Below are 106,027 nucleotides of genomic sequence, written 5' to 3' on the forward strand. Positions count from 1 at the left end.
AGGCAATAACATTTTTCTTCTTTCTGTAACCCCTTTAATCTTTAAAATTAACCTGATGGTTAATGTTCTGTAAATGGCTCCAACGTCATCAGATTGTTTTTGTGTTTTGGATTTACATGAAAGAACAATAACGATGAAACCCATTCCATTCATAATGTTTATGCTTAATGCTGTGAGGAATTGCTATTGTATCAGCTCATTGAGCATTGAAGCTCAATTTGAGTGTACAAATCATATTGTAAAATAAAATAATAACCTTCTAACTGCGTTACTATGTACTATTAATGGCATGCTATTAAAATAACTTTGGGCAGCACAGTAAATCTACTTGGAGGTATGAGTTAAAAATGTTTGTAAAATGTTTTATAAAAATGATTAATATTGAAATATAAATAATTATAGACATTTTCCTTGTTCTTTTTTATACAGAAGATACACAGGGGTTATGATGTTTATCAACTTAGGTCAAGGCCTTGCAATGTGTGTAATACACTTGCACGACAGTATGGATATAAATGACTATACTTAGTTTTGGAAAGGTGGCTGCCACAGAAATGTCTATCATTTTGGCAACAATGGTCAATATATAGTGGCTTGCCCAGTACTTAGTGGAGGTTGTGTTAATATAAATATTAATTTTGGAGTATAACTTGATATATGATAGGTTTAGATTGGGGAGGATGGTGTGCCCAGGCAGGGAATGGCAGAAAGAAAAGCACAGGTACACAGTGGGAATCAGTTCAATAGTTCAGAATTCCTGGCCATTGGTAAATAGTGATATGTAATGCTAGAATTCTGGGGTAATCTGGCTTGATAATGATAATGATAAAGAGAATGCATCCTTTTACAGCTTAGGGAAAACACATTGAAGTATGATGACTGGAACTAGGGTGATTCACTTCAGAGTCATTGGTTTGTTTCCAGTTTGACCAGACTGGAGGTCAATGAGGCTGTTAACATTGGGAAGAGAAGGGGCCTGATACTTCCTATTACTAGTAGCATCCAAACAGAGGGGCTATAGCTATTACCAAGAAAACTACATAAGAAGACATGAGGTGAGGAGTCCATAGCTTTCCTCTCTTCCCTACCCTACCCTTTCCTGTCCCCATTAAGGCCGAGATTCACCTCCTCTGCATAATCTACTGCCAGCCTTTTACACTAAACTCAACTCAATCCTGATCAAGAAATACATCTACTTTGGATGTGGTACATCAAAAAAAAATGAACAAGTTTTTAAGCATAGCACACTGTTCTTAACAACATATATTAATTGCTGATGAATATTCACAAATAGAGAATTTTTGTGTTTCACCCAGGTGCTAAGCAGTACATTCCTTTTCAGTAATATAAGAAAACATCATTTCTTAATGCATCCTCTATGATGTCCAGGAATACATCTCATAGAAGACTTTGAAAATAAACCATAATGTTTCATTTTATTTTGCATAAGCTTAAAATCCTTAAATGGATTCCACAACTTTTAACGTTTTATTAAAACTTTTTTTTTTTAACGTTTATTTATTTTTGAGACAGAGCATGAACGGGGGAGGGTCAGAGAGAGGGAGACACAGAATCTGAAACAGGCTCCAGGCTCCGAGCTGTCAGCACAGAGCCTGAAGCGGGGCTCGAACTCATGGACCGCGAGATCATGACCTGAGCTGAAGTCGGCCGCTTAACCGACTGAGCCACCCAGGCACCCCCACAACTTCTTTACAGTAAGAAAATCTTTGTTCAGCAAAAGAACAAAGGATTACATAAATTTAACTTTTTCAGTGTACAGATTAATTCAAAATAAAAATTTTTATAGTAACGTTAAAACCATCTAGTAGCTCTTTTACATTTTAAAACAGCTTGTAGGGGTGCCTGGGTGGCTCAGTCAATTATGCGTCTGACTCTTGATTCCAGCTTAGGTCATGATCTCACAGTAGTGGGATTGAGCCCCACGTCAGGCTCCACACTGACAGCATAGAGTCTGCTTGGGATTCTCTTTCTCTGTCTCTTTCTCTCTCTCTCTCTGCCCCTCCCTTGCTCGCACATGCTCTCCCTCTCTCTCAAATATTAATTAGCTCATTAATTTTTTTTTTATTTTTTTTTTTTAAATTTTTTTTTTCAACGTTTATTTATTTTTGGGACAGAGAGAGACAGAGCATGAACGGGGGAGGGGCAGAGAGAGAGGGAGACACAGAATCGGAAACAGGCTCCAGGCTCTGAGCCATCAGCCCAGAGCCTGACGCGGGGCTCGAACTCACGGACCGCAAGATCATGACCTGGCTGAAGTCGGAGGCTCAACCGACTGCGCCACCCAGGCGCCCCAATTAGCTCATTAATTAATGTTAAAAAAACAGCCTGTAATAAATGCTACTCAGGAACTTGTGACATGTATTTAATGACTGTCTTCACATAGAAGCTAAGGCATATTTCAGAGTTAAGAAACGGATCAAACACTTGGAAAAGCACAAATATAATTACTTCTTTCTCTGAAGTCTTTTTGTTTAGTAGCCATTCTCTAGTAGTTGGACTTGAAAAGTTGTTTCTAAGTGCAATAAGTTTAAGATAGAAATATATTTCAATCAATATTGATTGACATCTAATTGAACAGAGTAAAATATTTGCACTAATGCATATTTTATGTTATATAAATTCTAGATCTTAGATTTTTTTCAATATTAAGGTTATGAGCCTGGGTGGCTCAGTTGGTTAAACATCTGACTCTTGATCTCGGCTCAGGTCCTGATCTTACAGTTAGTGAGTTTGAGTGTCACATCAGGCTCTGTGCTGACAGTGTGGAGTCTCTCCTTCTCTCTCGCCCTCACTCTCTCCCTCTCTGCCCCTAGCCTACTCATGCTCATTCTCTCAAACTAAACTTAAAAAAATTTTTTTAATAAATAAATAAATAAATATTAAGATTATAAAATATACTTTGGCTTACTGAATGTCTTCCTAGTAAGATGTATCTTCTTGGCAGGAAAAAATACCAAGCACTGGGGTATCCAACATATTATGAACACATATAAAAAGTAGAAGCTGACACCTTGAAGGAAAGATTATCATTATCCATGAACTCTGAACATTAATAAAAGTGATCATTTTAAAAAGGAGATGAGTGGAGTAGAGAGAAGAAGCAATGACTCAGTGACATAAAGGTAATGACTAATTTTTAGTTTTGACTTTACTCTGCTTCTTTGCTACCCAAGCTGTGCATTGGCTTGCACTAGGCTCTAAGGTCATCAGCCATTTCCCCCCTCAAGCCCTTAACTTTGCTTTTAGATATAAATTTCAACAGGTACGCTTTTTTTTTTTTTTAAGAAGTATAACTGACGTGCAACTTTATATTAAAACAGGTGGTCTTGAAAGACATGAGCAGGCAAGAGTAGTTCAACAAATGGTGCTAGAACAACTGAATATCCATGTACAAAATAAAGGAACCTCCTGGGGAACTTTTCCTCACACTAGATATAAAAATTAACGTAAACCAGACCATAAACTTAAATGAAAATCCAAAACTATAAGACTTCTAGAAGAAAACAGAAAAAAATCTTTGTGATCTTGGGCTAGGAAAGATTTCTCAGAGAGGACACAAAAAAACCATAAAATAGAAAAGAAAAAAGTCATCAATTAAATCTCATTAACATTAAAAACTAAAAACTTCTGTTCTTTGAAAGGTAACATTAAGAAATAAAAGGCAAGCCAGAGACTGAGAGAAAATATTCACAACATACTTACGTAACAAAGGACTTCACTCTTACAAAATTCAGTTATAAGAAAACAAACAACCACATTAAAAACTGTGAAATGACAAACAGTTTACAAGAAATATTTACAAGTGGCTGGTAAGCACATGAAAAGATGCTCAATACTATTAGTCATTACAGAAATACAAGTTAAAACCACAATGAGATGCTATATACCCACTAGAATGGCTAAAGTTAAAGATTGACAAGTAACAGAGATACATTGTTAGTGGCAATGTAAAGTGACATAACTGTTCTGGAAAACAGCAGTTTTTTAAAAAGTTAAACATACAACTATCATATAACCCAGAAAATCCACTCCTAGGTATATTTACCCAAAAGAAATGAAAACTTACATCCACAAAAAGGCTTGTGCATGAATGTTCTTGGCAATTTTGTTAATGAGAAAAACTGAAAAGGACCCACATGTCCAAAGGCAAAACAAAGTGCAACATATCTAAAAAATGTGATATTAGGGGCACCTGGGTGGCTCAATTGGTTAAGTGTCCGACTTCAGCTCAGGTCATGATCTCACAGTTCATGAGTTCGAGCCCCACATTGGGCTCTGTGCTGACAGCTCAGAGCCTGGAGCCTGCTTCAGATTCTGTGTCTCCCTCTCTCTCTATCCCATCCCCACTCATGCTCTGTCTCTCTCTGTCTTAAAAATAAATAAAACATTAAAAAAATTTAAATAAATAAAAAATGTGATATTAGCACTAGAAAGGAACAGACTATTGATACATGTAACAATATGGATGAACTTCAAAACATTATGCCAAATACTGGGTGTTGCATATGATGAACCACTAAACTCTACACCTGAAACTAATATTACACTGTATGTTAACAAACTGGAATTTAAATAAAAACTTGAAAAAGAAAAAAAAAACATTATGCCAAATAAATGAAACCAGATACAGGAAAAGTATATATAGTACTCTTATATAGTACATATAATTTATTATGCCATTTATATAAAATTCTAGACCATTCAAAATTAGTATACAGTATGGAAAATTTTATAATTACTTTACCACAGTAAAATAATGAAAAAGAAAACAATCTACAGTAAAAGAAAGCAAACAAGTAATGTCCTAGGACCTGGAGTTGACTGCAAAAGGGCACAAGGAAACTTTTTGGGGTGACAGAAATGTTCTATAGCTTCATTATGGGAGTGATTACATCGATGCATATACTTGTCAAAATTCATCAAAGAGCACACCTAAATAAAATAGATGCATTTTTAATGTAAATTATACTTTGGTACAATTTATTTAAAAAGTAAAAATATATACACATAAAAAACTTTCCTTACAAAGACAGGAGGAAAAGAAAGTCTGGGAAACAAAGAATATGAATCTCCAGGTATAAGCACATTGAAAAGTAGGTCTTCATTTCAGTCTTCATTATGAAAGTCCTATTGTGATATCAGTGTATTAATTTAATATTGCTTTACAATAATCTTAGATTTTACATTGAAAAGTAGGTCTCCATTTCAGTCTTCATTATGAAAGTCCTATTGTGATGTCAGTGTATTAATTTAATATTGCTTTACAATAATCTTAGATTTTATTGCTTTACAATAATTCTTAGATTGTGCTTTACACAATCTTAGAAATTTAAAACAATACAAATTTATTTGTCTCACAGTTTCCGTGAGTCAGGAGTCTGGGCTAAAAAATAAACCTCAAGTCCTGTTCACCCAGTAAATTTCTAATGAAAGGGCCATGTCCCTAAATTCTTTTTCCAAAATAATGAAAAGATTATTTTCTAAAAGGGCATCTGTAACTATTATTTGTTTATCTTAGAAGTAGTATTTTAGGGGCGCCTGGGTGGCGCAGTCGGTTAAGCGTCCGACTTCAGCCAGGTCACGATCTCGCGGTCCGTGAGTTCGAGCCCCGTGTCAGGCTCTGGGCTGATGGCTCGGAGCCTGGAGCCTGTTTCCGATTCTGTGTCTCCCTCTCTCTCTGTCCCTCCCCCATGCATGCTCTGTCTCTCTCTGTCCCAAAAATGAATAAACGTTGAAAAAAAAAATTAAAAAACAATAATGAGTATTGAGCAGCTGAAAGAGCTTTTGTTTATATGGGTTATATCTATTGATATTTAATGACACATTTAAAAATTCATTTACTGACTCATTAAAAAGTAATAAGCTCATTGTATGTCAACGTACATAACATTTTAAAAAATAATTATATTATCCAAAAATATGAGAAGAGTAGCATTGTTTTATATTTTTGCAAATTTGCAAGTTTGCAAATTTTTTTTGTAATGTTTGGCTTCATAGAAGACAGCTAGATTCCCATACCTCTGGAAAACACCACTGTACATTCAACGAATAAATAAGAGTTACAATGGCAAATAAGGTCTTCCTGTTATCCTGCATATACTTTGACCTTGTGGGTGCCCTGAAAGGATCTTAAGGAACTCTGGGGATCTCCAGATCACGCTTTGAAAACTACTGAATTAAAGAATTGTCATAAGTTGAGGAAAGGAAGGCGTTTGAATCATTCCAAAAGTTTTTATTGAGTGCCTACTCTGTGCCAGGCACTGTTCAAAGTGAACTAGATAGATCAGGTCTTGTCCTCTGGGTGCTCAGTGTACAGTGACAGATCAGGGACCGCCTCAGTTGACGTTTGAGCTGAGACTTAAGTGACAGGGGGCAGACCATGCAGAAATCTGGGGAAAGAGAGTTCCAGGCAGGGAAAGGGAGCCCTGCCTCCCTGGAAGGTAGGCATTAGGAGAGGGTAGCAAAAGATCGGACAGGTGGGCGGGACCTGATCCGGCGGGGCCAGGTAAAGAATTAAGAGTTTTAAGTCTAAATTTCTTGACTGTAGCAAAATGGGGGAAGGCGGTGGAATGGCTTAAGGATGTGTGTTTGGAGGGTAGGAAAGTCAGTCAGAGGTCAAGCACACACTCCTGGGCCGGAGCCAGCTTGGTTTCTTTGAACCTCCCCCATCTCGCCTGGAGCCACAAATCCGCTTAGTGACGCGACAGGCCCGGGAAAGCGCGCACCCTACCTCAGGAAGCTTGACTCTCGGCGCCCGCCGTAGACGTCGTGACACAGGCGACCCGTTGCCTTGGAACCAGTGAGACGCCACTCGGCCTCCGCTGCTGCCGAGAGTGCCAGCGTTGGGCCTCGGTCACCATGTCGGTGCTGGACGCGCTTTGGGAGGACCGGGATGTCCGCTTCGACGTCTCCTCGCAGTGAGTCGCTCCCGGGGCCTGTAGAGGGCGCCGCAGCGAGGTTTCAGGAGGAGCCTGCGCCCCAACAGCTCACGGGCCTCGCGAGAGCGGGAGGAGGTTTGCGCCTGTGGTCCGCTCCCCGGGAGACCCCGGGTTGGCTCGGCCACTGCGGGAATGCATGTGAATTACAGTGGTTCAATCCAGTGCGGTCCGTGGCCGCGTCCTGACCCCGGGCACCTATCAGAAAGCTGAGCCCAAATACGTCCAGGACCATCCAGGGCTTGGGCGTCCGGTATACCCAAGTGAGCTTGGGGTGCCAGTTTCGTGTGGTGGAAGAACGTTCGGCAGGGACTCAGGAGCCCAGGGTTCTAAAACTAAGCCTGGAATATCGACACACATTGTGGGCCCTTAGACTTCACCGTTCTGAGCTTGAGCCTCTTCGTCTGTAAAACAAGGGAGGGGGGAATAAGCATTTTCCAAAATTCCTAACCACGCAAACTTTATTTCCATGATAAGTTTCCATCTTATTGTTCATTTAAATCACCAATAGGAAGAAGGAGCTACCTTTTGGAACCTCTCAACAGAAACCTTGGGTTTTTTTAAATTCCATGCCTTAAAGAGAAAATAGTATCTGCCTACCCAAAGTCCCCGGGGAAAATGCCCATTGGGATATTAACTGTTGGAAAACAGTAAAGCTAAGGTTCTTGGGTTAATGATATGAATGAAGCTTCTTAGCCACTTCTTATGATTCCTTATCATGAACAAAACCTTGGATAGCCAATGAAATATTAACTTCTAATTCTAACATGGTCTTAGATCCTTTAAGAACTTGTGAGGGAAGGGAATTTATAAAATTATAAACGACAGTTACATATTGCTCACATCCTATGACTTTATATTATTCTTGGAGGGTTCTTAATCCAAACAAAGGTCGATTTCATGAACATTTCCACTTTATTAAATATTTATCAAATACTTACTATGTGCTACTTACTGTGCTGATAGCTAAGGATAATGATACCCACACCCCCATTTTGGTGCAGGAGATACACATAGACAACTTTTTTTTTTTTTTTTTAACGTGGTAAGTGCCATCCTGAATACAGAATAATTCATTCTGCTTAGGGAAGACGTTAAAGAAGAAATAATATTTGAGTTCAGCCCTGAAGGTTGGGCAGGATCTTATCAGGTAGACAGAAAGAGAGTATTCCAGGGAAAAAAAAAAGAATAAAACATTAGGAGCAGAGTCTTGGAAGTACAAACGTCATTGGCTAGAAGGCAGAATTGGCAGGTAGAGGACGGAGGAACAATCAGAAAGGTAGAGTAGCCAGACTATAAAATGTTTAGCTGAGGATTTGGGACTTCATTTTCTAGGCAGTAGGATGATGTGGAAGATAGCAGGGAAGATATATGATCATGTTTGCATTTTCAATAGGTAATTAAGCCAGCGCTATGGAGAATGTGTTAGGCTGTACCACATACTCTGCTAGGTTTTTGTTTTTGAACACTCTAGATGCATTCTATTAGTTAGCAAACTTCACCCTATTTCCTTTTATTCCCTGTATCTAATTGTTTACCAAGTCCTAACGATGCTTTGCTTTAGCTTGTTCCTTCCATAACTGCCTGACCTCCTTTCCTCTACTCAGAAACCTCTGAAGGTTTTCCATCATCCACAGGACAAGGCTCATATCTATCCGACTAGCATTCAAAAGTAGTGGCATGCATTTTTCACTACCTCTTAACATAGATCTTCTCCAGCCAGATCGATCTTCCCACATTCCCTCATCATTTTTTTATTTCTGGTCTTTAATCATGGACTCTCTCCCTCTCTTATTTCTCCAAATCCTACCTCTCATTCTAGTTCTGACTTCTTTGCATGTCCCTGGTCACTCCAGGCCCCACTAGTCTCCAGGTTCTAGAAGTTCTTAAGACCTTATTTTCAAATGCACGAGTATCTGGTACTGTATCATTTATACTGTTGGCTGTTTTATCTGCATATGTCTCTTCTGTCTCTAACTAGATTGTAAGTGGGTATAGTTGTAGCTATAAAATTAAAGCCTTGATATTTATCTCAGACAAATGAAAACAAGACCTGGAGAAGCCCTTATTGATTGTTTAGATTCAATTGAAGACACCAAAGGAAATAATGGGGATAGAGGTGAGTATATTTCCTAATTTTTTTTATATTTCTGGTTTGATTTACAAATGATAAGTCATATCAGCTGGAGAATAAGATGTGAGACAGCATTATGTGTAGATATAATTGTGAAAGTGAAAGAGTTAAATCTACATAAGACTTTTGTCACACTTAAAGAGAAGAAAGAATAGGTATGAAACCTGCAGCCCGGGGAATACAGGTTCTTCCTCAGAACTTTGGTCCTTCAATAAATCCCAGTTTTGAAATCAGCTTTCTCCAACATAACTATTAAAACTCCAGGATTCCTGTCTGTAAGGAGCATGGGATAGTTCTGACTTTTGAATCTGCCTCCCCACAAAAAGAATAAGTATGTCATAGCTTTGCTATCTGGAGCCATGCTTCCTTTTAAGAACTCCAAGAGTAACTCACAATATCCCAAGACTGACACCTGGAGATGAACATATGGAGTACAAATTTAGGGCTGTATTGTGAAGTTTATTTGTAGGTTAAGCACTGAAGAATCATGTGAGATGTCTGAGGAGTAGCCAGAGTTGGACTCTAGAGTCCTTCCCACCCCAAATCAAATCCCAAAGGCTTGAACTTTGAAAAGTCCCAGGCTTCATATAGCCGTAATGGAGCCAAGTCCAGTGACCAGGTCTTATAAGTGTCACTACTGTTGTTTAAGAAAAAAAATAGGGGATGAGTAGGCAGCTTAGTATATCTGAAAAGGCTTTTTAGGGGAAAGGAGGTTTAAGAAGATGGGTCATAAACCTCTTATTCAAGAGAAGAGTAAGTGGGGGGGGGGGGATGAGCAGACCTCATTCAGGTAAGAAGGATCAGTAAATCCTAGAGAAGGAACAGTAACCCTTAGCAGAACAGATAAGGAGGAGCAGTAAATCCTAGAGACTGAACAGTAACCCTTATTGGCAGAACATGCTCACTGCAGCCTTTTTTTTTTTTTTTTTAATTTTTAATGTTTATTTTTGAGAGACCGAGAGAGAGAGATCATGAGCAGGGGAGGGGCAGGGAGAGGGAGACACAGAATCCGAAGCAGACTCCAGGCTCTGAGCTGTCAGTACAGAGCCCGACACAGGGCTCGAACTCATGAGATCATGACCTGAGTCGAAATCGGACGCTTAACCGACTGAGCCACCCAGGCTCCCCAACACTGCAGCCTTTCAAGTGGCCACTTGCTCTTTGGGTCTTTCTTCTGGTCTGCTCTGGAGTGGTATGTGAACAGCAGGTTTAATTGTGGGCCTTTCTTCCCTGTGAAGGGAACCTGTCATAACCAGCAGCCTATAGGCACATCCTGTCAGTGGCAAGGGCCCATCCTTGAAAGACTGCTTAGATCACATTTATGAAATGCTTCCTAGTGTCAGCCAGGCCCAAGTGAGAGTGAGGTATGAAGATTTCGCAGCAAATAAGAAGTCTTAGTTTGTGCCTTTGAGGGTGGAATAATAATCTCTAGATGGCTAGATCCTGACAAACCTGAATTAACTTAAGGAAGCCCTGAGAAGGTTTAGTTGTTCTCATACAGACTGGCAGGAACTCTTATGTGACAGTCCATCTACCAGTCCAAACAAAGACTATGGGTAATAGACCATTTTTGAATTCATTGAGTGCTCATTAAGTATAGAATCATATACTAGCACTTCAGAGTAGAGAGGGCAAAACACCACCCTGCCAGAAGTCTCCATCATAGTGCCTGAAATCTTCCTATTAATAAAAATAACTGTATTTGTACACATCTCAGAAACAATTCCCCAGAAAATGGCATTTTACAGGAGTGTGCAGAGCTGCTGGTTAATGAGAAGGTAGAAAAAGAGAAGGGCATTCCTGTCTTCTAGCCATCTCCATCCATTCCTTCCCAGCAGTTTGAAAATGACCAAATTAAGGCATTACAAAGTTCAGGAGACTCATGTTAAAACTATAAATACCCCCGGGTGCCTGGGTGGCTCAGTCGGTTAGGTGTCTGATTTCAGCTCAGGTCATGATCTCACAGCTTGTGAGTTCAAGCCCTGCATTGGGCTCTGTGCTGAGAGCTCAGGCCCTGGAGCCTGCTTTGGATTCTGTGTCTCCCTCTCTCTCTGCCCCTCCCCTGCTTGTGCTCTGTCTCTCTCTCAAAAATAAATAAACGTTAAAAAAAAAAAACACACTAAACTATAAATACCCCAAAAGATTAGCACATTTATTTAATCCATTTCAACTGTAAGTAGCCTGACGTGAAATTATCAGATTAGCTTTGCACACTGAAGCTGTATGAGAATGAAACAGCCATATTTCAATGTTTGGGAGATTAGGAAGAACAGGGACAGTTATATTTTGGTGTTTGGGAAGGGGTTTTCAAAGAGGAAAGAGTATGACCTGGCTATAGATTACTCATCAAGAGAATTCTGTGGTTATAATTTGTTGAAGAAATATTGGGGTTAAACAAAGTTAAGGGAGTTTTATTCAGGATATCTCAAAACTATCCTAATATGCTAATTGCATTCTAAATCTGTAAGACACATAGTTTACCATGCTCAGATTTACTTGACTTTTTTTCCTCAGAGCATTTATAGAGATGACTATTTCATAAGACACACTTTGAGAAAGGAAGTTATCTAACTCTATATTTCAGTATAAGAATGTCAGTCTGAAGCTAGGAATGAAAAGCATAAAGCCTTAAGCAGACTTTAGCCTGGCCATAACTTCATATGAGCAAAAGAAATTTTGTTTATAGCAAAAAAAAAAAAAAAAAAAAAATGGGTATATAAGTGTGGCTTATATAAATGAGAACTGTTAAGAGAGTACTCCTGTGGCAGGGATTAGTGTATATATGAAAGTCCTTTGAGAAGGGTGATTTCACTGAATGAGTTTGTAATTATGCCATCCCATACTCATTCTCACTTGTACATTTTTGACCTGCTGGGACCTCCCAGAGCAACTTCCACCAAGACCCAATTCTCTCTTTTAATCTGAGTTAAACCAAGCTGTTGGCATTGGATACCTGTATCCCCTCTGTAACTGTCAGATTTTGTTTCTCTGGGATTCCAAATCATGCACTGTATACTTTATATAGGATAGATACGAACAATAAACACATTCAGTTGCTAAATGTATGAAAATATCTGTGAGGATTACTGCTGATACTGAGCCAGAAGTTCTACGTCTACCTCTTTCTGTGCTGCAAAAATGGGTCCTTATATAAGGTAACCTATTTTTGTTTGTTTGTTTGCTTGCTTTTAGGGAGACTCTTAGTAACAAATTTAAGAATTATCTGGCACTCTTTGGCATTACCCAGAGTCAATCTTTGTGAGTATTTTTGTTAGATGACATTAAAGAATAAAAATACTTTGTCAAGTGAACTTGCACAGTGGCTTTTGATACCAAAAAAGCTGTACCATGAAATATGTGGAAAACTTAAATTGATAAAAACTTGAGCAGCCCTGTATAGACTGTATAATTATGCAAAAGAAATGTTTTTCAGTCTGTCCATTTTGTCTCTTGGACATGAGATTAGTGCTTTTACACTGAATGGTTTCGCTTTTGTTTTTGTTCTTTACTTACCTTTGACAACTTGCTATGACCTGTTTAATCCCAAAAAAGAGGGATCTAAATTCTAAATTCTAATAAAAGTGCAACCTTCCATTGTGTTAAATTTCGTTTTACTTATTTTTTAAAACTATTTTAGATTATCCAGCGAGACTTTTTCTCTTGAGGTAGTGGTACTAAGCTGTTCAGTGAATAATACAATATAGGTTTTAGAGAGGCAAACTTCCTTTCTCCCATGCTGTGAACGTTGTTTGTGCAAAGAGGCAGAATTGATATTCTAGTTCTTTTAATTATTTAACTTAAATTTGTAGAAATGATTTAAAGTATTTTATATATATTTAATTTTTTTTTCTCTCGGTTGATTGTATCATGTTCTTGAAATTCTTTGCTTGAATTTTAGCTATCGGTTACAACTGCATATTGAACATTACAACAAGGACTGCTAACTCTGTAAGTCTGAACAATCTTATTGAAATGTATGTACTGAAAAAACATTAACTATTTTGAGGTTGGACTTTGTTTTCACTGTAAATGAGAGTTGCTCCTAAAGTCTGAACTTTTAAATAAATTTGTTCTTACAGAAATTACGAGGCCAAAGTGAAGCTCTTTATATACTAACAAAATGTAACAGTACTCGTTTTGAGTTTATATTTACAAATCTGGTTCCTGGAAGTCCTAGACTTTTTACTTCTGTGATTGCAGTACACAGGTATGGTAATACTTTATGGATTATTGAATAATTTTAAGGCAATTCTATGATATAGAGGTTTAGAGGATAAAGTTTATCTTCCTGCAAGCTCAAGAAATTACAGTATCCTGAGGATATATAGAAGAACATACTGCGTTATAATTTAATAAACACTTTTAAGTATTTATAAAATACATAAGACTACTGAAAATTCAAAAAAAAAAAAAATTCTACTGAAGGGGCGGCTCAGTCAGTTAAGCATCCAACTTCAGCTCAGGTCATGATCTTCCAGCTCATGGGTTCAAGCCCTGCATCAGGCTCTGTGCTGACAGCTCAGAGCCTGGAGCCTGCTTTAGAGTCCTCGTCTCTCTCTGTCTCTGCCCTTCCCTGCTTGCTTTCTCTCTCTCTCTCTCTCTCTCTCTCTCTCTCAAAAATAAATAAAATATTAAAAAAAGAAATTCTACTGAAGATCCTATTAAATTAGCTACCAAGGAAGTGACAGTGAAATAGAGAGTTCATTCAATTTAGATAACCAAGTTGGATAATTCAGTTAATGAATTAAAAAGATTGTTTTTCTAGCAGTAGAAGGCATTCTGGGTGTTTTCCCTAAAGAGTTTTATTGTTGTTTTTCTTGTGTGTGTGTGGTTGTTTTGGTTTTATTATTTGCTAAATTCTTTTCACTATGTTAACTCTTTTTAAAAAAATATTTTTTTTATGTTTATTTATTTTTGAGAGAGAGAGACAGAGAGACAGAGCACGAGCAGGGGAGGAGCAGAGAGAGAGGGAGACACAGGATCCAAAGCAGGCTCCAGGCTCCAAGCTGTCGGCACAGAGCCCAATGCGAGGCTAGAACCCACGAACCGTGAGATCATGACCTGAGCCAAAGTTGGACGCCTAACTGACTTAGCCACCCAGGCACCCTTCTTTTTTTTTTTCTTTCTTTTTTTTAATTCTATAAAGAAATGCAAGTTTACACTTTCTCATTTCTGAGCTATGTAGAAACAACATATGTGCACATAGATTTTCAGGTGTCACTCAACTTCGTTCTCATGTCATAGATTGCTTTACTGGAATATTTTTCTAGTAAATTATCACAAGTTCATTATTCAGCGCCACATGTTGTGCTTTGACTGATATCATTTCCTCCAAGTTAATCCGCAAAGAGTGGCAGTTTGCTAAGAAGCTGCAGAAAATCTGGAACGCTTCACAAATTTGCATGTCATCCTTGCACAGGGGCCATGTTCATCTTCTCTGTATCGTTCCAGTTTTAGTGTATGTGCTGCCAAAGCAAGCACTGTAGCTCCTTATTTTTAACCAGACCTAAGTGCTATGATTTTTTTAAATCTTGGCTAAGATGACAGGCAAAATATACATATACACATATTTATACACACACACAGAAATATATATACTATTGTTTTAATTTGCATTTCCTTATTACTAGTGATGTTGAAATTTTTTTGGCTATTTAGTTTTCTATTATAAATTTCTTAATTATGCTCTCATCTGTTACGTATATTGCAAATTTATTTCTTAATTTCCTAGTATATTATTTGATTTTGCATTTTGTTGATGATTTGTTTTAATATTTTTTTAACATTTATTTATTTATTTTTTTAAAAAAATTTTTAACGTTTATTTATTTTTGAGAGAGAGAGACAGAGCATGAATGGGGGAGGGTCAGAGAGAGGGAGACATAGAATTTGAAACAGGCTCCAAGCTCTGAGCTGTCAGCACAGAGCCTGACGCGGGGCTCGAACTCACGGACCGCAAGATCATGACCTGAGCTGAAGTCAGCCGCTTAACTGACTGAGCCACCCAAGCGCCCCTAACGTTTATTTATTTTTGAGGAGGGAGGAGGGGCAGAGAAAAAGGGAGACAGAGAATCCAAAGCAGGCTCCACTCTGATAGCAGCAAGCCCGATATGGGCCTCGAACCCATGAACCATGAGATCACGACCTGAGCTGAAGTTGGACATTCAACCAACTGAGCCACCCAGGCTCCTCAATTTTTTAATCTACATAATGATTAGATTTTTACATAATTTAGATTTTTTGAGATATAATTCATATAGCATAAAATCTACCATTTTAAAGTTTACAGTTTGATAGTTTTAGTATTTCACAAGATTGTACAACCACCATCATTACCCAGTTCAGAATATTTCTATTACCCTAGAAAGAAACCCTTATAGCACTGTAGTCCGTATGTCACTCCCCATTCCTTTCTTCTCATAGCCCCTGTTTTACCACTGTAAAAACCACTGTTTTACTTCTGTCTCTATGGATTTGCCTATTTGAGACATTTAATATAAACGGACTTACAATATTGTGCCCTTTTATATCTGACATATTTAACTTATATAATGTTTTCAGCATTCATCCATATTCTAGCATGTATCAGGACTTCACTCCTTGTAACTAAATAGTATTACATTGTACGGATATATTTTGTTTACTCACAAATCATAGACATTTGGGTCTTTTCTACTTTTTAGCTATTTTAAATATTTTTCAAATTCTGTTGGACATATATGCCTAATTCCCAGTTCTGTTGGACATATACCTAAACCTTAGCTCTTTATTTCACTTTACTTAGAGATGTAATACGAAAAGGAGTTTGAAGGAAGCATAGAAACTGCTTTCTTCAATATTAAAAAATAAGAGTTCCCCCACAAATAACTCACAGCATAGTTTCAATTTTTTCCACTGGTTAAACATGGATGATTATAGCACTAAAGGAAATTAAGATTTATAGGCAAATGCTCAAATCCTCCTCTTTCACAATTTTTTAAATGTTTATTTATTTTTGAGAGAGCAAGGGTGAGCAGGGGAGGGGCAGAGAGAGAGGGGGCAGAGGATCCAAAATGGACTCTGCGCTGACAGCAGAGTTTGAGCATGTTTGTGGGGCACTCACTCACAAACCGTGAGATTGTGACCTGAGCCAAAGTTGGATGCTCATCCAACTGAGCCACCCAGGCACCCCTCCTCCTTCACGACTTATATGTTAGATTAATTAAAGTAAAAACCATAAGTTTGATAATGAGTATTATGATTTATGTCAATAACTTCTAAAGTTACTCAGGCTAAGAAAACCCTTTAGTTTTATTAAATGAGTAAATTAGCCTATAATTTTGTGGAGTAAAATTAGAAGTAACAATCAAATGTGATCCAAATAGGTATAATGAAACTAATCAAAACTAATAATAAATACAGATTTACAGAATAATTATATTACAGAAATACAGAAGAAAATTATTTATTAGTTATCAATAGGAAAGCATGGAGAAAAAAACAAAGGGATTTTATATATATATAAAACACACACACACTCGCACACAGATACACACTGTCCTGTGGTCCCTTTTGGAGTTGGTACACATTCATTCCAATTTTCTGTATGGAGGTGGATGTGATCATAATGTTCTCAGGTTGCAATGAGAAAAGTAATTGGACTCCTGTTTGTGTCCAAAGAATAATGGTGCCTTTGACTAAAACAGAGAAATGGAAGGAAGCATTTTGTTTGATAGGGAAAAGAATTTCCATGTCTATTATAGGTAAGCATTGTTTTTCAGCTTAGAGGGAAAATCTGTTTCCTTTCATTTGTGCTGTATGATATGTGCTGTCTTAAAAATTAGACATCTAAAAATAAACCTGTTTATTTTTAAAATAAATAAACATTTATAAATCCTATACCAAAATGATAAAGACTAAAAGACTGATCACCAAAACTTACTGAAAAGCAAATTTTTAAATTTATTATAATAATTACTTGAGTGATGTACATAAAGTATTAACAACTATATATTTTGGTAGGTAGGTAAACATAACTTAGGAAAACCACATTTTCAGGGTGGTTTAGTCTTTGTTTGTTCTTTTTTATAGAGCATATGAAACTTCTAAAATGTATCGTGATTTTAAACTGAGAAGTGCATTAATTCAAAACAAGCAACTAAGATTATTACCACAAGAACATGTATATGATAAAATCAATGGAGTATGGAATTTATCCAGTGATCAGGTATTGTGCAAAAAGCTAATGAACCTTTTGGGTCAGTGCTTTGTAATTACTTTTCCATTTATCATTGAGTTTGTATGTTCATTTAACTCTTAAAATAAGCATTACATCTGATAAGTTAGCATTAGCTCTCAATATAAAATAATATTCCGATTTTCATATTTTCATGGTTTTGTGCTCTTTTTAGTTTAGCAGCATTTGTTCTATGTAGAATTTACAGTTGGAGTAGACCTTGGAGATTATCTAGTTCAGTCTCCATTCACTTATAAATTAAAAACTCAGGCCCCCCAAATTAAATGACCTCACACATCTAGTTCGTCTGAGAGCTATCTTCTTCCCCCTATGCTGTACTACCCTCCAATTCTTGATAACTTATGCTGATGGAGGAGAGCCATGGGTGGACAGTCATGGAAGCCTTTTAATTTGGTCTTTATGGAATTAAACATATAACTCATTTGGTGATTCCTACATCTATTATTGTAACTTCTCATTTGCTCCTGCAGTTAAGACCAGTTGAAACATACAAGCAACAAATAGTTGGAATAAGTAACAAACCAATTTCTAGAGAAAAATTTGTCTCTTACTAAGAATAGTTTCCAGCCTTTGTGTGTGTTATAACCTAGATTAGACTGATAACCGCTGGATTAAAGCTATAGCATTTGAAGGAAAAGCTTTTTGCTAAACATTGAATCATAAATTTAAATTACAATTAATTTCTAGTTTTAAACTCTGATAATGGTTCTATAGTATATAGACAGCTTTCCATCTGAATAACTACTCATCAGGAATCAGCAAACTTTTTACTCTGAAGGGCCAGATGGTAAATATTTTAGGCTTTGCAGGACATACTGTTTCTGTCATAACTTCTCAGACTTGCCATTGTACTAGGAAACCAGCCATAGGCAACTTGTAAACAAGTGAGCATGGCTGTGTTTCAATAAAACTTTATTATGGACACTGAAATTTGAATTTCATACAGTATCCATGTGTCATGAATTATTGTTTTGACTTTTTTCCAGCCATTTAAAAATGTAAAAATTATTCTTGGCTTCTAGGCCATACAAAATGAAGCAGCAAGACAGATTTGTCCCACAGACTGTAGTTTACAAACCCCTGCTTTAGGTAATAGCTTAGATGTCACTTTCTGAAACCTTCCTTTTGTGTTGCCTATGCAGTCTGTACTTAATTGCCACCTCAAATTATTCCTGCTCTAAAATACAGAGCTTGTCTATACCCTCACATTAGATTGTAGGCTTTATAAAGTAGGGGTGGAATTACTCTGTTCAGTTAGATCCTTACCATCTAGCACCACACCTGGCATTTTAAATTAATTAATTAAGATGTTCAGGATTATCAGAAATATTTTATTGAAAATATGGATGTTATTGTAACCTAACTTATGTTTATTGAAAAATAATAAAATAAAATAAAATATGCCCTCCTATTCTTTTAAAAAATCCTTAGGAATTTTGCAAGTTGTTCTGTTCTTCTAAAATGAGAGGAAAGATTGACATAAATAATTACTCCTTCTAAACTCAGACTTAGTATTGTTTAATGGGATGTGCACCAGGAGTAAGGAGGCTGAAATTTTTTGTATAACAATTTCTTGCAAAATGAGAGTGGATGAGGGAAATATATATACTTATATATATGTTTATTAACAATGATAATTGAGAAATAAGTGGTCTTTTTTTAAAATTAATTTATTTATTTTGAGAGAGACAGAGACAGTGTGTGTGGGAGGAGGGGCAGAGGGAGAGGGATAGAGAGAATCCCAAGCAGGCTCTGTGATGCCAGAGCAGATCCTGATGCAGAGCTCGAACCCATGAAGTGGTGAGATCACGACCTGAGCCGAAACCAAGAGTCAGACATTCGACCAAATGAGCCACCCAGGTGTCCCAATAAGTGGCCTTTTCTGATGTTTCAAACCTGCTTATCCCAGAAGAGGGCTTTTTAGATTTTGTATTTGTGAGTTAATGTTTTATGCCCAACCTCAAAGTATAAAATAAATTCCTCTGGGAGTATATGGTGGAGAGAAGGTAAAGGTAAAGGTGGATAATGATATAGATAAATGGAAGAGGCAGCTAATTTTGGTGCCATGCTATTAGGTATTAAAGATTTTTTTAGCTATCGTCCTGAAGTAATTTTGTTGAAGGGCCATGTAATTGGAAAACAGTTTGATTTATAGTTAGCATTGAAGGGCTATAAAATAACTCTTATGGACTAATGGGGGTTATCACATGTGTTTTGTCTCTCTTACCACAGTTCCCTTGTCTTAACTTACTCCAGGTTTTGAACAACAGTCCTAATAAGATGTAACACTTGTAGAATGCTTACTATGTGCTATACATTGTGATAAGGACTTTATAGGGGTTATTTAATCAAATCTCCATTTTACATTTGATACAATGCACCAAGAACAAATCTGCCCGTGCTCAGGCAACTGGTAGGTGCTGATGGCATAATGATTACAGCCTAACTCCAGAATCCAGGCTTTCAGTCATCTGGTTGTACTTCGATTCAGTGAATAATGAAGTCATTAATACTCCATGATACTCAATTCTGGTATTCTCTCCTACTGATAATCAGAATTACTCTGGTGTTTAGAAAATAAAGAATAAGTATTCAAACAAATGATCATTGATGTATCTCTCATCTTTCACAGGGAAATTTAGGAACCTTTTTTATTACCAATGTGAGAATTGTGTGGCATGCAAATATGAATGACAGTTTTAACGTCAGCATACCATATCTGCAAATTGTAAGTGCATGCATTTTGGTGACCTTGTTTTAATGTAGATTGTTTCTGTTCAGTAGTTAATGGAACTTTCAGGATTAGATGAATTCTATCTCCCTCTTTTTTTCCCCCCCAAGTTTATTTATTTTGAGAGAAAGAGAGAGTGCACAGAGGAGGGGCAGAGAGAGAGGGAAAGAGAGAGAATCCCAAGCAGGCTCCACACTATCAGTGCAGAACCTGACGTGGGGCTCGAACCGTGAGATCATGACCTGAGCCTAAACCAAGAGTCAAGGGCTTTAACCAACTGAGCCGCCCAGGTGCCCCTCTATCTCCCTCTTTTTAAGTGGCAACAGTGTAGCTAAGAGCAGACTTTTAAAATGTTGAGAATTTACAATTTCAGCATAGAAAAGACGCAACAATACTTACATTCAAGGGAAACCCCAGCGTTATCAACTTGCTATTAAAAGAGATATATGCAGGATTTTCAAATTTTTAGTAGTTACCATACAGATTAAGATGTGTCTTTCTTTCTTTCTTTTTTTTTTTTTTAAGATGTGTCTTTCTTAGGTTCCAGTCAGAGAGTGTTAGCTACTAAAGTTCTCCATAACCTTTTCATGAGGTAGATGTATAGTGGTTCTTTGCAAGTCTTAAGCATACTGCTCCACATACTTTGTTTTGGCTCTCTTCACACTTTCTGCTTTTAAAGGCAGAATGAAGTCTTTAATTCTGTGAATGAACTGTTTTCACTGTTTACAGAAACAGCATTAATACAAGCTAGATTCATACTACAGGTTTGGTGAAAGGAATCAAGATGGTTTTTAGTGATAATGATTTTAGCTTAAGTTCAATTAAAGCTGTTAAAATCCAGAATAAGAACTAACTACATCTGAGACCAGTCGTTTTGAGAGTAAAGGCGGTTCTTTTTATATCTTCTGCTAAGTATGTGATTCAGTGAAACAGATAGTAAATTCCAATAAACTGAAGAATTTCATTTACATAAGGAAATTACGTATAGGACTCTAGTGCAAATTAGATGGAACGTAAAAATAGTTAATGAAAATCCTGTGTGATTTGCCTATGGTAATCACCCTTATTGTGGGATATAAAAAGTCTTAAGACTAGGCAGTTTCATTAACAACTATTTATTGAATAGACACAATGTATGTGATATCTGGAAAATGTCATTTTTTAAGACGTCTGAGTTTACAAGGATGGTTCCCAAGCCTATCTTTTGCCAAATCGTTTGATTTCTGAGTTACTTTAAAATATCTGATTGTTAATGTGACAAATATTTAGCACCTACTCTGTGCTAGGTGCTAGAGAGATAGTCGTGAACACCATGAAGCAGCACACAGTTCCTGCCTTCAAAGAGTTGTCAGTCTGGTGGAGAAAACCAACACATTAAACAGAAAATCGTAAAAACTGATAGGAAGAAAATGATTTCTAGCCATCTAAAGATGTATAAGAATTTAATAACCATGGCTGGGAAGATATGACAGAATCTGCATAGGTATTTGATAAACTGGTGTTTGTATTGTTGATGGCTGTTTTATATGCGTTTATATATGTTCTAGCTTGCCTGACCTAATCTGTATTATACTAAAAAATTACTGAGTAGTAAACAACCTTGTGCTTTTTGTTCTTCAAATACGATAGTTTTTGTTATTTAAGAATACAGTTACCAAAAATGGCCTTTGGAATGAATTCAGCCTGGTCCAAACAACTTGCAATCTGATATCATCACACTCTGTCACTAGGACAGTCATATCCATGTGACTTTTAAAAACTAACCCAGCCTTAAAAACCACAAAAGATGCTGGCTCTCCAGTACTAAAAGGTTGCTGGCCTTTGGTTTCAAATACTCAGAAAAGTTGTGGACTCCCTGATTGTGGGGGGTGGGTGGGGATATTTGAATCAGATAATTTTGTGCACATTTCAGAGATTTCCTCTTTTGATTACCTAACAAGTTTGCTGCCTGTTTCTAGTATGAACATTTTCATTTTACTTGATCTCAGTGGGAGTGTAATGCAGGAAAGAGGGAGAATTCTGTTCTTTAGATTATGAAAAGTGGTTACTGTGTAGAAGTTGAAAAACTTGTGTTAAAGAATCACTACTATCAGATAGTAAAAACGTGCATTTTGTTTTTCATTTTACATCTAGCGTTCAATAAAGATTAGAGATTCAAAATTTGGTTTAGCTCTTGTCATAGAAAGCTCTCAGCAGGTAAGATATTTTCTATTTGTATTACTCTTTAATAGATTTTTTAAACTATATGACTGTCTATATTTTTAGTTTTATTTCTATAGTAACCGGTTTACATCCAAGAAGAATATTAGCTATAACATGAAGTTATATGAAAAGTTTAAAATCATGCAGTAATTGTCCACATAGGAAGAACCTTGCTTATGTTTGTTTCTTTGTTGGGCAGACATAACCATTATCATCATTATGATTATCATTTTTTTATGTTTATTTATTTATTTTGAGAGAGAGTGTGTGTGGGAGGGGCAGAGAAAGGGGGAGAGAGAGAACCCCAAGCAGGCTCTGAGCTGTCAGCATTGAGCCCAACACAGAGCTCCATCTCGCAAACCGTGAGATCATGACCTGAGCCAAAATCAAGAGTTGGACCCTCAACTGACTGAGCCACCCAGGTGCCCCATGATTATCATTCTTAATGACAGAGTTAAGTCACTGTACTTTTCATGTATTATCTCAATCTCTACCCTATGATACAGTTACTATTTTTTTCCCCATTTTACACTCAAGGAATCCGAGGCTTAGAGAAGTTAGGAACCTTGCCCATAGTCTCACAACTAGTAAGTGGTGGGATAGATTTTGATTCAGGTCTGACTGATTCACAAGAGTGTCCTTGGGAAACACAGATATATACAAATAGACACACACATGCACCCTGAGATTATACGGTATCTAATTATAATTGCTGTGTCCCATTAGGCCAGTTCTTTGCAGAAATACATTTAAATAGAACATTTACTTGTAAAATCACTGCTCTTCTAAATTCGAAGTTTGAATATGAATGTCTACTCACTCCTTCCCCTTGGCCTGCAGATTAGTAGCTTCCATTTACTGAGTGCTTGCTATGTTCCAGGAACTGTATCAAATGTCATGTGTACATTATTTTATTTAATACAATTAGATAACTGTTTTATGGTTAGAAAGCTGAGGCTTAAAAGATTAAGGAAAATATGTTTCCCAGCATCAGATAGTAAATTTGTTGTAAAACACAGAATTTGAACCCAAAAGTATATGCTCTCACCTTTCACAGAATGCTACTTAATTGTTTTTTAAGATTTTTTTTAAAAGTAATCCCTACACCCCATTTGGGGCTTGAACCAACCCCAAGATCAAGAGTCACATGCTCCTCTGACTGAGCCAGCCAGTCACCACCCCCCGCCCCCCACCACTACTTAATTTTTTAACACTCTTCAACAACAATCTGTCGTGATCAGGTTCCTTTCCTAATTCTTCAAGGAGAGAGCCTCAGCTAGGCCATTCCCTTTCTTCTTTTAATACGGTTTATTGTTTTTCAAGGTCTAGCTCAAGAAAAGCTTAGTTCCCTTGGCCATCATAATATACAGTGTATTTTTTTTTAATCTTAAAATATCATCTTTGATATTTATAGATGAAATGATGTGATATCGGGCTATGCTTCAGAATAATCCTGAGGGGTGAGAGGAGGAGATTTGGGGGAGAGGGAGGTTAAATATGGAACAGAGTTGGCCACACATTGCTACTTGTCAAAACTAGAGATGGCTACATACGTGCTTATTGTACTCTTTCTTCTATCTTTGTATGTGCTTTCAATTTTTCATTACAAAAATTTTAAATGAAAAAATCAGCTTACCTATGGTGCTCTGAAATAAAGACTAGAATTATGGTTTATCATATACTGTGATTACCATTCCCAGGCTTGTTTTTTCTTTTTTGTTTTTTCTTTTCTTTTCTTTTCTTTTCTTTTCTTTTCTTTTCTTTTTTTTTTTTTTTTTGTACAGAGTGGAGGATATGTTCTTGGCTTTAAAATAGATCCTGTGGAAAAACTACAAGAATCAGTTAAGGAAATCAATTCACTTCACAAAGTCTATTCTGCCAGTCCTATATTTGGAGTGGATTATGAGATGGAAGAAAAGGTAATTAGTTCAGTATGTAAAATACAGAGTATGCTGAATTGCTTTTACACATCTATAAAATTCAGACATAAATACATGTGTACAATTTAATTTTGAACTTTGTTTAAAACGATGAATGTACAGACTGCTCAGTGAGCATGACCCCCTCAGCCATCACAAATTTGCAGCTATCCACCTGTCTGTCCACTGGCTGCTCCGTCGTCATTCCTGCCCTTCTAGGTGAGAGGTTTATTCAGAGAAGCGTCCATGTGCAAGGCTTCTATGATGTGGAAAGACTTCAGTCTCTCACGCTGTTTGGTTTTTATTCCACTTCTACCTCCCCTTAGCATTTGGGCAAACCTTACAGGCCTTACAGATACAATGCTTTTCTCACAGAGCCCCACCATATAGCAACTCCAGGAGTCTACTCCATCAATAGGGCCAGGTCCGTTCCCTATTCATCAGTGCCTCTGACATACCAGTTAGGAAGTATTTTGAGTATCCTGTCCAAATGTCTGCTCTTTGCTTTCTGTATGATTTCTGGCTTTTGCCCCCAAACCCACCCTGCTCTCCAGGTACATGAACTCTCCTTTGGCTTTATTCTTCAGCCTCTCCAACTAGGACCCTTGTCATCTGGTCTGTCACTGGTGTCCTCACCAGCCACTACATCGGAGATGTCCTCACTGTCTGCTCTGTCAGTGGGACCCTTGCCAGAGGTTCTGTCTCTGGTGCCCTCACTGACTAGTCTTCTCACAGGTGTCCTTGCTATCTGTTATTTTGCTCAGGCCCTCACCGTACACTGTTACTGGTGCCCTTGCCACCCACTGTCAGTAGTGTCCCTGCTGGCACTCAGCATGTTGAGCCATATCACAAAGCATATACATTACCTGTCTCTTCTGCTCTTGGACTACAGTGCGTGAGCAGAGAAGATCAAGTAGGGCCGGACAGCTAAGTTCAAATCCACACCCTCCGACTTCAGCCAGGCCTTTGTTGCCTGGTAGCACTCCTTGCACGCAGTTTTTTTCTCTCCCTATAGTACTCCGTATATAGCCCCCTCCCTTCCAGCTGAAACTTCTCTGTGGGTTGCTGACTGCATTATACATACGTTCATGTATTTCATCTCCTTAACCATCATTTTCTGTTTTCCTCCCACTCTGCCCTTCCTTCGGCATTCTCCCTTTCACTCGGCCTTCTCCGTACATTGCTCAGCAATGTCAGCCGTCCTCCAGTTCCGTCCACGTACACTGCTGTACACGACTCTCACATCTTTTGTTCCGACCTCGACACGTTCTCTCATCTTGCCAAGCCTCCAAATATTTATGAAGATATTCACATACATGAGTGTTCCAAATAACATAAATTGAATTTCTCATTTAAAAGTTTATCTGAGTAATTTAAGTAAATAAATAATTTTCCAAGTCTCTAAGCTACCCTGGGACTTGATTGAATACCTCAAACTTGGCATACCTAAAATGCTATCATTTTTCTCAAAAGCACCACCCTACTGATGGACCTATTTGTTTATTTTTAGCATTAGTCAAAGTCAGCCGTGCTCAAAAGCTGAGATTTCCTTTTTTGTTTTTCTGATTGTCTTATTTCATGCATTCAGTCAATCATACAGCCTCCTCCCTTTTCCTATCCCTATCACACCACAATTACTGTTATGACTTTTCCTTCCAGAATAATGTTGTGGAACAAGCATGTTCCTTGGAACCTGGCAAACCTGACTTTAATCCCCATCTCACCATTTATTTGTGATTCTAGGCAAATTTGAAGTACAATTTTCTCATTATAAAATGAAGATAATCTCTCTCACAAAGTTATTGATCATGTCCATGAAATGCGTGGCATATGAGAGGCACTCAGTATGTTAATTCTCCTACAAATTCTCTGCTTTTCATTTCTTCTCTTTTCTTCTTTTTTGATCCGCAGTGCATAATAATAGCCAGCCATAATGACTCACTCTTATCATCTTGTGTTAAGCCCCTACTCAAAAGCCACCTCTTCAGGGAGGTCTTCCCTGACTACCATCTAAAACAGCAGCCTCCGTCATTTTTTTGTCCCTTATCCTTGCTTGCTGGCTTGCTTGCTTCTTTTATTTTTGGTACCACTCATCAGTCTTCATTGTAAGTAATCTCCATGCAGTCAGGGATTTTCATCTATTTTCTTTAACCACTGTATCTCCAGCAATCAGAACTAACACATAATAGGCTCTTAGTGAATATTCATAGATGCTGAATGGCTGCATTGAACACCTACTGTTCCAATTCACTGCTCTAAGAACTTTATATGCATCATTTCATTTAATCCTCCCAACAGTACTCTGAAGTATAGTATTATTATCCTTATCTCACAGTTAAGGAGATTGAGGCTTAGCTAGGTTAAGTCACTTATACACAGTTACACAACTGTGAATGTGTTTGAAACATTCAGGCTGTCCTCAAAGAATCAGGTCACTCTTGTCAAGTAATACACTTCTACCCTACACACCCCTCCCACCAATTACCTAGAGTATAGATAAAGTCTAAATTCTTTGGGCTGGTATTAAAGAATTTCAGTAGACACCAGTCTACATTTCCTACCTTATCTGCACAGCCACAGTATCTGGTTGTACAGCCTGTGTATTGCCCAACTATAAGAACCTGATAAATGTAGTGTGAATGATGCTCCTTTGAGGTTGCTCAATACAGTAGCCCTGCTAGCTTCTTCTGTCTCATGGGACTCTTATATTCTGACCATACTGGATTATTCATCATTCTTCAGCCACATCCTGTGGTTTCTCACCTTTGTTGATGCTGGTCCCCTCTGCCAGAAATACCCTTTCCCCTAACCCTACCTATGGAAGCCGTCTTCATCCCAAAAGGCCTACCTTATATGCCACTTTTTTCTTCATGAAAATTTCTGGGATTCACAAGCCAGAAGTCGTGCTGTCTATACACATTTTTATTATAATAGATAAACTGCATTTGTTACAGCTACTTTTCATTGGTTAAACCATATGATATTAATCTTTGACCATTTTTGACTAGTAAAAATGGCAATTTCATATGTTTCAACCTAGTATTTAATTATTTGTAATTGTGTTTTATCTGTTGCTCCCTTCCCACGAGATTACAGACCTTTTGTAAGGACAGGAACTTTTTACCCTTGGTAGTACTAACATAGTGCCTAACACACCAAAGATACTAAAACATTTGAAAAATGAATATCAGTACCATATTTTATTTCGCTTTACCATTAGAATAGTCCGTGCAAATCATAGTTCTTTTACTTTTCACAAATTCTGTTTAATGACCATTTCAGTTTTAAGGAAAATTGAAAATTTGCTGTTATCCGAACTTAGTTTTTTTTTAAACCATGTGAAAGAAAATCAGATAAAGTCCAATGAGAGGTTTTTTCTTTAAGGATATCTCTAAGTATCATATTAAGTATGTGTAAATTTGCCATTTTAATATTTTTGATGATATTGACTTCATATTTAAAACCTTGATGTTGGGGCGCCTGGGTGGCGCAGTCGGTTAAGCGTCCGACTTCAACCAGGTCACGATCTCGCGGTCCGTGAGTTGGAGCCCCGCGTCAGGCTCTGGGCTGATGGCTCAGAGCCTGGAGCCTGTTTCCGATTCTGTGTCTCCCTCTCTCTCTGCCCCTCCCCCGTTCATGCTCTGTCTCTCTCTGTCCCAAAAATAAATAAACTTTGAAAAAAAAAAATAAATAAAAAATAAAAAAATAAAAAAATAAAACCTTGATGTTTAACTGATTACTCAAGGTAATTTTAATAGAATATAAATTATCATGTACCTGGGTGGCTCAGTTGGTTAAGCCTCTGACTCTTGATTTCGGCTAAGATCATGATCTCACAGCACATGAGTTTGAGCCATGCTTAAGGCTGCTGGCAGTGCAGAGCTGCTTAGGATTTTCTGTCTTCCTCTTTCTTTGCCCCTCCCCTGCTCTCTCTCCTCTCTCTCTCTCTCTCTCTCTCTCTCTGTCTCACACACACACACACACACACACACACACACAAGTAAATAAACAGAATATAAACTATGCAGTGATTTTTCTAAGATTTGAGTAGTTTGCAACTGTTTTATCCTTTTACAAGTATTTACAATTCTCACAGCACATTTTACTAAAATTATTTGTTGAATTACTATTACCTCTTTGATGCATTTTAACATCTGCTGATTTTTAGCCACAGCCCCTTGAAGCTCTGACAGTTGAACAGATTCAAGATGATGTAGAAATAGACTCTGATGATCACACGGACGCTTTTGTGGTGAGCATGATGAAGACGAGCTACTGAAAATCTTATGATTTTTAAAATCTGAGTCATGTTTAATTAAGTAATGGCTTAAGTATGTAAAACACCATAGAACGTGAGACTTTTTGAGAGTTATCTTACATATGAATTGGAAAGCAATTTTTTCTTTAAGTTAGGAACTTGTTCTTTGAAATTGCCTTTAAGTTACCAAACTGGGAAATAGTTTGAGAACACAATTATTCGGAGGATTTCAGATCTGCAAAAGATTTTTCATACCTAAGAATAATAGAACACGCTAGTTAATTAAATTAATTTAAAAATCTATACTTTTCATAATTAGTCTTTATGAGATGGACTTCCCTTTGATTTATTGGCATATTACCTTAAAAAGGATATTTGAACAATGAACTTTTCTGTTGCAAATTTGTATTATTTAGCTTTCATAGCCAGAATAATAATAATGCTTTCTATATATGGTGGTGTATAAATCTGACTAGCATACCTCTCTGGGAACAAGTATTTTTAAACAAGTGTGAAATTCGTGTAAAATATTTAATTATAAACTACTACTACCTCAAATGTATGCATTAGCTGATACATTGAAGCACTGATTGCTTTGTTTTGTTTTGCCAGCATCTTCTTCTAAACCAAAAGTAGGGATAAAATTTTATAGCTTTTAAGTCATTCTTTTTATCTCCTTTCAGGTTAACAATGCTAATTATGTACTAATTACAAAGCACATTTTTTGGAGCTTAAAGCTTGTAGTCACTACTAATGATTGGCAAGTTAAATCTGCTGCTAGCATAGTAAAGATAGATGACAAGAGCATTAGACAGAATGAAACAGAATGTGAAATATATGTAGTTACACAGTTGTTTTATAAATGAATTACCTATTTCTTAGTCCACTCACCTATTACATGTTGAGTATGTGAAATATTATTTTCTTTGTCTTATAGGCTTATTTTGCTGATGGCAATAAGGTAAGGACATTTTACCTATAGTATATGAAAAAAAAACTTTCTGTATTCTAACATTTAGTATTCACAAAACTTATGTGAATCCTATTTTTTGTTTTTTTTTCCTCTTCCTTGCCCACCTTCTTCATTCCCATCTCATCCTCTTATCTCACAAAAAGCAACAAGATCGTGAACCTGTATTTTCAGAAGAACTGGGGCTTGCGATAGAGAAATTGAAGGATGGATTCACCCTACAGGGACTTTGGGAAGTGATGAGTTGATCTTGAGTTGAGCTGGATTTCTATTTAAAGATATCTCAAGATTAAAGATACTAGTCGCCTGCTATAAGGCATGGAATAGTTTTTACATTTACAGAAAAAGCTTTTAAGAAAGAGGGTTTTTTTTAATGATTAAGGAAAAACTCATTTATCTAAGATTTTATTGCCTCTCTTCTAAAAATTATATTTAAAATTGTAATCATCACATATCTGGTTTGTAAATATGTTTATTTTGTATCTAATGCTTGTAAATTATTAGTCTGCAGATATTAAAAGACTGTATCTTGTTGGGTTAATAAAGAACTTATGCAGCACCATTTAATGTTTTGAAAGCATTATTTAAAACAATAAGATTATTCTTATGGAGTTATCAAAATACTGCTTTTTTAATTTTAAAATCTGGTAAATGAATTATCAAAAAGCTCCAAATGTAAACCAACTCTAATATAAATTATGACTCTTAAACTTGTCATGTTTAGGTGACCATTTCTGTAAAACCTAAAAATTATAGCTAACTCTGAAGTATATCAACCCCTGTGTAATGTTTTGGGCACTATTTTATAAGTAATTTCAATATAGATTTGACAAGAATACATTTATTTAGTAAGGAAATAGTTTTAAATAGTTTGTAAATAAATAGTTCATTTATTGACTTTCTCCTTATTTGTACTCATTGAAACTTCTTTGAAGTTTTCAAAAATAGAGTATTCTCAGATTTCTTGGTTAGCTAAGATTTGGCAACTTCTCTGGCATCAGTGTTTTTTGCCGCTGCTTGGGTATAAAGAAACATTGTAAGGAACCTTTGTCAAATCATTGAAATCAGCAGAAGGAGCCCTCTTTCTCTAAAGAGAAAGGAGTGTTTTAGAAACATTAAAATGAGATGCAACGGTATGTACAACCATAAACACATAGTACAACCAAATGCTAACCTGAGTTTAATAAAAATCAGTGAACAAAAGCTATACATTGCTTTCTTTATCTAAAAAGGAAAAGATTTGTACATTTTTAAAGGATGGGGTTAGAATAAACAACCTATGTTAAGGGGAGAAAAGGTTGTTTGAAAAATTTATACAGGTCACAAAATGCTGCCAGGAATATATTTAAATAGTTTTTCAAGCAAAACAGACTTCATAATTGCTTACTAGTAAGGAATCTTAAATGTCATAGCATGGTGTTTGCATCTGACTCATTAATCTTTTCAAATGTTAGTTGTTACTTGTAGAGAGAAATGAGTCATTTATTGTTTAAACACGGGAGCAGCTGTTCATTTTTTCTAGTGTGTTAAAACCTTCACTGACATCTATAAATGGAAAAAAGAGTCAATGAGCTCTTCTTTCAGCTGTTGTTTTAGCAGCTGACAGTACCATTGACTTCACTGTGATGTAAAATAAAAGGAAAAATCTTTACTCATGGGTAGAAACCTTGAAGTTTAAAAATACAGAATTCACTGATCTGGGGGCATTTATTCATTCGACAAATATTTATGGAGCACACAAGGCCCTGGGGCTGGCTATAGCATTGAACAAAGCAAACCAAAAAAACTTCCTGTCTTCATGGAGCTTATATTCTTTTGAGCATTTTTATGAATACCATAATTTGAAATTATACAGTATTTCTAAGGCCCCACTGAGTTCGGAAACTGTGACAATATAATTTTATAATAAAATAGTTCATGAAGAGGTATACAATGTCATCTGCATATAAACAAAGGATCAGTTTTTTTTCAAATCATGACTTCTGCATTCCCTAATCAATATGGTGTTCTATTATAATCAAGAACTTAAATTACGATTTCAGTTATATATTCTTTTCTTTTTCCTTATATAGTCTTGTTTTCCAAATTATGCAGGTGATATATAGCACTTCTTCCTCAGTCTGCTGTAGTCTGTTGATAGCACTGTTTTCATGGAGTTATATCTGTATTTTAACTTTTTATTTAATAAAAGGTTATCTTCAACATTTAAAATCACAGAGTATCTTTAGTAAATCATATTATATTTGAGTTTTTTCTTTCCCTATTGTTGACTTTTAACTATTTCTATTTCTGTCTAAGCTTGATGATTCCTTTTAACCTTTTGCCTTTATTTTACTTGTCTTATTATTGTTTGCCACATCAGATCCTTTGTAGAGCAAGGCAGGGTATGAATAAATAATTTTATCATTTAATTCAATACAAATTAGGGTTTTTCCATTTAAGAATAAAGATAATTCGGAATGTCTTAGAAAACTAGCAATTTCTCTGTATTTATTATTTCAATTATGGTGGGGTATTATTGATGGTTTTTAAAAATAAAATTACAGTACATAAACAGAAGTTTTTAAGTTTCGTACTTCTAAAAGAAAATTGTAAATCCCACTGTTTTAAATAGAAAATAAAAATTCGTATGTAACACTTATTGGAAAAGGGATTTTGCTTATGAGTATTCAGATGAACTCACCTCATATTCTTGACCTTTGCATCATTAATTCAGACAGCCAAGGAGTTTGCCACTAGACCATTTTTAGCGGACTGACTCATTTTTTATGAGTCAGTTTTCTGTTAGTTCAATAAACATTTTCTTTCAACATGCCTTTATTGACATATGCTGTAATGCTTTATGTATTTTAAAGCTTTCTACTTCATTTAAATCCCCTGTTTCTTAGCTGTTTCCTTAGTGATTAAAAGTTCCAGTTGTTCCCTTCAATCTATAACAGCTGCAAGAACAACTCTTCTTTCCAAACCAGCTCTCCTAAATTCCCGTTGTTAGAGTGGGTATCTATATTTAGCTGGTGGGATTAAATTGCAAAGGCTTCAAGCTGGGCAAAGCACACTGATCTGCCTTTTTACAGCTAGACCTGTGTGCTGCGAGGAGCTAAGGCCTTCAGTGTCCCCTTCCTTACCCAGGTTACTCACAAAATGGATTCCCAGCGGGAACTCACAGAGGAACTGCGGCTTTACCAATCCACCCTTCTTCAGGATGGTCTAAAAGATCTCCTGGATGAAAAAAAATTCATCGATTGCACCCTAAAAGCAGGTGACAAAAGTCTTCCTTGCCACAGATTGATTTTGTCAGCTTGTAGTCCTTACTTCCGTGAGTATTTTTTATCTGAAATTGATGAGGGGAAAAAAAAGGAGGTAGTATTAGATAATGTGGATCCTGCTGTACTGGATTTAATCATCAAGTACCTGTACTCTGCCAGTATTGATCTCAACGATGGAAACGTGCAAGATATTTTTGCCTTGGCCAGCCGCTTTCAGATCCCCTCGGTGTTCACTGTCTGTGTTTCCTATCTTCAGAAAAGACTTGCTCCTGGTAACTGTCTAGCCATCTTAAGATTAGGACTTCTTCTTGACTGCCCGAGACTTGCTATCTCTGCCCGTGAATTTGTGTCTGATCGTTTTGTACAGATTTGTAAGGAAGAGGACTTTATGCAACTATCTCCGCAGGAACTGATCTCAGTCATTTCAAATGACAGTCTAAATGTGGAGAAGGAAGAAGCGGTATTTGAGGCGGTGATGAAATGGGTGCGAACAGACAAGGAAAACAGGGTCAAAAACCTTAGCGAAGTGTTTGATTGTATTCGTTTTCGCCTTATGACAGAAAAATATTTTAAAGATCACGTTGAGAAAGATGATATAATTAAAAGCAACCCAGAACTCCAGAAAAAAATCAAAGTTCTCAAAGATGCCTTTGCAGGCAAACTCCCAGAACCTAGCAAAAATGCAGAGAAGTCTGGGGCTGGGGAGGTGAACGGTGATGTTGGTGATGAAGATTTACTCCCTGGTTACCTGAATGACATTCCCAGGCATGGAATGTTTGTCAAAGACCTCATCCTCTTGGTGAATGACACAGCTGCCGTGGCTTATGATCCCACAGAAAATGAGTGCTACCTCACTGCACTGGCTGAGCAGATTCCCCGAAATCATTCTAGCATTGTTACCCAACAAAATCAGGTGTATGTGGTAGGAGGACTATATGTGGATGAAGAAAATAAAGATCAACCTCTACAGTCCTACTTCTTCCAGGTAAGAAGGGCTAGTTTTCTAAAAGTAGAGACGTAAAGGAAAGGCTGCTGTTTACTACCCAGTTACCTGATGTGTGAATCATTCAGGCTGCTTGCATTTTATTCTACTGGATGTCCTATGCAGTCCCTTGCACCTTTGCTACTTACAGAGCTGACAGAAGTACTTAGATCAGTTAACTTAATTGCTTGTTAATATTTAATAAAAGGTTTGGTGAAGAATGAGGTTCTAATTAATGTGTAAGTGATGACTCAGATTTTCTTTACACTCTTTTACCCACAGTGTTAAGTTTATAGCTGATGGTGACTATAATCCTTCAAAACTCAGTGTGTTAGTAAAACCTAAATTGAAACTTTTAACCCATTAAGTAGGTTAATGTATTTCTCTAAACCGTAGTACTTTCCACATTGCAAAAATTATAATTGGTCAGATTTTCAGCCTTTTTCAGGTTTTCTTGAACTGATTTGAAATTCTTAAGGGTGGTATTTTATCTGTTATTTATGTTTACTGCCTAAAATATAATTTTGTTGAAAATGAAGAGAACTTATATAACTTAATTTACACACTTTGGGTTACATTCTGGGAAAAACTACAAAGGTGTCACTAATTTGAATTCATCAATTATATTTAGAAATTTTTATTTACGATGATTTTTTATTTATGACAAGTGACCACATGTATTTGGATCAGAGTTGTACTTCAACATCATTCCAATTTAATCTGTTTTGTGAAACCACAGATGTGTCCAAGAAACCAAATACTCCCAACTAAACTCTTTATAGTTTGTTTGAAGTGAGTTTGTTTCATATTATTAACACATTATATTTTATCTGTTTATGAAGGAATCAGTGGCTTACCCTTTATCTTTAATAATGCCAATTTTTAAGCTACTTTGTAGCCTACAGCTAGCTCACATGAGTTTGTTTAGATCATAGCTACTCATGGCCTGAGGTTTATGGGCACTTGAACTGGAAAGGCCAAAGATAAGTGTAGAATGTCATACCACAGTCACTGTGTGCTCTCAGTGTGTGACATGCTGTGCCTTCACAAAATACTACCTTTAACCAGGTTTTCCTAATCTTGAAAAATGTAATATATATGTTAATCATTCTTAATTTTCAAAGTTCCATTGAAAAATGTTAACTATGAAATACAAAAATAAAACAGAAGCTATAATCCTAAGTGTTTGAATGCATGCCAGAAAATTTCCTAAGTTCTAATTTTAAAATCAGTGAAATTTCAGAAAAGCCAAATTGAATTTAAAAGGCAATCATTATATCTAGGAAGTAAAAAATGGCATAAAACACACATGGACACACAGGTATCTAGAAATCATAGATCAAGGAATACTTAACAGTATTATCTTTATTCTCTTCCATCCTGTTACTACTTTTTTTTTTTTTTAATTTAAATCCAAGTTAGTTAACATATGGTGTAATAATGATTTCAGGAATAGAATTTAGTTATCACTTACATATAACACCCAGTGCTCATCCCAACAAGCTCATCCCCCCACCCCCACCCCTCCAGCGACCCTCAATTTGTTCTCTGTCTTTAAGAGTCTCTTATGGTTTGTCTCCCTCTCTGTTTTTATCTTATTTTTGCTTCCCTTCCCCAATGTTCATCTGTTTTGTTTCTTAAATTCCACATAAGAGTGAAATAATATGATATGTGTTTTTCTCTGACTGACTTATTTCACTTAGCATAATACACTTTAGTTTCATCTACGTTGTTGCAAATGGCAAAATTTCATTCTTTGTGATCACCGACTACTCTTACTTTTATGGGCACAACCTCTCATTTCTGGTTCAAGAAACCTGTTCAATGTTCTTTATAGCTACAAAAACAGTTACACAAAGTTGAAAAGGTCAACTCTCTGTCATTGCCCATGACTTGCTTCTCTTAAAAGGGACAAATAGTGCAACAAGATGCCAGGATAAAAACACCTGACTGTAAGAAGGGTTATTTATGACTCACAAGAGAATATATGAGAATTTCATGTTTTATATTGTATTTTTCTGCTTGATCTCATCTGTTTAGACTGTATTAAGTTAGGAGTAGTATGATCTTTGATTGTGTACTATAAATAGATTGTGAGAATTTTTTACCTAAGAGAGGGTTGTTTGTTTTGTTTTGTTTTTCATAGAATTAAAAGATTCATCAAATCTTTGAACAGGATCCCATTTTATTTTATTTTATTTTTTTTTTCAACGTTTATTTATTTTTGGGACAGAGAGAGACAGAGCATGAATGGGGGAGGGGCAGAGAGAGAGGGAGACACAGAATCGGAAACAGGCTCCAGGCTCCAAGCCATCAGCCCAGAGCCCGACGCGGGGCTCGAACTCACGGACCGCGAGATCGTGACCTGGCTGAAGTCGGACGCTTAACCGACTGCGCCACCCAGGCGCCCCCAGGATCCCATTTTAAAGTAATGTAGGTCCACACCCTGATTTTAAGGATGAGGAAACTGGAGCCAGACAGGTTAAATAGCTTGACAGATCATCTGTAAAAGAGCCTGGTAGACAGTACTGTTACATCTGCTGTACTAAGTGCCCTGATTAGGGAGAGGATGGTGATGTGGACAGTCCTGTACAGTGTGGGCAGTTAACTCTTTAGTCTGGGATCGTAATTGCTGTTCCCAGTTTTAAGAAACAGTGGATTTATATAGCTTGTTTTTGAATATCACTTAAAAGCTCTGTGCTTGACCAATTATTTAACCTTTCTGTGCCTCAGTTTTCTCGTCTGTAAAACAGAGATAATAAAAGTGGCAATCCTGGAGGACTGAATGAGATTACCCGTGTAAAGCGTTCCATACGCAGCCTGTCACAGAGTCCAAACTTTATAAATGTTGTCATTATTTCTACTATACTACACACCACTTTCTTGATGAAAGGACTTTTTTCCAAAAATGAAAAAATTAGCGATCACAACCTAGATGTTAAAATTTGTGATTGCAGACCTAACATTGCATATGTGAGGATTAAACTGCTCATTTTATCTAGTCTTAATTAGTACTTGCTTTAACCAAAGTTACGAGGTGAAATATACATAGGCTTCTACAGAGACCCTCCCTTGACCACAGCCCTTATTATCTGCACCTACTTTTGGTATCCAGTTATTCTGGGGTTTATTCCTTCTTCTGCTACACAGATGTAGCACTACAGAGAACAACAAATCTGTAACTGCACTCCTTCAAAAAGCAATTTTCTCATGCCTTCATGTCCTAATATGCAAAGTGGAAAAATGTAAACTTACCAATAGTAAGCGCTGAAACTGATACCTGCCACACCAGAATTACCTACCCGAGACCATGGGCACCTAGAGAGCTGTCTGAGGCTTGCAGAAGTAGCAGCAGCAAACACAAGCAAATTACTTCCTAATACAATTTTAAAAAAAAAGACAGAGGCGAGGGTTTTTCCAATGACTTCCAGCAAAAGGCTAGGAGGTTATAGCCAGAACCCTGCCTATGTCAGAAATAATAAAGCGAAACAGAGAGAAACCTACACAGTTTTGAAGAAAAGAAAAAAGATATTGCCTAACATCCCAGTTGTCTGTGGACTGAGCGACAGGTCCAGCTGTCCTGGCTTGGGGAGCATGTTAAATATAGCATTCGGGGGTCACTCACATACAACCCTCCCCACAGTCACAACTTCTCTTTCCCCAAGGAGCTAACAGTATTAGGATGCTTTTTTCGAACCTGAACAAGACAACATGGGAAGAAACTTTGACAAGAAACCTCACAGTTCTAACCAAACTCTAGTGACTCTGTTCTCTTCTTTTTCCAGATTTTGTTACTTTTAGCTATTTTGGTAAACCAAGCAGAATTTCTCATTTTTCTTGGTAATCCAGAGGTAAAATATGATACTTTTGGATTGCATTTTTATTTTACCTGCAGCATCTTTGACTATCTCAGTGTATTCTTTTTTTTTAATATATATATATTTTAAGTTTATTTATTTTGAGAGAGAGAGAGAACAAGCAGGGGAGGGACAGAGAGAGAGGCAGAGAGAGAATCCCAAGCAGGCTCCATGCTGTCAGCACAAAGCCCGATGCAGGGCTTGATTTCACGAACTGTGAGATAGTGACCTGAGCCAAAACCAAGAGTCAGATGCTTACCCAGCTGAGCCACCCAGGCGCCCCACTATCTCAGTGTATTGTAAACAACACATAGAATATAGCATATTTCTTGGAACGACTGTAACTGTTTTCTAACAAGCTGTACAATTCCTTATATATTTTTCTTTCAGCTTGATAACATAGCATCCGAGTGGGTTGGACTTCCACCTCTGCCATCAGCCAGGTGTCTCTTCGGTCTGGGAGAGGTAGATGACAAAATCTATGTAGTTGCAGGCAAAGACCTTCAAACAGAGGCTTCGCTGGATTCAGTATTATGCTATGATCCTGTGTAAGTTGCCATGACATTCCTGTTTCGTAAGCATTCAGGTATATGAATGCCCATTACATATTCATAGCTTTAGAACCTAGAATTAACTGAAAGCATAGAAAACGTGTTTCAAAGCATAGAAATTCTACCATCTTGTCATTTCAGGACTGCAAAATGGAATGAAGTTAAAAAACTGCCTATCAAAGTCTATGGCCATAGTGTGATTTCACATAAGGGGATGATATATTGTCTAGGAGGAAAGACAGATGACAAGTAAGTACCTAAAATCTCCTTATGGTTTACATCCAAATGATTTTCTTTAACATTTTTTTAAGTAAGCTCTACCCCCAACGTGGCACTTGAACTCACAAACCTGAGATCAAGAGTTGCATGCTTCACTGACTGAGCCAGCCAGGAGCCCCTCCAAATGATTTTGTTATTGCAAGAGTTCTTCCCTCCTTTCATCTGAATCTACATACTGAAATGAGACTTGGTTCTCACTTATAACATTTTGGAAGTGAAAGTTTCAAAATAAAATTTTGAAAAGCTATTGGAGGATATTATAAATGATTTCTGAAGGGAAACTGTATAAAAGTTAACAGTTGCTAAAGTATCAAAAAATAAATAAAACTTGTTAAAGTAAATGTGTAGATATTCAGCATATTGCTAGGAACTAGCATGATACCGCCCTCATAAGCATTCTTAAAGTTGAAAAGCAGCATTTAGGAGCATAATCAAGTCTTTTTCATTATATTTCACTACGTTAAAGCCAGTGGGCTTTCTTATTCTTTTGGCCACAACTAGATAAAAACTAAGTGTACCTCTTTAATGTTATATCTAAAATATAACTGCTAAACCAACAGTGCATTAAAATATCATGGATTTGTACTTTACCTTCATAAAAGAATTTAGATAGGTGAGTTTGAAACTGAGGAGCCTGGTGACAGAAAAGAAAGCAGTTATTTCCTAAACAATGTTTCACTGATTTACTCCTGGACAGAGTAAGAATATTTAAATATTTTTTTTTTTTTTAAATTTTTTTTCTTTTTCAACGTTTTTTTTTTTGTTTTTTTTTTTTTTTTATTTATTTATGGGACAGACAGAGACAGAGCATGAACGGGGGAGGGGCAGAGAGAGAGGGAGACACAGAATCGGAAACAGGCTCCAGGCTCCGAGCCATCAGCCCAGAGCCTGACGCGGGGCTCGAACTCACAGACCGTGAGATCGTGACCTGGCTGAAGTCGGACGCTTAACCGACTGCGCCACCCAGGCGCCCCAGAATATTTAAATATTTTGATAGTCAAAATATTTAACAACAACTGGTCACAAAGAGGCACTGATCAAACAGAACAGCTGCATCTGGTACACCCACTGCTGCCTAGTTTCTTGTGAGAAAAACAGGATGAAGGTTCATATAACTTGATTTCTAGGCACTTCTCAAGGGATAGGTAATTAGGAAAAGGATCTTGTTACTCAAAGGGAGAAGTGACTTCAGAGGGCTCCAAAAGTCAGTCGGTTAAGCCAGGAGCCTGTCTGGTAAAATGAAGATTTTCAGTTTAAATAGTGAGAACTAATGTCCTGCCTCTGAAAACTCTGCCTAATTTGGCTTGTCCTCATTTGCCCGAGCTGTTTAATAAATAGAGATAATCCTGGAAAGGGAACCAGAATTAAGAATTATAAGGGCAAAGCAGGAAAGGAGAGTAGAATATGGAAATGTGCTAGAAATAAAGAACTCTATATTCTGAGTTAACAATTAATGGTTATTATTAAATTAAAATGACAAATAGCACAGGAAATGTGATTTTAAAAAGCAATGGGAACCTAACAAGCGGAAAAAAAAAAAAAAAAAGAAAGAAAGAAAAGAAACAGACTCATTGATATAGGAAACAAACGGGTGGTTACCAGAGCGGGGAGATGTTGGGGACGGGTGAGATAGTTAAAGGGGATTGAGATATACAAATCTCCAATCATAAAATAACTCATGGGGATGTAATATACGGATAGGGATGTAGTCAATAATATTGTAACAACTTTGTATGGTGACACATGGTAACTAGACTTACCTAGGGGGATCATTTCATAATGTATAAAAATATCAAATCACTATGATATACATCTGAAACTAATACGATATGGTATGTCAGTTATACTTCAATTAAAAATAAAATAAAATAAAAATAAATGACTAATTGTTTAAAAAGAACAATGGGGGGGCGCCTGGGTGGCTCAGGTCACGATCTCGCGGTCCGTGAGTTCGAGCCCCGCGTCGGGCTCTGGGCTGATGGCTCAGAGCCTGGAGGCTGCTTCCGATTCTGTGTCTCCCTCTCTCTCTGCCCCTCCCCTGTTCATGCTCTGTCTCTCTCTGTCTCAAAAATAAATAAATGTTAAAAAAAAATTAAAAAAAAAAAAAGAACAATGGGTTTTTATACAGTCTATCCATATTCAAAGATAACATATTCTGATATTTTAATATTTGCCTTAATCCCAGCCATTCCCATAATTTAAAGGAAGGTCATATTACAAACTTAGTGCAAAATCTTATTTGGGGTATTTTTCCTGAGTAGATAGGATGGAAAATGTGTATTAAGCAGTGTTCTGACTTTGAAAATCTAGTGACCCTGCCAAATGATTTAAATTGTTTCCTTCAAGTGGTATTAGTAACTAGGAAATTGATATGTCAGTAAGAAGCATACAGGTCTTGTTGGTAAGAATATATTAATCTTGAGAGTATGATTAACCAAGACAGCATTGCTTGATGAATGCCAAAGAACTTTGAAATGAGTCATTATCTAAAAGTAAGCACTAAATCTCACTAGTTAACACCACTGAATTTGAAGAACATGATTTTGTATCATGACCTTGTCAAGAAGTTTTAAAATAATACTCATAGTCAAATATTAGAGGAAATGCTTCTACTCCAGATATCTGGTCTTTCATAAGACTAAGGAAAAAAGTTGTCCTCCTAAAACGTTGGGAGTGTTGTTTGTTGGCTTTTTTTGCTTTACCAAATATATCCAGGGGCACCTGGTTGGCTCAGCTGCTACAGCATATGACCCTCGGTCTTGGGGCTGCGAGTTCAAGCCCCACATTGGATGTAGAGCTTACTTTAAAAAAGCAAAACTAAATAAAAAATCCCACAAATATATCCAGTTGATGAATTATTATTTAGCATTTTGAACTCCTATCAGTAAATTATGGATAACCTTAAGGAACTCTGAGGAACATGCTAAGAATAATTCAGATGAGTACAGGTTTTCCTGGTAGCATTTAGCATATAAAACTGCTCTCCTTACTCATCTATTCAGACGACTAGTTGTCTAATCTATAGCCTCAGACTTCTTAAAATACACTGGTGTATTAGTAGTATACTAAAATGAAACAAGCCGTCATATTATGGAGTTAAATTTAAAATAGGTACTTTCATACCTAATTATTTTTTAAATTAACTAAGTCATTCCTAGGAGATTCAAACAATAAGATAAACTTAACATTTTTGTTACTTGGCACAAAAAGGGTCTATGATTTTTTTTTTCAACTCTATCTGTGTCTTCTGTTGAATTTAGCAGCAGATAGGATTAAAATCCACTCTGGGAGATTGCCGAAAGGAAAGGTACTCTACCATCCAGTAGTATTTTTAAGTTATAAAATAGTTTTAGTGCCCACATTGGCAATTGTCCTTCACTTGTGTCATAGGCTCAGATTCAGAATACTTATGAGTTTTTCTAATTCTGCTTTATGTATCTGAGATGGGAAGCAATGTTAAATGATTAGTGAAATTGCTTCTTTCAGAAAGGAAGGTTCTAAAAGGACCATTTTGTTGTCTTTTATGTTCACAGAAAGTGTACAAACAGAGTGTTTATCTACAACCCCAAAAAAGGAGACTGGAAAGATGTGGCTCCAATGAAAACCCCTCGTTCCATGTTTGGGGTGGCCATACATAAGGGCAAGATTGTGATTGCAGGAGGCGTCACCGAAGATGGCCTTTCAGCTTCAGTAGAAGCTTTTGACCTCATAACCAATAAGTGAGTTGCTGTATCTTACCAAAGCATATGAGTCATTCTACTTTTTAACTTTGGATGGAAATGAAGCTTTCTGATTAGGACATGGGGAGAGGAGGGCAGGGAGGCAAGGATTAAGATGAAGTATGTGGGTTCCTTCTACTGTTATTGGGTGTGAAAAGCCTAACATTTTGATGCATTACATGTGTTTGCAACTTGGAACACATAGTCCTCAAGTTAATGTTGGAGTGTTCAATTTGTCCTTATTTGTTATTAACTTAACTTTATGAATTTAGTCGTGCAAAGGTAATACTTCTGAATAATTATATACATGTGGGTGAATATACATGTCTCCATATGGTGTTTTGATTTGAAATATGTAGAATGAAAAGACCTCCACTTAGCTTATGATATTTGTAAAGCATGAATGCTTCAAATGGTTAATTCTTTTATACTCTTTATAATTTCTTAAAATTTTCACTTATAAGCTTTTATTGGCTTAAAGTTAATATGAAAAGACATTTGACAGATATCGTTTATGTAAAATTAGTCTTTTTCAAATTTTTGAGTTCACTCATCTAGATAAATACATAGTTTTTACACTCCTAGTTTAGCAATGAAGAAAAATCAGAGCACTGTCATTACTTTTTTAAGGAACCATGTATGCCTGATTACAAAATACACTTTAGTATCTGAAAATCACCAAGGAACTTTTATGGATTTAAACGATCATTAAAAATCGTGTTTTTGAAAACTATCATATAGGTAAACACTCATAAGAAGTTAAAGAAGCAGTGCACAGAACTATAAACACTCTATGTTCATAGCTTTTTCATGTGTATGTATAGACATTTATATTTATAAATCTGTATGCTTTTTGAAAAAAACAAAATTACACTAAAATGTTGCTTATGATTATGTCTGGAGGGTATGATCATGGTGGTATTTGTTTTCTTCTATACCTTTTTGTATTTCCAGGTTGTCTATAATGTATATGTGCTATTTTTATAGTTAGAAAAACAAATAATATGTTTAGAGAAAGGTCCACTTTTAACGACAGAGAAATAGAATAGAGAGTTGCCAAAATGACTAACTCATTCTAGACTCTTGATACCTCCAACTGATTTTATTAATTTTATCATTAGTTGTCCTATTTCATATGGCTTTAAACATTAAAAAGTTCCCTTAAATCCTTTATTTAAAAAGATGAAGTCATTAAAAAGAAAATTACTAACTCTAGTTTCTCAACTAGGTTAATTACATGCCTTTACTGCAAAGGATTTAGAGATTTCTCCAGAAATGATGGAAACCCGGCTTTTTAAAAACTTGTATTACCATTCAAATGAAATCCAGCACAGTAAGACTCAGGAGCCCTAGAAGTGCACCAACCCCCCAGTTTATGGCACACATTTTGATAACCATTGCTGAACATGCTAATTGATGAAGGTGAAATAGTCCAAGATTGACATATTGAGGGCTTTGTATTTAATCTGGTTACATCTTTCAAATAAAGAAATATTTAGCTATTTTTCAGTAGAAAAACTTAATCTTCTAATTTTAGATGCCTATGCTAACTTGAATTTTTAAATTATAATTTCACATAATTGTTCAGTAAATAAATTTGGCATTTCCTTAGGTTTTACATTGACTGTATTTTCAACAATTCCTAGATGGGAAGTAATGACTGAATTTCCCCAAGAAAGAAGCTCCATCAGTTTGGTCAGCCTGGCTGGATCCCTGTATGCCATCGGGGGCTTTGCCATGATTCAACTGGAGTCTAAAGAGTTTGCACCCACTGAAGTCAATGACATATGGAAGTAAGTTTTTTTGACTCCAATTTTTTGGACCAAAGATTAAATCAAATAACTGATAACCGATAAAGCAATTTTGCAGTAAAGAGTAAGCCAGACTTTCCCAACATGTATGCTTCTTCTTGATAGTAGCTTAAACACTTTTCAAACCTAATTGAACTTTTGCACGTGCCACTTACTTGATGATCAAGTACTGCTTCTAATTAGCTGTGTGCTTGGGAAAGAACTTATCTAGGCCTTTTTCTTAATCAGTAAAATGAGATTCGGACTGTTGAGTCCTTAATAAAGCTCTACTCTGCTCTGAAAGTGTACTGCACTAGGCATCCAGTAGAGTGAGGGCTGCTTCCAAACCTTTCTACCACAGGGTACTTTATTTCCTAAGAGTTCTGAAGAAACATGTAGTTAACTTCTTGAGTTTTCCACAAATTCATTAATTCTATTTTGATTCTAACTTAAACCGTTTTTGAGTTTTTGAAGATTCAGTTACAAAAGCTTTTTAAAAAAGAAACAAGTGAAAAGGAGCAATCCATTTTACCCCTCAGATCGATGCTGGGCAGGTCTCCGAAGGATGACACTTGCAGTGGTTACTCAGTTGAATATTTTGAAGTTAGGCTTGAAATGAATGTAGTATTTATACAGTGTGTGGGGGGTGGTGAATTTTACCATAGTTTCTAATGCAGTGAATGTCCCCTGGAGACCAAGGCACATACAGGAAGTCTTAGGAGCAGAAGTGTAAGTTGTGTCATGGAGAGCCACATAGTTGGGGCAGGGCATACAGTATGCAGATATCTGGTTACCACTAGGATACCACATGTGTCTGTCAAATGGCACCTGCTGCCTTCAGCCCAGGCACTGTGCTTGCTGATAAAAATTTATAGGAGGCAGATCTCAGTTGCTTGAGGTAAGCATTAGTGAGTTGATACCATACACTCATCCAGAAACTGCCAAATTCATGCTTTCCCTCTCAGCTGAAGGCCAGCCCCCACTCTCAAGGATGGATGCTCTTCCTTGGTCTGTCACCAGACTGTCTGGAACCTTGGTACTCAAAGTATGGTCTATGGACCACCAGTGGTGGCATCTCCTGAGAGCTTCTTAGAAATGCATAATCCCAGGTCTCACCCCAAACTTAATCAGTATCTTCATTTTAACAAGTGATTTGCTCACTCATTTAAATTTTTAGGGAGGGAGGGAGGCAAACCATAAGAGACTCTTAAAAACTGAGAATAAACTGAAGGTTGATGGGGGGTGGGAGGGAGGGGAAAGTGGGTGATGGGCATTGAGGAGAGCACCTGTTGGGATGAGCACTGGGTGTTGTGTGGAAACCCATTTGACAATAAATTTCATTTTTTAAAAAATAATAAAAATAAATAAATAAATTTGTAGGGATAGCTTTGGAAGAGCAATCAGTGAAGGCATACCACCAAGGCCAAGAGTAGAAAGTGGATATTACTGCTTCTATACCTGACTCACCACATGCCTTATTCCCTGGTGAACTGAAAGGCTGAAAGACAGGTGGCTTAACCAAGGAATTATTTTATGCATCAAACATTATTTCCTTGTGTTGTTGTAATAGTAACTAGCTATGTAGAAGGCAAGAAAAAAAGTAGCTATAAAGGGAAGTTAAGTATTACTCATCTTTCCCCACCCCAAAAGAGGAGGAGGAACAAAAAGAAACCAGAGATTTCCAGGGAGGAAAGAGGCTAGACTTAGGGAGAAGTTGAGATGGAAAAAGGCTGGAAGCAGTAGGGAAAAAAAGAATGAAATAATGGAGGGCTGAGAAGGTTAGGGTTTTTGGAAAACAGGGATAAGCACAAAGAGTGAATAGGCAGTGATCCTTAACCCTGGCTGCACATTAAAATCACCTGGGATGGGGGTGCCTGGGTGGCTCAGTCAGTTGAGTGTCCGACTTCGGCTCAGGTCATGATCTCACAGTCCATGAGTTCGAGCCCTGCATCGGGCTCTTTGCTGACAGCTCAGAGCCTGCAGCCTGCTTCAGATTCTGTGTCTCCCTCTCTCTCTGCCCCTCCCCTGCTCATGCTCTGTCTCTCTCTGTCTCAAAAATAAAAACATTAAAGAAAAAAATTTTTAAATCACCTGGGATGCTTTTAAAATACACCAGCGCCTGGACCTTAACGCAGGCCAATTAAATCAGGATTTCTGCAGTGAGGGCCCAAAACCTTCTCAGGTGATTCTACTATGCAGCCAGGGTCAAAAACACTGATGTTAGGGAATGGTGCTGTCAATCAGCTGAATCCCACATGAGCCACTGTGGTTCCTAACGGTGGTCAAAAGCTAAGTTGCTTCAGCAGGAGGATGTTGTAGGCAGCAAAGTAGAGCATTTCCTGCTAAAAGTAGCCCTTACATTGCTGAGGGGAGCCTGAAAGAGGCATCCTCTCTGATTATGTTTGATTTTGCAATTAGGACAGTGGTTCCCAAAGTTGCTTGCTCACAGGAATCACGTAGGGAGCTTCAAAAAGTACTGACACCTCTTTCCTACCTCTATGGACTATGATTTCATTTTCTAGAGTATGGTCTGGGCTTTTAAACTTTCAAAAGACCCCTGGATGATTCTAATATGCAGACAAGTTTGGGAACCGCCAGATTGGGGAAAGGCAAGAATGCATTCATTACTGTCTGCTTGGCTGTAAAATTTTAAATTTAGGTACTGGTGTTTTCCACTTGGGTGATAAAATCTAGAGCAATAATTCTCAACTCTTGCTGCATATTAGAATCACGTCAGGAACTTTAAAAAATGTTCTTGCCCAGGCCATACTCCATACCAGTTAAATCAGTCTCTGGGGGTAGGACCCAGGCATCAGTATTTTTAATGTCTCTAGTGGTTCCAAATGTGCAAGTCAAGTTTGAGAACCAGTGATCTGCTGTGGTTTCCAAGGCAGCATCAGCACCACCTGTGTACTTGTTAAATATGCACATTCTCAGGCCTTACCTCAGATCTGAAACTCTGGGATTGGGGGGTCCAGCCATCTGTGTTCTAGCAAGAACTCCAGGTGACTCAGATGTGCACTGAAGTTGACGGCCACTTAAATTCTACTCCTGAAACTAGTATTACACTGTGTTACCTAACTAGAATTTAAATAAAAACTTGAAACATTAAAGAGAAAAAAAAAAAAGTTGAGAGCCACTGATCTTCCAGAAAGGTGGCTGCCCAACTTGTCCTCAACTTCCTGGTGAATCTCTACTCACATTTGCAGAGATGAGAACTATCGGTATACCACATTCTAAACATATAGACCCTCTTAGCGTGATATGTAAAAAAAAAAAAAAAAACCCAAAAACCTTCCATTCTCGTATTTTTTGCTGAAATATTTCCATTATTTGGGATTGACCAAGCTGAAAGTAAAAATATAACTGTCACTGGGGCAGCTGGGTGGCTCAGTTGGTTGAGCATCCGACTTCGGCTCATGATCTCACAGCTGTGAGTTTGAGCCCCGCGTCGGGCCCTGTGCTGACGGCTCACAGCCTAGAGCCTGCTTCAGATCTGTGTCTCCCTCTCTCTGCCCTTCCCCTGCTTGCACTCTGTCTCTCTCTCTCTCTCAAAATAAATAAACATTAAATTTTTAAAAATTAAAAATAAATAAAAATAAAAAATACATAACTGTCAGGAAGCAAATGCTTTTAAGCCTCATTTAACCTGATATTGCTTAAATGTGGTCACTTTTTCTTTAAGTCACTTAAAACAGTTCTTTTAATTTGTTGCCCCAAATTTTGCATAGATAATTAAAGTTCTTCCCTTTATTAGTGGTAAAATATTTTTTTGTCTACTTTTCTCAATGTAAAAATCACTTGGTGTACAGTACAAATCTTGAAAATTAAATTTGGACTATTGTTAAATTAAGTCAGATAGGACATATCTTACATAAGTATGAGCTACTTTTAAAAATTATTACTTTAAATCATCATCATAGAATGATTTGGGGGTATTTCCTTTGTGCCAAGTATTAATAGCTTCTGGAGGAGGGAGAATACTAAGGTGAATAAGATATATTATTTGCCCTCAAATACCCTTGAGCTTGTTGAGGACATAAATATGAGGAAAATTTTTCAATAGAATGGTAACTGCTATAATAGATACTATATAAAGGACAATGTGAGAAACCAAGGGAAAGCTACAAAAAGGCTTCAGAGAGAGGGCAGCGTTTAGGAATTCCTCATGCAGAGAAGGCATTCCAGGCACCAGGCAGAGTAGAGGCACACATATTTCAAAGCAATTCAAGTTCCTGTATCTTTATAACCGTGAATATTCCCTGAGGGAACAACCTAATGTTAGTGCTTACCTAACATCAAATGCAAAATCTAATAGTATTCACACAGGACAATAAAGCAGAAGGGAATGGATTCTTCTGGAGTGATCACTAGCATCAGCTGCCATGGTGGGCACCACTGTATGGGAAGGATTGAAATTATAATCAAGGTGACCAGCTGTCCCTGACTTTTCAGTTCTTACTCAATGTAGAGTCTGCTGACTTTGACTCATAGCGACCACCCATCTTTATCAATCCAAATGTGAATGATTGATTATTACTCTTCATCTCTGCACAGTCTTTGATTCCCAGAGAAGGCTTAATTAACTGCCTAAACATCCAGATTAAACACCATGGCGGTAGTTCAGACATATGCTCAGAGAAAGCATATTTGAGGAGGAATTCAAATGATATTGTACCAGTCAGCTGTGTCCTCCTCTAGTTAAGAGCCAATAGGTTTTTCTCAAAGACCCACATTCGTATATTTAATACAAGGAAACGTACAGAACTATCTATTTAAAAACTGCTTATTGATTACTTTTTTTTTCTCCATCAGGTATGAAGATGATAAAAAAGAATGGGCTGGGATGTTGAAGGAAATACGTTATGCTTCAGGAGCTAGTTGCCTAGCAACACGTTTAAACCTCTTCAAACTGTCTAAACTATAAACCAGGAGGTGAAAAAACACAATAGAATGGAATGTGGTTTGTTTGGATAATAGGGCTTTAATTTATTATGTTTTCAAAAGCCTATACAGAGATTGATGTAGAAATTATTCACTAATTACTGTCCATGAGGTTAGCAGTGGGTGTCAAAACCTCAGTCATTGAATCTTCAATGTAACGATCATTGTTTTAAACCATTTTCTAGTAGGAAATTAAGTATTAAGTTGAACAGATTATACCTTTTGTTAATCTGTCTCACTCGATTGTAAAGAAATTTTCTAAATTTGAGTTGTTTACTAATTCTTTCATTTGCATTGTTATGGTAACTTTACACTCATTTTCTATTATAAATGAAATTGGAGAATGAAACATGTACATCTACATTTTTTAATGTTTAAAATGTCAAAAACTTTCCCTCGTGCTTCAAGATATGACAAGATTCTATGCATTATATTAAAGATTACATACCATGAGAAAACTTTGGAAATGCTATTTAAAAAGTATAATAAATGGGTTTCATTTGAAGGGGAAAAAACCTCTAAGTAGTCAACTTTAAGTGGTCTTTCTTCTTTTCTCCATTCCTTTTGTGACACTAGTATATTGTTTATGATTTAAATCAAATTTAATTTTTGGGGGAGGGTACCTGGGTGACTCAGTCAGTTAGGCGTCCAACTTTTGGTTTCAGCTTAGGTCATGATCTCACAGTTCCTGAGTTCCAGCCCCACATTGGGCTCTGTGCTGACAGTGCAGAGCCTGCTTGGGGTTCTCTCTCTGCCCCTCCTGCTCTCTCTCTCTCTCTCTCTCTCTCTCAAAATAAATAAATAAACTTTTTAAAAAAAAATTAGTTAAAACCAGTAAAGCAGTCTTCAAGCCATTAACTACAGTGTCTGTGATAGGAGGGTTGGGGACTATCCTTAGGAAATGAACTGATTCTTTAATTGCTGGGCAGAAGTTGGGGCCAGTGAGGTGTATATTTGTGTATTTGTCGGTTTAAGTTTTATCTATATATTCCATGAAAGAGCTACCTATTTGCAAATTTCTGATAGAAAGGTGACTGGGGTGCCTGGGTAGCTCAGTCAGTTAAGTGTCTAATTCTTGATTTCCACTCAGGTCATGATCTCACAGTTCATGAGATCACGCCTCACATGGGGCTCTGCACTAATAGCACAAAGCCTGCCTGGGATTCTCTCTCTTCTTGGTCCCTGCTCAGGTGCATGTGCATGCTTTCCCTCTCTCAAAAACAAACTTTTAAAAGAAAAAAGAAAAAAAAAAACTGGAAAGATGACTGTATTATTGCGTTTTCTAGGATGTGAAACCCTATACTCAAGCTGTTTGTTGTTAGTATATGCACTAGGCTGGCTCTTCAGTGTGTCCACAGCCATCACATTCAACTGTGCAAGTCACCAAGTAATCGTCGTTTGTGGGTTTCACATGCTTTTGCAGACATGTTCGACTTCTAGCCTCACACGTGTCGCTTTCTGAGAAATCTGACTTGGAACTAATTTGGAGTATTCCATTATTATTTGTCAAGCAATTTCATAAAGAACAGATGAGTGTTCATACAGTTTTATTGTCTCTACCATAAATATGGAAACATATCCAATAAAAATCAGTTTTATTTTGGATCTTTGAAGTAGAATCCTGGCTACTTTTCTGTATTGACAGAAACTATTCTAAACTATCCAGGATTATATAATCAACAAATCCTGAAGGTGGGAAATTCTACAGGTTGTTCAGCAGATAAACTGTTTCGAAGAGAAAGGGATGGTGTGGGATACTTCTAGATTAAGACACATTTAAAAGGTTGTGGGGAGGCAAATTATGGTGTCTAGAGATGCAAACCTGAGTGATAAAACTGTAAGAGGAAGTGCTTACTATAAAAGCAAGACAGGGATGCCTGGGTGGCTCAGTTGGTTAAGCGTCCAGCTCTTGATCTCAGTTTAGGTCTTGATCTCAGGGTTGTGAGTTCAAGCCCCGTGTTGGGGAGAGAGTGCAGACCGACACAGACATGATATTACGTTGTAAAAATAATGCTTTGGGATGATGGAAATGTTCTGGAATTAAATAGTGGTAATGGTTGCACAAACTTGTGAATACTCTAGAAAACCACTGCATTGTATACTTTAAAAGGGTGAATTTTATGGTATATGAATTATATCTCAATGAAAAAAGAATGCTTTAAAAAAAAAAGAATGTTTTGTTTATAACAACTCCAGTTATTTAAATAGAAAGATCATCAAACAAAAATATGTAAGAATATATACATAAATAAAACCATTTGGGTAGGGCAGCCTAGAGGAAGGAGAGCACGAGATGTGGTACACTAGAAGTCACATTACGTGTAACAGTAAGTGAAAGGTACATCAGGGTCATTTAATCAAGATTTCCCTGTATTCAAAGTACACAATAACTAGGTTTTCATTTATATCCAAAGAAAACAACTTATAATCCTCCTCAGTCTAACCTTTTTTTAACATTTTTATTTATTTTTGAAAGAGACAGAGCATGAGTGAGGGAGGGGCAGAGAGAGAGAGAGGGAGACACAGAATCTGAAGCAGGCTCCAGGCTCTGAGCTGTCAGCACAGAGCCCCACATGGGGCTCGAACTCACGAACCGTGAGATCATGACCTGAGCCGAAGTTGGACGCTTAACCAACTGAGCCACCCAGGTGCCCCAGTCTAATCATTTTATTCTTAAAGTGCTTACTTTTTTTTTTTTTTTTTTTTTTGCTTACTGTTATGTATTGCATTTCACACCATGCAAAGTAATAATATTTTAAACAAGTGCTTCAACTAAACCTAAATCAAATATCAACACACCAAAATCCAGGCAGGACACGTTTGGTTTTGCTTTTTTTTTTGCTTTTTTTTTTTTTTTGTTTATTTTTGGGAGAAAGAGCAAGCGGGTTGAGGAGGGGCAGAGAGAGAAGGGCACAGGATCCAGAGCAGGCCCTGCGCTTACAGGAGAGAACCCAATATGGGGCTCAAACCCATGAACCACAAGACCATGACCTGATCGGAAGCTGAACGCTCAACCGACTGAGCCACCAGGTGCCCCAGGACACATGTTTTATAGCTATGACTCAAGGCATTCTGGCTACCAACTTATTTTGGGACAGAATGAATTTAGAAGGTCATGAAGTCAGAAGATAGCAAGCTTCAAATGCTAATTACCTGCACTTACACCAAGTAGCCTGAGGATAGTTACAACATGGCTTTCTGCTGAGCACAAATATACCACACTTGGAAGAAGGGGTAGGGATTACGTCCCATAGTAGGTCCCTAGTTACTATTTTATTAAATAAATGTGTTGTAAGGCAAGAGAAAATCATTATTCCCCCAGCATGTATACGATCAGACCAGGTCAAGTTTGGTCCACTTTCTGGGGTGCCCGGGTGGCTCAGTCGGTTGAGTGTCTGACTTCGGCTCAGGTCATGATCTCGTGGTTTGTGAGTTAGAGCCCCACATCAGGCCCTCTGCTGTCCACACAGAGCCCGCTCCAGATCATCTGTCCCACACCCCCTCTCTCTCTGCTCCTTCCCCACTTGCACTCTCTCTCAAAAACAAACATTTGAAAAAAAAAAAAAAAAAGATTGGTCACTTTCCCCCTCAGCTACCACTCCATTTCTTTACTTCCATTTATTTATTAAAAAAAAAAAAAATCCTGTCTCCTCCTGCTTTCTATTAAACCAGTCAGGCTTTCACACCTAGCACTTCACCAAAACTACTCTTTTCAAGGTTACCAATGATTTTCATGTTGCTAAATTCAACAGTCATTTCCCAGTCCTCATTCTACCTGACGGCAGCATCTGATACAACTGCTCACCTCTCCCTCCTTGAAATGCTTTCTCTACTTGGCTTCTAGGAAGTGTTAGTACCTATGACTTTACCTCCTACCTCGCTGGCCACCTGTGGCAGATACACAATATGCACTGCTGTATTCCCAGCACCTAAAACAGTTACTGACACTTAGTAGGCCCTCAAAGAATGAACTGTAAACGATTCAAGTTTCTTCAAAGCTACAAGTCTTTTATATTAAGAATTTTATACAATTTCCCAACCAGATAGTAGAGAAAGATTAAGTATTGGAGAAAATAAAATGTCTGTTTAATAGGTATTCAATTGACCTTGAAATCAGTCAATTCTGTACTATCATTTTTCAGTTGAGTCAGGCCCCTTAATTAAAATAAGTTCAAATGTGACACACCAGCATCATGAATTTTAATTTAAAACTGCAGTCATGATTTGCCTTCGCCAAATATACATTCTCTCAGGTAGTCCATCCGAGCTTCCTCTGTTGACAGTGCCATAGAGTTCCATTCAAAATGAGGGATCTGTAAAATACGCAACGTAGTTTGAATTTAAAGTTTTAAAGCAACAACAAAAAGCATCAGAGAAGACTTGTAAGCACTACTAAGCCAAACTGTAGGAGCCTATTAAATTAGCTCACATAAGCATAAACCATTTTCAGAAGCCAGGTGGGTCCTTCTCCCAGATAAAGCCCAGATACCTCCTGCCTCACGGCTACTTTCACCTTCCTGTTCCTACAATACCAACAGTGGACATTTTTTCCTGTGTACCTTTCCTACATACACACACTAGCCTTTTTCTCTTGTATCTCTACCCATCTCCACAGTGCCTCTCTCTCTTGTAAGATAAATAAATATAAAAACCAACAGATCTTCTACAGATAATAAAATAAATGATTTTTATTTCCTATTCAAAAAAACATGGAGAATGTCTGTTTTGGAGATATTTTAATATAACTGTTTTTTTAATATTAAAAAAAGGTAATTCTAGAACTGTCACATTAAAAGGGAACACATACTGGATGGACCTAGAAAGTATAATGCTAAGTTAAATAAGTCAGACAGAGAAAGACAAATACCATTATGACTTCATTCATGTGTGATTAAGAAACAAAACAAATGAACAAAGAAAAAAAGAAACCAAAAAACCAGACTCTTTTTTTTTTTTTTTTGCGAGAGAGAGAGAGAGGTAGAGAGAGTGAGCACATGCGTGTGCATGCATGCAAGGGAGGGAGGGGCAGAGGGAGAGAGAAAATCTCTGCTGACAGCTCAGAGCCCAACACAGGGCTTTGTCTCACGACCATAAGATCATGACCTGAGCCAAATTAAGAGTCCGACGCTTAACTAATTGAGCCACCCAAGAGTCCCAAACACCAGATTCTTAAATACAGAGAACAAACAGGTAACCACCTGTCAGAGAGGAGATGGGTGGAGGGGAAGGGTGAAATAGATAAAGGGGATTAAGAGGTACAAACTTCTACTTGCAAAATAAATAAATTATGGAGATGAAAAGTAGAGCATAGGGAATTTAGTCTGGAAGACTGCAAAATGTTTGAGAACAGATGATCACTACACTTAATTATGGTGAGCACTGAGTAATGTATAGAATTGTTGAATCATGTTGTATACCTGAAATGAATATAAAAATGTATGTTAATTATACTCCAATTTTTAAAAAAAGAAAACACATGTACATCTAGTTTTCTGAGTTCTTTAGGGGCAGAATTACATCAGTATTTCATACCTGAATTACACGATACCCCAAAATTTCCAAATGTCGTTTTTTCATAGCAGATTTCCCCTTTAAGTGAGGGATGTTTCTACAAAAAGCTCTTGAATCCAAAAATTCCAAAGCAATCCTACACAAGATTAAAAATATATATATTTACTTCTGAAATCAAAATGAAAAACTAAGTAATTATAAGCGTTTCAGGAACAAAGTTACATCTTCATAAATTAACAAAAACCAAATGAATATATGAGTATGCTAAGTTATTATTCTACTTAAATTGGTAACTAGGGACAAATAAGGCTACTCATTAGAACTTACACCATATTATAGTAAAAATTTCCACGCTTTCTCATTTGTTTCCTTGTCCAACATATATTTATTATGCAACTACCATATGGAAGGCACTGTGAGGGACACAAACATAAAGAGATACAGCTTATAGTCTAACAAAACATGTGATACATATTAAGTAACTGTAATGCAGTGTAGGAAGTGGCTAAGTGCTATGAGATAAGTAGAGATGTATGGGAGCTCCAAAGAAGATACTATTTACTTCCACTGAGGACAATCAGAGGGTTAGCACTTTAGTTAGATTGCTAAACTTTGGACAGCAAAGGACAGACAGTAAGTCAGAAGACACATGAAAAGAAAAGACACAGGAAAAGATGATATGAGCAGCAGATACTCCTACAATTAATCCTTGTTAACAGAGTTCATTAAGTTATGCCAAATTTAACGTTTAATTAACAAAATCTGAAACTAAGAAATAAGATACCTTTCAGCTCCTGGTGGCAGTGTTGATCCAGTTATTTGGGTATTTGATTCCCAGTGCATTTTTGGTAGTTTTCCCAAAGTTATATTATTGCTTCCATATGGAAGAGGTTTTTTTCTTTTATCCAAGATACACTCAAAATCTAAGGAAGTACAGGAATCAACAGTATGAATTAAGTAAATTCCTACAGGTATAGGTTTAAAGACATATTTTATTTACTTAAAAAAATTTTTAACATTTATTTTTGAGAGAGAGACAGAGAGTGAGAAAGAGAGGGGGAGGGAGAGAGAGAGAGAGAGAGAGCGCGAGTGTGAGTGAGGAAAGGGCAGAGAGAGGGAGACAGAGGATCCGAAGCAGGCTCCGCTCTGTGAGTGCAGAGCCTGATGCAGGGCTCAAACTCACAAACTGTAAGATCGTGACCTGAGACAAAATCAAGAGTTGGCCACCTAAACGACTGAGCCACTCAGGCGCCCTAAAGATATATTTTAAACATGTATATACATATATAGAGACATACATGTCTATAGACACAAAGAATGATGTACCTCCCTAATTACCCAACTTGTTTTATAAGATCTGGTCCAATGGCACCTGTCTTTGAAAATCAATCAATAAAAATCAACCAACAAGTATTACTAAACTAGATTTAGCATGGAGTTATATTTAGCACTGGTACAGGCCAAATCACATTAAGTTTTATTTTAATCCTCTTAAATCTCCTGGTAACATTTGGAGAAAGCTAAACCCACTCATCTGAAGGAAAGGTTCAAACATGTATCCTGTCTTTCCTGCAGGAACTGTACATGAGAGTAACTAAATAGTCGATATGGGTAAGTTCTTTTTAGACAAAATCCAGCTAATGCAGAAGAAATGATACAGAATATCACTACTTTACCACCCCTAACGAATGATGGATTTAGACAATAATTTTAATGGCTAATAAAATCTGTAGGTGAAAAACTGATAGGAGAACTTTCTAATGGATAAGCTGATGAATCTTTAATATAATAAAAATAAGACAACCAGCATAGTGTGTCTTCTGATATGATGCACTAAGAAGTTCATACTACTTATGAAATAGTCTGAGCAAAATAAATAAATGACAGGAATCTAGCCTGAATCTAATCAAGCCCCTAGACCTAAGGACTGGCTTACAGGAAAACAAGGGATGCAGGAGCATGTTGAATGATACAACAGGGTTGCAACTGGAAAAGTCTAGATGGTGAAAAAAATTTTCTTTCAATAAATAAATTGTAAGGGGAAAAGAGAAAAGTAGAACTTAAAAATGTAATGTTTGGATTCCAATTTCAAAAAATAAACAGTAAAATAAAACATACAAAAGACAATTGAGACATTCGAACATTGACAAGCTATGTGATATTAAGAAATTATTGGGCGCCTGGATGGCTCAGTTGGTTAAACGTCCAACTTCATTTGGTCATGGTCCAACCTTCGTTTGGACAGGTCATGATCTCACAGTTCCTGAGTTCCAGCCCTGTGATCCGGCTCTCTGCTGTCAGCACAGAGCCCACTTCGGATCCTGTTCTCTCTCTCTGCCCCGCCCAAGCTCTCACGTACGCACTCTGTCAAAAACAAACACATATTTTTTTAAGTTTACTTACTTATGAGAGAGAGAGAGAGAAAGAGAGAGAGAGGAAATGAGCAGAGGACGGGCAGAGAGGGAGAGGGAGAATCCCAGGCAGGCATTTGCTGTCAGCACAGAGTTCGACCTGGGGGGCTTGATCCCAGGAACCACTGAGCCACCCAGGCTCCCCAAAAATAAACATTTAAAAAATTATTATGAATGGCTATAGGGGTGTTCATGATGGTACTGTGGTTATGCATCTTTTTAGATATACATTTTAAGATGGTATGTCTGATTTGCTTGAAAAGGATCAAGTGAATTTTGATAACTGTTGATGCTGGGTGGAGGTTCATCATGCTATTCTATCTTTGTACTTGTTTTGAAATTTTTTTGTAATAAAAACAATGGTAAATATATTTAAACCAAGAAAAACAAAACAGGACCAAAATGAAAAAAGAAACAACAAATGAAAAGGAGGAAAGAGTAGGTTTAGTTATCTGCTTTTTATACATAAGGGAAACTGAGGCACTGAAGCAACTTCAAGCTAAGTATCAAACATGAAATATAGTTCTCTCATTGAGGGAACGAATTCTGGAGCTAGAATGCCTAGGTCAAATACTGGCTCAGCCATTTGCCAACTATATAACCTTGGGCACACAATAATGTCTCTGGGCCTCAATTTCCTAATATATGAAATAGAATAATTTACGTATCTAGTAAGGGCATAATAAAGAAGTTTATTATATATAAAGCATTGAAGACAGCATCTAACACGTAAGAAACAATATGTAGTTATATCAATTGCTATTGCTGTTGTTGTATGAAACTGCAGCATTGTTTGACAGCTGCGTGTACCAACAAAATATCCTCAAAAAAATCTAAGGATTAAATAAACATCACATACTCACTCAATGAAATATGTATGAAGTCACTAAAAATAATATATATCTATGGGCACAGAAAAATATTTACAATATGTAAACATAGCTACAACCACTATATAGAATAAGCCCTTTTTTGTTTTAAACAAGTCAGAAAAACACACAGTAAAAGTAAACAATGATTAAACATGGAAATTCTTCTTTTTTGTTATCTGTACTTTCTGGGTTTTTTAAGTATATATTTTGTAATTTTTTTAAAAATGTGTGTCTTGAGGCTCCATAGCTCAGGGGTTAGAGCACTGGTCTCGTAAAAATGTGTGTCTTTTTTGGGGACGCCGGGGTGGCTCAGTCGGTTGGGCATCCGACTTTAGCTCAGGTCATGATGTCATGGCTGGTGACTTCAAGCCCCGTGCCAAACTCAGTGCTAACAGCTCAGAGCCTGGAGCTTGTTTCGGGTTCTGCTTCTCCTCTCTCTCTGCCTGTCCGCCACTCACACTTTGTCTCTCTCTCCTTCAAAAACAAACAAACATTAAAAAAAATTTTTTAATATGGGTTTTTAAAACCCTAAGCAATGCTTCCAATCCACAGTTATTAATCATACTATTATACTGTCTTAATTATGCCATATCCATATACACAAATATTACCAGTTAAACCTTATTTTAATGATTTATATACATTTTCACATAAAAATAAGCCTCTTGACAGCAGGAAGTACAAACATGAGTTGGAAATACAATGGGATATAGTAATCCTGGTTTCAGTACTAATTACATGTTATGCATGATTTGTAATACATGATTTTTTTTTTACTTTTTTCTTTTCTGTATTTTCCAAATGTTTTACATAGATGTGACTCTAATCAGAAAGAAACATTAACAAAAACAATAAAATGCAGTAACAGGAATGAAGAGCCAGTCACAGTGCCTGTCACAAAGCTGGTGCTCAATAATTTTAAATTATGAGATGGAGTTACCCACCATTTTCACATTCATACTTTAGTGCATTTCCTTCCTTTAGTGCATTATTTTTACAGGAGTATATTTTAAAATATAGAAATATATAATTTTTTAAATGTTTATTTACTTTGAGAGAGAGAGAGGGAGAAAGGGAGTAAAATGGGGTCGGTGGGGAGGGTGCAGAGAGACAGGGAGAGAATCCCAAGTAGGCTCCTGTCAGTGCAGAGCCCGACGCAGGGCTCAATCTCTCAAACCATCAAGAAAAATCAAGAGTTAGATGCTTAACCGACTGAGCCACTCAGGTGCCCCAAAATACACATATATTTTAAACAGTGCAGATTAACAGGAGTATGCAGACACAGTCCCCAATCTGTGAGTTTTCAACTTTACTATGGTACAAAAGTGATAAGCATTCAATAGAAACCATACTTCAGATTTTTAATTTGGATCCTGCGTGGGCTAACATGCACTACAATAATCTCTTTTGATGCTGGGCAGCAATAGTGAGGACTGACAACTGACACAATTAGAACCATTCTGTTTTTCACTTTCAGTACAGTATTCAATAAATTATATGAGATATTCAATACCTTACTGTAAAACAGGCTTTGTGATAGATGTTTTTGCCCAACTGTAGGCTAATGTAAGTGTTCTGAGCACATTTTATGTAAACTAAGCTAAACTGTGATGTTCAGCATGTTACATGTATTAAATGCATTTTTGACTCACAATATTTCCAATGTAAAATGGGTCTCCTGGGATATAACCCCATGGTAAGCCAAGGAAGATCTATGTCAATCTTTTAAAACAACCCTGTCACAGGGTGTAGGTCGTCCCCCAATACCTAATACTTCCATTCATTTTTAATAATAGAATTAGCTGAGTACATAACCCGGAATAAAAACCACATTTTCTTAACTTACACATAGCCAAGTGTGGCCATGGGGTATAATTAAAAGCAGTATGTGCAGAGGCGCCTGGGTGGTTCAGTTGGCTAAGCGTCCAACTCTTGATTTCGGCTCAGGTATGGTCTCACAGTTTGTGGGCTAGAGTCCCGCGTCAGACTCCACATGTTGGCAGTATGAACCTTGCTTGGGATTCTCTCTCTCCCTTTCTCTCTGTCCCTCTCCTGCTCATGCTCTCCCTCTCTCTCTCTCTCTGCACCACCCCCCAAACAGTATATGCAACTTCAAGGAACGGTACTTAAGGGACACCCTTCCCTTTCCTTCCTTCTCCCTTCTGCTCAGATTATAGATGTGTTGGCTAAAGTAGGAGTCATTTTGGACCAAAAAGTGGAAGCTACATGTTGAGGTTATAAATTATAATAAAATAGAAGGATCCTGAACTTTAATGTTCACGGAGCTGGCATCCCAGCCTTGGATGCCAGTTACACATACAGGAGAAGGAAATAACTTTAAGTTCCTATTATTTGTGGATTTTTGTCACTCATAGCCAAATATAATCCTGACTAACATAAAACCAAACAACTGAGAATATGTGTTTTGTAGTACAAGATGAGGGTATTAATGACTATTGGGTTCAGCCTTCGGCTGAATACAAAAATCACACACACACACACACACACACACACACACACCATCTGATCACCCATTTCTGCTCAGGGACTGGAATCTGTGCAGTTCCTGTTCTCTCTAGTTGTAAGACATGATTTCTAGATCCTTTGTTTCCGGCCCTATTTGTCACTCTCACAAAATGTAACACTCAAAAGAAGAATACAATACTAAGATATGTCTGAAGGCCAGAATACAGTGAGACTACCAACTTTCTTGTTATTCTTAATAACATAGTTTAAAACAGTATTTGACTTTTGGTAACCATTTACAGTATTAGTTTATATCAAGCTTTTAACACTTTATAACATCCTGTATGTATGCAGAAGTTTTCTAATCCTAAATTTTATAAAGTTTATGTTAATCCTCTTAAAACCTCATCTTTTCCTTTAAGTCCACATTTGAATTTAGCTATTTTTTAAAGTTTATTTATTTATTTTGAGAGAGAGAGAGAGAGCACACAAGTAGGTGAGGAGCAGAGAGAGAGGAAGAGACAGAATCCCAAGCAGGCTCCATGCCATCAGTGCAGAGCCCAATGTGGGACTCAAATTCATGAACTGAAAGATCATGACCTGAGCCGAGATCAAGAGTCAGACACCTAAACAACTGAGCCACCCGGGTGCCCTGAATTTAGCTATTAAAAAAAAAAAAATCTTATGTTGCCACCCAATTTATCAGCTGGCCAACCAACTTTATGTCATCCATGATGAAATCAGAATGCCTTCTACAACTAGACCACTGAGAAACAAGGTTAACCAGGTTAGAGTTGATCATACGTACCTATGGAAATCTTCATCCAGGTTGATAATCCAACTTAGTTTTTATGATAAGCTTAAAACAATGAAATTGTTTCAGGGTACTTAGTGGAGAGGAAAAGAACTTTTGAAGATCTAAGAATGTTCAGTGAATCTGAACCTGGGATTTACTTAGAATTTTTTAAAAATATTTTTTAATGTTTATTTACTTTGGGGGGGGGGGGGTAGAGAGCATGAGTGGGGGAGGGGCAGAGAGAGGGGAAGACACAGAATCCAAAGCAGGGTCCACACTCTGAGCTGTCAGCACAGAGCCCGATGCGGGGCTCGAACTCACAGAACGTGAGATCATGACCTCAGCCGAAGCCAGACACTTAATGGATTGAGCCACCCAGGAGCCCCTGGGTTTTGCTTACAATTAGTAAAAGATAAGTAAAAAATTTTTTTTGAAAAACAGCAAAATGCTGACGGTTATCAAAGCTGGACCATGAGAACCTGAGAAATCACTGTACTCTTCTATTTCAGTCTGTTTGGAAATTTCCATTTGATGAGACAATTCTACTTTAATTAGTTCAGTCTTCTGGGGCGCCTGGGTGGCTCAGTTGGTTAAGCGTCCAACTCTTGATTTTGGTTTATGATCTCACAGCTTGTGAGTTCGAGCCCCGCGTGGGGCTCTGTGCCTATAGCGTGCAGCCTGCTTGCGATTCTCCCTCTCTCTCTGCCCCTCCCCTGCTCATACTCTGTTTCTCAAAAATAAATAATAAATAAATTTCAAAAAAAAAAAAAACTTTTAAAAATAGATCTACCCTATGACCCAGCAACAGCACTGCTAGGAATTTACTCAAGGGATACAGGAGTGCTGATGCATAGGGGCACTTGTACCCCAATGTTTATAGCAGCACTCTCAACAATAGCCAAATTATGGAAAGAGCCTAAATGTCCATCAGCTGATGAATAGATAAAGAAATTGTGGTTTATATACACAATGGAACACTACTTGACAATGAGAAAGAATGAAATCTGGCCTTTGTAGCAACGTGGATGGAACTGGAGAGTGTTATGCTAAGTGAATTAAGTCATACAGAGAAAGACAGATACCATATGTTTTCACTCTTATGTGGATCCTGAGAAACTTAACAGAAGACCATGGGGGAGGGGAAGGAAAAAAAAAGTTAGAGAGGGAGAGAGCCAAAGCATAAGAGACTCTTAAAAACTGAGAACAAACTGAGGGTTGATGGGGGGTGGGAGGGAGGGGAGGGTGGGTGATGGGCACTGAGGAGGGCACCTGTTGGGATGAGCACTGGGTGTTGTATGGAAACCAATTTTACAATTAATTTCATATTTAAAAAAATAATTATAAAATGAAAAAGTGGTCTTAGAGTGATAAAAATAAATAAATAAGTAAATAAGTAAACAAACAAACTTTTATAAAAAAAAATTAGTTTAGTCTTCTGAAAGTACCTAGTAACCTGCCAAATACTTACCTATTTTATGGTAATAAGGTGTAAGAACCGAGGCTTTTACATAATTGGTTCCTCCTAACACCTCTGCTAACATTTTATTAATCTGCTGTTGTGCTCCATTCATGCTGCCAGTATCTTTATGAAAATAAAAATAATTACTTCACTTAAAATAGGTTAATCCATTTTTTAATAAAAATCATCCCAATTCTGCAAACCAAAAAACAAAGATTAGTATTTTCAACAAGAGCTTCAGTATACCATATGCAATGATATTAAATTCAGAACAATGTAAGTTCTGTATTTTCTACCAAAAGAGGATTAGTGTCCTAAGTATTAAGAAATTCTTATAACACAAATCTCACCTACAGAACGGTTCTACTAAATAGGTCATGGCACTCACAGCAACTCTGGTGTCATGGTTAGGCTTAGCAAGGTACTAACTAAAGTTTACTTTGGAATTAAACTTTGCTGTCTGACCCAAAGAAAACTCAAACCTTTATTATACTGTTGTTGGCAGAAGCGGTCATGAAACCATGGAATCTGATACTCAGGGCACTCCAAGCAGACAGCTCTGTTTAACTCCATAAGACGTAATTGGACCCTCATACTTAAAGATGAACATAAAACTGAAAGCAAAAATAAAATATTAATGGATTTTAACAGGTTTTTCACATTCATTTATTCCCATTATTTGTTAGTACTTTTAGTCTCATATTATAAAATCATCTCATTTGCACACACATGCTTTATATTTTTTAATTATTCAATGGTTTGATTAGGAACAACTCTTATGTCATTTTCACTACTCACAAACATTAGAACTACATTTTTAAAAATACAACCAAAGAATTTTCATTGACCTAATATTTCACATTAGGAACCAATCCTAAAGAAACAAAGATGAGGTCAGTGATTCATATATAACAGTCATTATTTATAATAATGAAGAATTGGAAACAACTTACATGATAACAAATGCTATCACATTCACATCATGGCAGATTATATAGACACTAAAAAAATCATGACATCAAAAAATACTTAATGGCATGCAGAACTGTTCAAAATATAGTTCAATGACCATAGGCAACATACAAAAGTGATATATAAATAATCCAAATTTTGTTTTAAAATACAGATAGATATATAAACACACACATAAGAACAGGAGACAGACAGAAAAAAAAGATACACTCCAAAACATTATTTAAAGTGGTAGTTTCACTTGGCAAAAGATGATGAGTAATATCTTACTTTCGTTTTTATACTTTTCTATGTTTTCCAAATTTTCTACAAGCAGGAAATACTTTTATAAACAGAAAAACATATATTAACATTCGAGTGCTTCAGTAGAGGTAGAGTTGAAACCTGGCTAAAAGCACAAGTAATAATTTGATAAAATATAGGTACATACATTCAAGTTGAGAATCCATTTTGGCTAAGAATTTAATGTTAAAAATAGCCTGCAGCAGATCTTCTGGAAAATATTCAAGTGTGGCCAAAGAGAAACCAAGAAACACTAACATGAGAGGATCCAGTACACCTAAAACAAAATTACCATTAAAAAATTTATAATGTACAACCACTTCACATATACATAAGTACACACTTTATTCAGTTCAAACCAGGTTTTTAAAAAATAATATAAACACAGCCTTTTTTAAATACAAACACAGCCTTGACAAAACTCATCTATACTGTTAATAAGACAGGATAGTGGTGAAGTGCTTACATCTGGGTGGGAATAGAGTAGGAAAGGGGGACAGGAGAGAAGGATACTGAGGTAATACTCTGTTTCTTCACCTGGATCAGATTCCTTGGGTGATTCAATTTGTATAAATTCATACTACATGCTAAGGATATGTAAATGTTCCTGTATTATTATTTCACTTCCATAAAAAGTGTTTCAAATTGCTTTGAAAAGAGAAAGAATTCAAAACAAAAGGTCAATGGTGTATGTAAAAACTGGTCCTAGTCTTTATAAATTGGTAACAATATAATATTGTTCAGAATGTGTTAGGTATCCCAGCGCCTGGGTGGCTGGGTTGGTTGAGCCACTGACTCTAGATAAACGCTCAGGTCATGATCTTGCAGTCATAAGATCAAGCCTCACATTAGGCTCCTCCCTTTTTCTCTGCCCTGCTCTCTGCCTCTCCTCTGCTCGTGTGTGCACTCTCTCTCTCTCTCTCTCTCTCAAAATACATAAATAAACTTAAAAAAAAGAGAATGTGTTAGGCGTCATTCCAACTTTACATATATATTAACTCACTGAAATCTCACTTCAGTATATGGCAGGAACAATTATTATCTCCTCTTTGTAAATAAGTATACAGAGGCACAGAGAAGTTAAATGACTTGCCTAAAGTCACACAGTTAGCAGCAAGTGGAGGCTAGACTACTATTCTGTGCTGCTGTGTAGGGATTTCAAATATCCAGGCTGAGTATAGACACATGTGAAGCTCAGATTTCATATAGCAGTTCCTCACTTTCCTGTCCCCCAACAGCATGACACATGTCCCAGAGTACAAGACTAAGGTTATTTAGCTGATTTGCCTTATCCAAGAGACATTTCTGATGAGAAGGAAGGGGTCCCTATTGACAGCAATATTCTTAGAAAGGACAACAAAGATGTTAAATCTTTTCTTCTGGATTTTTTTGCTGAGTCTATTTAATAAATCAAAATCAAGTCATAAATGAGGTTAATAGTAACCTGTCAAAATTGTATTTATTCAAAATAAAGAAAATTATCACCATTATTTAAAATTTTACTTATAAAGGCTCCCATGAATTTTCCAAACATTCTCTTAATAAGTCTTAAAAAATCAAAGCTATATTTCTCAACCTTTCTTCTCTTAAACATTTTATTTAAAAAAAAAAAAAGGATATGCTTTCATTTCCTTCTGATGGACACAAGACTGAACAACTGGGAGAGCACACCCTAAGTCTCAGATTCAGGTCTCCTCTTTCTACACATAATTCTGTTACTAAAAAAGGGTGTATATGAATGCCACACGTGCATACGCCCATTCATGACTAAATATATACATATCACAACAGCCCATTTTACTTATCTATTTGCAGACAAAGTAGTATCAGACATAGTTCTCATATCATAGTATCGGTCAATGACAAGAGAAAGGAAAAAAAAACAGAATATCTAGATTATAAGAGACTAAAGAGGTATCATCCTAATGCAATAGGTGGTCCTTGATTAGATCCTGGGTCCAAAATAACCACTCTGAAGAGTATTTGGGGAACCATGGGCTGTGTATCAGACATTAGGGACTACTCATTTTCTTAGATGTGATAACAGTATTATGGTGAAGAGGTCATTATTCTTAGGAGGTACATGCTGAAGCAATTAGGGGTAAAGGGTCACAACACAACTTACTGTGAAATGGCTCTGAAAAAAAGTAAGAGAGCAAGAGAAACAAACAATAAAGCAAATATGATAAAATGTTAACAATTACTAAATCTGCCCATTGAGTATATAGGGGCTCTTTGATTCTTTCCATTTTTTCAAGTTTGACATTTTTTCATAATAAAAATGCTTCAAAAATGGGTACAAACTTTTTTTTAGGTCTAGAACTCATGGCTGTTATGGTTACCCCTTAAATGAAGGATATCTCTTACCACAATGGCAATGGTATCCTCCAACCTACTTACTCAATGTACTGCCAAACAATATACCTACTTAAGTAAGAATTAAGGTGTTGAACGCAAATTCCAAAAAATTCATCACTTTGAGGTGGATCATAGTTCAAGACGCTAAATGGAAGAATAATAGGAAGGATCGCAAAAGGGTGGATCTGTATAAACACAACAAAATGTTACAGTTTAAACTTCAGTAAAACAAAACAAAATTTTAACCTAATTATTATTTTGGGTAGAAATCTTTTTCTAACGTGCTGAGAGTTAAATGAACATGCCTACAGTAAAACGATAAATGCGGCACTACTTATTAATTTTTCCACCCTGCTATAATCTACTTAATCCTACCACTAGTTTCTAGTAACTCTAGTATCAACGCAGAAAAAATTAATCAGATAAAATACAAATTAATTTTGTTAGGTGTAAAACCTATTCCAGGATTCATTAGTCATTAAAATGAATAGGAAATAGTATCACTAATTTCCATCCTATCAGCGCATTATAGAGACCCATCATATAATGTAACTAAGGAAGCTAATTAGTTTATAATCATTAGCATTTATTTTTCTTTCATTGATTCATTTTTTAATTTCATTATTCACTCATTCATCCAAAACTTAATGATTGTCAGGTACAACAGATTTTTATTTTAATTTGGGAGAAATATTGTCTCATAAGTAAAAGCCTTATCTGATATATACAAGAAATTTTAATAAGTGAGCTTCTTCTCACATAATCCAAAAAGCAACATTTTACAAGTTCCAGAAACAAATCTGTAAGAAAACACACTGACAATTTAAGAATACACAAGTCAGTGTACAGCTTATATTTTTCTCATTTTTCACATTTGGGCTTTTGATGGAGTCGTTCTTAGTAAAAGTAATATTACAGGATTATAGAAAATAAAAAGAAAATAAAAATCATTCATACTCCATTTCCTAATACAACTACTATTAAGTATTTCCTTCTAGACAATGAAAGTTGACTACAGATCCTAAAAACATTGTAGTGAACCAAAAGATGACTGCTAATCTCCCCAAATCTATACTGCGGGAGGAAGAAACTTTAGAGGAAGAACAAACTGTGGCACCAGACACTAGGATTTAATTTTTAAACTCAAATTCCAATTAAGTTCTCAAAGTACTTATGAGGAACTTATTCTTTTAGAAACTGACAACTACATAAAACTCAATTTCACCTTTTCAGTCTGCTGAAGGACCACCGAAGCTATCCTATCAAGTAGCAAAGTACTGAGGTAGTTAGTTCTAGAAAGAAAAGATGCAATCTCAGCCACATTTTTGTAATTAATTTCATCCATCAAACGGTGTAAAGTAGCAACTGTTTCTTCAAGAAGTGACTCAGCAAACCAGTCTCCTTTTAAAGATTTAAGTTCTTCCCATAACAGATTCAAATTGGTGCACTTCTGTAGTCTCTGAAGACCATAGTGATCTAGTTTTTGAAGTAGTTTCAGCTGTTTCCCAGTAGTATTATCCAGATATGTGCGATCATAATGAATCCATCTTAAAACAGATGTGGCGAAACTATTCAGGTCAGTTAGGTCACATTGTGGTAAAACTGCTTCAATTCGAGATATCTCCACTTCATCTAGGTAAGGAGATGGAAGAATGGAAAGGGCATAGACCAGGATGGAAATCTCACTAGGTATAACACTAATTTTCAAATAACTATAAAGGAAGGGGGAGAAAATGAAAAGAACAAAATTAATAAATCAGCAACAATAATGAAATATATTTAAAGTCTGAATATATAATTATTATTATAATTAATAGATGTGGTAGGCTTAAAATACAAGTTAGTTTAAGAAGGGTTAGATAAATTCAAAGATGACAGGTCCACAAAGGATTACTAAGAGAAGTCCTAAGATTTTCTAAGGCACATCCCAAATATTTTACGCAAAAATGAAACCATAGTCCCTAGCAAACCAAAGATCAGTGTCAGAACAATGTTTCCAGTGCTGTGGCTTGTGACAGATTTTGGGCTCAAAGTTTGGTCTGACCTGTCAGGAGCTGGTATGACCTAGCACAGGCCCTGCCATACTGTGATCACTCAGTAACACTAGTTCCCTTCCCACTTCTGCTATATAGGAAGTCCAACCTTAAAAGAAACAGAAAACACAGAACATACAAGTGACCCCATTTTCTACTCCTTTTTCCCCAAATTCACATGATAACAGTCTCACCCCCAAAGTAAGAGTCTTGCCACCAGGACAGCAGTTGTTAAATTGCAAATAAAAAACTGAGAACTTTTAAAGACTCTTTTGGCTTAGACGTACTAGAAGAAAAAATCAAACCTAAATTAAAACAAAGTTGTTGAGCTACTTTTTAAAATATTAAATTAGCATATTAAAATAATCATAATAGTCAGTGCTAGAAAGGGTGCATCAACACAGGCATTTTAAACCTAAAAAGCAACAATATCATTTGACATGGTCAATTCCTGTCTAGGAAACTAGACTAAGAAAATAAACTAAAATGTGGGCAAATGTGAACCTATTTTGGGGCTCCTGGGTGGCTCAGTTGGTTAAGCATCCAACTTCGGCTTGAGTCATGATCTCACAGTTCATGGGTTCGAGCCCTGCATTGGGCTCTGGGCTGACAGCTCAGAGCCTGAAGCCTGCTTTGGATTATGTGTCTCCCTCTCTCTCTGCCCCTCCCCTATTCATTCTCTGTCTCTCTCACTCTCTCTCTCAATAATAAATAAACATTAAAAAATTTTTTAATTTTTTAAATATATAGGATTATGAAAGAAAAATAAATAAGATGCTAGCAAAGATTTGTGTTATGTTAATTCATCATATTTTTACATGGCTAAAATTTAAAAACTAAATATTCAATGAGGGAACACTTAAGTGAATTATGATACAGTCATATGATAGGTAATATCCAGTCATTAAAAAGATTTACAAATAGTTCTAAATGATGTGAGAAAATGCCAAGTGGGTAAGGTTAAGGGGGGGGGGGGGAATACAAAACTAATCTCAACTAGGAGGGACAAAAAAATTTTTTTTCAATATATGAAATTTATTGTCAAATTGGTTTCCATACAACACCCAGTGCTCATCCCAAAAGGTGCCCTCCTCAATACCCATCACCCACCTTCCCCTCCCTCCCACCCCCCATCAACTCTCAGTTTGTTCTCAGTTTTTAAGAGTCTCTTATGCTTTGGCTCTCTCCCTCTCGAACCTCTTTTTTTTTTTTTTCCTTCCCCTCCCCCATGGGTTTCTGTTAAGTTTCTCAGGATCCACATAAGAGTGAAAACATATGGTATCTGTCTTTCTCTGTATGGCTTATTTCACTTAGCATCACACTCTCCAGTTCCATCCATGTTGCTACAAAGGGCCATATTTCATTCTTTCTCATTGCCATGTAGTACCCCATTGTGTATATAAACCACAATTTCTTTATCCATTCATCAGTTGATGGACATTTAGGCTCTTTCCATAACTTGGCTATTGTTGAGAGTGCTGCTATAAACATTGGGGTACAAGTGCCCCTATGCATGAGTACTCCTGTATCCCTTGGGTAAATTCCTAGCAGTGCTATTGCTGGGTCATAGGGTAGTTGTATTTTTAATTTTCTGAGGAACCTCCACACTGTTTTCCAGAGTGGCTGCACCAATTTGCCTTCCCACCAACAGTGCAAGAGGGTTCCCGTTCCTCCACATCCTCTCCAGCATCTATAGTGGAGGGAAAAAATTTTATACACACATGTGTAAGTATTATCACAAATGTATATATATCACAAACTGTTGTCAGTGGATGAATGAGTTTAGGAATGATTTGTATTTTCTTCTTTATACTTTTTTCTATTTTCCAAAATTTCCAAAATAATTGTTATACAATGTTTGGCCCAGTGCCTGACACAAAGTAGGTACTCAATTAGTACTAAATGAATATTTTATTCTTAGAGCCACAAAAAATAAATACACCCTTTTATGTAAAGGGAAAAACTTTATCTGTCTCCAGAATTGACCTAGGAGATAGAACTCTCAATATTTGCCAACCTTGTGATACTTGTCTAAAAGTAAACTCCCAACAGATACAATCTCTTCAACCTCCACTTGATGTTTTTCCTGGAAATAGTTCCTCAAATTCCAAAACTTACATGTGCATGTGTGTTCACTTACAATATCACCACATACCCACCAGTATGGCTAAAATTAGAAAATAAAAATATACAAGTGTTGGCAGGGACGTGGAATAGGAATGTTCACATTCTGCTGGTGGGAATATAAACTGGTACAGATACTCTTAGAAAACCATTTACCAGGATCTACTGAGGATGAACACATATTTAATCTATGAACCAACAATTACAATCCTTGGTAAATATCTACAGAAGTGCATACATATATCTACTAAAAGATATGTATGAGAATATTCATAACAGCACTATTCATAATAGCCAAAAACTGGAAACAAAATATCCACCGCCTATAGAATGAATAAAAATATTTTTGTTATATTCTTACAAAGAGAATACCATACAACAAAAACATGGGTAAATCTCATAAACATAATATTGAGCCAAAAGAAGCCAGACACAAAATAGGCAAAACTAATCCATGCAGTTAGAACTAAGTGTAGCAGTTAATCTGGGAGACAGGGGAAGCAGAGTAATGAGGAGAAATGTACATTACATTTCAATATAGTAAAAAAAAAAAAAAAAAAAAGCCACCAAAAACCAACATTATTCTAGTAAATCAATTCCCTGTGTTCTCTGAATGGTTTCAGGAGCTATTTATATAAACATCTATGTGAATAGTTCAATTAAATTGTGTTCCTTCTAACATCTACTTAATATTGCTTGCACTGAAATAGGGGAAAGTGAGCACCAATGATTTTCATACAACATCTCCCAATTAGGGTTTGGATAAAATTTTAAATTACAGAGACATATAAGGGCCATCCCTACTCGGAGTTACTAAATTTTAACATTGTCATATTTGCTTCAAGTCATTCTATAAAGGAAATAAAACATCACAGGTAAAGTGGAATCCCCTTGTATGATCCCACTTCTGCTCTTATTTTTCTGTTAACATACCTAGAGGCAAACGGTATTCTATAATTTAACTTTTTAAAAAACATTGTGCAGACCAAATAAACCATGCCCCTGGGTCAGTTTATGGTAATTTAGAACATAAAATTCTTCATTCAGAGGCTAATAAAAGTCCATGCTATATGTGAAAAGGGTGAGGAAACAATAATCCTGCATATTAATACCTTGATAAGAAGGAAGTTATTTCTTCAAGAAAAGAGTGAACTTTCTACTAACATACCTATTAAGCTAAATTTTCACCTGATAAAGTGCCACCTCTTATTCTTCAGTTTAAATCCTTCTTAACCTTAACAGCATATACCTTTATTATAATAAAAATCATTTTGAACTACGTGCCAGTCTTTTGATTAATCGCATAGAATCCCATGTCTGGTCTTCCAGGAATCAAACTAAATCAAACTAAATCAAACTAGTATAGAAAAATGGAGTAGAAAAAGATTAATCTAGCTTTAGTTTCACTCAAGACATTATTCTGATCATTAAAATAAAAAAAATTTTAATGGAAAACTCCATTTTGGCTCCATTTCCATAAACATCAATGGAAAACTAACTTCCTAGTTGAAATACAAATGTTATATCCATAGAAAAGCAGAAAATGTTAAATTATATACAAAAATGCTTTTGTAAGTAATATTATTCTTAATATCTTATTTTAAAAAGTAGAAATTAAAAAAATTTAATATGTCATAAGACAATCTAACATGCCTTAAAATAGGCAAGTAAGCAGACTGAAGTCCCCTAAATACGAATGCTCCCAAATGGAGTTTTGCCTTGTTGGGCAGCTCCAATTTTTCGTAGTTATTCTATTCCTGCATGAAAGGAAAATGCCTTGGCTTTTGCCGTTATTCATGCCCTAGGGAACTCCTTGCCCTACTGGCTTCATTTCAAAATATACCAAGCATGAGCACTTGCAAAATGGGTATTGGAGGAGACAAGTGTGTTAACATTTTAAATAATGAGCCACTTAATTCTGCCTCCAAAAGTTCCAACTCTCTACATAATCAAGCAAAACAGATGTTGAGTCTAGATTATAAAATAAACACTTTGATTTTAACCTTACCTATGCAGTAATTCTCTGAGTTTCACAAAAAGCTCTTTATTTTGAAAATGGAGAAAAATCAGTGCTCGAGTTATCTTCAATAACTCTATCGGTTTATAGTTATCCAAATGTTTATGCAGAATTGAAGCAATTCTAAAAAGAATGATAAAATATATTAAAAATTCATTCACTTATTTATTAAACATTTACTGAGGAGCTCTTTCATGCCAGACATACACTGCTTTAGAGGAATGAATAAAATAAGGTTTTCTGTTCTTGAACAGCTGTCTCAAGGTGACAGAAATGTAAACAACAAAATAGAATGATATAAGAGCTATCAATGAAGTGTGAATGAAATAATATTTAATTATTAATAGTAAGAGGAGGAGGGCGCCTTGATTGCTCAGTTAAGCATCTGACTCGATTTCGGCTCTAGTCATGATGTCGTGGTTCATGAGTTTGAGCCCCACGCCGGCTCTACACTGACTCCCTCTCTCTCTGCCCTTTCCCTACTTGTGTGAGAATTCTCTCTCTCTCTCTCTCTCTCTCTCTCACTCTCTCTCAAAATAAATAAATAAATATTTAAAAAATAATAATAGCAGGGAAAAGCATAAGGTTTCACTTTCTAAATTAAAAAGAACTCAGAAAACAGCCATCAAATTCCACATCTTCCCCCAAAAGAAATCTTTATCAGGATTTACTAACAATTAGCAAAACTGATTTAATTCTCTTCCTTAAATCCACTGGCCCTCTAATGGAACTGATTAAAAACAATGAGAAATGCGCCAAGAAATGGGGCATAAGGAATACTTTAAAAAGGAACATATAATTGATAATAAAACATTAAGTATATATCTGAACTATGTATTTTTTTTCTTCTTAAATTTCAAGTAAAAGAAAGACAATATATGGAGGTATGATTTCAAGGTAACAACTGTGCTATGAAACAAATCAAGTTCACATAGATGCCCTCCACTTTCCAAGACTAAAATGTTCTGGCTTGAGAATAACAATAGCAGCAAATGAAGTGAAAAATACTATAGACAATTTAAAAATCTCTACCTTAAAAAACAAGCTATTTAATAAACAATGCCTTAAGTGTTAATTCCTTATTTCTTCAAAACCAACAGCTAAATTATAGAAAAAAAATAAGGCATCCTCAAAAAAAAAATAGTTACTTATGAATGACAACTAAAGATAAGGCCATGAATTTCAGGAAAGACTACTTTTTATTCAGATGTGAATTTCTGCTTTCCATCTCTTCCATTGCTCCCATCACTGCCAAGGCTTGCTGGCTGGTTAGCTCCTCTGACATTAATAATATAGTTGATTTAAGTCTAGAAGAAAAGAAAAATATTTTTATGTTGAATAACTGATGAAGCCTATGAAAGTTTTTTTTTTTTTAAATAACAGTTCTGAGGTAACAAAAAAATATAAACAAAAACTGAATTCTATATATAATTCCAATTTTCTCCCCACCTAATAGGGGATAATATAAATATAATTGAATAAAGAAAAATGGGGCGCCTGGGTGGCGCAGTCGGTTAAGCGTCCAACTTCAGCCAGGTCACAATCTCGCGGTCCGTGAGTTCGAGCCCCGCGTCAGGCTCTGGGCTGATGGCTCAGAGCCTGGAGCCTGTTTCCGATTCTGTGTCTCCCTCTCTCTCTGCCCCTCCCCCGTTCATGCTCTGTCTCTCTCTGTCCCCAAAAAAATAAATAAACGTTGAAAAAAAATAATTGTTTAAAAAAGAAAAATATACTGTTTTCATCAAAGGAATTAGGCTTCAGTACAATCTAATCTTAAACTGTCTCTTAAAAAATAAAGACAAAAGGTTTTTAAACTGATTTTCAAATAAGATAAAGTTATAATGATTATAAAATACAATAATCCAGTGAAATTCAGGACTATAGAGCTAAAGAACTAAAAATTGGCATTCTAACAATATCCCAATTATTCTAAATTGAGTAAGATCTGATCAGGAAGTCAATATACCTGCATATTAACAGAAATCTTACCTACTAAATACTTGCTGTGACACTATAAACTGAAAATTTACAAAGATGATCCATTTTGAAACCATCCAAAATTGCACACTAATACAACTATCTATATATAACTGTATCTTTTAGAATAATTTAGAATTATTCATATTGGATAGCTCTATACCATCCTTTTCATCAACCTTATCAAACATTTTCAAATCCAGCTTCTCCTCAAAGCTTTGCCCAGTCATCTATTGTCTCTATATTTTTCTTTCATTTTCCTGTCTACTATCTATAATCACTAATTTGAGTACTTATTCATAATTATATTGCAGTATCGTGGTATTTATGCAATTCAATTATATATACATTTCTATCCTTCCAATTGGAATATAAACTGCTTGAAGGCAGGGGCCCAGTTAAATTCAACTTCTGTACTGCTTTAGAATATGAGATTCCAGGGGCGCCTGGGTGGTGCAGTCGGTTAAGCGTCCGACTTCAGCCAGGTCATGATCTCATGGTCCGTGAGTTCGAGCCCCGCGTCAGGCTCTGGGCTGATGGCTCGGAGCCTGGAGCCTGTTTCCGATTCTGTGTCTCCCTCTCTCTCTGCCCCTCCCCCGTTCATGCTCTGTCTCAGTCTGTCCCATAAATAAATAAAACGTTGAAAAAAAAAATTTTAGAATATGAGATTCCAACAGTACTTAGTGACCAAAAATAAATAATTAAAAAATAAAATTCCAGGGGCGCCTGGGTGGCGCAGTCGGTTGAGCGTCCGACTTCAGCCAGGTCACGATCTCGCGGTCCGTGAGTTCGAGCCCCGCGTCGGGCTCTGGGCTGATGGCTCAGAGCCTGGAGCCTGTTTCCGATTCTGTGTCTCCCTCTCTCTCTGCCCCTCCCCCGTTCGTGCTCTGTCTCTCTCTGTCCCAAAAATAAATAAAAACGTTGAAAAAAAAATTAAAAAAAAAAAAAAATTTTAAAAAATAAAATTCCAATAAAAGCTTTTTAAGTAGCCATCTTGTTCCCATCTTCATACAGTTTCTTAAAATGTCTTAAATGTCTTCATATAATTCACAGGACTCTTAAAATTAAAACTCTCCCTGTGTGTCCTTTGCTAACAGAGTAATAATGATGCAGATACCTCTATTATGCAACTCCTGGAACCCCTGCTTAACTGAACCTACTAATCATACATATCTCTTGGCTCATACCTAGTAATCATTCATTAACTTAATGTTTGCTCATCTTTATATCTGAAATAGTCCTATCTACATCAGTGTCAGGCAAAACTGGAAATTTTTTAAAGATAGGAGATAGATAAAATTCACTCCAACCTAGCAAGGGAACGCTTACCAAGGTGCTTAAGAAATGCCTTTGATGACAAATGTGAGGATCACAAAGCACAGAATGGTCCATTGTTAGCACTAATATAATTCTGAATATTCCACACCCTATACTGGGGGTGGGAGAGTCTTATACCTGTGTGTAAAGCCTATCAAATGGCCCAGGAAGGGAGAATAAAAGCACTTAAGCAGCATTCTCCATAGAGAATATCCATCTCCCTCATCCTTTGGGTTCGCCACCACCAGGAAGTCATTGGCCCTTTCTCAGAATTTAGCAGTAGACTAGCAGTAGAATTTAGCAGTAGAGATGTAAATTAGAACATTCAGAGAAAGCATCAAGGAGCAGACATAAGAGATCATTCTCCCTTCCAGGACTGCATGGGGGTGACATCTGTGCCTTCTAGAACTGCAAGGAGGTCTAAGCTTGCAAGGCCCCATAGAGTCTCAACAAGAAAAACAAAGCATTTTTAGCCAAACTTACTGTTCCTTTTCTTCAGGTCCTGCCATGGGTCCCAATGCTACAAACAGTTTTACAAAGCTATGAGGGTGATTGAACAGAGAAATCATTTCAGTTAGCCTCTTTTTAGCCATTTTAACAAATTCAAAACTATGAAACTGTAGAGAGTGGTATAGATTAAGTATTTTACTGATGGAGTCCAAATCAAGGTGGTTCATATTGCTTAAAAATACCGTATTACACCTTTCTAATAGTGGGTAATAACTATATTTAATATTTCGAAGAAATTTTACTATTCTTCTTGCAACGTTGACCTGGGAAGAATCTATGGTATCAAAAAGATGTTCTGTTTTGTTCACTAATTGGTCTTGAAAATGTTGTGATATTAAAGAAGATATGTTGACCATCAATATAGACAAGGACCTAAAAAGGAAACAAATGCAAAGATTTTTACATTATTTAAGAATAAAAAACAATTCTAAGACTAAATGATTAGATATGGAAGAGAACTAGTTAAAATATTACAGATTTTATACCACAAAATTTTTCCTTTACTTATGGGACTTGAACACACATCTAGTAATTAAATGCCTTTAGATTTAAAACAAAACAAACAAAAAAAACATTAAAATAATATCTTTTGTTAGGTGTGTATAATATCTCATTCTATAGATAACTGCCTTGAAGGAAAATATTTCAGTGAAATTCATTCAGAAATCACTTTGGACCAATTGCCTATGAATGCACCATTAAAAGTCTCATTTTATATTTTTGGAAGTAGACTTCGCTTTGTTGCCCCTTTCTCTGTATATCTGTGTCTTACTAAAAAAAAATCTTGGCAAAATGTTTCTTACTAATAAATTATTTCATATTTTTTAATGCTTCATGCTAGACAGATAGCAATATATGACAGTAAGTACTGAACTTCTGGCAGCATTTAATATTTCTTCACCAAAAAATACTTTTAAGGAACATAACTCTTCCAGTTATTAAGGAAGACATCAAAATTACAAAGGTGAAGTTCCTGCTTTCAAAACGCAGGTGTTACACAATACAAAAACTGAGCCTGAGTGGCTCAGTCAGTTAAGCATCCAAACTCTTGATCTCAGCTCAGGTCTTGATCTCAGGGTCATGAGTTCAAGCCCCACATTGGGCTCTATGCTGGGTGTGGAGCTGATTTAAAAAAAAAAAATCAGAAAACTACAAATATAAAGCATCATAATGTACCCAAAATGAATAAGGAATGCAAAATGTAAAATACATATAACAAATGTTTGGGGATGATCATTAGAAAACATCTACAGAAAAGACATGAAAATGTAAATATAAAAATATCTCAATCATTAGGATAGGGAAATTATTTACATTTATTTTTGTTTCCAAATTTCTTCAACATTTTCAATAAAATATATTTTAAAAACCCAGTTGTGAGGCGCCTAGGTGGCTCAGTCCATTAAGCATCCGACTCTTGGTTTTGGTTCTAGTCATGATCTCACGGTTGGTGAGTTCAAGCCCCACATTGGGCTATGTGCTGACAGTGTGGAGCCGGTTTGGGATTCTCCCTCTCCCTCTCTCTCTGCCCTTCCCCCATTCACTCTTTCTGTCTCTCTCTCTCTCTAATATAAACAAACTTAAATAAAAATTTTTATATTAAATTAAAAAACTCAGTTGTACAATCTCTGGCTTCCCTACTCAAATGTTTAATGCTAACATTAATTAGTAACCTATCATTGCTATTTCACTTAACCATAAAACCCCCTGAAATGATTTTTTAAAACTGTATATTTATTTGTAATTGTAGTTTGGAGTAGGGAAATGTCCAAAGATTTGACTAGATTCTCAATGGAGTCTATAGGAATTTTTTACACTTAAAAAAATTTACACTGATTTTAATTGTCTCGGCTTTTACAAGCTACTTTGGTGTATGGGCGTGAAAACAGAGAGAGCATAAAATATACCACTGTAATGGTGTAAAATATACCACCATTATTTTAATGTTTATTTTTGAGAGAGAGAGAGAGAGAGAGACAGAGCACAAGCAGAGGAGAGGCAGAGAGAGAGGGAGACACAGAATCCAAAACAAGCTCCCGGCTCTGAGCTGTCAGCACAGAACCCAACGTGGGGCTCGAACCCACAAACGGTGAGATCATGAGCTGAGCCGAAGTTGGACCCTTAACCAACTGAACCAGCCAGGTGCCCCTACCATTTTAAACATTTTTAATCATACCATTCAGTGATAATAAATATTTTCACATTGTTATGCAACTATTACCACCACCTACCTATAAGACTTTTTCATCTTCTCAAACTAAAACTCCTTGGCCATTTGAACAGTAACTCTCAATTCTTCACCCCCGCCAGCCCTTAGCAATAACCATTCTACTTTCTATTTTTATGAATTTGACTACTTTAGGAGTTCATATAAGTGGAATCATAATATTTGTCCTCTTGTGTCTGGCTTATTTCACTCAGTATAATGTCATCCATGTTGTAGCATGTGTCAGAATTTCCTTCCTTTTTAAGGCTAAATAATATCCCATTGTAGGTATATACCACATTTTGACTGTCCATTCATCAATCAAATGGACATTTAGGTTATTTCTACCTTTTGACTATTCGAACTAATGCTGCTATGGACACTGATGTATGCTATAGACTGAACTGTGTCCTCCCCCAAGCTCCATATATTAAAGTCCTAACCTCCAATGTAACTGTATTTGGAGACAGGGTCTTTGGGAAGGTAATTAAGGTTAAATGAGATCATTGAGGGCAGGCAAACTTGTTAGCTTGCAAGTAAAGTAAAATCTCAAATCTTTCACAGATCTCAACAATATCATGTTACATTTTACATGTGTAAACAATATCATGTTTACACTTTCCCACAGCAACATTGCAAAGTAGATGCAAGGTAGTACTATTTTTTTTTAATTTTTTAAATGTTTATTTATTTTTGAGAGAGAGACAGAGGGTGAGCAGGGGAGAGGCAGGCTGAAGCAGGCTCCAGGCTCCAAGCTGTCAGCACAGAGCTCAACACAGGGCTCGAACTCACAAACCACGAGATCGTGACCTGAGCTGAAGTCAGACACTTAGCTGACTAAGCCACCCAGGTGCCCCAGTAGTACTATTTTATAGATAAGGATACTAAAGTTTCAAGAGATTAAAGTCACATAGGTAAGAAGTGGCAATCTAAGTGTATATGCATCCAAAGCCCAGAACCTCTCCAACCACATATTTACCTAAAATAAATTTACCTTAAGTCCTCTATGGTTTCCAGTTTCCTGTGTACAATATCAGCTATTTTTCCCATTAATGGACTGAAATATAAATGTTGATTTGCTAGGCAAAAGGAAAATTTTGATAGCATATTAATATCAAACCTATGAAAAGAAATATACAAAGGAGATCATTACTATTTACTTTCACTTAAAACACGATACACAGTTATAAAATAAAAAGCAATCAAAAGTACTAATATACTACTAACACATTATGAATATAAAAGGAATGTTTCTAAAATGTTGATTATTTATTATTATAAAAGTAACAATTAAAAAGTCAGATACCTTTGAATATTTTTAAAAGGGAAAAATCACAAAATTATTTGAATCACTTATTAATTTTTTGAGGTGACAGAACAATTTCAACACAAGGCTGAACAGTAACAAAACCACTGCTACAACCATGCTGTAAAAAACTCCAGAATTTTTCTATAGGAAAAATAATCCTGTTTCTTCAACAAGTGAATGGCAAGACAAAAGAGAGGAAAGAAGAGTTGTTACAGATTTTAAGACTCTTGGGGGAAAAAAAAAACAAGACTCTGACTTCACTAAGACAAGCAGAAGAAAGTCCACAGCAGCACAATATGTAAGAGTAAAAAACTGCAAACAATCTAAATATTTATCAAAAGTACAACAGATAAATTGTACATATTCATAAAATACTACACAGCAATAAAAAAAGAACAAATGACTGAATCATGCAACATCCTGAGGGACTCTTCAAAGCATATTAAGCAAACTGAACTAGACATAAGAGAATATATATAGGCTTCCATTCCTATAAAAACAAAACTAATTTATGGTATTAAAAGTCAAGACAGGGACGCCTGGGTGGCTCAGCCAGTTGGGCGTCCAACCCTTTTGGGTCAGGTCATGTTCTTGGTTTGTTAGATCAATCTCCGCATTGGGCTCTGCACTGACATCAGAGCCTGCTTGGGATTCTCTCTCTCCCTCTCTCTGCCTTTCTCTCTCTCTCTCTCAAAATAAATAAATAAACATTTAAAATAATAAATAAAAGTCAACATAACAGTTATCCTCATGGTAGGGGGATGTGCCTGGAGAAAACATGAAGGGAACTTCTGGGCAACTAGTGATGTTCTATTTATGATCTTGGTAATATTACACAGAAGTGATCAGTATGTGAAAATTCATCAAGCTGTACACTTCAGATTATTGTAATATGATGATATTCTTCAATCTAATGCTTACTCACAAAATGAGAGAGAGACACTTGAGACAAAGCAACCAAATATAATGTGTGAATCTTGTTTGGATACTGACTTAAACAAATTGTCTATAAAAAGACCTTTATAGAGCAATCAAGCAAATCTGAACACAGACCAGGTATTAGGTGATATTCAGGAATTATTATTTATTTTTCATAGTGATGATGCTATTGTGATTATATATTTTTTTATTAATGATTATACCTAGATTTCAATTTTTTTACTCTTATTTTTCACTCTTTTTTTTTTATTAAGTAGGCTTCATGCCCAGTATGAAGCCCAACATAAGGCTTAAACTCACAACCCTGAGATCAAGACCTGAGCTGAGATCAAGAGTTGGACATTTAACCAACTAAGCCACTCAGGTGCCCAGCGATTATATATATTTTTAAAAGAGAGTTCATCTCCCAGAAATACATACTAAAGTATTTACAGATGAAATGATACAATTTAAACTATACTGAGGGGTAGGGAGAAAATGGGAGGTGACCTAGATAAAACAAGACTGCTTTATGTTGGTAGTTGTTGAAGCTGGATGATCGGTACATGGGAGTTCATTATACTAATGTCTCTAGTTTTATAAATGTTTAAAATCTTTCACAATAGATTTATAAATTTGAATTTCAAATACATGCTGTTTACCCTTGGTATGATCCATCATATAGTGCTAATTCATAACAATACATCCTATTTGAATCATTATGAATTACATTTATATAACATTTATAAATATTTTAGCAAAATCATTAACAACTAATGTAACAAAAAATTAACATCATAGGCTACAGACTATAAAAATCATAAGTTAATATGTATTTTATGACACTATTAAAAATTCTATATGTGGAATACAAATTAGCTTTAAAACTTTTCATATATTATCATGCAAAAATAAAAGTATTGCTAAATATAAAAACATAGAATAAAATATTCTAAGCTATTTTGAAATGGAAAAAAAATTAAGTCTAATTGACTTGGAAGTACAATCGTACATTTGTAATTTAACTGTTTAATAGAGAAACAAAAAAAGTATTTTACAAGTGATTTGTTCAAGCTGCATAATACACATTACAATGTTGCTGTAAAGAAAAATAAAAAGTTTTGAGTTATTGTCAATAATGACCAAATTTAACCCTAAAGATCCAGTAGTTTATACTGCTCATAATAGAAATAATATTATTTTCCTTATTCTCAATAAAAGATATTACAGATAAAGAGAATAAAAAAATGGAGGATGAGAAGACAATGGGTTTATGAGACAATGGGTTAAATGAGATTTACTAAGAGCACAATGCAGTAAATGAACGTAGAGTTTCTCGACCCAAAGAGCTGTTCGATCCTGTTTAACCTAATCCAGCCCATATAACAAAGGCCCACTAGAGCTCATCCATACATAACCACAATTGTAAGAATTTATCACGGTTTATGTTTTAAGAAGCAATATGCTAAAGGGCATGAGATGGGATAATAATTAATAACCAGTGAAAAGCCTGCTCCTCTGTCTACAGATAAATATATTGTTTCTTCTGTATTTTAGTCAATTCTTTCCTTTCTGCTGTAGGTTTCTGATTGGTTTAGGAGAGTTGTTCTCCTAAGAGTTTTTTGGTTTTGTTTTTTACTTTTTAATCTCCATTACCTATTTCAACCATCCCCCCCACTCACCTCCCTTCTGGTAACCACCTGTTTGTTTCCCTGGTTAACAGTCCGTTTCTTGGTTTGTCTTTTTTTTTTTTCCTTTGCTCATTTGTTTTGTTTCTTAAATTCCATATACAAGATAGATCATACGGTATTTGTCTTTCTCTGACTATTTCACTTAGCTTTATACTCTCTAGCTCCATCAATGCTGTGGCAAATGGTAAGATTTCATTATTTTTTGTGATTGGATAATATTCCATTGTATATATACAGACACCACATCTTTTTTACCATTCATCTATTGATGGACACTTGGGCTGCTTCCATAGTTTGGCTATTGTAAATAATGCTGCTATAAACATTCAGGTGCGTGTATGCCTTTGAATTAGTGTTTTTGTATTTTGGGGTAAATACCCAGTAGTGCAATTACTGGATCAAAGGGCCATTCTATTTTTTTATTTTTTGAGGAACCTCCATACTGTTTTCCACAGTGGCTGCATAAGTTTACATTCCTATCAAAAGTGCAAGAGGATTCCCTTTTCTCCACATCTTCAACAACACCTGTTGTTTCTTGTGTAGTTGATTTTAGCCAGTCTGACACATGTGAGGTGTTATCTCATTGTAGTTTTGATTTGCCATTTCCCTGATGAGTGATGTTGAGCATTGTTTCATGTGTCTGTTGACCATCTGGATGTCTTCTTTGTAGAAATATCTGTTCATGTCCTTTGCCCATTTTTTAATTAGATTATTTGTTCTTTGGGTGTTGAGTTGTATCAGTTCTTTATGTATTTTGGATACTAAGCCTTTATTGGATATGTCATTTGCAAAAATCTTCTCCAATTCAGTAGGTTGCCTTTTAGTTTTGTTGTTTCCTTTGCTAAGAAAAATTTTTGTTTTTATGTAGTCCCAATAGTTTATTTTTGCTTTTATTTCCCTTGTCTTAGGAGATGTATCTAGAAAAATGTTGCTGTGGCCAACGTCAGAGAAATTACTGCTTGTGCTCTCTTCAAGGATTTGTATGGCTTCAGGCCTCACGTTTAGGTTTTTAATGCATTGCATTTAGTTTGGTGTATGGGGAGAGAAAGTAGGCCAATTTCATTCTTTTGCATGTGGCTGTCCAATTTTCCCAACATCATTTGTTGAAGAGATTATCTGTTTCCCATTGTATATTCATTCCTCCTTTGTTGAAGATTAATTGACCATATAATTGTGAATTTATTTCTGGATTTTCTGTTCTATTGCATTTATCTATGTGTCTAGTTTCATGCCAGTACCATAGTGTTTTAATTACTACTGTTTTGTAATATAACTTGAAATCTGGAATTGTGATACCTCCAGTTTTGTTTTGTAGTTCCATACAAACTTTAGGATTGTTTGTTCTAGTTCTATGAAAAATGCTATTGGTACTTAATAGGGATTGCATTAAATCTGTAGATTGCTTTGGGTAGTACAGACACTTTAACAATATTTGTTCTTCTTACCCATGAGCATGAAATGTCTTTCCATTTCTTTGCATCATTTTGAATTTCTTTCACCAATGTTTTATAGTTTTCAGAGTAAAGTCTTTCACCTCTTTGGTTAAGTCTATTCTGAGATATTTTATTGGCTTGGGTGCAAGTGTAAATGGGATTGTTTTCTTAATTTCACTAACGGCTGCTTCATAATTAGTGTATAGAAATGCAACAGATTTCTGCACGTGATTTTGTATCCTGCGACCTTACTGAATTCATTTATCGGTTCTGGTAGTTTTGTGGTGGAGTATTTAGGATTTTCTATGTCCAGTATCATGTCATCTGCAAATATTGAGAGTTTTACTCCTTCCTTACAATTTGAATGTCTTTTATTTCTTTATGTTGTCTAATTGCTATGGCTAGAACTTCCAGTACTATGTTAAATAAAAGTGGTGAGAGTGGACATTCTTGTCTTGTTCCTGACCTTAGAGGAAAAGCTCTGTTTTTCACCACTAAGTATGATGTTGGCTGTGAGTTATTCATATAAGGTCTTCATTATGCAGAGCTATGTTCCCTCTAGACCTAATTTGCAGAGGATTTTTATCATGAATGGATGTTGTACTCTGTCAAATGCTTTTTCTGCATATAATGAAACAATCATATGGTTTTTATCCTTTCTTTTATTGATGTAAAGTATGACATTATTTTTAAAATATTAAAACACCTTTGCATCCCATGGATAAATCCCAGTTGATTGTGATGTATAATTTTTTTAATGTATTGTTGAATTCAGTTTGCTAATATTTCACTGAGGATTTTTGCATCTGTATTCATGAGACATATGGGCCTGTAGTTCACTTTTTTTGCAGCGTCTTTATCTGGTTTTGGTATAGGGTGACACTGGTCTCACAGAATAAATTTGGAAGTTTTCCTTCTATTCTCTGGAGTACTTTGAGAATAGATAATAATTCTTCTTTAAATGTTTGGTAGAATTCGCCTATGAAGTCATCCGGTAATGGACTTTGGATTTGGGGGAGTTTGTTGATTACTGATTCACATTGCTGGTAACTGGTCTGTTCAAATTTTCTATTTCCTTCTGCTTTAGCTTTGGTAGCTTATATGTTTTTAAGAGTTTATCCATTTCTTCCAGGTTATCCAATTTGTTGGCATATAGGTTTTCATAATACTGTTACAATTGTTTGTGGGGGGTTTTTTGTTGTTTATTTATTTTGAGAGACAGTGCATATGAGAGCAGGTGAGAGGGAAAGAGAATCCCAAGCAGGCTCCAGACCTCCAGCACAGAGCTCAGCGTGGGGCTTGAACCCACAAACTGTGAGATCATGACCTGAGCCAAAACCAAGAGTTGGATGCTTAGCGAACTGAGCCACCCAGGCAACCCTATGTTACAAACTGTATTTCTGTGGGTGTTGGTTGTTATTTCTTCTCTTTCATTAGTAATTTTATTTGGGTCTCTCTCTCTCCCTGTCTCTTTTTTTTTTCTCTTTTTTTTATGAGTCTGACTAGAGGTTTACCATTGCTTAGCTTTTCAAAGAACCAGCTCCTGCTTTTATTGATATGTTCTATTGTTTGTTTGTTTAGTTTCTGTATCATTTATTTCTGCTCTAATCTGAATTGTCTCCTTCCTTTTGCTCAGTTTGGGTTTTGTTTTGTTTCTTTGGGTTTTTCTAGCTCCTTTAGGTGTAAAGTGAGGTTGTTTATTTAAGACTTTTCTTGCTTCTTGAGGCCTGTATTACTATAAACTTCCCTCTTAGAACCACTTTGCTGCATCCCCAAGACTTTAGTAACTTGGTTTTTTCATTCACATTTGTTTCCATGTAATTTTTGACTTCTCATTTGGTTTCAGAGTTGACCCATTCATTGTTAGTGTCATGTTATTTAACCTCCATACATTTGTGTTGTGTTCCATGGCTTTTATTTTTTATCAAGGTATAACTGACATACAACACTATATTAGTTTCAGGTATACAATATGATGAATTGTTATTTATATACACTGTAAAATGAGTACCCCAATAAGTCTAATTTCCTCCTGCCACCATATAAAGTTATATAATATGTAATATAATATTGTTGACTATGGTCACCATGCTGTACATCACAACCCCATGACTTACTTATTTTGTGACTGGAAGTTTGTAACTCTTGCCCATCTTCTCCCATTTTGCCCACCCTCCAACTCTCCTTCCCTCTGGCAACCACCAATCTATTGTCTGCACTTATAAGTTTTGTTTTGTCTGCTCATCTGTTTTTAGATTCCCATATATAAATGAAATTATATGACATTTGTCTTTCTCTGGCTTATTTCAGTTGGCCTAATATCCACAAGGTCCATCCATGTGCTTACAAATGACAAGATTTCATTCTTTTTTATGGCTGAATAATATTCCATTGTATATATACACTACATTTTCTTTATCCATTCATCCATTAGTGGACCCTGTGGTTATTTCCATATCTTGAATATTGTAAATAATGCTGCAATGAACATAAGGGTGCATATATCTTTGATTAGTGTTTTTATTTTCTTTGGATAAATACCCAGAAGTGGATTTATTGGATCATATGGTGGCTCTATTTTTAGTTTTTGTAGAATATCCATAATGTTTTCCATGGTGGCTGTACTGATTTACATTCCCACCAATAGTGTAAGAGGGTTCCCTTTGCCCCACATCCTCGCCAAGACTTGTTACTTTTTTGTCTTTTTGATAATGGCCATTTTGACAGGTGTGATATACTTCGTAGTGCTTTTGATTTGCATTTCCAATGATTATTGATGCTGAGCACAGTTTCATATGCCCATTGGCCATCTGTATGTCTTCTTCGGAAAAAGATCTATTCAGCTCCTTGCCCATATTTTAATCAGATTTGTGTTGTGTTGTTGATGTTATTTAATTGTAGTTCTTTCTATATTTTGGATATTAACCCTTATTCAGCTGTATGATTCGCAAATATCTTCTCCCATTCAGTAGGTTGCCTTTTCATTTTGTTGATGATTTTCTTCACTGTGCAAAAGCTTTTTAACGTTGTTTCCTTGGTTATTTTTCTTTTATTGCCATTGCCCTTGGAATGAGATCCAAAAAAAATATCACTAAGAGCAATTTCAAGGAGCTTACTGCCTATGTTTTCTTCCAAGAGTTTTATGCCATTTGGTCTTGTAGTCAAGTGTAGTCAAGCTCCATTTTGAGCTTATTTTTGTGTATGGTGTAAGATAGTGGTCCAGTTTCATTCTTTTGTATGTGGCTGTTCAGTTTTCCCAGCACCATTTATTGAAGACACTGTCCTTTCCCCATTGTATATTCTTGTTGTAAATTAATTGACCATATGTGCACAGGTTTATTTCTGGGCTCTCTATTCTGTTCCATTGATCTGTCTGTTTTTATGCCAATAACATACTGTTTTGATTACTACAGGTTTCTAATATGATTTGAAATCAGGGTGCATGATGCCTCCTCTTTTTGTTCTCAAGACTGTTTTGGCTGGTAGGGATCTTTTATGATTCCATACAAATTTTAGGATTGTTTGTTCTATTTCTGTGAATAATCCCATTGGAATTTTGATAGGGTTGCGTTGACTCTATATGTTGTTTTGTGTAATATAGACATTTTGACAATATAAATTTTTCCGATGTATGACCATGGAGTTATCTTTCAATTTATTGGTGTCTTCTTTGATTTCTTTCACCAATGTCTTAGTTTTCAGTGTACAAGTCTTTCACATCATTGTTTACATTTATTCCTAGGTATTTAATTCCTTTTGAAGCAAATATAAATGGGAGTGTCCTCTAAATTTTGTTTTCTAATTGTATGCTGTTAGTGTACAAAAGTGCAACAGATATTTTATATGTTGATTTTGTATCCTATAACTTTACTGAATTTATTAGTTCTCACAGGTTTTTGGTGTTGTCTTTGGGGTTTTCTTTATACAAAATCATGTCATCTGCAAATGGTGACAGCTTTACTTCTTTCTTTCCAATTTGGACGCCTTTTCTTTTTCTTGCCTAATTGCTCTGACTCGGACTTCCAATACTATACTGAATAAAAGTGCTAAGAGTGGGCATGATCTTAGGGGGAAATTTTTCAGCTTTCTATCATTGAGTATGATCTTAGCTGTGGGCATGTCATTTATGGCCTTTATTATGATGAGGGACATTCCCTCTATATCTTCTTTGTTGAGTTTTTTTTTTTTAATCATAAATCAATGTTGAATTTTGTCAAATGCTTTTCCTGCATCTATTGAGATGATCATATAATTTTTTATCCTCCATTTTGTTAATGCGGCATATCACATTGATTTGCAGATGTTGAACCATCTTTGCATCCTTGGAATAAATCCCACTTGACCATGGCATATGACTTTTTTAATGTATTGTTGATTTTGGTTTGCTAATATTTTGTTGAGGATTTTTACATCTATGTTCATTTATGTTCATACTGACATAATTTTCTTCTTTTATGATGCCCTTGTCTGATATTGGTATCAGAGCAATGGTGGTCTTGTAAAATGAGTTTGGAAGTGTTCCCTCCTCTTCAATTTTTTGAGAGAGTTTGAGAAGAATAGGTATTAAATCTTCTTTGAATGTTTGCTAGAATTCACCACTAAAGCTGTCTGGTCCTGGACTTTTAATTGTTGGGAGTTTTTTGATTACTGACTCAATCTCCTTGCTAGTAATTGGTCTATTCAGATTTTCTATTACTTCATGATTTAGTATTAGATTATTTTTAGAAATTTATCCATTTCTTCTAATTGTCCAATTTGTTGGTATACAGTTATCATAGTCCCTTATTAGCCTTTGCATTATTTTAGTATCAGTTTTAATGTTCCTTCTTTCATCCGATTCCATTATTTAAGCCTTCTTCTTTTCTTAGTAAATCTAGCTAAAGGTTTATCAACTTTATCTTTTCAAAAAACCAGCTCTTAGTTTTATTGATCTTTTCTATTGTCTCTTTAGTCTCTATTGCGTTTATTTCTTCAGACTTTTGCTATTGCCTTCCTTCTACTAGCTTTGGGCTTCATTTGTTCCTTGTTTTCTAGTTCCTTTAAGTATAAAGTTAGATTATTTATTTGAGATTTTACTTGTTTCCTTTCTAATAGATGCAAATATATTTATTCATTCTATTTTTATAAATGTTTATTTTCGTTTATTTTTGAGAGAGAGAGAGGCAGAGAGAGGGAGACAGATAATCCCCAGCAGGCTCATCAGTGCAGAGCCTTATGTGGGGCTTGAACTCACAAACTGTGAGATCATGACCTGAGCCAAAAACCAGAGTCAGACATTTAACGGACTGAGCCACACAGGCAGCCAGGCACTTGTTTCTTGAAGTTGGTCTGTAGTATTATGAACTTCCTTGTTAAAACTGCTTTTGCTACATCCCACAGATTTTGGAAAGCTGTATTTTAATTTTCATTTATCTCAAGGTTATTTTTTTCATTTTTTAATTCATCAATTGGTTGTCTGGTGGCATGTTGTCAAATCTCCACATATTTGTAATTTTTCCAGTTTTTTGTGATTGATTTCCAATGTCATACCATTGTGGTCTGAAAAGATGCTTGATAGGGCTTCAATCTTCCAAAATTTATTGAGACTTGTTTTGTGGCTAAACATACTATCTGTTCTGGAGAATGTTCCACATACACTTAAGAAGAATGTATATTCTGCTGGTTTTTGGTAAAATGTTTTGTATATATCTAAATCCATCTGGTCTAATGTATTTTAAGGCTAATATTTCCTTATTATTTCTGTCTGGATGATCTATTCCTTGATGTAAGAGAGATATTAAAGGCCCTTACTATCATTGTCATATTGTCAATTTCTCTCTTTAGGTCTGTTAATATTGCTTTATACTTTTAGATGCATCTATATTGGGTGCATAAATATTTACAAATGTTGTCTCTTCCTGCTAGATTGACCCTTTTATCATTATGTAATGCCCACCTTTTTCTTTCTTTTTTTTTTTTATTTGACGTTTATTTATTTTTGAAACATAGAGAGACAGAGCATGAACGGGGGAGGGTCAGAGAGAGAGGGAGACACAGAATCTGAAACAGGCTCCAGGCTCCAAGCTGTCAGCACAGAGCCCGATGCGGGGCTCGAACTCACAGACTGTGAGATCATGACCTGAGCCGAAGTCAGTCGCCCAACTGACTGAGCCACCCAGGCGCCCCCCACCTTTTTCTTTTATTACAATCTGCTTTACGTCTATTTTGTCTGATATAAGTATAGCTACCCCAGCTTACTTTTGGTTTCCATTCACATAAAACATCTTTTTCCATCTCTTCACTTTCAACCTGTGTGTCATTACATCTAAGGTGAGTCTCTTACAGGCAGCATATAGATGGGTCTTGCTTTTTATCCATTCAGTCACTCCCTATCTTTTGATTGAAGAATTTAGTCCATTTGGGGGGAGAGGTTGCCCTTTTCATCAAACATTTATTAAATGAATAACTGCACACAGCCTGAGCTGTGTATGGGCTGTTAAAGGCTTGAATGCCTAGCTAAAGCCAGAAAAACTGTTGCCCCTTTTTCATGTTCGCAGAGTAGCTACTGTTCATAGTTTGGCCAGTCCTATGGTCTGCAAAAGGGGTAAGCATCCCAGAACAAGATTCTGCTGAACTGGAATGGAGCCAGGGTAAGTGTACTGAGCCAACCCCTCAAGGCAGTGATCTTACAACCCATTCTTCCTGGTATCCAAACTCTTATGAAGACAGATGGGGAATAGGAAGGCTCTCTTCTGGCTAGGATGAGGCATATAGATGATAGAAAAGAAATCCAGGTCAGGTCATGATCTCATAGTTTGTGACTTGAAGCCCCACAGCATAGAGCCTGCTTCAGATCCTCTGGCCCCCTCTCACTGCCCCTCCTCTGCTCGTGCTTTCTCTCTCAAAAATAAACAAACATTTAAAAGAAGAAGGAGGAGGAGGAGAAGAAAAGAAAACCAGAGAGAGGCTGGTGAAGGGAGACAGGAATTGCTACTTATTGACTTAGTTGTGGGTTCTGCAGTAGAGCCCCTTTGGGTTTTAAGAGCCTTTTTCTGCCTCCTTTCTTCTTCCTGCAACTTCTCCTGCTGTCTAAGCTGCCATGACCGTAATCCAGCATCCATTTTCTGTGATAGCAGTGCAACTCATCTTGCAAACATCTCCCTTTGGGCTTTTCTTCGAAGCTGGCCTTTCATTGGAGGTACAGGGCGGCCATCTGTGTAAGATCAGTCTGGGAACTCTGTAAAGGGTCTGTAGCCAGAGGGGTTGGTAGCCAGGCCCTGCCTGGGTGGAGAAAAACAGTTCCATGAGGATTCAACCGAGCTTCTGGTTCCCCAGTTCCCCCCAGACCAGCACTCACTGGAGTCACATTGGCCACCCACCTAACCCACCACACTGCTGTGCAGCCTCCACACACCTAAAGCAGCCATGCTGAGGCAAGAGAGCTAGAAGCGGGTGTCAGTCCATTTATGTTTAAAGTGGTTATAGATGGTATATACTCATTGTCATTTTGTTAACTGTATTCTGGTTGTTTTGTAGTTCTTCTCTGCTCCTTTTTCCTCTTGCTCTCTTCCCTTGTAGTTTGATGCCTTCCTTTAGTGTTTAGATTCCATTCTCATGATCTTTTGTATATCTATCATAGGTTTTTGCTTTGTGTTTTCCTGAGGCTTACATATATTAGCTTATGCACATCCCAGTTTATTTTAAGTTGATAGCAAGTTACGTTTGAATGCATTCTAAAACTGTATTTTCCCCTTCCCACAGTTTATGTTTTTGATGCCACATTTTACATCTTTTATTTTTGTATATCCTTTAACTAATTGTTGTAGTTATACTTATTTTTACTACTTTTGCCTTTTAACCTTCATACTAAAATAAGTGATTAGTCCACTACCCCTAATATATACTTACCTTTACCGGAAAGACTTTTACTTTCATACGTTTTCTTGTTACCAGTTGGCCTTTCTTTTTGGCTTAAAGAAGTCCCTTTAACGTGTCTTATAAGCCCAGTTTAGTAGTGATGAACTTGTCCAGTTTTTGCTTGTCTGGAAAACTTTTTCTCTCCTTCAACTCTGAAGGATAATCTTGTCAAGTAGAGTATTCTTGGTTGGAAGTTTTTTGCTTTCAGCACTCCCTTCTGGCCTGCAAAGTTTCTGCTGAAAAACTTGATTAAAGTCTGGGGGCCAGGGGGCCCCTTTTACATAACAAGTTGTTTTTCTCCTGCTGCTTTTAAGATTCTCTCTTTAACCTTTGACATAATTATAACGTGTCTTGGTGTGACTCTCTTTGAGTTCATCCCATTCAGAACTCTCTGGGCTTCCTAGATCTGAATGTCTGTTTCTTTCCCCAGATAAGTGAAGCTTTCAGCCATAATTTCTTCAGATAGGTTTTCTATCCCTTTCTCCCTTATCTTCTCCTAACAGGACATCTATTATGTGAACATTGTTCCACTTGATGTTGTCCCATAGGCCCCTCAAATTATCTTTTTTTTTTTTTCTTGCTGCTCTGTTTGAGTGAGTTCTATTGCCCTGGTCCAAGTCACTAATCTTTTCTTCTGCTTCATCTACTCTGCTGTTGAATTCCTGTAGTATATCTTTCAGTTATATTCTTCAGTTCCATGTACATTCTTATATTCTCCATCTCTTGGCTGAAGTTCTGTGTTCATCCATTCTTCTGAGATCAGTGAGCATCTTTATGACCATTACTTTGAAGTCTCTATCAGGTAAGTTACTTATCCCTGTTTCTTGTGTGTGGTTTTTTTTAAACGTTTATTTATTTTTGAGACAGAGAGACAGAGACAGAGTACAAGCAGGGGAGAAGCAGAGACAGAGTGAGACACAGAATCCAAAGCAGGCTCCAGGCTCCAAGCTATCAGTACAGACCCCGATGCAGGGCATGAACTCATGAACCAAACTGTGAGATCATGACCTGAGCCAAAGTCGGGTACTTAACTGACTTAGCCACCCAGGCATGACCTTATCTCTGTTTCGTTAAGGTTTTTTCAGGAGTTTTATCTTCTTCTCTCATTTGGAACATATTCTTTTGTTTCCTAGTATTTCCTTAACTTTCAGTGCTTGTTCCTATGTATTAGGCAAAAGAGCTATCTCTTCAGTCTTGAAGGAGCGGTCACAGGAAGACTGGGGTATTTGTCTGCTATCTGTAAATTGCTCTGGGGGGTTTAGCCTGCCAAGAACTCTGTAATTATTTCAGTTCCATGGGTCCCAGAAACGCAAACACCCCTGGCCACAAGAGGCAGGTGTTCAAAGCACTCCCTCTATGGACTGCACACACCTGTCAGCTTTGCTGGGGCCAAGGAAGAGCACCAGGCCAAGGCAAGGCTGCCTGCCTACCAATTTTAGCACTGTGGGTTTGTGGGGAGCAAAGGTCAGGGCAAGCTGGCCCAACAGGTTTGGTGGGACAGAGCCACAGAAGAACACAGATGCAGAGCAAACAACTTTCACAAGGCTGAAGGCGTGCTAAAATGGCACCAGCTAGTGCTGGTGCTAGCAAGATAGACTGCAAAAATGGTGTGCACCAGTGCCTTTAGCCAGAGAGAGAGCTCCAATAGACCTCTGTCCCTCTGGCAGGCACTTTAAGCTTACCCAGTGAATCTCCTTCACATATGGCCTAGGCACTTCCAACCTGCCATTTTTGTGCTGGGTGCCAGGACAAGTAAGTCTGCGTGTGAGCACTTTTAAGGGTGAGTTCCAGTTTCCTATAACCCTTGGGTCTCCTTGATGTAAACCCCATTGGTTTTCAAAGACAGACATCTGGGAGCTCATCTCTCTGGTACAGGTCCCAAGAATTGGGGTTCCTGATGTGGGGCTCAAACCCCTCACTCCTCAGGAATATGCTCCATATTTGTTAGATCCCTCCCTTTTGTGGGTCACTGAGTCAGGAGTGGGGTTCCTGGTGAAACCAATCTCTGCCTCTCCCACCGGTCTCAATGTGGCCCTGCCATCTTTGTTGTGGAGTTGTTCAGCTAGTCTCCAGGTCTTTTTCAGAGACAGACGTTCTATATGTAGTTGTAGATTTGGTGTGTCTTTGGTAGAGTGAGTAGGATATCTATGTCACCATCTTGAACCACCTCTCCGTTCTGTAGTTTTTAAATCCTCCTTTCTCTTTCCCACTTTGATTTTCCCTTTATTCACTAACATTTGTTTACTCCACTAATAAGAGACCTAGGCTATGGTGATCCCTACATTAAAAAGTTCAAAATTTTCAGAAATAGCTAACAATTTTCCAAAATGAGGTCTGTTATTATCTCAACTCTTTTATAAATGGAGTTTCTCACATATTCTCATATAGCATAAATAGCATGGTTTTGTATAGAATAGACTTCACTGTACTCATAAGAAGAATGCCCTGAACAAATTTTACATTTTTCTAGATGACTGCTGATTATGGCAACATGCTACAAATAAAGCTCTGTATAGTAGAGGAAAGAGATCTGAATCAATCATAGTCACAGCAGTGAACTTGAAAGCATCTAAGTCACCTATGAGTGATGTTCATTGTCTCTCAATAAAGAAGTGATAGGCAAGTACCTACAAATGCTGCTAAACAATGTTAAATAGTTTTCCTTTCTACTAAACTGGTGTCTTCTTTTCTCTCCTTTTACGGCTGAATTTCTAGGTTTTTATAGGCAGACTATCACTCAGAGAATCTTTCCTTTCTTTTTTTCTTAAGTTTTTAAAATAAATTCTACCCCTAATATAGGCTCAAACTCACAATTCCAAGATCAAGAGTTGCATACCCTACCACTGAACCAGTCAGGGCTCCAAATCTTTTCTTTCTGAAGCAAAATCTTCCAGAAAAGAAGATTCAAAAAGCCAAATAGCTGTTGCTCCACCTTACTTATATTTTGACTAATTATATATGTGGCAAAGCACACTGTTTCCACTCTTAATTTAAAGAGCAAATATTGGTGCCTCAGTCAGTTAAGCATCCAACTTCAGCTCAGGTCATGATGTTGCAATTTGTGAGGTCGAGCCCTGCATCGGGCTCCGTGCTGGCAGCTTGGAGCCTGGAGCCTGCTTCAGATTCTACGTCTCTTTCTCTCTCTACCCTTCCCCTGCTCACTCTGTCTCTGTCTCCCAAAAAATAAATAAATATTAAAAAAAATTTTTTAGGGGCGCCTGGGTGGTTCAGTCGGTTAAACGTCTGACTTCAGCTCAGGTCATGATCTCATGGTTCGTGGGTTCAAGTCCCATGTCCGGCTCTGTGCTGACAGCTGGGAGCTTGGAGCCTGCTTCAGATTCTCTCTCTCTGCCTCTCCCCTACTTGCACTCTTTTCTCTCTCTCTCTCTCAAAAATAAATAAACATTAAAAATAAATAAACATAAAAAAATAAATTAAACATTTAAATAAACATTAAATTTTTTATTTTTTTTAATAAATAAAGAGCAAATATTCAAGCTTTCTTTGTCTCTTAAGGAAAATACACATTCCTCATTCTTTTCCTTTACACAATCAAAATACCCTCAACTAATTTTTTTTTTTTTTTTTTTTTTAGTGAAGGTTGATAGGTAGGCAGCAGCTCCCTATTCTTTCTCTACAAAATTTCACTCAGTTAACCTTGCATAGGATAACTGTGATCTTAGAAAATGAACCCAAAGTACTTGCCTTTCCAGTCTTCTCCATGCTTCTGTAACTAGAGCTTCAACCAGTAGGTCATGGGTCTCAGTAGCACACCTCAATAAAATCAAGAGAAAATAATTTTCCATACATAAACATTTTTAAAGTATTAAAAACAATCATGCAAGTTAACAATTATAATGCAAAAGTGAACCTCAAGTTATTATACTCTTACACAGTCTTTATTTCTGGTGCATTCCCATTTCAGTATTTTGATTTCTTGATACGGTATAATAAACATCTACATTTTATCCCATGCCTCTCTCATTCTTTTATCTGTTCAATGCCTTCCACTGAACAATGAGAACATTCAACAATACATATTATTTTAAAAGTACACATAACATATATTACTTTTCTCTGATTAGAAAAATATTTTTATAGGAGAGTTTTGTAAAATAAAGAAAAACTTGAATAGGGTACTAAAACTTATTTATAGGTCTGTACTCATAAACAGCCATTATTAATCTGTAGCATTTTTGCTCCATTTGTCTTTTCTACACACATACGGAATATACATATTCCTTTTACAGTTTTTTTTTTTAATTTTGTTAAAAGATTTTATTTTTAAGTAATCTCTACATGCAATGTGAGGCTCAAACTCACAACCCCAAGATCAAGAGTCACATGCTCCACTGACTGAGCCAGCCAGGCACCTCACTTTTACACTTTTGTACCCTGCCCTTTTCAGCATTTGCCCATGACACTACATAGTGTTCAAAACAATTTTTAAACATTGTATATTATTCCATTAAATGAATATAGTATCATTTAAACATTCACCTACTATTAGAATTTTAGTTTTTCAATATTATAAATAATGCTGGCATGAATATAAACGCACAATAATCTTAAATATGTACCCCAGATTATTCTTTTTTTTTTTTTTTTGCATTTTATTTATTTATTTATTTATTTACACCCAAGTTAGTTTGTATATAATGCAATAATGATTTCAGGAGTAGATTCCACTGATTCATTCCCTCTGTATAATACCCAGTGCTCATCCCAACAAGTGTCTTTCCTAATGCCCCTTACCCATTTAACCCACCCCTGCACCCCCAAACTCTTCCAGCGACCCTCAATTTGCTCTCTGTATTTAAGAGTCTCTTATGTTTTGTCCCTTCCTTGTTTTTATATTATTTTTGCTTCCTTTCCCTTACATTCATCTGTTTTGTATATTAAATTCCACATGTGAATGAACTCATATGGTATTCGTCTTTCTCTGACTAATTTTGCTTAGCTTAATACCCTCTAGTTCCATCCATGTAGTTGCAAATGGCAAGATTTCATTCTTTTTGATTGCTGAGTAATACTCCATTGTATACATATTTACCACATCTTCTTTATCCATTCATATCCCAGATTATTTTCTTAGAGATAAACTTTAGAAGCAAAATTATTGGATCCAAGGGTATCTTTATAGTTCTTGATATACATTGTATCATCAGAACATATAAGAGTTCCTCCTCCAGTATAGCTTCATTAACCATGAATACTATCTATATAACTAAACCACATACACTATATATTGTAGGTATAAAAATATCTTTTTAACCAATTTCAATATCTTTATAGCATTAAGCCTCTATTAGTTTGTCTCCCAAAAATCAGAAACTTTCACATTGAGTCATGAAGCAAAATTGAACTACATATTGCTTTTAAAACCTGAAAACAAAATTATATTTTACTCTTGAATCCTTTCATAATTAAAATATGACTTAGGAGCAAAACACAGAAATATAGTTTTTAGGTAAATCATCACCAAGCAGCATTCCTCCATCTGCCTAACACACATGAGTCTTGTGAGGTGTTTAACACAATGTTTTGTAGTCTGGAAACTGCCCTCACTCAGAGATTTACAGTATACATTAACATATTAAAGCTTCTGAAGAGTCCTGCAATAAAGACTTGTTGAATTTTATTTTATTCATCGTTTTCCAAGCTGACATGACCACTGAGAAAGCAAAACAGGTATCTTGCCCATTATTACATACTCTCTTCATATACCTCAGAGAAAAAACTTTGCAACCACAGAAAGACCACCAAAAAAGGGAAGGCACTCTTCTTTTAGTTTAATACCACTCCCCCAAATAGGTAAAGCCCTAAGCCCCTTTCCTGTATAAGCTGACTTCCTAATAAAAACAACTGTATCTCTGCTTTGTGCAATGCTGACATCTATAGTTACTGATAGTCCTCACAGGTTAGCCAATCAAGTGAGAAAACTTATTTTTCCATGAATGAGACTAAGAAACAGACTAATTGCAACTTCCGTGTGTGTGTGTGTGTGTGTGTGTGTGTGTGTGTTTCCCTTATATACCTGCTGAATATTTTACTTAGAAAATCCAGTTCTTTTGAAGGCTGGATTCCCTTGCAAATAATGTAAAATTTCTTTTCTTTTTTAATGTTTTCCCAGCTTTATTGAGCTATGACTAACAAGTAAAAATTGTATATATTTAGGTTGCACAACAGGATGTTTGATATACATATATATTGTTAAATGATTACCACAAAGAATATCCTCTAAACATCTTAAAAATATTCAATGATCAGGAATACTATTTATAGGGGAAAAAAAAACCACATTGTTTTTCATTTTAAAGAGATTTTTAGAAAACTGATATATAATTATAAACTATAATCATTTCTATAAAAAGTAAAAGTACATTACTTACTGTTGTGTGAGGTACAACACATTCACCAGGGTATCATCATTCATGAATTCCGTTTGACTTGTAGCTAAATTATGAAGAGTAATAAACTGGGGATGGTCTCTGACACACTCAACATTTTTTAAAAAGCTGGTCTTCTGCTTTTGAAACTGCCAAAGTATATTAAATGCACATTCCACCTGCTTTTCTGAAAGTATGGCTTTGCTTTTTTGAATAAGATCAAAGATTTGCCCTTCATCTGTACACTTAATCATTTCGGTAATTAGTGGTTTACAACTGCAGGATCGAAACTGAAATGCTCTCCAGGAAAATGGACAAACAGCTCTTAGGCGAAGCATATTTACAAACAATAAGTCTTTTTTTAAAAAGGTATTTTTTCATTTATGTCACAAATTTTCTTAGGTAGGAAAACTATTTGCAACAAGTAGTCAGGTGTAATATCCTGGTAAAAAGGTAACTATTTCTCCTTCATGTATTTTGCTTCCATTATGGTAACTCCAAATCCCATTCCAAAATGCAGCTTCTGTAAAAGGATTGGTTTGACATGGATTAATACCAAATTAGTTCCAAAATTTAAATTAAAGTTACAAGCTTTTTCTGCATTAACTCTAGTTAAGACTTTGTTCCTAGTCTGAAGCAAACAACAGGATTTGGTCCAAAATTAAGTGTCCGGGAAAAGGGGCTTCTTTCTGCACTCAATTTATGAAATGTTTGTTAAATTTTACATATATATAGTTTTCAAATTTGAAGACAGAAGCAGAAGGGGAAAAAAATCCTACACTCAGAACCATCTTTTTAAACCAAAAGATGCAGGGTGCCTGGGTGGCCCAGTTGGTTGAGTGGTCAACTTTGGCTTCAGGTCATGATCTCGGGGTTTGTGGGTTTGAGTCTCACACTGTCAGCGCAGAGCCTGCTTTAGATCCAGTCTCCCTCTCTCTCTGCCCCTTCACCCCTCTAAAAATAAATAAACATTTAAAAATAAATAAATAAATAAATGGCTCAAACTGTTTGGAATAAATATGTCACCTTCAATATTTTTACAAGGAACAGCCATTAATTCAGAGTTATAAAATTTTATTTTATTTATTTATTTTAAATGTTTATTCATCTTTGAGAGAGAAAGAGTATGAGCAAGGGAGGGGCAATGTGGGTGGGGGAGCCGACAGAAGATCTGAATCTGAAGCCGGCTCTGCACTGACAACAGTGAGCCTGACGCAGGGCTAGAACTCACCATCCAAGAGATGGTGACTTGAGCTGAAGTCTGACACTGAACCGACTGAGCCATCTAGGCGCACCCAGAACTACAAAAAAAATTTTTTTCATTTTTTGGAAGGATAGTCTCTGGTATATTTACTTTCAGGATAATTGCTCCTTTTCTCTAGAACCCTAAAAGAACTCAAAGGGTTTGGTCCCTACTGACCTCAGATCAGTTTGAACCAAAAAGCAAGATGATTAAAGCTCCAATCAAGAAATAAGAAATCAAGTAATGTATCAAGACATAGTGAAGCAATATAAGAACCAAAGATAATTATGAAAAAGGATAATTTGTTTTAGAAATATACTGTAAATGTTTATATTTCTAATTGAGAAAGAACATTTAGAAAATCTGGGACTAAAATCATAGCATTTAACATTTCTGCAACATTTCATAAAGGACTTTTAAAATATATCATCCTATTAAATTTTCTCAATTAACCTGTCAGGTAGATATCATTTGCATTTTACAGATAAGGAAAGCTATTTGCAAAAAGGTTAAAAATCTACTCTAACTTGTGAAGCTGAGACAATCACTCTGTTCTTTGAATTCTTTCAACTTGGAACACCTCCTTACGTCAACAAACAAATACTAAAAGATTGCCTCAGAGTCTTGTCTATGGCTATGCTGTCTGTTCACAAGAAAAAACAAAAACAAGATAGAATTGATATTTTATGATCATCAGTACAGCATCCTGGCCCACGCCAACCTGGGTCATACACATACACAAATAACCCTGTACAGAGCAAAGGTATCTTCAAGATTCTCCTGCCTACCCACAACTGAAAATGGAAGCAGCTCAATGATTAGAATATAAAGGTGTCAAGTCCCCAGCTCTGCTCCCAGATAAATGACCTTGGGAAGTCACTTAACAAAAGGAGGGGCCTTAAGACGATGAGTGTAGGGGCCTGTGCAAATGACAAGCATCCTCCACGCCGGGCTCACAGTAACACAGAACGAAAGAAAGTGATCTTCCGCATCCCCGCCTAGGAGTGGGCTCCCCCCTGCCCTCCTCTGAGCACTGGAAAATCCAATACCGGAAGGAGGCCTCTGTTCTCAGCCGAACCCTGCATCTCGGGCCCGAAAACATGCTGGGTGGAAGAAAACCTGCCGTAGCTACCCAGCCCTGACTTGCAGGTTAAGTTCTTCCCTTAACAACCTCCAACTTTTCTGGAGGATCCCGGGGAAGGCTGCTTACAATGGCTTAGAAGCCAAGGCTATTCCTGGTCCCCAACAAGAAACGCAACAGGCTTGATTGTGTCATTCCCGCCCACGTCCTCCCATATCACATAGTTTTCCTCGAGAGACATCACCTCTCCTCTGACGGTGCCAGTCCCCAAACCAGGAAAAAATGCCGGGACATCGCAGCGTGCTCAGCGGAAGGCACGTACTACATGCCCCAGAGGACGTAGCGGCGAGGCCAATGGAATGGACGTCGCTTACGCATTCACGAGGAATTCTGGTCATTGTAGTTCCACATTGAGAGACTGGGACGACACATCTTAAACTATAGAAGTTATGGGTCCTTTAGGTCAGTGTTCCTCAATCCAAGTTAAGGTTTTACCCCAGTCCATGAAAGACAGATTTTTTTATAATATATAATAAAATATTATTATTTAGAAAATGAAATTTGAAATGGTAAACATGGAAAAAACACATGTGGATTTTTGTTTCTTACTATATTCAGCATATATGAAATAACTGTCAAGTGGCTACAAAATAAATCCTTACTCTCAGTTTCTGCCCCTGTGTCATGGTGAGGCCAGTCTTTGGGCCACACTTTTGTTTTTAATAACTTTATTGAGAAATAATTTACACAGTATGCAATTTACCCATTTAGTGTACAATTCAATACTTTTCTTAATTTAGGGTTGTGTAGCACCACCACAATTTATTTTAAAATAGTTTCGTAAGTCCAAAAAGAAACTGGGTAACCAACAGCAATCACTTCCTATCCCCCACCCCAACACCCTAAGCAACTGCTAATGGCAGAGCACACTTTGAGTTGCACTGGTTTAGGTTGTTTGGAACCAGATCAACTGATAACAAATTTGAAGACTGAGGTGTTCTTAATGCACAGAGTAGAAAGAGTTTCAGAAAAAACGTCAGAAAAAACATAGGGATGAAACTGGGCATAACCTGTACCAATGCCCTTCGGTCAAAGACCTATAGTTAAAGTTGGGATTACTGACAGTTGCAGTGAAGCAGAACACACATCCCAAGGGGTGTCAAATTTAAAAGGTGTTAAAAAGAACTTATAGTATTCATCCCTGTGTTAAGTGATTTTGGCAAGGCTTAATGGAGCTTTTCTCTGGACTGGATGCTGTGAGGAAGCAGGAATAATTCTATTATTGGGTATCTTAATAAACTTTATCCATAGGGCAGGAAGAATGAAGTTAAAGCTGTGCTTGACAAAGAGGGAGCAGTCACTCATAATAGCCAGGATACGTAGATGTTTGGTCATTTTTTTGTGATTTGGACTATGTTCTTATTTGTTCTCAGTTCTGATATGATTATGTAATGGTCTTGTTTTTGTCTTGATCCATCATAGCCAGACATTGGCCTTGTCTTATGTTGGTGTTCTGTGTAATTGTTCAACAGAATATGAAGGCTGAGCTATGAGGGCCAGACCAGCTCCTGGCAACAATAAGGCCTAAATGATAGTGTCAGGACAGTTAGTTCACTGCTGGAATGTGTTTGTCTCCTTCTCACGTTTGTGGAATTGTAAGGAGACTGGCCTAAGAAACAAATACCTGAAGCTTGCCTTTCTCTGGAATCTTGTTTATATAAGGAAAGGAAACATTTTAGTCACTGTTAGCAACTTTTTTCCTTACTTGCAGTCTAGGGCATTCATAAAATATATATTTATGTATAAATCAAACCTGAGAACAAAATCAAGGTAATAATTTAAGCCCACAGTCATAAAATTGTATTGTAGCTAATGATTTAAATCATGAAGAAGCATCTTTTACAAGAGCTAACAAGTGGTTAACAAAGGGTGGCTCTTAATTTCCTCCTAGCAAATGTCAATGCCCTTCAGCCAAAAATCACAAGAAGCCTGTAGTTGAGGTTTATTACTTGTTGCAGCTAGCAAAAATGCACAGAGCAGGGAGTCATTTAGCTGTGCAGTAAAAGAGTATTAGAAAGAACCTATTATAGGATTCTTTGGTTGGGTAATTTTGGGGAGGGTCTACAGAAGGAAAGGTTCACTCTATCTTGGGTGCCATTAGGAAGTTGGGCAAGTCTATGATTGGGCATCTAATACATCTTAACTATAAAGAAGGCAGACTAAAGTGGGGCTAAAGCTAAAATTGGTAAAGTAGCATTCACTCATTTAATGAGAGAGAAATCTTTGGTATTTTCTGTGGCACAGTGACCTTGTCTGATGTCAATGTTCTGTGAGATTGTTTATGTCCAACAGGAGGACAATATGCTTTGAGTTGTGTCAGATTAGTTTCAAATAACACTGAGGCTTCACAATGAGCATTAGGTCAGTTTCTCCAACATCAGAGCATCAGAGACTTTTGTTTGTTTATTTTTGTTTTTTTTTTCTCCCTCACCAAGTAATTTGAATGCTTTTTCTCCTGGAATAATTCTGCCACTATATATATATAAAAAGTGTTTATTGGATATAACACCAAAAGCACAGGCAAGAAGAGAAAAAACTAAGTAAATTGAACTTCATCAAAATTTAAGACTTTGGTGCATCAAAGAACACTATCAACAGAGTGAAAAGGCAACTCACAGAATGGGAGAAAATATTTGCAAATGATATGTCTGATAAGGGATTAATATCCAGACTTTTGAAGAACTCCTCTAAATTAGTGACAAAAAATGTTTTTTCAATGGGCAAAAGACTTGAATAGACATCTCTCCATGGTCACATGGAAAAAAATGTTCAGCATCACTAATCATTAGGGAAATACAAATCAAACTACAATGAGAGACCACTTCGTACCCAATAGGTTAGCTATTATCAAAAAAACAGAAAATAACAAATGTTGGCAAGGATGTGGAGACACTGCACCCTTGTGTATTACTTACTGGTGAGAATGTGAAATGGTGCAGCTGCTGCGGAAAACAGTATGGTGGTTCCTCAAAAAACTAAATAGAATTATCATGTAATCTAGTAATTCTACTTCTGGATATATACTCAAAAGAATTGAAAGCAGGAACTTGAGCAGTTATTTGTACAGCACTGTTCATAGCAGCATTATTTATAACAGCCAAAATATGGAAGCAACCCAAGTGTCCATCAACAGATAAATAAAGAAAATATCATATTCACATACAATGGGATTTTATTCAGCGTTAAAAAGAAAGGAAATTCTGACACATGCTACAACATGGATGAACCTTGAAGACCCTATGCTAAATGACATAGGCCAGACACAAAAGAACAAATATTGTATGATTCCATTTATATGAGGTACTTAGAGTAGTCAAATTCATAGAAACAGAAAGCAGAATAGTGGTTGCCTGGGGATAGGGGGAAAGGGCAATGAAGAGTTGTATAGAGCTACAGTTTTGCAAGACAAAGAGTTCTGAAGATTAGTTGCACAATGTGAATGTGGTTAACACAACTGAACAATACACTTAAAAACGCTTAAGATTGTAAATTTTATGTTATGTGTATTTTACTACACATTTTAAGTTTTTAAAAAAAACTTAAGTTTTTTTATTTATTTAAGTAATCTCTACCCAACCCCTCCCCCCCCCCCAACTAGGGGCTCAAACTCACAACTCCAAGATCAAGAATCACATGTTTCTCTGTCTGAGCCCTCATTTTACTACAATTTTTAAAAAGGTATTCAATTAAAAAAGGAAGGGCAACCTCACTGGTAGTCAGGAAATTAAAAAATAAAATGATACCATTTTTTCACCCATTAAATTGGAAAAGATTGAAAACAATTTTCATCAGAGTAAACAGACATTTTCATTCAACCTTCAAGTATTACAACCTTTCAGGATACTAATCTGGTACTATATGCCATATTGAAAACTATATGTGTCCTGAGATGCACTTCTGGCCATCTTTCCTGCAGCTTTATAAGCATCAATATTTTAAGGATATATGTAAAAGGATGTTTATTACAATATTGTTTGTCTTAACCCAAACTTGCAACAACTGAAATGTCTAATAGGAGAATGGCTGGATAAATTATGGTATATCTATACTATGGAAGGTATATAGATATCAGAAAAAATGTTCATAATATATTTCATGCAAACAAAAGCAATTTAAGAGTAATATGTGTGATGGAATCTTTTTTGAGAGACAGAGAAAGAGAGAGAATGCACACATGTGAGTGGGAGAGGGGCAGATGGAGAGGGAGAGAGTGAATCTTTTTTTTTCTTAATTTTTTTTCATGTTTATTTTTGAGAGAGAGAGAAACAGAGTGTGAGTGGGGGAGGGGCAGAGAGAGAGAGGGAGACACAGAATCTGAAGCAGGCTCCAAGCTCTGAGCTGTCAGCACAGAGCCGGACATGGGGCTCAAACTCACAGACCGCAAGATCATGACCTGAGCCAAAGTTGGATGCTTAACCAACCCAGGTGTCCCGAGAGACACAGAGAATGAGAGAGAGAGAGAGAGAGAGAGAGAGAGAGAGAGAGAGAGAGAATCTTAAGCAGGCTCCATGCTCAGCATGGAGCCCAATTCAAGGCTTGCTCTCACACCCTGAGATCATGACTTGAGCCAAAATCAAGAGTTGACACTTAACTGACTGAGCCACCCAAGAGTCCCTGGGATCTCATCTTTGTTGAAAGAAGGGAGAGAAAGTTCTTAAGTTATTACAGGAATAGAAAAGAAAATCACTGGATACTTCAAGGGAAAAGAATTAGAAAGGATTAGGGGCAATTATTTTTAAATCTCTATAGAATGTTCAAAATTTTACAATAACTTTTATTACTGTGAAATATATGTGACAACAAGCATGCTTCTTTTAAACAATATAATCAAATTGCTCACAGTTTTTAAAATTAATTAATTAATTTAGAGAGAGAGAGAGAGCAGGGGAGGGGCAGAAAGAGGGAGAGACAATCCCAAGGAGGCTTTGCAATGTCAGCAGAGAGCCTGATGCACAGCAAAACCTCACAAACCATGAGATCATGACCTTAGCCAAAATCAAGAGTCAGATGCTTTACTCACTGAGGCAGCCAGGTACCCCAACAAGCATGCGTTTTTAAAAAGTCTAACATATTATTGGTGATATAGAAGAAAATTAGAACAATTAATTTGTTGTTTTTCTATGGATAGAAACAAAAAATTTCATTATTGTAAAATAAAGCAAGTTGAGGCACCTGGCTGGCTCAGTCAGTGGAGCATGTGACTCTTGAGCTTGGGGTGGTAAGTTTGAGCCCCACGTTGGGTGTAGACATTGTTTAAAAATAAAATCTTTTTAAAAATTAAAAAAAATAAATAATGGTAAATTAATTGTAGTAGCCAAGCCCACCAACTTCCCTTCTTTTGGTATCAGACTCTATTCCTCACACTACAAAGACTGAAATGATGTAGGCTAAGCCAAATCTCATAATTCACACCCATGTCCTAGTAGATGGGTAATGCTATCTGCTGTGATAAATAAAGCCAAATGTCAGTGGTTTAACACATATAGTTTGACTTCTCAACCATATCACATTCCAATGTGAATATCCCTGGTCAGTGGAGGACTTTTCTCTATTCAGAGATTCAGGGAGCTATGCTTCTTTTATAATCTCCCAGGGCCTTAAAACTCTCTGAATCTAGCTGACATAAATAGGAAGAAAGGACATGGAGAAGATACAGTTCTTTTGGAAACATCTTGGCCTAGACATAACATACATAATTTTCACTTACTTTCCACTGATGGAAAGTATTCACATATCTTTACTCAGATGTAAGAGGACAGCTAAAAAAAATAAAATAAAAAGTAGGCACGTCAGACACTTCCCAGTGTCACACCCCTCACTATGTAACTGCAAGTACAAATTTTGGGGTCTGTCACTGTAATGCTAATCAAAGACTTCCCTGGCATTTTATAATTGGAGCTGGCAA

At 36.5% G+C, this 106,027-nt stretch overlaps 3 protein-coding genes, 1 non-coding gene and 1 pseudogene across 11 annotated transcripts; 2 read left to right on the forward strand and 3 right to left on the reverse strand.

Moving 5' to 3' along the window:
• The first annotated feature begins 6,764 nt into the window (after window positions 1–6,764).
• Window positions 6,765–29,968, forward strand: BBS5 (Bardet-Biedl syndrome 5). 5 transcript variants are annotated; one of them, XM_025912209.2, is made up of 12 exons: window positions 6,770–6,938; window positions 8,993–9,075; window positions 12,283–12,348; window positions 12,989–13,038; window positions 13,170–13,297; window positions 17,161–17,296; window positions 19,959–20,054; window positions 22,191–22,253; window positions 24,044–24,178; window positions 28,347–28,430; window positions 29,374–29,397; window positions 29,553–29,968. In XM_025912209.2, the coding sequence occupies exons 1-12, from the start codon at window positions 6,880–6,882 to the stop codon at window positions 29,652–29,654; spliced, it is 1,026 nt and encodes a 341-aa protein (XP_025767994.1). In that variant the 5' UTR covers window positions 6,770–6,879; the 3' UTR covers window positions 29,655–29,968. The 5 variants fall into 5 exon arrangements, with proteins under 5 accessions (XP_086574967.1, XP_086574965.1, XP_025767994.1 ...); XM_086718838.1 differs by having other exon boundaries at window positions 6,897–7,034; XM_086718841.1 differs by lacking the exon at window positions 24,044–24,178 and having other exon boundaries at window positions 6,765–6,938.
• Window positions 14,465–14,571, reverse strand: LOC112849027 (U6 spliceosomal RNA). The gene has a single exon (XR_003222478.1). It is a non-coding gene; the product is annotated as a U6 spliceosomal RNA (small nuclear RNA).
• Window positions 29,969–32,455: 2,487 nt separating the features above from the next.
• KLHL41 (kelch like family member 41) lies at window positions 32,456–49,318 on the forward strand. Its single transcript, XM_025912321.2, has 6 exons — window positions 32,456–33,657; window positions 37,902–38,059; window positions 38,204–38,311; window positions 41,875–42,060; window positions 43,707–43,853; window positions 48,666–49,318. The coding sequence occupies exons 1-6, from the start codon at window positions 32,548–32,550 to the stop codon at window positions 48,775–48,777; spliced, it is 1,821 nt and encodes a 606-aa protein (XP_025768106.1). The 5' UTR covers window positions 32,456–32,547; the 3' UTR covers window positions 48,778–49,318.
• A 3,457-nt stretch (window positions 49,319–52,775) lies between these two features.
• Window positions 52,776–100,409, reverse strand: FASTKD1 (FAST kinase domains 1). 4 transcript variants are annotated; one of them, XM_086718836.1, is made up of 15 exons: window positions 100,307–100,409; window positions 97,742–98,261; window positions 95,055–95,123; window positions 79,097–79,222; window positions 75,870–75,926; window positions 73,292–73,402; window positions 72,087–72,218; window positions 67,147–67,633; window positions 65,992–66,106; window positions 63,712–63,840; window positions 62,792–62,923; window positions 62,319–62,432; window positions 55,090–55,228; window positions 54,327–54,441; window positions 52,776–53,107 (listed from the first exon to the last, which is right to left on the reverse strand). In XM_086718836.1, the coding sequence occupies exons 2-15, from the start codon at window positions 98,074–98,076 to the stop codon at window positions 53,012–53,014; spliced, it is 2,157 nt and encodes a 718-aa protein (XP_086574962.1). In that variant the 5' UTR covers window positions 98,077–98,261; window positions 100,307–100,409; the 3' UTR covers window positions 52,776–53,011. The 4 variants fall into 4 exon arrangements, with proteins under 4 accessions (XP_086574962.1, XP_086574960.1, XP_086574963.1 ...); XM_086718834.1 differs by having other exon boundaries at window positions 75,870–76,268; XM_086718837.1 differs by lacking the exon at window positions 79,097–79,222.
• On the reverse strand, window positions 90,404–95,047 carry LOC147578523 (large ribosomal subunit protein mL52 pseudogene; annotated as a pseudogene).
• Window positions 100,410–106,027: the final 5,618 nt, after the last annotated feature.

This window comes from Puma concolor, chromosome C1 (assembly GCF_028749965.1).
Source record: "Puma concolor isolate L17-30 chromosome C1, mPumCon1.1.hap2, whole genome shotgun sequence".
NCBI lineage: Eukaryota > Metazoa > Chordata > Mammalia > Carnivora > Felidae > Puma > Puma concolor.

What these genes read in the sequence shown, in the direction of transcription:
- FASTKD1 (XM_086718834.1), bottom strand. Translation starts at nt 98,076, where the DNA reads ATGCTTCGCCTAAGAGCTGTTTGTCCATTTTCCTGGAGAGCATTTCAG. An exon ending in GAAACCATAGAGGACTTAAG is followed by an intron (nt 76,269 to 79,096) that starts GTAAATTTATTT and finishes TTTCCTTTTTAG; the next exon opens with GTCCTTGTCTATATTGATGG. An exon ending in CCAACAACAGTATAATAAAG is followed by an intron (nt 62,433 to 62,791) that starts GTTTGAGTTTTC and finishes ATTTTCATAAAG; the next exon opens with ATACTGGCAGCATGAATGGA.
- BBS5 (XM_025912209.2), top strand. Translation starts at nt 6,880, where the DNA reads ATGTCGGTGCTGGACGCGCTTTGGGAGGACCGGGATGTCCGCTTCGAC. An exon ending in TCATAGAAAGCTCTCAGCAG is followed by an intron (nt 22,254 to 24,043) that starts GTAAGATATTTT and finishes TTTTTTGTACAG; the next exon opens with AGTGGAGGATATGTTCTTGG. An exon ending in ATCACACGGACGCTTTTGTG is followed by an intron (nt 28,431 to 29,373) that starts GTGAGCATGATG and finishes TTTGTCTTATAG; the next exon opens with GCTTATTTTGCTGATGGCAA.
- KLHL41 (XM_025912321.2), top strand. Translation starts at nt 32,548, where the DNA reads ATGGATTCCCAGCGGGAACTCACAGAGGAACTGCGGCTTTACCAATCC. An exon ending in TACAGTCCTACTTCTTCCAG is followed by an intron (nt 33,658 to 37,901) that starts GTAAGAAGGGCT and finishes TTTTTCTTTCAG; the next exon opens with CTTGATAACATAGCATCCGA. An exon ending in GTATTATGCTATGATCCTGT is followed by an intron (nt 38,060 to 38,203) that starts GTAAGTTGCCAT and finishes TTGTCATTTCAG; the next exon opens with GACTGCAAAATGGAATGAAG.